Source organism: Ambystoma mexicanum, chromosome 7q, assembly GCF_040938575.1.
Source record: "Ambystoma mexicanum isolate Mex_15411 chromosome 7q, UKY_AmexF1_1, whole genome shotgun sequence".
NCBI classification, from domain to species: domain Eukaryota; kingdom Metazoa; phylum Chordata; class Amphibia; order Caudata; family Ambystomatidae; genus Ambystoma; species Ambystoma mexicanum.
The window spans coordinates 47,904,892-48,049,070 of record NC_090941.1 but is presented as its reverse complement, the minus strand read 5'-3'; the positions used below and the strand labels follow the sequence as shown (position 1 = coordinate 48,049,070).

At 47.3% G+C, this 144,179-nt stretch overlaps 1 protein-coding gene across 1 annotated transcript; it reads left to right on the top strand.

Annotated features, from left to right (window-relative positions):
• The first annotated feature begins 24,687 nt into the window (after nucleotides 1–24,687).
• On the top strand, nucleotides 24,688–119,000 carry TCEANC (transcription elongation factor A N-terminal and central domain containing). The gene is made up of 2 exons (XM_069640049.1): nucleotides 24,688–24,806; nucleotides 117,613–119,000. Exon 2 carries the CDS (start codon nucleotides 117,619–117,621, stop codon nucleotides 118,690–118,692), a length of 1,074 nt encoding a protein of 357 aa, XP_069496150.1. The 5' UTR covers nucleotides 24,688–24,806; nucleotides 117,613–117,618; the 3' UTR covers nucleotides 118,693–119,000.
• Nucleotides 119,001–144,179: the final 25,179 nt, after the last annotated feature.

Genomic DNA, 144,179 nt, shown 5'->3' with positions numbered 1-144,179 from the left:
GTGGGGCAGTCCAAACACAATCGCGTACTTGCTAATAATCATTGCCTGCCTAACCAATATAGCTGGGTTTACTTGTATTTCTAGTTATCACCACATTCTTGCCACATGATTATGTACTCACTCTACAAGTTTGATCTATTGCACCTGAATTGAAAGTCTATGCATCTGCTGTATTGCCGTAAATCAGCTGTATACTGTGCGTGCCTCACTATGGGTCTCAAATTGCCTGACTGAAAAGATGTTCCTCCCACACACGTCCTTCCACCCCTCGTCAGTCCCACTCCAGTCCCACCTGCCAGGACACCAATAGCCTCCCACAACAGCCGCCCATCTCCCAGTACTACACAAAGTACACTAAAACGCTGACAGTTCCTTACGTGTCCCAGTCCTATTCACATAAGAAATCTATTTCTGGGAACCCGATCTGGATTAAGTGCATCCTTTCGCAATCCAAAGCAACCAAGCCTAACCCCTCTGGCCACACCCAGACCCAAGCCAACCACCCCACCTACCGGCGACAAGGTCACCTCTCTAATAATCCACATTTAAAAGAAACCTACCACCAAAACTTCTCCAAGCCAACTCCAATGTGCTCTTATTCATGCACGCTCCCTACCAGCACATGCCAGCGAGATCCACGACTTAATCACAGACCATGACCTTGATGTGCTCGCCATTACGGAAACCTAGCTACATGAAGCCTATGGTCCCGCCATCTCTCTTGTCCTCCCACCAGGATTCACCATACTTCGACAGAACAGAACCACTAACAAAGGAGGGGGTGTTGTGCTCACCCTTAAGGAAACCCTTGACGCCACACAATAAAAATCTTCAGTAGCTGATAACTGTGATGCCCTATCCGATAAACTATCCCTCTCACCTAACATTACGATAACTCTCCACATCATCTACTGCCCGCCCTTGCCCGATGCTAGAATTTCAAGGTAATCTTCTACACCTACTAGGAGATAACCGAAAAAATAACACCAGGGCACTCCTACTGGGAGATTTCAACCTGGGTTACAATGACACCCCCTCCTTTGTTAGTGGTTCTGTCCTGTCGGAGTATGGTGAATCCCAGTGGGAGGGCAAGAGAGATGGCGGGACCAGAGGCTTCATGTAGCCAGGTTTCCGTAATGGCGAGCACATCAACACTTGTGTACGAGCACGATAGAAATAAAATATCAATCAATCAATCAACCAAGGTAAAGCCTTTGCCAGAGCACTCCTTAAGATCGGCTTTATCCAAAGAGTTACTGATCCAACTCACACAAAAGGTTGCATATCAGAATGGATTGCTGATCACAACTGCTCAGCAGACATCGGTTCTAATACCCCATGCCCGTGGACCGACCATCACCTCCTACACTTCCACATTTCTACCAGAAACCTCACTAAACCCACCTCACTGCGCCCGCAGCCATGGCCAGAGCTTCATGTCTCCTCACCAAAGATAGGCTCCTACCATTTCTAGAAGCCCCACTGGCTGAACTCTACAACTCTACTCTTAAAGAAGCAATAGAAACTATTGGCCCTTTAGAAAGAAAAAGAGCCAAAACCAATAAACATGCCAACTCATGGTTCACCCAAGAGTTAAGCGACCTAAGATTCAACAAACGCTCAGCCCTTACAAAATGGCAATCTTGCCAAACTGACTCAACACTAGAGGCCTACAGAACCATTGCCAAACAATATAAAAAAGTCATCATGCTAGCCAAATCCTCAGCCTACAACCTCAGAATCTCTAACGCCAAATCTGGCTCAAAAGACCTGTTTGCAATCTTCAGGGAACTGACTGTACCCCCAATTAACACTCTGAAAACAGTCAAAGATGAAGCATGGTGCAATAATATTCAAACTGCCATGCTTAACAAAATAAACACCCTCCAGAATAAGATTACCTCCCAATTAAATGGCTTGCCCAAAGCTACAGTGCCCCTGGCGCCAATCGACACCCATGTTAGGAAGACAACAGAGCCCTTCTCCTTCAGAGATGTGACCGAGGCATAAGTCATGACTATCATGAAAAATATAAAGGCTTCTCTGTGTAAAGGTGATATCTGTCCAGCAAACCTAATAAAAGAGTATGCAGACTCTCTAGCCCTGTTCATCACAGCATTTATCAATGCATCCTTCGCCTCAGGCTCCATCCCCCCTTCCCTTAAGGAGTGCTGGGTTAGACCTCTGCTAAAAAAAAACTTCCCTTGACCCTGACTCACCCACCAATTACAGGCCCATCATGACCATGCCTTTCTTGTAAAAAATTCTAGCTAAAGCCGCATGCATGCAAATCCAGAACTAGCTAGAAATCAACAATATCTTGGGGAAAATGCAATCCAGATTCTGACCACGTCATGGTACTGAGTCGGCATTACTCGACCTCAAGAACCAAAAACAGGAAACAATGGATAAAGGCAAACCAGTGCTGCTTCTTCTCCTTGAACTGTCTACAGCATTCGATCTAGTGGACCACAAGATCCTCTTCAGACAACTCAGAGAAGCTTCCTATTTCTCTCAGGAAGTGTCACGCACTCCACTCGTCCCTCTGGGGGTCCCATTCCTCATCCCCGTGCCCCGAACACCCCTCGCCCTCTTGCCCGGTTCCGGGACTCACAGGTTCTCTCTTCGTCCCAGTTGCCATGGCGCCGATTGCCACAAAGCTTGGGTCGGCATGCTGTTTGCCCGCGGAGACGTCTGCCCCTTTGGCGTCTTCCGTGGCGGCTGCTAGACCGGCTTCTTCCGCGTCACATGACCGCCACCTTCCGCTCACGTGTTTCTGGACTACACTCACGTAATACGGTTGCGGGTCATGTGACCGGGAGGAAATAGCAGCGCCAGTATTTAAACGGCTGTGTCACGGTGCTTCGGTGCTTCACAGCTGTTTCCTCGGATTCCTGTACGGCGCTACTTACCTTCTGTCTCACCTTTTTGGATCTTGACCTCGGATTTGTTTCACGGACTGGCAGCGGATAACCCTTGGCTCTGGTACTTACTTTTGGATCATCGTTACGACCACGGACTGCTTCACGGACTCCTACTACGTTCCGCCTTTCTTTTGCGGATTCTGGCATCAGGTGGGCATTGCAACATTGCTGGGATCGCTACATACTGAAAAGAACAACCTTGCTGGGTCTCAGAACCTTCCCCATATGTACAACCGCAACCCCACAGATGCCTTTTGGTAAGACCGTTCCACTTACTTGTTTATTGGTTGTTGGTTCTGTTTTGGCTTGACACTTAACCGGTGTTTTCTTTACAGTGGTTCGGGGTTCCACGAGTACCGCAGTTCCGGAAGAACATCTCCCACCTGTGGCCTCAAAGGCTGTACAGAGAGTGACCTTGATTCTCTCTGTGCGGCACTTGTGGACAGAGGACTCTTCGGCTACACGACAGTCAAGACACAACAGACTGTGAAGCCATCCTGTCGTGTAGCTATGGAGGGAGCTGCGGATGACCCCTTGACCACTATGGTTCAGGCCATAACCGTGTTACGTGCAGACATGGACGCAGCAAATACAGCCATTCATCAACGCTTGGATACCATCCAGAGTGCTAGACACCCTCTACCCTGAGATGCTGAATTTGGGGATACTCCACCAGGCCCCCCGCCCGTCCAGCCTCCCATTCCACCTACTCCTAACCCCATCCCTGTAGTACTGCCCTCTCCTTTTCCTTTGGCCGCTCCTGAGAGGTATCATGGGGATCCCGGCAAATTCAGAACCTTCCTGAATCAATGCAAGTTGCATTTTTTGTGTAGAACCTTGGCCTTTCCAGACTCCACCTCCAAGGCAGCCTTTACTCTCTCTCATTTAGCAGGCACTGCTGCTGCCTGGGCCAATCCACTCCTGGAAAACGACAACCCAGCCCTTTACGACTTTGATCTGTTGGTCACCGAGATGTCCCGAGTGTTCGATACACGCCATAAAGTCCAGTCCCGAGACCTGGAACTCCTGGACCTGGGGCAGGGTAGGGGGTCTTTAATCGAATACATTACTAAGTTCAACCAGCTTGCAGCCGAGACTTCCTGGCCCGAAACCAAAAAGGCTGTTGTGTATTATCGCGGCCTAAACAACGCCATGAAGGACGCCCTTGCGGTTGTTCCCTCCTTACCGACCTCTTATCATGATTGTAACGCTCACCTGACTCCCACGGAGACGCTGACCAGGTCTGGACTGCTGCGGCCTCTTTTAAGGTGATGCGCAGAACTCGGAAGACCGACTGGACAGGACCCCCAAATCTCGCTTGTCGGACTCGCAGGAGAATCCTTCTGCAGATGGAGAAAGGGGATTAACTACCTGCGGAGTAGCGCGTCAACCTCCCACTTCCCTCTTTCCCTCTCCTCAGACCATCTCCGAAATTCCCCGTTAACTCTCACCTTAAGGTTTGAAAGGACAAGCTCTCCATCCTGCTTCTGGTGCAGGGGTGCGATTATATCCAGTTACTTCACTGGTGCTCGGATTGGTGAGGGTCCAAGCTTACTTGACTTTCCTGGCAAGGTGCTGTAAGTATACTGTTGTAAAAGTTCAAGAGTTGGCCTCCTTTTCTATTTGCCTTTATATTCAGTAGTCCGTCTCTTATCCCTTTTATCACAGGTGCTGAGTGAAAATTTCGCGTAGAGGAAACAATTCGCCGAAGGTAAACTCAGGTGAGTTTATGATGGGTGGTTCCTTTAATGTCCTTATATTCACCCACTAATGCGCGTGTCTTTTTTCCCCCATAGGGGCCGGGGTACGGTACTGCCGAAGAAGCGGCGCCGACCCGAGATGAGAAAAGATTCTCCCAACAATAATCAGGTAAGTCTTATGGCGAAAATCTGGCTTTCCTCAATATGTTCCTTTTGCTCACCTTTTGTTCTTCTCTTCCCCCTTAGGCGCAGGTATGTGGCGGATCGTGCAGATGGTCGCTAAGGAGCACGGAGATGCCTCGTGAACAGGTGAGTGGAATGCGGCGCTGCAGCGAGCAACGCGATGCGTCTTTAAAATAAATGTCTTCCCTTAGGATCGCCGGCGTGATGACTCCGGACTCCGGGTAGAAGCAGGTAATGTTCTTCTGTTCACCTTTTCCCTTCTCTTCTTTCCTTTCAGGTGTTCCAGGATGGAGGCGGGCTTGGCTGGAGTCAGGATGCAGGAGCAGACACGGTGAGCGTCCAGCTGCTAGGTGCAGAACAACGCGAAGCGTGAGCTGCTGTCTGGGCGTGGCTTAAATAGCCCCCAAAGTAGTTCCAGATACATATTCTTCCCCGGCCACGCCCGAGTGGCAAAATAGTCCCACAGGTAAAATAATCCCTTTCAGGCCTCAAAGAGTTCTGGATCTGGCAGCACGGTCTGCATCAGGTAAATTCACATAAACACTCCCTTTATGAGCCTGGTGCCTATGGCGCCAGGACTGAGGTCCAAAATGAGCCTGGCGCCAAAGGCGCCAGGACAGTGTCCAAAGGGCCCCTACTAGGGGTTGCTGGCCTTTTCGCCGGGAACATAATGTCTGCTTCCGGGGACGCTGGTCTTGGACTGGTTCTCCGGGAGTAGGCATCACGACAGCACTCCCCCCCAAGGCCCCTCCCAAGATTGTTCTCTCCGGGGGTTTCGGTTTGTTTGGGAAATTCCGGTGGAATTTTTTTATTAACCTAGGTGCATGTACATGGTCACTAGGTTCCCAAGACCTTTCCTGAGGCCCGTATCCTTTCCAATCTATTAGATAGAAAAGTTTTGACTTTGACACCTTGGAATCTAAAATGTTCTTCACCTCGAATTCAGGTTCTCCATTTATTTGGATAGGTTCTGGTGGCTTGATTAATCGGGTTCCAGGTTGCACTGGTTTCAAAAGTGATACATGAAAAACAGGGTGAATCCGCATATTAGCTGGTAGGTCGAGTTTGACAGCCACCGGGTTGATTATGGCCGTAATTGGGTAAGGCCCCAAATATTTTGGGTTAAAAGTTTGAGGTCCTTTGAGCGATAAATGTCTGGTAGCCAGCCATACTTGGTCTCCTATTTGTTATAGAGGTGCCTCACTTCGATGGAGATCAGCATTCTTCTTGTATTTTCTCTTGGCTTGCTGTAAATGTGTAGTTGCTTCTTTGAAAGCTTGAGATATTGTAGAATGCAGATGGTCTACTGCGGGCATTTCGAGGCTTTGAGGCGAGTCAAGATCTGAGGTTCGAGGGTGATGCCCATATAAGGTATAAAAAGGACTTTGCCCAGTTCCAGAATGTACCAAATTATTGTATGCATATTCGGCAATCCAAAGAATATCCTTTCAATTACTTTCAGATTGATGCAACATACACTGTAAATATTGTTCAAGGGTCTGGTTAGTCCTCTCTGTTTGACCATCGGTCTGAGGGTGGTGGCTGGTTGATAATCTTATGTCGATTTGTGCCAGCTGACAACACTTTCTCCAAAAATGGGAAATGAATTGGCTTCCCCGGTCAGAGACTAGTATGGACGGGAAACCATCTAAACAAACGATATTTTCAAGGAATTCCTTGGCTAGGACAGAAGCTGAAGGTAAACCTTTTAATGGAATGAAGTGGGCCATTTTGGAAAATAAATCCACAATAACAAGAATAGTGTTATATCCATAACAAGGAGGCAGGTCCGTAATAAAATCCAGTGACAAGGTGTGCCAAGGTGCCGGTGGAATGTCTAAGGGTTGAAGAAGGCCGGCTGGTCTTTTTTTTTAACCTTTATTTTGGGCACAAACACCACAGGACATCACAAAGGATTTAATGTCCTTTCGCCAAGAGGGCCACCAGAACTGTCGTTTAACCTTTTCTTCCGTCTTGGCAATACCTGGGTGCCCCTCTATTAGAGTATCATGATAACGAGAAGTAACCAGTTCTTGTAATTCTTTGTGTGGTAGAAATAAGCGCCCTTGGAAGTAAGGTAGATCATCATTGACAGTAAAGTAAGACCCCTTTTGAATCCAATCCTGCAAGGCTGTAGGGTCCAGGAGTTGTTTAACTCTAGCTTGAATGTCTTCCAGTGTTTGTAAAGAGATCATGCCCAGAATTCTTTGTTCAGGAATTATCGGTACAGGTTCTGAGTTTGTATCTGTTTCTCCCATTCCCATTCGGGATAGAGCGTCCGCTTTGCCATTCTTGCTGCCAGGACGGTAGGTAATTACAAAATCGAATTCAGCAAAAAACAAAGCCCATCGGAGCTGACGTGATGATTGAGCTTTGGCAGTTTTCAAATATTGTAAGTTCCGGTGGTCAGTGATCACCGTGATGGTATGTCTAGCGACAAGAAGATAATGCCTCCAAGCCTTAAAAGCGGACTTAATGGCTAATAACTCTTTGTCGGTGATTGCATAATTGACCTCAGGTGCCGAGAATTTTCTGGACCAAAATGCTGCGGGGTGCAGTTGGTTAGTTTCGGGATCTCTTTGAGACAGGACAGCTCCCATGGCTAATCTGGATGCGTTGGTTTCGACTATGTATGGGAGATCTGGACGCGGGTGTTTCAATACAGGTGCGGAGGTAAATTTAGCTTTTAATTCCTGAAAGGCCTGTTCGGCTTCCTCAGACCATTCGAAGCGTTTATTTTTCCTCAAGAGTGCAGTGATGGGTTGTACAATACGTGAAAATTCTGGGATAAATCTGCGATAGAAATTGGCAAAGCCAAGCATGCTTTGAACGCCTTTCACAGAGCTAGGTGATGGCCATTTGAGGATGGCATCCACTTTTCGCGAGTCCATTCGGACACCTTTAGGTGTCAGGATGAAACCAAGAAACTCGACTTCTGTGGTATGGAAAACACACTTTTCAAGTTTTGCAAACAGTTTGTGTTGGCGCAATTTCTCAAGAACTGCCCTGATGTGCTTTTTGTGATCAGATTCCGAAGAGGAGTACACAAGAATGTCATCGATATATACGACAACACAAACATCAATGAGTTCCCGAAGGACATCGTTCATGAAGTTTTGGAAGGCAGCAGGTGCATTGCACAATCCGAAAGGCATCACCTGGTACTCGAATAGTCCATATTTGGTGCGGAAGGCAGTTTTCCATTCGTCGCCTTCCTTTACTTGCACCAGATGGTAAGCCCCCCGGAGATCTAACTTGGTGTATATGCAGGCATCCTTCACCTGGTCAAGAAGTTCAGGGATCAGAGGCAAAGGGTAACGGTTTTTAACAGTTATCTGGTTCAATGCGCGGTAGTCGATACAAGTTCTGAGGTCGCCTTCTTTTTTTGGCACGAAGAACAAAGCCGAGGATGCAGGAGACTTTGATGGGCGAATGAAACCATTGGCTAGGTACTGATCTAAATATTGTCGCAAATGAAGATTCTCGGGTTCAGTAAGAGCATAAATCCTGCTACAGGGGGGTTGTGCACCGGGCATCAGATCGATTTGGCAATCGTACGACCTGCGAGGGGGTAACGTGTTGGCCTGTTCCTTTTGGAAGACGTCTTGAAATTCTTGGTATTCCGGCGGTATTTGCAAAGTGGCAGGGGTTACTGTAGCCAGGCCTATATTTGGATTTCCTGGATAACAGATTTCTGCACAATCCGGAAAGGTTATCCTCTTCGCTCGCCAGTCAAATCTAGGATTATGTGTTTCTAACCAAGGGATTCCTAGAATTACCTGAAACTGTGGAGCCTTGATTACGTCAAACACAACAGCCTCCCGATGCCCGTCCTGACCCACTAGTGTCACCTCTGCAGTGGAATGTGTTATCGGCCCAGAGGCGATTTCGGTTCCATCTACTGTGGTGATGACCTCTTTACTGGTTTTAGGATGAAGAGGGAGGTTGATCCTGGAAGCCAATTCACGATCCACATAGTTTCCTATAGCCCCACTATCGATGTATGCCTTTATTGCATGCAACCGCTCAGGCTGTTCTGGATCTACGAGGACCATTGGCATGATGAAGTGCAAGGTCTGAGAGTTAGATTTCAGGCTCGTCAAGCGGACCCCTACGCTTGTCGGGCGTGGTCGTTTCCCGAATCAGGTTCCATATGGTTCTTATCCACAGCTCCTACCACCTTCTTGGGCGGTTTTACTGGGCAATCTCGTAAAAAGTGTCCAGAAGCCCCACAATAAAGACATAATCGCATCTGCCACCTTCTTTCACGTTCTTTTTGAGTTAAAGGTCCTTTAACCCCTCCAATTTGCATTGGTTCAGAAACATCGGCACCCTTGGGGTTAACGTGAGTCTTGACCAACACCCGTGTCTCAAACTTGGACCGATCTGCCTTTCTGTTTTGAAGCCTGTGATCTAATTGGACCACTAAGTCTATATATTCCATGATGTCTTGGGGCGGATTTACAACTTGGGCCAGGACATCCTTAAGTTCTCCACGTAGACCTAAAAATAACGTGATTCTTTTATCCTCTGGCCACCCAGTCTCCACAACCAACCTATTGAAGGTTGCGATATAGGCTAAGAGATCCTGGTTACCCTGTCGTAGGGACAGAAGTTCGTTGTCCAGGGCCTGTCCCTGAGAGAGCCGAGCAAATAATCTTTCCATGCGTGTCTGAAAGCCTTGAAAATCCCGGAGTATTGGGTCATCTTGAGTAACCAGTGGAACTGACCAATCGGCAGCACAGCCGCTGAGATATGATAATACAAAAGCTACCTTGGTTTGGTCGTTAGGAAAGGCCCCAGGTCTGCAGAGGAAGTGCAATCGGCATTGATTCATGAATACAGCAAATCTTTTGGGGTCCCTGGCAAAACGTTCAGGTGGGGCCAACGGCATATTTCCAGGTAGATTAATTTGCACTGGGTTACTTGAAACCACTGGGGCGGGAATACCCCCTGAACCTGGTAGGGGAGTTTGTCCAGCCTGTCCTTGCAATAGCTGCCTGGCAAGGTCATCAGTTTGTTCCTTAGATACAATTAGTTCTCTCCTGAGAGCGTTAGTCTCCTGACGAGCGGAATGCACTTCGGCCCGTAATTCCCCCAATAGGTGGGCCAACTGATCAGTCTCAAAAGTCTCCATTGCGCCTGGGTGGGAAATTGTAGGAAGGCTTCGCGTTCTGTAACGCTCACCTGACTCCCACGGAGACGCTGACCAGGTCTGGACTGCTGCGGCCTCTTCTAAGGTGATGCGCAGAACTCGGAAGACCGACTGGACAGGACCCCCAAATCTCGCTTGTCTGACTCGCAGGAGAATCCTTCTGCAGATGGAGAAAGGGGATTAACTACCTGTGGAGTAGCGCGTCGGCCTCCCACTTCCCTCTTTCACTCTCCTCAGACCACCTCCGAAATTCCCCGTTAACTCTCACCTTAAGGTTTGAAAGGACGAGCTCTCCATCCTGCTTCTGGTGCAGGGGTGCGATTATATCCAGTTACTTCACTGGTGTTTGGATTGGTGAGGGTCCAAGCTTACTTGACTTTCCTGGCAAGGTGCCGTAAGTATACTGTTGTAAAAGTTCAAGAGTTGGCCTCCTTTTCTATTTGCCTTTATATTCAGTAGTCCGTCTCTTATCCCTTTTATCACAGGTGCTGAGTGAAGATTTCGCGTAGAGGAAACAATTCGCCGAAGGTAAACTCAGGTGAGTTTATGATGGGTGGTTCCTTTAATGTCCTTATATTCACCTACTAATGCGTGTGTCTTTTTTCCCCACAGGGGCCGGGGTACGGTACTGCCGAAGAAGCGGCGCCGACCCGAGATGAGGAAAGATTCTCCCAACAATAATCAGGTAAGTCTTATGGCGAAAATCTGGCTTTCCTCAATATGTTCCCTTTGCTCACCTTTTGTTCTTCTGTTCCCCTTTAGGCGCAGGTATGCGGCGGATCGTGCAGATGGTCGCTAAGGAGCACGGAGATGCCTCGTGAACAGGTGAGTGGAACGCGGCGCTGCAGCGAGCAACGCGATGCGTCTTTAAAATAAATGTCTTCCCTTAGGATCGCCGGCGTGATGACTCTGGACTCCGGGTAGAAGCAGGTAATGTTCTTCTGTTCACCTTTTCCCTTGTCTTCTTTCCTTTCAGGTGTTCCAGGATGGAGGCGGGCGTGGCTGGAGTCAGGATGCAGGAGCAGACACGGTGAGCGTCCAGCTGCTAGGTGCAGAACAACGCGAAGCGTGAGCTGCTGTCTGGGCGTGGCTTAAATAGCCCCCAAAGTAGTTCCAGGTACGTATTCTTCCCCGGCCACACCCGAGTGGCAAAATAGGTAAAATAGTCCCTTTAAGGCCTCAAAGAGGTCTGGATCTGGCAGCACGGTCTGCATCAGGTAAATTCACATAAACACTCCCTTTATGAGCCTGGTGCCTATAGCGCCAGGACTGAAGTCCAAAGGGCCCCTACTAGGGGTTGCTGGCCTTTTCCCCGGGAACATGATGTCTGCTTCCGGGGACGCTGGTCCTGGACTGGTTCTCCGGGAGTAGGCATCATGACAATGATCTAGTCGATTTAACCCTGCAATTGGACGCCAGACGTTCTGAACGTAGGGCTGAGGCCGGTTTCATGCACACCACTACCCCATCTCCTTCCACCTCGGCCCCCTCAAACACCAGTTCCGCACCCATGCAAATCGGGGGCATCAGGAGCCCGATCACACCCATAGAAAGGGAACGTAGGAGGGTGGACAATGCTTGCTATTATTGTGGTCTAACTGGCCATTACGTGAAGGAGTGTCCCCGTCGCCCAAAGCTGAAACCATCGGGTTTTCGGAGTGCTCGACCCTAGACTCGGGGACTGGGTTGAGTGCTCCTTGTCATACCCCGAACCCTGTGTTTGCTTTCGGTCACATCAGACCCATATATGTGCAGGCCATTCTACAACCCACACCTGACATCACACACCCGGTTCCGATTATCATAGATTCCGGGGCTACAGGTAATTATATGGACATCATGCTGGCCCAAACCCTGAACCTACCTCTTATAGCCAAATCCCGGCCGGAACCAGTACAGGCGGTTGATGGGACTGCTCTGTTTTCCGGACCGATCAAACAACAGACCGCCCCAATGCTCCTGACCATACAAGCTATACACAGGGAGACCCTGAGTTTCGATCTCATCTCAATGCCCCAGTTTGGTGTAATATTGGGAATACCCTGGCTACGGGAACACAACCCCTTAATCGACTGGAAAGAGGGTTCGGTGCATTTCTAATCCGATCTCTGTCAACACTTCTGTCTAATCGCAGCCACCAGCATTGAGACACCCCCTCAAGCATTGGGGGTCATGGCTCAATTATCTCTAGAGGATCCCGTTATTCCCTCCACAGAACACCACACCGTTGGACTGGTCTCCACACTCATTCCGGCCCAATATCTGGAAGTGTTTGACCATGGTTCATCGGAAGTCCTACCGCCACATCGTCCGTACGACTGCCCGATAGATCTGGTTCTGGACAGCGCTATCCCCACAGGTCGTATCTACTCCCTGTCTCCTACTGAGGATCGAGCCCTCAAGGAGTACATCCAAAAGTCCCTCCGTCTGGGCCAGATACGTTCTTCTACATCCTCGGCGGCGAGCCCCATTTTCTTCGTTCCCAAGAAGGAGGGTGACTTACGGCCTTGTGTGGACTACCGCAGACTCAATGCCATCACCAAGAAAGACCGCTACCCCATACCACTAATCACGCCCCTGTTGGACCGTCTCACACACGCCACTGTTTTTACCAAATTAGACCTCTGCGGTGCCTACAATCTGGTTCGTGTGCGTCCCGGGGACGAATGGAAGACCGCCTTTTGTACTTGCTATGGCTTGTATGAGTATACGGTCATGCCGTTTGGTTTGTGCAACGCTCCGGCCACGTTTCAGAGGTTCATGAACGACATCTTCCCTGACGTCCTGGACGTTTTTGTTGTGGTCTATTTGGATGACATCCTGATATTTTCCCAGACCATGAATGACCACGTAGAGCACATCAGGGAAGTGTTGTCTCGCCTACGGATGCACTCCTTGTTTGCCAAACCCGAGAAGTGCCAGTTCCATGCCGACTCCGTAGAGTTTCTTGGTTTTCACATCTCGTCTGGAGGGCTAGCCATGAACAACTCCAAGGTTCGTGCGGTGCTGGATTGGCCGGTCCCCGATTCTCTGAAGGTGCTCCAGTCTTTCCTTGGCTTCGCTAACTTTTACAGGCGGTTTATCTCTGGGCTTTCTTCTTTGGTGGCTCCCCTCACTTCCCTGACTAGCCCTCGCACACCCTTTCTATGGACGGACACACATCAACAGGCCTTCAAGGCTTTAAAGACAGCGTTCACTACTGCCCCCATCCTGCAGCACCCAGACCCAGAACTGCCATTCATAGTGGAGGCTGATGCCTCATCCTTTGCCCTAGGTGCTGTATTGTCACAGACTTGCCCTACCTCTGGTCGTCTTCACCCTGTGGCCTTCCATTCCCATAAATTAACAGATGCCGAATCCCACTATACCGTGACCGAAAAGGAACTACTGGCGGTCATGGACGCATTCCGCGTTTGGAGGCATCACCTCTTGGGTGCTAAGCACTGTGTCACGATTTATTCTGACCACCAGAACTTACAAGACCTGGCATCCCTGAAGTGTATCAACAGCAGGCAGGTCAGGTAGCATCTCTTCTTTGCGGCCTTCGACTTTGTGATCAAACATCGCCCGGGTACTACCCATGGCAAAGCCGATGCCTTATCGCGTTCCCCTGGGGGGGTGGCCTTGCCGACGTTTCCAGACACCCTTCTAGACATCGGCAAGGTGGTTTGTTTGTGTACTCCAACCCTGCCCTTACTTGATGCGATACGGGACTGGGTTACCTCACACCCAGGCCAGTTGTCCAATTGGGATTTGGTGGTTCACGATGGTCTCCCCTTTGTTTCTGATCGTTTATTCATGCCCACAATAGACACCCGCAACATGGCCTTGGAATGGTCTCACGACGCCCCGGTTCATGGTCATCCTGGTCAGAAACGCACCTTGGCGCTGCTAAGAAGGTGGTGCTGGTGGCCATCTATGAGAAAGGATGTTGAATCTTACGTCAACGCATGTGCTGTTTGCGCACAGTGTAAACACCGTAGGGGTCGCCCTGTGGGTCTCTTGCTTCCTTTACCTGTCCCTCCCAAACCGTGGCACACCTTGACCATGGACTTCGTCACTGACCTACCCCGGATCCGGGGCTTCGATACCTTGTGGGTGGTCATCGATTCCTTTTTTAAGATGGCTCGCTTTATCCCTTGTAAGGGCATCCCCTCGGCGCCTACACTGGCCCGGTTGTTCTTCGAGAATGTCTTTTGTCTTTTCGGGCTTCCCTCTGTTCTCGTCTCGGACAGGGGTTTGCAGTTTACTTCGCGTTTCTGGCGGGCCCTGACCAAGTTGCTTGGTATGGACGTCCGCTTCTCCTCAGCATATCACCCTGAAACGGACGGCCAGACCGAGCGACTGAACCAGACGCTGGAGCAGTACTTACGCTGTCTGATCCTACAGCTGCAGTCTTCTTGGTTGAACGTGTTGCATCTTGCGGAATTCGCGTACAACAACGCTATCCATTTTTACTGGCTTCTCCCCGTTCTACGTGCTTTATGGTCAGCACCCTCGTGTTCTGCCCTTCACGGATTTGCCTCCTTCAGCCAATCCGGCTGCCCTTGCATGTGTTAGGGACCTGGCCTCCGTCCACGCTCAGGTGTTGTCTCATCTTGTCGAGGCCCAGGCGTCCATGAAGGCGCAGGCGGACAAGAAACGGGTGATGGCCCCGTTGTACACTGTGGGATCCCGCGTTTGGTTGTCCACCCGACATCTGCGCTTGGTGGGTTGTCGCAAGCTTCTACCTCGCTTTGTGGGTCCCTATACGGTTACTCATGTTATCAACCCTGTGTCTTATCGACTTGCTCTCCCGGGTTCCTGGCGGCTTCACCCTGTTTTCCACGTTTCTCTGCTCAAGCCCTGTCCCGCTCCCACACGGCTTCGCTCTCCTGTGGCCCCGGTGTCTCTGTCCACCCCGGATGTTTTTGAGGTCTCTGCCATTCTGGGTTCCTGTGTCTCTAGGGGGTGTCTCCAGTACCTTGTGGATTGGTCAGGGTATGGCCCCGAGGAGCGGTCCTGGATCCCGGCAACTGATGTCCAGGCTCCCTGCCTGGTGGCACGGTTCCATAGGGACCATGCTTCGTGCCCACGGGGTCGTGGGCCTTTGGGGGGGCTCTGTCACGCACTCCACTCGTCCCTCTGGGGGTCCCATTCCTCATCCCCGTGCCCCGAACACCCCTCGCCCTCTTGCCCGGTTCCGGGACTCACAGGTTCTCTCTTCGTCCCAGTTGCCATGGCGCCGATTGCCACAAAGCTTGGGTCGGCATGCTGTTTGCCCGCGGAGACGTCTGCCCCTTTGGCGTCTTCCGTGGCGGCTGCTAGACCGGCTTCTTCCGCGTCACATTACCGCCACCTTCCGCTCACGTGTTTCTGGACTACACTCACGTAATACGGTTGCGGGTCATGTGACCGGGAGGAAATAGCAGCGCCAGTATTTAAACGGCTGTGTCACGGTGCTTCGGTGCTTCACAGCTGTTTCCTCGGATTCCTGTACGGCGCTACTTACCTTCTGTCTCACCTTTTTGGATCTTGACCTCTGATTTGTTTCACGGACTGGCAGCGGATAACCCTTGGCTCTGGTACTTACTTTTGGATCATCGTTACGACCACGGACTGCTTCACGGACTCCTACTACGTTCCGCCTTTCTTTTGCGGATTCTGGCATCAGGTGGGCCCGGCACTTGCAACATTGCTGGGATCGCTACATACTGAAAAGAACAACCTTGCTGGGTCTCGGAACCTTCCCCATAGGTACAACCGCAACCCCACAGATGCCTTTTGGTAAGACCATTCCACTTACTTGTTGATTGGTTGTTGGTTCTGTTTTGGCTGACACTTAACCGGTGTTTTCTTTACAGTGGTTCGGGGTTCCACGAGTACCGCAGTTCTGGAAGAACATCTCCCACCTGTGGCCTCAAAGGCTGTACAGAGAGTGACCTTGATTCTCTCTGTGCGGCACTTGTGGACAGAGGACTCTTCGGCTACACGACAGTCAAGACACAACAGGAAGCCACAGCATGGATCACCTCCTTCCTTGAAAGAAGGGCTATGAGGGTCTTCTCGGATCAGACATGTGCTGACCCATCCCCCATCCACTGCGGAGTCCCACAGGGATCATGTACTTCACCTACCCTATACAACATTTTCACCCTACCCCTCTTCAATGATTTAGATGAGCACAGCATAGCATTTACAAACTATGCAGATACGCAATTTTTCAAAAAAGGTAGCAGGTGCCCCTCTCCAGAAAGAACATGGCATGATAACCTGTTCTGTGTTTTTTTCCCACATTGAGAGTTCGCAGCCATCGCTTTTTGCTCACAGTACCTTTCACAGATGGGAAATAACCATTTGCATATCAGTTTTTGTCCCGCCCCGAAATGCTTTGGCAATTCCCTTCTGAACAAGAGTATCAACAGCAACCCCATACACGTTTTTCAGCCTTGTTGGGCCTCATCAGTGAAGTGGAGCTGTGCCTCTCTGAGCACAGTGAGCAGGGGGGGAGGGGGCACGTCTGGGTTCCCCCAGTTAACTCAGGTTGACCAACCCTAAGTTCCCTGCAAAACATTTTCAAAAAAGGTTGCAGGCACCCCTCTCCAGAAAGAACATGGCATGATAGCCTGTTCTGTGTTTTTTTCCCACTTTGAGAGTTTGCAGCCATCGCTTTTTGATCACTATACCTTTCACAGATGGGAAATAACCATTTGCATATCACTCATTCTCCCCCTCGCAGGCTCCTATGCGCATGATGCAACCTCCCTCAGTGATACCTATGCTCTCATCCAGGCCTGGATGGCAGCCAATGGTTTGTGTCTCAAAGGAAACAAAACAGAAATCCTAAGGAAATTCTTAATAAGCTCGATAATCAATACAATCCCTTCAGCATTGAAGATACAGTAATTACGCCTTCTGCTTCGGTCAAAACCCTGGGTGTATACCTTGACGCCACCTTCTCAATGAAACATCAAGTCAGCGCCATCTCCTCATCAGCTGCACTAATCACCAAAATCATTGTGTGCATTCTTAGAGTGGAGCTCTGTAATAGTAACCAGCTCAGAAGGCTAGAGTTTCTCCTGACCCTTGGGAAATTCTTCCCCCGTTCTGAGTACACCCCAAGTGTGAACCTAACGTGTTTCTTACTTGTACTCCCTGCCCATTTCTGTTCACTGCCTGTGTTGCCTGTCTGTAGTTATTGCCTATCCTTTCTTGTCTGCAGGATTCCTTACACTCCTGTCTCTTGTGCACTTTTCTCCCCTCGTCTTTGTGGGCATGTCTCTGCCCTCAAGCCCCCGAGACTGTCTTTCTCTCCCCACTCTGGGGTTCTTCTCTCTCTTCATGTCTTTCTAACTCCTTGGGATTCTGTCAGTCTTTCTCTTTTCCCCACTCAGGGGTTCTCTGTCTCTTCCCAATCGGGGGGTTCTTTGTCTTCTCACTCCCCACTCTGTGGTGTTTTTCCTGTCCTCACTCTGGCGCTTTCCTTATTCTATCCCCACTCTGGGTCTTTCATCCTTCTCACTCCCCCTACTCTGGGGTCCTCACCGGTTCTCCCTGTTCTGGGGCGCTTCTCTTTCTCACTCACCATTCAGGGGCTTTCTCAATCTCTCGCGCACTTATACTACCCACTCTGGGGTTTTCTTCTTTTCTCCCCACTCTGGGGCATTTTCTCTTTCTTACTCCCCTCTGTCGTATTCTTCCTTTCCCCACTCAGGCTTCCTTTCCCTCTTTCTCTCATTTTCACCTCCCTGTCCAGCTGGGCCACAGTGTACCTGATGGCGTCAAATTGTGCTCCTCGGGATGGACATTGAATCACTTTGGTTGTCCTCCCATCATGGAGCCGCTTATGCGACTCAACTGGTCTCTACATTCCTCTTCCTTGGCTTGTCTTCCTTGGTCATGCAGCTCGGTCTGCATGGAGTCGCTCATGCGACTTCTCAGCAGGGCTCTGCGCCAGCCTTCTGAGGCTCTACTTTCTCGTTCTTGTAGCCTTTCAGGACCGCTCCGGTCAGCTTTGTCTCGCCACACTCACCTGGTGCACGCACGGCCTCTCCGCCTATATTTGCATTCCTCCTTTCTCACTGGCTCCTCCTCTTGGTGTTTTGGGTGGTTAAACTCTGCGGCCTTTGTTGAGGACCTCCTTCGATTGACCGTCCCAGGGAGGTTCCTCCAGGGGTCTGGCGCATTCCTCTCGCCCGAGTCTCTGCAGGATAATTTGCACAGGTCCAGCCAGACGCCAAGCCAGCCATTGCAAAAGGGTGGGTGTGATCATTGTAAACCCCAGTCCCTAGATATCTTATAAAGGTGTTAGGGATGGGGGACATGGGTGGTGATGTGTAGCACTATCAGGGTCTCTGCCCCCTAAAGAAGTAATCACCTCCAGATGAATCCCACTTACCCTGTCCACTAGGGGGTGTTAAACACAGCCGCTTCTCCCACATCCCCACCCAGTCCCAAAGGGGGTGGCTCCTCCTTGGGGAAAGGTGACAATCTCTCTGGATTCGTCACACTGGTTAAGGCGATCTGTACATCATGCTAACAGGTAAAATGCAAATGTGATGTTGTAAATAGAACAATATCTTGAATGCCTTTAAATATCATGCAGGCATTGTGCACGCAATCTACAGGACCAACATGCTTATTCTGTGTTCTTGCTGTCAGAAATTCATTAGGGTCTAGATGTTATTGGGATTTTGTGATCGTTCGAAGTGTTAGACTGCTTGTAACATAAATTATATCACCGATATTGAACAAGCTGTGAAGATCAATACGAGTCCTCTCAGAATTTGCTTTCAGATAAAGCACCTTCATAATATGTTATTTACATGTTGTACCTTACGTTGTGCTTCTATGCTAGCAAGCTTTAATTGAGGTCAGTTAACCTTCTACATCAAATTTAGTATGGTTTAGTATTCAAAGCACTATGTGAGGTATTAGCACAAACGTATTGTGACTTGCTTATGAGTGAGAAAGATGTTGCTGTCTTAGCTTAGTCGTTTTACCTCTCTGATGATCCAAACACAAATTCACAGAGATGGTAAAAGCACGTCGTCCTCCCATGCTATTTGATTTACCAATGACTTTGGCTTCAACAATCTAGGCTTCTACTGGAATCAAGACCTTAACCTTGACCCCCAAATAAACAATTTACTAAAATCTTTTTTTTCACTTTTTTTACTCTGTCTTCTCAGACAAGCCTTCTTTTATTGATCAATAATTCCTGCATGCGGAGGTCAGATGCTTAATCCTAAAATCTACTGTAATTCTCTTTACCTGGCTATTCTTGATGATCAAATCGAACAAATCCCAAATTCCATCATTGATTTAATTTTACAACTGTCATGAACAGACCGCATCTCTGTTCCGCAAATCATTGCGTTAGATGCCCATATGTCTTTTTTAAAGTGATGTGCCTCACTTTTAAATGCCTCCATTGGTAGCCCTCCCTATCCAGAAAACAAAAAGCATCACTACATGCCTATGGGATCCCCTCAATCAAATGGAGTTTTTCAGTGGCAGTAGCAAAACACAAGAGGTGATGGCTGGAAGATTTACAATTAATCTTAACCTCTAGCATTGCTCTGGGCAACCCTCCAGACCATCGTTCTTTCGTTCTTTGCATGCCAAGCCATTACAGAAGAGGAAAGACCATATGCATATCTGGCTTGGTCCCACCCCAAAAGGTGCAGTCCAGCCCGAACTGCTAGGCCACATCCTTCCTATATGAGACTACAAGCATCCTTGACATGATTTTGCCTTGATGGGCCTCATCAGTGAGCAGTAGCTTGTACTCTCTAGGCCCAGCAGGCACGAAAACCACATCTGGACATACCTGTCAAACTTGGGGTGACTGTAGCAAAACATAAGAGGTGATGGCTGGAAGGTTTAGAATGAATTTTAACCTCTGGCATTGCTCCGGGCAACCCTCCAGAGCATCGTTCTTTGCCTGCCAAGCCAGTACAGGAGGGGAAGAACCTTGCCTTTAACCTTGCCTTTTGAAATACCCTTCCAATCTAAATTTGCTCTATAATCTCTTTACTTTCTGGAGAGCTATAAAACCTGGCTCCTTCGCTAACGAGGCTTAGGCCAGTGTCTCATTTTCATAGCTTTTTGGCGATGGAGGAAGTTTAATGCTCGCGCCCTGATACACTTTCCTCTGTCTGTGGCATGTTACAAATTCACCAAAATCCAAATTACAAATGTGGATCTTAGTGTTTCATCGGGGTCCCTCAAGGCCATTCTTTCAGCCTCTTTGGCTTTAGAGGCCAGCGGTTCGATCATTCAACTTTCTGTCAGTGCCTTAAAGGTAAGCCCTCTGGGCTGTTTTGTGGGGGATCAGACACTCTGATGCGATGCATTCCTGGAAATCAGCTTACCCTCACGGCATTATGACAAATGCATTACTTTTGCCTGTAGCCACAGCAATCTGCAGCACTGTGCTTTGTGGGTACATTCCACCTTGCTGTTGGCTTACACCGGCCTCATTCCTCATGGCTGCTGCTTTTGCATTGCTTTGTTCTGGTTTCTCCTGCCGTTCACATGCTGCCCGTGATTGGTGCTTGCCTTGTTCTTCTGTAGCAATCAGGCAAGCTGGTAGGTGAATGCTGGACCGCCTCTAAGGCCTGTGTTGTAAGGCCCCGTCTGCTCCCTGCCTACCCCCAACCCCCTCCTCTTGTCTCCTGTGATGTATATGTACCCCCACCACCTCCACTGGTCCCCCATGATGTCCGTGTTCCCCCACCCTCCTCCTCTTGTCCCCCGTGATGTCCATGTACCCCCAACACCCCTCCTCTGGTCCACCGTGATGTCTGCGTACTCCCCACCCCCTCCTCTAGTCCCCTGTGATGTCCGTGTACCCTCCCCCCATCTGGAGTTCCGTATTGCCCTCCCCTTCTCGCACGCATGTGTTACTTGCTTTTGCCTAATTTCTTCTATCCCTCCTTCCCCCTTAGCCCTCTCTTCCACCCCCTCCTCCTTCTCTACATCTAACCACTGCAGACGTTGTCTTGATTCATTATGGTTTTCACCATCACCGACCTGTTGCCAATGCTTGGATTTGACTTTAAGGACACATTGGCTCTTGGTGCTTCACATTCTCAATTCTCTTGCTGGACCTCCCCTGCATACTTCTGGTGGCCCTGAATCATGCTGTGCCCATCGTCATCCTGAATTCTTGCTTACATTTTCTGTTCTCTGCAATATTATGTGTTTATTACTGACCACTGCAACTGTATTTGCTCTCCCTCTGCTTATCCGCTCTTCTTTTTTCACTGTTTTATTTTCTGTGCTCTCCCCTTCTCTCTTCCCCCCTCTCCTCTCGCCCTCCCTTTTTTCTATGCACTTACCCTATCAGAATTGTCCCTTGACCTAGTATGATAGCAACAATGTTAGTCTCCTCCACTTCCCTTACTTGCCCCCCTTTCCCAACACTATCTGAAATGTCGTCAGACCTAGTACGATAGTCGCTTGTTTTGCTCTTCTGAACATCTGCGAAGACCTGCTCTCTAAGCTTGATTCCAACACCCCCTGTGTCCTCATCTTACGACACGGTCAACCGTCTCTGTGATAACCTGGGCTTCACGGGTCAGGCCCTGGTGTGGCTGACTTCTTTTCCTTCTGATCGACCCTCCCAGGTCCAACTCGGGTCCTTCCTCTCCTCCATCTCCATCTCTACCTGTGGTGTTCCCCAGGGGTCTAACCTCTCTCCCTGGCTGTTCAACCAATACCTGACACTTCTTGCCCACTGCATTGCCGCGCTCTGCCCCAACTTCAAGTGCTATGCGGATGACACTCAGCTCATTTTCAGGCTACCCTCAGGCACCTCTTCCCCCTCTCTCATCTCTGACTGCCTGTCCCCCATCCAAGAGTGATGTGCCACCAATAATCTCTGCCTGAATACCAGCAAGACTGAGATTCTCCTCATCGTCACACCCACACTCTCCTTTCCTGTCACTCTCTGGCTGGCCTCTCTTGGCCCTCTCCCTGCTCCCACCTGTGAGGCTAAAAACCTTGGAGTCATCTTCGATTCCACACTCTCCTTCTCTCCTCACATCTCTGATATCTCTAAGAAGTCACACTACCAGCTGCACCTCCTCAGAGGTATTCTTCCTTTCCTTTCATATCCTTCCCCCAGAAGATCACTGTCTCCAGAGCTCTGGTTCTCTCTAGGCTGGACTATTGCAACAGCCTCTTTCTAAATATGCCTGCTTCTACTCTCCGCCCTCTGCAGCTCATCCAGAACCGGGCTGAGAGACTTGGCCTTGGCCTCAAGCCAAGGGATCGTATCTCTCCAGGACTGAAATTTCTGCACTGGCTCCCAGTGGCTGCGAGGATTAAGTTCAAAACCCTCTGCATTATCCACAAGGCCTTCTGAAGCCAGGGGCCTCAATACCTTCAACTCTCTCTTCCTAAATATCTTCCTTCTCGAGCTCTTCGCTCATCTACCTCCAACTCCCTCAGGGTCAGTCACTTCTCCAAGCAACGAGTTGGTGGTAGATCACTTTCTTAGGCTGGACCTCCCTCTGGAACAGCCTCCCTGCCCCCTGAAACTTGAGGAGAACCATCTCCGGTTCCGGAAGCACCTCAAAACCTTTCTCTTTGCTTCTGCTTTTTCTCCTCCTCTCCCCTGCTGATTTCCTGGCTTATACTGAAACTGCACTGGTTTACCTGGCCACCCTCTGATCTTGGGCTCAGGTCCCCTGCCTCCGCCAGTCGCACACCTGCACTGCCCTCCTGGAAACCCCCAGCACTTGGGGCTGTTCTCTGTATCCCTACAGTCCTACCACGAGCACTTGACACCTGATGCCTGCACTTACCCTTCTCCCTTTCACTTGCCACCTGCTGGCCGTACTTTAGTTATTTATTCTATTATCCCATGTATTGCACTGTCCCCTTCCCCCCCCCTGCACTTTCCCCTTCCCCTTTCCCATGCACTTGTGCGATCTGAATGACACCTGGCCTAGTAGGATCAATGTCTGTCTTCCCTCTGTTCCCCCTCCCTTGCCTCGTCGTGCCTTGAAACACTTGTGTATAGGTGCATTATAAATGCCTTATCATATCATATCATATCTCCTTCCTTTCTCCTCTCCTTCCCCCTCACCTCTTGTAAATCTCCGACTCTACCAGAAATGTTGTCATGCCTAGTACGGTAGCCGCCTGTCTGTTCTCATTTCCTTCCCACCCCCTACCTTCCTTATCTATGTCTTAGCTCTTGCTCTATCTGAAATGTCACCCGGCCGAGTACCATAGTTATTTCACATTCTTATTGTTCATGGCCTTGTAAGATTGTCATTGTATTGTCCCTTGTTCCCTCCCTTGCCTTAAAGCGCTTTGAAACACATTGTGTATAGGCGCTATATAAATAAACTATCATATCATATCATTAACGCTGTCAAACCCTACCTCTCCTCAAAAAACTGCCTCTCCATTGCAAAAGCCACCATTGGGGTAAAACTGGACTACTGTAACATACTGTTCCTAGGCACCTCATCGACTAACCTGAACAAACTACAAGTCACCCAAAACAATGCCCTTAGAGCGGCATTAAGCAGCCCGAGCAGGCAGCACATCTCACAGACCAGAAGAGACGCCCACTGGCTCCCAGTTAAAGAGCGTATTCTCTTCAAGACCCTCACTACCACCCACAGATGCTTATCCCACTCTGCAACCGGTACCTGTCCCCCGGTACCTGTCAGAAGAAATCCACTGGGAAAGCCGTCTAAGACCGAAACAGGCCCAATACTTCCACCAGCTCAAGGTCCCCACCTTTAAAAGGTCCAAAGCTGGAGGTGCGATCTTTCCTGTGCTAGCTCCAAAAAACTGGAACACGTTGCCACTCTCCATCAGGATGGAAACCTCCCTTGCTGCTCTCCGCAAGGCACTGAAGACCAAGCTGTTCAAGTAGGCACTTCTGTCAGGCAGTTCCAATGTAACCTCTGGAACATACCACCATAGCTCTCAACCATTTGTGACTCAAAGGCGGGTGAAATCATCCGATTTCGTTTTTGGCGGGTGAGACGCCCATTGAAATGAATGGGCGTGCAGGAGGCTTGGCGGGTGAGTCAGCCCTTTACAAGGCGGGTGACACCCGCCAAATGCGTGTGAGTTGAGAGCTATGTACCACTCCCTATCTTGCTAAATTGTCTGTACCACGTTCTTATTTTGTACCACACTCATACATGCCAACATTCAGACGCACCTAAGAGGGAGTTTTGAGAGAGAAAATCGGGAGACGTCGTTTTTCCCATAGGAATGTATTGGCGCTGGAATTATCTTAGGTAGGAGAACGTGAGAAAAAGCAATATTTCTCACTGAAAAGTCAGGAGTCTCCCGCCTAAATCGGGAGGGTTGGCATGTATGCACACTGTGATCCTTGTATGTACCTAACTTAATCCTGTCTGCATCTTCTGTAACAGCCACAATGTCTCAGGGCCGCTGTACGCTTTATAAATTCAAATAAATAAATTAAAATAAATAAAATTAATGGCAGCATGCTTCCTCAGTCGAAGCCTCATATCAAGTTTATGAAATGCTGAGATTCATTCCGTTGTGGGTATAGATTAAACACTGTTTATTATTGTGAGAGACAGTTTTACATCAACGGCTTCCTCAGAGTCAGCCTCGCATTTTAGTGCAAAGCTTTCTCTGTGCATGAACGGTGTTTATCTACTAGAAAAATGGAGGCAGCACGCTCGGTACTCTGCTCCTTTTGTCTGTGATAGCTCGGAAGAGGGCCCGGTGCTCAGGCACACGGAGGCGGTGCTAAGGCTTGATGCAGCCAATCAGTGATGAGCCGTACACAGCCGCAGAGTAGTGGATACGTATTGGTATGAGGTACCAGCGACAGCCCCCCGCAAAGCTTCTTGGGTGAGTCGGTAACCTGTCAAAACGTTTAACTGGCTTGTGCTTTTTCACTATGTGAATTTTGTGTGAATTCTACAACTTGTGTCAACACCAGTTATAGTTAAATATGATTATATGACCGACACCGAAGCCCAAGATATGCCTAACGTGCATATCAATGAACAAGAGGAACATAAACCTCTCCGGCGCTGTTGCAGAGTATGTCCATCGAAAACCATAACCCACTGTGCCCCGTTGTCAAAGAAACGGAAACTCACCACTTATTTTTCGAAACTTCCCCCACTTAGTAAACAAGATGCAATAAATGCTGCTATCCGAGACATAAGTCACTTTTGACAAATGCCAATGTGGCATCTAACGCGGTGTTCTGAATTCACAACAACGCTCCTCCTCTGAATCGGAGCAAGCTATTGACATTGGTGACATAGAAGACACTAATAGCTCGAGCATGTCATCTAATGAGATATTTATGGCCTTTGAATCTCTACTAGCCTTGTTAGTGACGAAATGCGAGAGGTTGGAGAATAAGTTAGACCTACACTCCATTCTTCTGCATAAAAGTATAAATAAAGGCAGGAAACTCGTGAAAGACCAAGGTACAAACACTGATTGCTTTGTGTTAGATGTACCTAAAACTTCTCTAGCAGTGTTTACGGCTGCGGCACCATCGTTGCTCAACACAACTGTCCTTCCTGTAAAATCACAGCGTCGCCCCACCGCCAAAATTGCTAACATGAAACGAAAAAATAAAGTCATCTCACAAGCTTTTATGTATGCAAAAAGATCTAGAACAAACAAGAATGCCAGTGTGATACCTGAGCATAGTGTGAATGGAAGGTCTATTGTGTCTGAAATAACAGTGATTCCTACTACTACTGTAGTAATGCAACTTGACTAAACTTATCTTGTTGCTCCTCTGGCGACCAATTGCACATCCCATAACGGGGAGCCTGTGGCTGTCGCGCCACTGTCTTCTTCTTGTATACCTATAGTTGGGTCCAGGGCAGTTTCTAGCCAACTTGGTGCCCAGGGCGAAACATCAGAATGCGCCCCCCCCCCCCAGCCGGCACACATCACTCCCAAACGACACATCTGTCGTGTGACAAAACCCCTCCTCAATATGAATAAATAATTGCTATATGCATGAAGTCGGGTTCATTACATTGTAATTCAAGTACTTTACAGAAGAATTCTAATGTGGAAACACAGCTGTTGCTGCCCAAGTAAATGTTTTTTCTGTCACCTGCTCTTAGGGAAGGCCTTGCCTAAATGCAGTTTCAAACTCTTCGCACAGGCACACTGTGGTTGAAAAGCATACTGGGGTTTGAAGGGCCCACTGACCTGGCCTTGTGTTGCAGGTGTTCTGTTCATACCAACTCATTTGTAGTTCTCAAGGGCCAATACTAGACTAACCATATTAATTATTTTCTGATAGAAGGTTATCATTCTAAAGATGGACAGTCTGGTACACTCTTAGTGTACTCTTTCAAAATACCTCTCGGAGAGTGGGAAGGGGACAAATAGCACCAATGAGGATTCATGTATGCTTTGCATTAAATCACAGAGCATTTCAGGACTATAACAGTGATCAGAGATCTACACATTTAATAAACAAGTCTGTGATAAAAGGATTGGATGTGTGAATCTCTAATTTCATATCTGATGCATGGATTGGTGCTCACATCATGGTTCACAATACTCACCTTAACATTAAAATGTTTGTAACCATGAACCATACATGCTCATTTGGACAGACTACTTTTTTGGATGCGAGTATAAAATGGCTGCAACATCAGCCACTCAAATGCGGTACAAGGGCTCTTTATCTTCTTGTTTCTGAAGAATTTTAGAGGAGGAAGGGCTGCGTCTTGGTGTGGGCATGCCCAACCCCAATACAGAAACATCTTTAGGGAATTATATCTACAGATAGGGCAGGATACCGCAGAAGAGAGACCCAATAAACAATGTACAGAAAGGCTACACAGAAAGGACTGTACCTCTTTCAAACTTTAGCCAGACCAGTAATACGTTGATGAAGCGTTTTAAACAAAACCGGCTTCTAATGCCTGGTAAAGGGTACACAGTTCCTCAGCCACTACCGCCTCACTATTACGCCGGCCTCAGCGGTTATTTCGGCAAAAAAGAGCAGGCCCATGCTTTATCTAACAGAGCTGGCATTAGCATCTCTTATTAGTGCTGGCTTGCAGCTAGTGAAAATCATGGTGGGGCACTGTAGAGTTTGGCCTATCAAATTTACAATTTGAGGCAACTTCTTTGATTGCTTTATGTGTTTAAGTGTGGGCACAGTATGGCATGCTCGTCAGAGTCACATATACAAAACATTCCAGTGTGCTTTTGTATGGACATTGAGCATATCAGAAAAAAACAGGTATATCTGATGTTACATAAGGGAGCACACACACCATTAACCAACAGGGTGGCGACTTGTGCAGCGCACAAATCATTGCTGCACACATATCACTGCAAATGATTTGCCATGGACTAGTGTCTGCACAGTGACACACAATGAACTCCACTTTCCTAATCAAGGTGCCAAGTGACATTGAGTTGCCAGCTGGTGTGCTCGCTTGGCAAGGCTGGCTTGTTCAGACAATGAAAAAACTTTGCTGCTGAGCAGTGTTAAGGATTTCAATCAGGCAATACAACCTGGTCTCAGCCTAGTATGTAGGGCGCCAATGAAATACTTATTTATTGTGTCTATAGGTTCAATATTCTGAGAGATATACCACTCATATCACACCTCTTCTCAAAATACCCCCAGGTCACAATGGACCAGGAATCGGGCTGGTTGTTAAAGCTAATATTTTTTTATTTATTTAAAATTGAAATCAAACATATGGTTTAATATATGGGGCAACAATTACCAATGTGGTGACAATACAAATAAGAAAGTAGGTGAGGCAGTTGAAATCACTTTTTAGCAGCACAGAAGATAAAACACAGGGAATAGAACACTTTTTTTGGCTTGTTGAAAAGATAGCGCTTAAGTTAAGATTTCCCCCTGCAAATTTCTCCACTTACAAAGAAGCAAGTCTACACAGATGTAAGTAAGCAGCAGGTATTCAGGAATAAAGAACAGTGTATAGGGTTTGAATACAATCTCCCCTCCCCAAACAATAGAGAAAACATTTTTGGAACTTTTACACTTTTAGAATGAGAATTGAAAATGGCTGAGAAAAACAATGAAAAGTGTGCAAAATTCCTTAAATTGATATAAATTCCTAGGGAGCAACTACAAAGATCCTAACAAACATAAACTATCATATGAGCCACAGTACACACTTTGAATCAGAATGGAGGTTTGGAAATACTTTGAATGGGAAAACACACATGTAAAACTTGCAAAATTGCAAATTCCCGCCTAATTTTCACTATGCAATTTTTAATGAAAACGGGTCAAATATAGTATTTCTGCAGTGTTTGGTTTAGGTTTAAGTCAGAGTTGAAATTAAGTCTCTAGCTATAAAATTGAGGAAGTTTATACAAGTTTGAATGAGAGGTGTTTTTGAAAATAAAGGCGTGAAAATGAAAACAGAAATCAGTTTTTACAATGCCAATGATGCTCTAAGCTAGAGTATTCGGGCTGGTTACCAGTTTGAAACACAGTAAGTGCCAGAGTGCTCCATGGAAACCAACCCCAGCACCTCTGTGTCTGCCTTGGAGGACTCAGTCGGATTACCCGTGGGATGATTTTAAGGGCTTGGGATTTCACAAGACAAAAGGACTTTAAAGAAATTATGACTAGCGCAAGGACTCAAAGCAAGGTTTAAAGACTGGTGTGACACTATTACAAGTTCTTGAGTTAAAGAGAGGATGGGTTATAGATTAGGATAGGACAAGGCAAATATACTATGTGTTACTAGGATTCCTATTGATACTTACAGTACACTGTAACTTAAGTTTGGACCGTCAGGTTCTGGTCATCCCGTATCTGGTCTACAGGCAGCGGGGTACTTCTGGCAGAATTGGATCAGCTGGGAGGTTCTGGTCAATTGGACTGGCACCTCAGACTGAACTGGACTGGATTGGATTGGCCCTTCTGGTTGCTGGACACTGTAGATCAGTGGGATGGCTAGTTTCAGCAGGCAAGCCTTAATGGTAGCTAGCCAGACTGGATCAAAATTGCTTCCCTGAAGTTTGAGATGGTTCAGGATTTGGGCCTAGCTAAAAAGAGTTCAGCAAATGCTAGGGCCTTGGTTTTACAAAGAAAGCTGGAGTCAGGAACAAGATGAAGAAGTCAGGAACAGAGCGTCACGCGGAAATCAGGATGGAGTCAGGAATCAGTCTGTGTCTGTGTGTTGTGAGATTCCCTTATTTATCTTGCCAAGTGACATCGCAAAGTTTATGGTGGGGGCAGACTTACAACCCACACCCACAAGGCTGTGATTCAAAGGCACTTGCTTTTTTCTGGTTGGAAGACAGAAAGGGATGTCATATTTTAAGATGTGACTTGGAAAACTCCCACAGTTATTTGGACCAAAATGTACTTTCCCACAAATACATATTTCTATCATTATGCCCTCTAATAAAATTGGACAAATACATTACATATTTTGTAGGTTACATTTACGTCTAACTCCCAAGTCGGTAGGACCTGGCGTTGTCTTTCTATGGAATTTTGTCCATTTTAATCATAAAGGTTTGGCCTAACAATTCCTAATTCAGTGCACGTATATGCCATCACCCCTAGAACACGGGTACACAATATTAGATTTGCAGCATTAATAGTCTCTGCGCGATTGATGTTTTTGCATAACTTTTGTCCCTTATGCAGTACAGGGTTCAATCACGTCTTCAAAGAAAGAGCGTAAAATTAGATTTACAACTACCAACTTTTAGATTTATCTTCCTTGTGGCAAAGTTAAAGGTCTTTAAAGCTTAATCACAAATAGGCATTTAACCACCAAAAGTCCTTAGCAGTTTTTTTTACTTTTCTTTCAACTGGCAACAGCTGTCAAATTCCTTTGATTGGGGTTGGAGTCCTCTTCCTTGAGAGGGAAGTTTCCTGCCCCTCCCCTGTAGGAATGAGTGTTCAAGCCTGCCATTGTCTTTGGCTGGGACCCAGATGAAAGTCTGATGAGTTCTTTGTTATGAGTATTGTTAGGAAAGATTTTGTAATTGTAGGTAATTTTCCTTCCATGTGGCAACCCCTAAACTTTTTGCTGTTGTTTTTCACCTTGTTCTTGACTTTGCCAGAGAAGTGCAGCCTTCTGCTGCACTCCTCTGGGCTTTCGCTCCTTTTCTTATGGGGAAACTGACATGCCCTTAAGACAGTCAGTACCGGGGAACGCTGTTTCCCGTAGTTTCTTTTATCATGTTGCGGCTTTAGTGCAACATGACACAAGAGGGCACTGTAAGCTAAGTTACAGCTCTCTTGGGTCTCTAGCCTTCTACAGGCCCTAGATACTCGTTTAGGATTGTATTTGATCGGTGCAAGTCATTCAGGGATTGGAATGGTGGCAGCGATCGTTTTGTGTATTTTGAGCTCCTTTTGGCGTTCTGAGCGCATTTTTCGCACTGAACCCAAAATGGTGGCCTGGCTCCCAAAATGGCCAGACCACGAGGCTCCTTTGTCCTGTCCACTGACCGTCTTGCTCCCTTCACCTTCCCCAGGTCGAGCGACCCGGGGCCTTCCTTATTTGGGCATGTACTTTCCCGCGAAACACGGATGCTTTCGCGGGCTTCTACATGTCTTTTGTGTGCCTCCAGGGTGTGGGCTGGGATGTCTGGTCCCAATACACATCCTGGGTGCCAGAGAGTCTAGGGTAGTGTGAATGCCTGGGACCACCGTGGTCCGTGATTGGTCCACGAATGGTATGTGTGTTGATGAGCGGATCTCCCATTGGCTCCCCTCCGTTTTGGCGCGAAGGGAACCGTGGATAAGAGGGGGCTGGAAACACCACTACCATGTCGATCTCCTGAGTTCTCACGAACGAAGGAATACAGGAGCCAAGTATCCTGCAACCACGAGGCTGGACCGAGGAATCGCTGGTGACCCGCTGAAGGAATCCTCCTTTGCACTGCTGTCGTCCTGTGAAACCCTTTCCTCCTTTGATCGAACCAGAAGGCCTGTACTGGTGCTTCGACCTTTGGAATAGCAGGAACAGCTATTCCCGGCGACTTCATCATCTCCTGCCAAGTAAGCCTTCGGAAGTGTCTCTGGGCCATCCAGTTGACTCACCAGCTTACAAGGGAGTCCTGCTCTGTAACCGCCGCCAGGTTGTGTTGTATTCCGAGTCCTTGTCACTCTCCCACGCTTCGTACACTTGGCGTTCCCAAGTCTGAAGGGAGGAGTGTACATTTGGCTCGAATACACACGGCCGCTCCGTTGTCCTGCTGCGGCAACAAACTGTGCTGGTTTCGTCGATTGGGACGTCTTTTTGCTCTACACGACTACGAGGCGTTTCCTGCTCTTCTGAACCTGCCAGCTGCTGAAACTAACGTGGAGAAGCCTGGGTCTGCTTGCTTCGGGGACCGGTGAGTAGTTTAGCTAGGATCTGGTCGCCCTCCTGCAGTAGCCCATTGCTTTTCCCCGCTGTGTAAAAACAGCACCCTTTTGTCCGTACTCGCGCTCTGCTTCTGCTCGCTGTGGAGGCTGCGCTTGAGTCGCGGAACCTGTTCTCCTTCTGTTGTGCACTAACCCGAACTGCCTGACTTCCTCCGAAGAGCTTCTCCTTTTGCCCGTTGGCACCGGCGTGGCAGGTACTTTGAGCACAAGGCTCCACTCTTCGCAGGGCTCGGACTTCCATCTAGTTAGGTGCCTCTGAAGGCGAACTGAGTCTAAAGCGTTATCGCACTGCCTGTTTTCCTTCCCTTTTAGGTGGACTACACATTTCGTGCTTATAACGCTAGCGACTGTTGTATTTGTATATATATTGTGTTGATATGGTATGTGTTGGCTTAATATTGTGATATTGTGATTTTCTCGCTACGGTCATTATTTTAAAGGCCTTAAAATAAATGTGTATATATTTTTGATATAACAACTGTTTGGAGTAGTTTGTAAGCGCTCTTGCTTTGTGTGCTCATTGCGGGCTTTCAGTCACCCTCACCCCTCTTGAGACCTAGTCTTGACCGCCGCGATCGCTACCTTGATTGGTCTGGCTCGTCCAGAGGTTACCCTGTTCCAAGTAATTAGGTTGGCCTTCTGAACTTCTGCGCCACCAGGACAGAGTTCAGAAATCCGTCTTAACAAATTGGTGTACAGCGGTGGGATACGACTGAAGGTATCCAGTGTTGCGCTCGAACTAAGGCATTTCAGGTTATTCCAACCAGTACACGTAGGGAATTGTTGTAGTATAACTTTAAAAAGGCCATAGTCCTATCAAACAGTATGGAAACAAATACCTTGTTAACTTTAAATGCTTCCAAATCAGAAACGCTGAAAAAGATGTGTGCGGAGAGAGGTGTTTCCTCTCAAGGCACAAAATTGGAAATGATCCAGAGAATCGTGGCGTGGCAAGAAGCACAGCTTGACGCTATAACTTCTGAGGACAGTGCAGAAGGTGGTGGGGCTGCTCTCACTGGTAGAACCGACGGTTCTGCCGCTGCACTGATCCATCGCGACCACGAGGACAGGGAGGATGTGATGTCCAATGTTTCCTCTGCCAGTGCTGATGGGGAGGCTATGCTTGAATTCAAGAAGCAAGAGCTGCGGTTTAGGCAGCAGGAGCTTGAATTCAGCATAGCCAAACTAAAAATCGAACAGGCAGAAAAACAAAAAGACAGGGATCACCAGTTGGAACTGGCCAAGGTTCAGGTTGCAAATGGGTCCAAGGGTCCTGGACATGGGTCTGGGGCTTCCTCTCATCCACGGTTTCCGAAAGATCTGCTCAGTGTGTATGAGGAAAGGAATGACATTATGGACTGGCTGAATGCGTTTGAGTATGCATGCGAAGTTCAAGAAGTTGACAATGCTGATAAGATTGCGTGGTTGCTCAGTAGACTGCCCCATTCTGGCTGTAGTGCCATCATGGAAATGTCGAAGGCTGAGCGAGCTGATTTCGCAATGTTAAAACAAAATCTCATTTTAAAGTTTGGGAAGACTCCGGCCCAATATTTAAAGCGTTTTCGAGAGTATAAGAAAAAGGAAGGTGGTACTTGGGTATCTTATGTCGCTGAATCTTTGAAAAACTTAACTGGCTGGGTCGAAGGTTATAAGGTTTCTACCTTCGAAGGCATGATAAATCTTGTCATGCTGGAACATATTTTTGCTTCTTCTTCCCCGGAGCTTAAGCAGCATTTGGCCGATTCGAAGGAGATAGATCCTAAGAAGCTGGCCATTGCAGCAGACTTATGGGTGTCACATCGAGTGTCCCATAAGGACAAAACTCATCCTGGTAAGCAGGAGGAAGGGAAAAAGTCCAAAGATATGGAGGGTGGGGAATCTGCTAAATCTTCTTCCCATAAGGGCCACAAAAAGAAAAACAAGGGTAAGACACAAGAGAACTCACAGGGCAGTGGAGGTCCGCCTCCGAAACAGAACTCTGGTTACAATAAGCCTCCCTACGTAAACAGAACCACTGGGGCTTGTTTTTCTTGTGGAGCAACTGACCACGTGAAGGGGGATCCCCGTTGTAAGGTTAGACCTTTGGGGGTCCACTCCGCTAATCTGGCCTTCTCCTCCTACGAGGAAGAAGAGATTACAGGAGCATCCTTCTCCTCAGACTCATTTCCCAGCGGAATAGAGGCTGAGGTAGTTTTAGTGTCCCTGGGTTCCTGGGAGCCTAAAGTCGCAGAGGCTTATGCTAGGATTCCGGATAATACCAAGCACTACTTTAAAGACAGTGTGCTGATCAATGGAGTGGATACTCCAGCTCTTAGGGATAGTGGGTGCAGTCGCACTGTAGTGGATTCTACCTTGGTAGACTCAGAGGAAGTTGCCAGAGCTACTCTGATGCCCACTAAGTTGGCTGACGGCCCCCTCCGTATGTTTCCAGTAATACCTGTAAATCTTACTTTAAATGGTACAGCAGTCAGGATTCCAGTGAGCATTCAGAGAAACGTCCCGGGAAAGGTCTTGTTAGGTAATGATCTCAGAGCTTTAGGGCTCGTAGGAGACACTGCCGAAAGACCCTACACACGGTCTCAAGCACGGGCAGCATTGGCCAAGTCCAATACGCCGCCCCAGCCAAAGGGGAAACCCAAGGCGAAAGGAGTCTACAAGTCAAAACGAGGGAAAGAGAATATTCCCCCGAGCTCGCCTACCACTGCGGTGGAGGAAGTTGGTCAATCGCCCGGGCCTGACGAGGAGGCGGCGATGCCTGAAGTATTCGACCCCAACGATCATCCTGAACTAAAAGACTTGTTAGTTAAAGGAGGTCCTGATAGGGACGAATTCAGTAAAGGCCAACGTGAGTGCCCATCTCTGGAAGGCCTAAGGAGACAGGCCTGCTCCCAGCTTGAGGGTGAACCTCCTGGGAAGCATAGGATTTATTGGGAAGGTGGACTCCTGTATAGTGAGCCCACAGAGTCTACAGAAGGAGACCATAGGAGGTTGGTGGTTCCCCTTGCTGTTAGGCCCTTCCTCCTGCAGTTGGCGCATGAAGTTCCCCTTGCTGGTCACCTTGGTATGAAGAGGACCAAGCAAAGGTTATCCATGCACTTCTACTGGCCCAAGATGGGGGTGCAAGTAGAAAGTCACTGCAGGAGTTGTGCCTCCTGCCAGTTGTCTGGTAAGGTTGGCGCGACAATCCAAGCTCCGTTGGTACCGCTCCCAGTTGTGGGGGTACCATTTGAAAGGGTAGGGATCGACATCGTTGGTCCCCTTGACCCGCAAACATCCTCGGGCAATAGGTTTATCCTGGTGCTGGTCGACCATGCAACCAGGTATCCTGAGGCCATCCCATTGAAAACTGTAACTGCCAAGTCAGTTGCAAAAGCTTTACTTGGCATATTTACTAGGGTTGGCTTCCCTAAAGAAGTTGTGTCAGATCGTGGCAGCAACTTTATGTCGAAGTATATGCAGGCTATGTGGAAAGAATGTGGGGTCACCTACAAGTTCTCTTCTGCATACCACCCCCAGACCAATGGTCTGGTGGAACGTTTCAACAGAACGTTAAAGAGCATGATTGGGGCTCTGGAGGAGCCTCAGAGAAGAAAATGGGATCTTCTTTTACCATGCTTACTGTTTGCCTACCGAGAGGTACCACAGGAGGGTGTTGGCTTCAGCCCCTTCGAACTTCTGTTCGGTCATCCCGTACGGGGACCCTTAGCCATCGTCAAAGAGGGATGGGAGATGCGCACTCCCCCTGTTACTACCAACGTAGTTGATTATGTGCTAGGGCTCAGAAAACGGATGGTACTTCTGATGGGCTTGGCTAGTGATAAATTGAAGGCAGGGCAAGCGCTGGTGAAACATTGGTACGACCAGAAAGCTTCCCTCATCAACTTTACACCTGGTCAGCAAGTCCTGATCATGAATCCCATAAGGCCTCGAGCTTTACAGGACAAATGGTCAGGCCCTTACACAGTGGTGGAGCCCCTGGGTGAGGTTAACTATTTAGTGGCCTTGGAAGGCCTGGACAGGCTCCAAAAGTGTTTCACGTGAATAGGCTGAAGGCTTTCGTCCCAAGAGTCGAAATCGCAGCACTGCTACTGGCTTCAGACGTTGAGGAAGAGGAGTCTGAACCTCTCCCCGACCTGTTCCAAAGCGGTCCTTCAGATAGCTCCTTTGAGGGTGTCCGAGTGGCCCCTCACCTGACTTCTGATCAGCAGGCTGAGGTGAAAAGTTTGCTTAGGCAGTTTTCCCCCCTGTTTTCACAGTCACCTGGTTTGACACCTTGGTGCAAACATAACATTGACACAGGAGACAGTGTACCTACCAAAAGTAGGGGATACAGGATGTCAGACAAAGTACGGTCTTATATTAAGACCGAGGTCAACAAGATGTTAGACCTTGGGGTGATTGAACCCTCTAGTAGTCCTTGGTCCAGCCCTGTGGTTTTGGTTCCAAAGGCAGGCACTTCTGAATTGAGGTTCTGCGTGGATTACAGGGCTCTGAATGCTGTCACCAAGACAGATGCACACCCCTTGCCTCGAACAGATGAGCTGGTGGATACTTTGGGTGCCTCCAAGTACCTCAGCACGTTTGACCTCACTGCTGGCTATTGGCAAATAGCTTTAGCAGAGCATGCCAAGGAGAAGACAGCATTTTCTACTCCAGACGGCCTTTACCAATTCCGGGTAATGCCGTTCGGGTTGAAGAATGCACCTGCCACTTTCCAGAGGCTTGTGAATCATGTGTTGAATGGGTTGGACGAATTCTGTCTTGCATGTCTGGACGATATAGCAGTTTTCAGTGCCACCTGGTAAGACCATGTGAAACACCTCGGGATTGTGCTCCAGGCTCTTCAGAAAGCCCACTTGACCATAAAGGCTAGTAAATGCCAGATTGGACAAGGCTCAGTGGTTTACCTTGGACATGAAGTAGGTGGAGGGAGGATACAGCCTCTACCCAGTAAAGTACAAGCAGTACGAGACTGGCCTACCCCCACTACGCAAACCCAAGTGAGAGCCTTCTTAGGACTCACGGGGTATTACCGCAATTTTGTGGCAGACTATGGCACCATAGCTGCTCCTCTGACTGCCCTCACAACTCCGAAGAAACCCAAGAAGGTAACTTGGACCGACGAGTGTGAGAAGGCCTTCAATGGCTTAAAAGACTCCTTGGGCCAGGCCCCTGTCCTCAGGGCCCCGGATTATCAAAGACCTTTTATCGTGCAGACGGACGCCTCTGACACTGGGATAGGAGCTGTACTATCACAAGTAGATGAGAAGGGTAAGGAACACCCTATCGGTTTTATTAGTCGCCAGCTTAAGGACAGAGAGCTCAGATGGTCCACGGTAGAGAAAGAATGTTTCTCTGTTGTGTGGGCCCTAAGGAAGCTGAGGCCCTACCTCTATGGGACCCACTTCACTGTGCAGACTGACCATAAGCCGTTAAAGTGGCTAATGAACATGAAGGGGGAGAATCCAAAGTTGCTTAGGTGGTCCATAAGTCTACAAGGCTTCGACTTCACTATTGAGCATAGGCCAGGTGTCCAACATAGCAATGCTGATGGGTTGTCCAGAATGTTTAACCGACCTGAACAAGAGACTCATCCAGGGGTGGATTAGTTCCCCCTGTCCATAGTCTGGGAGGGGCGAGTGTTAGGAAAGATTTCGTAATTGTAGGTAATTTTCCTTCCATGTGGCAACCCCTAAACTTTTTGCTGTTGTTTTTCACCTTGTTCTTGACTTTGCCAGAGAAGTGCAGCCTTCTGCTGCACTCCTCTGGGCTTTCGCTCCTTTTCTTATGGGGAAACTGACATGCCCTTAAGACAGTCAGTACCGGGGAACGCTGTTTCCCGTAGTTTCTTTTATCATGTTGCGGCTTTAGTGCAACATGACACAAGAGGGCACTGTAAGCTAAGTTACAGCTCTCTTGGGTCTCTAGCCTTCTACAGGCCCTAGATACTCGTTTAGGATTGTATTTGATCGGTGCAAGTCATTCAGGGATTGGAATGGTGGCAGCGATCGTTTTGTGTATTTTGAGCTCCTTTTGGCGTTCTGAGCGCATTTTTCGCACTGAACCCAAAATGGTGGCCTGGCTCCCAAAATGGCCAGACCACGAGGCTCCTTTGTCCTGTCCACTGACCGTCTTGCTCCCTTCACCTTCCCCAGGTCGAGCGACCCGGGGCCTTCCTTATTTGGGCATGTACTTTCCCGCGAAACACGGATGCTTTCGCGGGCTTCTACATGTCTTTTGTGTGCCTCCAGGGTGTGGGCTGGGATGTCTGGTCCCAATACACATCCTGGGTGCCAGAGAGTCTAGGGTAGTGTGAATGCCTGGGACCACCGTGGTCCGTGATTGGTCCACGAATGGTATGTGTGTTGATGAGCGGATCTCCCATTGGCTCCCCTCCGTTTTGGCGCGAAGGGAACCGTGGATAAGAGGGGGCTGGAAACACCACTACCATGTCGATCTCCTGAGTTCTCACGAACGAAGGAATACAGGAGCCAAGTATCCTGCAACCACGAGGCTGGACCGAGGAATCGCTGGTGACCCGCTGAAGGAATCCTCCTTTGCACTGCTGTCGTCCTGTGAAACCCTTTCCTCCTTTGATCGAACCAGAAGGCCTGTACTGGTGCTTCGACCTTTGGAATAGCAGGAACAGCTATTCCCGGCGACTTCATCATCTCCTGCCAAGTAAGCCTTCGGAAGTGTCTCTGGGCCATCCAGTTGACTGACCAGCTTACAAAGGGAGTCCTGCTCTGTAACCGCCGCCAGGTTGTGTTGTATTCCGAGTCCTTGTCACTCTCCCACGCTTCGTACACTTGGCGTTCCCAAGTCTGAAGGGAGGAGTGTACATTTGGCTCGAATACACACGGCCGCTCCGTTGTCCTGCTGCGGCAACAAACTGTGCTGGTTTCGTCGATTGGGACGTCTTTTTGCTCTACACGACTACGAGGCGTTCCCTGCTCTTCTGAACCTGCCAGCTGCTGAAACTAACGTGGAGAAGCCTGGGTCTGCTTGCTTCGGGGACCGGTGAGTAGTTTAGCTAGGATCTGGTCGCCCTCCTGCAGTAGCCCATTGCTTTTCCCCGCTGTGTAAAAACAGCACCCTTTTGTCCGTACTCGCGCTCTGCTTCTGCTCGCTGTGGAGGCTGCGCTTGAGTCGCGGAACCTGTTCTCCTTCTGTTGTGCACTAACCCGAACTGCCTGACTTCCTCTGAAGAGTTTCTCCTTTTGCCCGTTGGCACCGGCGTGGCAGGTACTTTGAGCACAAGGCTCCACTCTTCGCAGGGCTCGGACTTCCATCTAGTTAGGTGCCTCTGAAGGCGAACTGAGTCTAAAGCGTTATCGCACTGCCTGTTTTCCTTCCCTTTTAGGTGGACTACACATTTCGTGCTTATAACGCTAGCGACTGTTGTATTTGTATATATATTGTGTTGATATGGTATGTGTTGGCTTAATATTGTGATATTGTGATTTTCTCGCTACGGTCATTATTTTAAAGGCCTTAAAATAAATGTGTATATATTTTTGATATAACAACTGTTTGGAGTAGTTTGTAAGCGCTCTTGCTTTGTGTGCTCATTGCGGGCTTTCAGTCACCCTCACCCCTCTTGAGACCTAGTCTTGACCGCCGCGATCGCTACCTTGATTGGTCTGGCTCGTCCAGAGGTTACCCTGTTCCAAGTAATTAGGTTGGCCTTCTGAACTTCTGCGCCACCAGGACAGAGTTCAGAAATCCGTCTTAACAAGTATGCGAAAACCTCCCAGCAGCAATTAGTCCTTTCCTGCCAACAGAGAGTGTCAACCTTTCCCAGGCTGAGGCTGTCAGATCAGAATTAAATAGTTAATTAACTCAGGACTGGGTTTTAACTTTAAGTTACCTACATCTTTCATTAAAACATATAAAATAAACACAGTTTAAAGGTGGATTTTGACATTAGCAATCCTTTGACATTTCTTACAGAATTAGGCCTTTCAACAAAAAGATACTTTAAAAACAGGCGATTTTTGCACTTCATTCCTGAAAAAGCACATTAAACTGAGTCTTTTAAATCAGATATTCCTCTGCAGTACACACATTTTATTCAGCACCAGTTCTTCCCTTGAGTGCTGGGATTTGTTTGCTGTCTGGATGCATGTATCCATGATTTGTTTAAAGTTTCTGTCTGCACAGCTGAAATTGTTACCTGTTGCAATGTTAGCCGCTTTTTCCGTGGAAATGAAAACAAATGTTGTTGGACTGGTTTTTCATGAGGTACATTTCTTAGCTGCTGTCAATCATTGAGGCCCGGCTCCTCTGAGCCACACTGGAGGATCTGTAACCCTTTTTCTCACAAGTATTCTCTGGAAATTAATGGATCTAGCGCCAAAAACAGCACTTTGAAGATGGCAAAGCTACATTTTAAAAGACATTTTCGGTTTTCAGCACAATTCTGCTGCCTTGCTCCATGTTGAATATAACAGAACCCACTGGCATGCTCCTGCAGTGAGAATCCTGTTTTCACCCCACCCTTGATGGTGTGTGGCAGGGTGTACAGCCTTTTGTGGTTGTGACCCCAACGCAGTTTTGCAGATTTCTGCACGCACAGGGGTTAGCGCATCATTTTTTGGCTGTTTCTTCCCCCATTTCTAAAGTGATGCAGTGGGGCACATTGGAATGGGTCAAAAAATCCCACAGAAGACTCCCCCTCCACCTCCGACTTTGGCTTGACTTCCAGTCGTGGGGAAGTCTGGCACGTGGGATTTTTCTTTTCTTTTTGCGAAGAACACAGGTTTCTTCAGGTGTCAGTTCTTCTCCCGTCAGCGAATGATGCGACCCGCTTTCCTCGCCGGCTCTGGATGGAATAGGAACGATCCCCCGTCTTCTCTCATGCTTTCTTTTCCAGTGTGTGGAGCGACACTCCGGATTTCTTTGGTTTTTCCTTCCGGGTCCCCGAGGAGGTCCTCCTTGCTGTTATGTACAATAAGTCCAATACTAGAAAACAGAACATAACCCAGTTTTGAACATTTCCCCACTACTGCCTCCAATAGGGATGACAGCCGTGGGATATACACATGCATTCAACGACAATTTACAATATTCCCCGCATGTATTTAATGACAATTTAAAATGTTCCTAGGTTTCATCATTTTCTCCCTCTGGGTTTCCTGTAGGCTCTTCTATTTGCCGCAAAGTATGCCTGGGGTGGCAACTCTTTAGCTGGTTGATGTGGACCCACTTATCTTCTTCTGTCAAATCGCCCTTCGGGATACGGATTCTGTAGGCGACTGTAAGATTTTGTCCACAATTTCAAAAGGTCCCCGCCAGCTGGGAAAAGATTTGCGCTCCTTGGCTTGGTTCCTTTGGAAATTGTACAAGTAGACCCTGTCTCCTACTTGATATTCCTTTTTGGTTGTCTTAAGGTCATAGTGGGTCTTCATACTGTCTGCAGATCTTTCTAGATTCCGCTGAGCACACGCAAAAGCATGTTGAAGGTATTTTCTCAGATTCTCAAAATACTCATGAGTTGTGGAGGCATTTATCAATGTCTGCTCTTGGGTTCTATAGAGCAGATGCTGGGGTAGCACCATCCTACGTCCAGTCATCAGCCCAAATGGAGGCATTTTAGTTGCAGAAGACTGGGTAGATCTGATGGCCATCAGGACAAGGGGTAATCGAATATCCCAACTTGGCCCATAGTCTGCCACAAACTTTTTTAATATGCTCACAATGGTTTTATTGTACTTCTCAACTCCACAACTAGAGGACTGCTGGTATGCAATGTGTAGTTTCCTTTTTACCCCAAATATCTCCCACATTTCTGTCATCACTATACGCTGGTGAAGTGACTTCTTCTGTCTGACTCAATCCTTTGGGGTAGTCCAAAACGCGAGAAGATGATTGATCATCAGGGCAGCTGCTGTTTCTGCCTTGCAATTTGGGGCCGGGATTCATTGCACCCACTTAGTAAACAAGCATGTTACGGTTAACATGTACTTGTTCCCCCTAGAGGAGCGAATCACGGGCCTGATGAAATCTACTTGTAAATCTGACTAAGGCAGTGTCATCCCCCTATTTTGGAGGGGAGCACGGTGTGTGAGTGATGTTGGCTGGAATTGTGCACACACAATTCAAGTATTCAAGTATTGGTCGAGGTCCTGCCCCATGTGTGGCCAGTATGCAACCTCTCACAAGATTTCTAATGTAGTATGAAACCCCTGATGACCGGCTGTGGCCGCATCATGGGCGTGACTTAGCATCAGGCTTCGGATTGAGGTAGGGACCACCCACTGGTCACAGCCAGATATGGTTCTCCTCACCAACAAACCGTCTTGGATTCGGAACATTTTTGGACATTTGATCAACACTCTGAGGTCCTCTTTCCCAATGCAATCGGTATCCATCAGGGGAAAGTTTTCAGGATCCCCAATTTTTGAGCCGTGATTAAATCAGCATCTGGGGTCTCCTTACTCCACTGGGAAGTTGAGAGTTCATTGTGAGCATTTGTCCGGGACCTAGTAATGGCAGTGACCTGGATTTCCCCCAACAGGGACTCGATCTGAGGTAGATCCCCTTGCATGGCTCCGGTTTTGGCCAGTTGATCAGCTAGGTCATTTCCAGTTTTGTCTGGTCCCTCTACTTTGGAATGACCCTTGATCTTTTTCCAGTAGATGGTCACCCCACTAGAGGGGACCAGATCATCAATATTTTGTATTAGTTTTCCATGTTTTAGTGGTTTGTTGTTGGCACATAGCATGCCTCTGGCTTTCCAATTTAACCAGGTGCTCCACGAACCCGTTCCGGACATAATCTGAATCAGTGATTATGACCAATTTGTGGAGTTGGTGTTGGACAGCAGTGAGGATAGCATGATGAACTGCGAGCAGCTCTGCCACCTGACTACTATGGGGACCGATTTTGTACCCAGCGGAGGGTTCCGGGGCATCATTCACCCAGGCATTCCCCACGCCGGTCACCAGTTCCTTTTCCCCGTTGTTGTCAACACGGTAGGAGCACCCATCCATATAGATAGTGGGCCTTCCCCTCGCACTTGTCTTCTTCACAGATTTTGTGCGGGGAATTGAGGTACGCCTTCATGTTGTCCTGGATTTTAAGACTTTAGTCCTTAAGATAGTTTTCTCTGGCACAATCATGCAAGTCAGGCAGTCCTTGCGCGAGGGGACTCTTCTTGTTTTGGCCATATCTGACCTCCACAGGAAAGCCTTACATTGATAGAACCCAGGAAGTAATTCGGGAATTACTCACATTTCCGGCACGGATTCTGTCACTTTTAAGATATTGCAGAGGCTGGTGTGGAGTCTCCGCTATGATGTGTTCCCCCCTGGATGAATGGGCGGTAATTTTTCAATGCCCACACCGTTGACAGGAGTGCCTTCTCACAATCGTTGAATTTTTCCTCCACACAGGATAAAGTCTTGCTTGCATAAGATATGACTTTATTGACCTTGTCATGCTTTTGGTATAATACTGCGGTCAAGCATGTATTATAGAACCCTGTCTCCAAGAAGAACTCCTTGTTTTTGACAGGGTAAGCTAGGCAAGGCGCTTGTGAGAGGCTTCTTTTTAGTTGCTTTACTGCCTCTGCTTGCTGTGGACCCCACTCTCACTTGACCCCCCGCCCCTTCAACAGATGGATCAGGGGTCTTGTGATCTCTGCGTAATCCTCAATGAACTTTTTTACTGTAATTAGTCAGTCCAAGGAGGCTCATTAGCTCACACAGGGTTGTGGGGTATTTTAGTTTCAGTAGTGCTTCCACTTTCTTTTCCTGGGGACAGAGACCCTCAGGAGTTATCTCATGCCCCAAGAAATTGGCACGTGTCCTGCACCACTGTGCCTTTTGGAAAGAGAGTTTTGCTCCGGCAACCCTCAACTGTGTCAGAACATAACCCATTTTCGCTATGTTTTCCTCCACAGTTGAGCTTTTGATCAGAACATCATCTACATAGGCCAGGTTACCCCTTTCACCCAAGTCGGGCATGGCCTTTTGTAAGAAGATATTAAATTAATTGCCGGAGTTGATGTATCCGAAGGGAGTCCGGGTCCATGTGTACTGCTGCCCCACGAAGGTAAAGGCCAGCTTGTATTGGTCCTCCCTACTGACAGGTACGGTCCAGTACCCATTGGTCAGGTCAATGGCAGTGTATAGCTTTGACCCCTGGATCTGGGCCAGTCCTTGGTCAATGTAGGGAAGAGGCCATCGGGATATGTGGACCAATTTGTTTAGCTCCCTTAGGTCAGCAAAGTGTCTCCACTGGCCGTTTGGTTTTAAAATCCCCAGCACCGGATTGTTAAAGGGGCTGTGGACTGGACGAATTATCCCACGGGACTCAAGGTTTTTAATGATTTCTGTGAGGGACTCCATGGATGCGAGAGGCAAGCAGTATTGCTTCACAAACAGTGGAGTCATACCAGGGTCCGTGGGAATTGTTGTATGGATTTCGGTGCGACCACAGTCCTATGAATCCACCGCAAAGAGGTCCTGAAAATCTAAGAAAACTTGTTTCAACTTTTGCTTTTGCTCCAGAGTCTCACAGGCATTAGCTACGTTGACTCTCTTTTTAACCATCTGCCTGAAGCCTGGAAAGACTTCTGGTTTGGCTTTCTCAGCAGCCATCTCCAGCTGGGTGGAGAAGTCCCTGGTTTAAGTATTGACCTGGACTGAGGGTTCTAGGCAGGGAAGGCAGTCCTTGTGGACTTGGGAGATCACCTCATCCCTCCTGACGTCACAGGTCACCTCTTCCTTACCATAAGGGTAGGAAGAGTACACCAGGAAATTCCCCCCATGCCGGGTGAAGATCCTGTCTGGTGTTGTCATTGTCGCTATCATTGTCAAAACAGTCGTTGGGTATTCATATGATATGATATGGCATTTGAAGGCAGAAGCAAAGAGGAAGGTTTTGAGGTGCTTCCGGAACCAGAGATGGTTCTCCTCAAGTTTCAGGGAGGCAGGAAGGCTGTTCCAGAAGGAGGTCCCTGCCGAAGAGAGAGATCTACCACCAGCTTGTTGCTTGGAGAAGCGACTGACCCTGAGGGAGTTGGAGCCGGAAGAGTGGAGAGGTCGAGAAGAAAGATATTTAGGAAGAGAGAATTGAAGGTATTTTGGCCCCAGAAGGCCTTGTGGACAATGCAGAGGGTTTTGAACTTAATCCTCGCAGCCACTGGGAGACAGTGCAGAGATTTCAGTCCTGGAGAGATACGATCCCTGGGCTTGAGGCCAAGGACAAGTCTCGCAGTCCTGTTCTGGATAAGTTGCAAAGGGCGGAGAGTAGAGGCAGGCAGATTTAGATAGGACTATTGTAACAGCCTCTATCAGTTAATTACCTAAATCTATGGAAATATGTCGGTCATCAACCGCCATTCCAATAATGGTGCCTATGCCCAGAGTGATACTCCTAAAGTCGCTGTTATCCACCACTATTGGAATGGCGTTGTGTTCTATATTGACTAATGGTGTTGGGTTTAACCCCAACCCTTGCTGTTGGAGACGGGCGTTGAGGTGAACATATGAGTCAGGATTTTGCAGTTTCTGTCCTCTTTTAAATTTTACTTTAAGTGAGAATATTCGGGTCCGTTCTGGGATGGTGACTTCCTCTCCAATTTGAACTTCAACTGCATATGGCAGCAATTGGGCTGACCGAAATGCTTTCTGAATCATCAAAATCCATGGGATTACCCTCTAATCGGGACCATGCTTTGAAATTTATCAGGTCCAAACTAATGGCAACGCGATTGAGAATGTCACTGCCTAAATAGAATGCAGCAGGGACATCTCGTACAACCCAACAGTTATGTACTATGCTTTTGTTGCCTATAGACATTTTGAGCATACACTGCTAGGCAGGAGGTGTTTGGAATTGGGAGTTTCCAGGTCCATTTCCCATTTGTCTATCAATTTAAATGTGGGAATGGCTGGATCTTTTGGGAGTTTTCGGAACATGACTTTGCTGATGAAGCTCTCAACGTTGTTCACGCACACTCGGGCGAGAACAGATTCCTTCCCCCTCATTTAACTGAATAGGGATAAATAACTGTCCTCCAATTTTCTGAATGTCAGCTAAACTTTGTGCTGGTTTCTCATCATTTTGGACTATGGAAGTGGGATTTTCTGATTGTGAATTAGTATAAAATTTCAGAGTATTTCCCTCCAGGGTGGAATGCCACTTGAAACTGGAAGGAAGGTTGATTTTCAGAAATAGAGAGCAATTCCCATCACCAGTTTGTTGTCGTACTGCAACTACTGTCACATCAGGGATTTGGTTATTTTGAAAATGGAATTCAATATGATCCTGTTTTTGTTCAACCATGTGGCATGTGCCATATAAACTAACATGGTTGACACTATGTTTTAATTTCATTGGTAGGTTAGTCTGGGACCAGAGGACCTTGTTTACACAGTCTATTAGGGGAGACAATATTCGCAGGATGTCATTCCCCAGTAAACATGGTGTGCCCTCCGGAGCCACGATTATGACCGGTTGTTTCACCTTGTGTCGCCCAATTTTAATTTCCAAATCCGCAGTCCCCTCAACAGGAATTTCTTCCCAATCGAAGTTCTGAAGTTGTCCAGGAAGAGGGGTGAGAAGGATCTGGTATCTCTCCCCCCTCCTGAATTCAGCTGATCAAAGGCTCTCTTTTACAGAAGAGTGGCTTGGGATCCAGTGTCCACCAGTGCCAAAAATGTACATTGCCCTTGTACTTGTACGGGGGCGTAAAATCTCCCCTCCTTCTCCTCAAGGGGGCAAAGATAATGTGCATTTTGGGCCAGTTGGTGGGTTAGTTTCTTGATTCTTGACTCTGACACAGGGGTACTTTGGGCAGGATTCTGTGTGGGAGCTTGGAGATCTGTTAGAAAAATGTGGCAGTTGCATATTGGGGGAGTTTTGGGCTCCCCTGGTTCTGATTCTGGGCCGCCACCTCCCTTTTTTTGGAGGCAGTCCCCAGAATAGGTTTGGGCAAGGTGGTTTTCTGGCTTATCATTCTGGGGTTCAATGATGGGCGATCCTAACTCAGTCCCCACATTCTCCCAGTCTTCATCAGGATCTCTCGGGACCCCTTTTTCTTTGGGAGGAGTTCCCCCATCCCTGAAGGAGAATATCTTTTTCCCAGAGTCCTCTGAGGACCCCTCTCCTTCAAATTGGAGGACACTAACCTCCTCCACAAAATGGGTCTTTTTAGGTCCTTTATTTCTCTTAACCACCCTCTGTTCCTTGGGTTGCAGACTTTCGGGGGCAGGAGATTTTGGTTCTGGTTCCTGGGTTTCATGGGGCTTTTCAAGAGTGGGGAAGGAAGCTTCCCCTGAAAGCTTTACACCCCTCTTGCCCCCAGTGCCTCCTCCCTTGGAACCGGTGAGTTGTCGGGGTTCTCTCTCCGTCATTGTTCTGGAGAACCAGACCCTTGGTTTGTGGAATTCTGAGCCGCCATGTTCATCTGAGTTGGGACACCCGCTCTGGCTGATACGGGGGTCTCTGGTCCATCCTAGGTGGATCACGGGAAGGGTAACTGTCCCTTCTCCCGTAATACCCTGGGTTAGGATAGTTTGGGTAACCCACCCCCTTGGCCTCCCCTCTCCCGGATTGGACTGTCTGGGCTCAGGAAAGCAGGGAAAGAAAGGAGGGTTGTTTGGTGGGTTGAACTTTTGTGGCTACCGGGGAAAGAAGCTCAACCCGGCATTTGGGGGATTACTGCCCTCCTGTGGAAAGTTAGGAGGGAAGTTTCCTGGGTTGGTACCTACCTGGTTGGTCCCCCCCCTTGGGCTGGGGGAGTCCACACATACCCCAGGATGGGTTTGTTGCCCTTGTATCGGGGGCTAATCTAATCAGGGTAGTTTCGGGTCCCATTTGTGGGATTACCTCCCTGATTACCTGTCTGGGATTGGCCCGAGGGCCTTCTGGTTCCTTGATAGGATGGGTTCTGTGCAGGTATATTTTTAGGCCCCCCCATCTCCAGATCTGAAATGGGGGCAACCTTCACCTCTGCCACCTTAGCAGCAGCAGGCGTGTTGGCTAGTTTGGGGTTTTTATTGGTATTCTTGTTCTCTACAGGTTTCTGCACCTCATAAATACAGGTCGCCTGTTCTATGACCCAGTCCAGTGATCTCTTCTCGTGAAAGTCCCCCACCAGCTGAGCCATGATGTATTTGGGGAGTGCATGGAAAAAGGTGTTAATGAACTCCCTACTATCTGAGCGCACCCTCCTGGTGGTCTGAGCAAAAGCACGTTTGAGTTCCTGCACAAACTCTTGTGGGGCCTGATCTTCCCCACACTGCAGATTGTAGGCCGCCTTGTGGGCCTCTTGGGGATTTCTATGGACCGAGAAGTGTTTTAAGATGGCCGCCCTGTAGGTGGACCATCTTGAGTGGTTCTGATCCTCCAGCCCCGCAAAGAAGCTGGAGTACTCAGGAAAGAATGTCCATTTTACATATTGGATGCAACTCTGACTATCTTTCAGATGAAAAGTATCCATCATCTGTTCGTATAATTCAAGGTGTTCCCAGGCTGAATACTTAGCATTTTTGTTATAGGGAGTTATAACACTCCCAATGGCCTTGATCTGCTTCAGATTATCTTTTTGTATAGCCTTCTTGATTTTTTTGGCCTTTTTGGTCTTAATCACCCGAGTCCACTCATCCTCTGACTCAGAGGCACTACTACTGGAGGTGGCTATATGAAAATCTAGGCACTGCCTGATTCTGCGAGCTTGAACGGGGCTTGCAGAATGTGGGGGCCTAGTTTCCCTATTCCTGTGGTGCTCAGAAGAGTCTTCTGACTCTCCCCTGCTCCCATGATTGGCGGAGTACCCCCCTCCCCTCCACTGGCCTAGCTGGGAAGTGGTCTTTAGGATACTCTTTTTGGGCTTCCTTTCCTGGAGTTCCCCACCAAATTTAACTAACTGATCTCTTGGAAGGCGGTAGTTTGGTGGACCCAGTTCCCTGACTCTACCCTCACAGGAGTCTTCCTGATCAGAGAGGTTAGCCCTAACATTTGGGGATCTATACAGGGACGCCCGTCCATCCATTTCTGGGAGGCGCTGGTCTGTCAGTCCCATTTTACCCATTTTGTTGAAGTCTACCATCCCCATGGCCCCGGGTTTATATGAGTCAGTGGACATGAAGCTGGCAGAGTTCATTGCAGTACAGGGGTCCTCATCTGATGCTCAGGGGTTTCTCTGTCCCTCCCTACCGCTTCTCTTTCAGCCCCTATTCCTTGGTGATATCCCAAAATCTGAATCTTTTGTTCTTCTATCAGGGCTTTGCTGGTTCCAATGATTTGCTCTTGCATTGCTATCTGTTGGTGGAGCCTATCATTCTTTTCACAGAGAGCCTCATTGTCTCTCTGTGCTTCCTGCTTGGTCTGAAAATACTGGGCCAATTTCTGCTGCAGGAGACTTACCTTCAGAGTTTTAGCATCATTGGTCTGGTTGTTCTTTTCCAGAGCATCCTCCGCCCGCCTGGTGTGCTCTAGTAGCTTCTCATATTCTATTTTTACTTCACTGAGCTCCTGGATAGCCAGCTTTCTTTCCTCTAGATTGGTTTTTAATTGGCTTACTTCCTGGCCTAACGTATCCCTCTCCTGACTTAGAGTGCCCCTCTGTTCAGCCAGGTCGTCCCTTTGTTTTTTAAATGCACTGAATTTCTGGCGCTCATCATCAAACTCCTCTTGAGAGTGTAGGTCTTTAATAATTAATGTATTGTTTTCCTCTTTTAATTTGTCTACCTGGTCTTGTAAAATAACTGTCTGTTCTGCGCAGACTCTATTAAAAGTTAATTGTTGCACCAGCGTCTGCTGACTCTGTTGTAAAGAGTCAACCCTTTCCTGACATTCCTCTTTTAGTGTCTGTAATTGGGTGTCTTGCTCTGCCTTCTCTTGCTGTAGGAGAGCCAGATCTTCTTTTAGTTTGGTCAGATACTGCCTAGCCTCTGTTTCTGATTCTTGGCTCTTTTGTAGCCTTTTCTCTGCAGAGTCCAGATTAGTCTGGATTCCTTCTAGTGTTTCCACTTGATTCTTTGCCAGAACTATGTTTTCTGCATGTTTTTCCTGCATTACTCCTATGTGGAGGTACAGGTAGGCCGCTATTTCGGCAATTTTACTCTGCTCCTCTTTCGCTTTTGGGGCCATGTACAGTTCACTAAGAGCTTGGTGTAATGGGCCCTTGTCCTGCCATGTGTCCAAGGCCATGGCAGTGACCTGTTCTTTGATTTCCTGCAGCCAGACATGTTAATTATGTTCTGGCCACTCACCCCTGACAGTTTGTGCATGAGGCGTTCCCTAGTCATATTGATTTCTACTGGGATCGTCATTTTGGAACTATCAATATCTTTATGAATTATTTCAGGGTTGATTTGCTTTTACCTTTACAAACAGGCCCGATTTTGGAGTATTTATTTTGAGAGGTGCTTGTACAGTGTAGCACAGTACACCAACCAAACAAGGTGTCTGTACCCTGCAGGTTAGTCTGCTGTGCTAGACTGTCACGGGTGGTAACGCGAACTCAAAATGACGGCACAAGCCCTCAAATCTGTTAAGGATTTCAATCAGGCAATACATCCTAGTCTCAGCCTAGTATGTAGTGCGCCAATGAAATACTTATTTATTGTGTCTATAGGTTCAATATTCTGAGTGATATACGACTCATATCACACCCCTTCTCAAAATACCCCCAGGTCACAATGGACCAGGAATCAGACTGGTTGGTAAAGGTAATATTTATTTATTTAAGATTCAAATCAAACATATGTTTTAATATATGGAGCAACAATCACCAATGTGGTGACAATACAAATAAGAAAGTAGGTGAGGCAGTTGAAATCACTTTTTAGCAGAACAGAAGATAAAACACAGAGAAAAGAACACTTTTTTTTGACTTCTTGAAAAGATAGCGCTTAAGTTAAGATTTCCCCCTGCAAATTTCTCAACTCACAAAGAAGCAATTCTACACATATGTAAGTAAGCAGCAGGTATTCAGGAATAAAGAATAGTGTATAGGGTTTGAATATAATCTTCCCTCCCCAAACAAGAGAGAAAACATTTCAGGCTGGTTACCAGATTGAAACACAGTAAGCTCCAGAGTGGTCCGCGGAAACAAACCCCAGCACCTCTGTGTCCACCTTGGAGGGCTCAGTCGGATTACCCGTGAGATGATTTTAAGGGTTTGGGATTTCACAAGACAAAAGGATTTCAAAGAAATTATGACTAGTGCAAGGACCCAAAGCAAGGTTTAAAGACTGTTGTGACACTATTATAAGTTGTTAAGTTAAAGAGAGGATGGGTTATAGATTGGGATAGGACAAAGCAAATATACCATGGGTTACTAGGATTCCTATTGATACTTACAGTCCACTGTAATTTAAGATTGGACCGTCAGGTTCTGGTCATCCCGGATCGGGTCCACAGGCAGCAGGGCCCTTCTGGCGGAATTGGATCTGCTGGGCGGTTCTGGTCAATTGGACTGGCACCTCAGACTGGATTGGATTGGCCCTTCTGGGTGCTGGACACTGTAGATCAGTGGGATGGTGAGTTTCAGCAGGCAAGCTGTAATGGTAGCAAGCCAGACTGGATAAAAATTGCTTCCCTCAAGTTTGGGATTTTTCAGGATTTGGGCCTAGCTGAAAAGAGTTCAGCAAATGCTGAGGCATTGGTTTTGCAAAGAAATCTGGAGTCAGGGACAAGATGAAGAAGTCAGGAACAAGATGAAGAAGTCAGGCACAAGATGAAGTCAGGAACAGAGCGTCACACGGAAATCAGGATGGAGTCAGGAATCAGTCTGTGTCTGTGTGTTGTGAGGTTCCCTTATTTATCCTGCCAAGTGACATCACTAAGTTTATGGTAGGGGCAGACTTACAACCCACACCCACAAGGCTGTCATTAGTCAAAGGCACTTGCTCTTATCTGGTTGGAAGACAGAAAGGGCTGTCATATTTTATGATGTGACTTGGGAAACTCCCACAGTTATTTGGACCAAAATGTACTTTCCCACAAATACATATTTCTATCATTATGCCCTCTAATAAAATCTGACACATACATTACATATTTTGTAGGTTACATTTACGTCTAACTCCCAAGTCGGTAGGACCTGGCATTGTCTTTCTATGGAATTTTGTCAATTTTAATCATAAAGGTTTGGCCTAACAATTCCTAATTCGGTGCACATATATGCCATCACCCCTAGAACACGGGTACACAATATTAGATTTGCAGCATTAATAGTCTCTGCGCGATTGATGTTTTTGCGTAACTTTTGGTCCTTATGCAGTACAGGGTTCAATCACGTCTTCAAAGAAAGAGTGTAAAATTAGATTTACAACTACCAACTTTTAGATGTATCCTCCTTCTTGTGGCAAAGTTAAAGGTCTTTAAAGCTTAATCACAAATAGGCATTTAACCACCAAAAGTTCTTGGCAGTTTTCTTTTACTTTTCTTTCAACTGGCAACAGCTGTCAAATTCCTTTGATTATGGTGGGAGTCCTCTTCTTTGAGAGGGAAGATTCCTGCCCCTCCCCTGTAGGGATGAGTGTTCAAGCCTGCCATTGTCTTTGGCTGGGACCCAGACGAAAGTCTGATGAGTTCTTTGTTACGAGTATGCGAAAACCTCCCAGCAGCAATTAGTCCTTTCCTGCCAATGGAGAGTGTCAACCATTCCCAGGCTGAGGCTGTCAGATCAGAATTAAATAGTTAATTAACCCAGGACTGGGTTTTAACTTTAAGGTACCTACATCTTTCATTAAAACATATAAAATAAACACAGTTTAAAGGTGGATTTTGACATTAGCAATCCTTTGACATTTCTTACAGAATTAGGCATATACACAAAAACATGCTTTAAAAACAGGTGATTTTTGCACTTGATTCCTGAAAAAGCACATTAAACTGAGTCTTTTAAATCAGATATTCCTCTGCAGCACACACATTTTATTCAGCACCAGTTCTTCCGTTGAGTGCTGGGATTTGTTTGCAGTCTGGATACATGTATCCAGCCTTGGTTTAAAGTTTCTGTCTGCATAGCTGAAATTGTTACCTGTTGCAATGTTAGCCATTTTTCCTGTGGAAATGAAAACAAATGTAGTTGGACTGGTTTTTCATGAGATACTGTTTTTAGCTGCTGTCAATCAATGAGGCCTGGCTCCTCTGAGCCACACTGGAGGATATGTAACCCTGGAAATGAATGGATCCTGCGCCAAAACAGCACTTTGAAGGTTGCAAAGCTACATTTTAAAAGGCATTTTTGGTTTTTAGCACAATTCTGCTGCCTTGCTCCATGTTGAATGTAACAAAACCCACTGGCATGCTCCTGCAGTGAGAATTCTGTTTTCACCCCTCCTTGACGGTGTGTGGCAGGGTGTACAGCCTTTTGTGGTTGTGACCCCAACTCAGTTTTGCAGATTTATGCGCTCACAGGGATCCAATGGATGAATGCGCATCCATTTTTGGCTGTTTCTTCCCCCATTTGTGCCCAACTGCATTTGATGCAGTGGGGCACATTGGAATGGGTCAAAATATCCCACAGCAGATGTATTTATTCCATGTCCCAAAGCAGCCACTAGACTACTAAATTCGAGTTAACCTTCCCAGGGATGCACCATATGTAACTAAAAAGTAATTTATAAAATGTTTTGGTGTGTCAAATAAAGAGACCTAACAATAAAGACAATAGTTTAAAACATTTCTGTGTGGCACGTTAATTCTCTTGGAAGAATGCATGGGATTGGTCTGCTAAATGATAGTTGTCTGGTCCGGTGAATAAAAATGTCCCATCTTCCGTTTTTAACATTAAGTGTTAAGCAGATACCGTGTAAAAACAATGGCCTGTTAAGTGAGCCATCACTTATAAATTGCCCCACTTGCATGGCTGTCAACACAAAGAATGAGGGGCGCATGGTGTGTGACTCCGGAGCATCTCACATGCTGGGTTTGGAATATGCATTCCTTTGTTTGCATATTCCTAACGCATCGCGTGTCATCCCAAAGTCTGCAGAGAGCAGCCAGCCACACATCCAGCCGCACATTGCAAAGGAGCGCTCACCGGCGAAGCAGACTGCTTTGTCTGTTGTCGGCAGATTTCTCGGTGGGCCCCTGACTGCGCCCACCTCCTGAGCTATTTAGCTCGGCGCCCCGGGCGGTTGCCCTCTCGGCCCGGGCCAAGAAACAGGGCTGGTTGGGTCTGTGGACGTGATATTTCGCCCCCCCCTCGGCTCCCCCTGCCCTTCCCCTGGCACAAGGTAGATTTCAAGGTGTGCATGTAGGTAAATTGACAGATATGTGGTCTTCTTCCACTCGTAATACGACCACAGAGTTTCCCATCCAACTGCAACCCGCTACAGACCCCTCTGCAGGTATGCAATATAAAGCTCTTGTACTCCAATCTATTCCTACGAAATTCCTTCTTCCGCCGAGGCTGTACTAAGTTTGTTTCACTCTATTGCTTCCCTTACAGTCATAACGTCTGACGACATTTATATAGTTGATCAAGTAGAACACATTGCAACCAACATATCAAATATATGGTTTAAAACAGAATTCTTGATTTATTTTGTACTTAACCATGAGGATGCTTTATTCAAATAAGATGTCTGTGTAAAACTATATTGATGCCAACAAATACATTGAGACCTCATCTCGCTATATCAACGTCTAGTAATAATAAACAAAATGCTGTTTCACTTCGAAATAGCATTCTTACGAATCAGGCTAAAATTACAGTGAGTCCCCCGATCCCATGTTGTCATCACGTTAGAACTGATGTTGGCGGACCCACTTGTTGCTGCCTATCATCTAACGATGCAAGTGGTCCCACTAGTTCTTGCCTGCCCTTGACTTAATCTGGCCCTGCACCTCCAATGTCACGATCTCCTAATGTAAGCCTCAGCTCTGAAGAGGGCTATTGGCAGTGGCTTCCTTCTGTATTTAAATCTCATTTTGCTATGTTGACTCGATCACACAAATATATTATGCTCATGTAACACGCGTGGTTCATCACATCTCTTTAGTGATGATGGCCTCTTAGCCAAAATAGATATGTTTACTATAGTTGCCCTACAGGAGACTGGGCTTACCGAAGTATTGGAATTTGATGGACGCTTAACCTTACAGATCCTGGCATCTAAAGGAACTATCGGTCACCCTAAAGGTGGACTACTGATCTCTGTAAGACCGCCTCAGTCCCTTATTGAGCTTGAAGGATCTACCTCAATGGTACAGGTGGTCAAACTCAGCATAACCAACATATCCTTATTAATCTTTACGACCCCCAAATCGAATTGCAACCAGCAATAACGTTACAACTGTGAAACGTCTCTTAAATATTTATCATCATGAATTACCGATATGGATTGTAGGTGATTTTAACTCGTGCATAATTCTTCCCCCTTCCAGACCAGCTGGTGCCTCATATTTCTATGCCTGTTCACTCGGCAGTTCCAGATAAACACTTAGGTAAAGCCTTTTTACGCCGAAATGGTCTATGTGCAGGTAATGCTCAGTTAGCACATACACACGCATGTGGCAGAAGCGTATTCACTATTGACTACATATTTGTGAACCAGAGGGGTATGTCTCTGGTTAAAGACATGGGCCCTCATTACAAGTCAGGCGTTAAGGGTTTAACGGCGCCGTTGGCGCCGTTAACCCTTAACGCCTGATTAAGAGGTCCATTTTAACGCCTGCCTTTTGCAGGCGTTAAAACCCATGCCGCAAAGTGACCTTGGTGCTAAGTACGGTGCCGCAATTTGCGGCACCGTACTTAGCGCCTTTCCCCATTCCCATTATGCCCTATGGGGAAAAAATGGGAATGGGGAAGGGCAAATGGTGAATGGGGAATTACCGCCCCACTCACCTTGGAATGGGGCGGTAATTCCGCCATCCACCATGCCGGAGTCCGGCATGGACGATGGTGCTAATAGCACCATGGTCCACCGCCTGACTCGTAATGAGGGCCATGGCCATCGTTCCATGTGACGAAATCGATCACTTTCCTCTATGCCTACTCCTCACTATTCTAGATACCATCGGAGCAACCCGATCATATGATCTAAATGGAGATATCTATGTGAATCAAACAAGTAACCGTATACGTTGGAATGCGCCAACCCTCACAAAGGCTAAATTAGTTGCTGAGAATGCTCTATCAACCTTTTTTTAACAACTTTATTTAAAACCGGTTGCAGCAGTTTACATGGGTAGCATTATGCAGTAATGATCGCATTTATTTGTACCCAATATTTCCCTCTCCCCTCCCCTTAAAAACGTTGTAGCTTCTTGTTCCCTTTCTTTGGCCCCCTTTCCTTCTTACGGGACCCACTGAATGTTTCTAGGGCCGCAGAGAGTCTCGCTTGCCGTGGCTGGAAGGTCAGTGCTGGGAAGGCCTTGTTCTATTCCAGGACTGGGTCCCAGCAATCCATTAAGCAGTGGAGTGTTCCTTCATTGGCCGCTGTGTCCTTCTCGGCTTCCAGGATGTCCCAGACCTTGGACCACATAGGGGTAGAAGAGGGAGCACCTGGGATTTCCATTTGTGGGCGAGTGAGATCTTTGCTGCTAGTAGGAGATGAGTAATCAGCTTTGCGGTTGATCCTGATCTTGGATAGCATTCCGGTAGTGGGCTACCTAGGAGAACCACCTCTGGAGTTAGCAGGAGTTTGCGGTGGGTGATAGCATCTATCGTTTGAAGTACCTGTTCCCAAAAGTATTGTGCCACTTGGCACTCCCACCACATATGGAAATAAGTTCCTTGTGCGCTGCATTGTCTCCAGCAGTTCGGATCCAGTGAGCTATTGAAATGGTGCAGAAGTTCCGGAAGGTAGTACCATCGATAGAGCAATTTGAGCGCCCCTTCTTTATTGGTGGTGTATCTAGAGGCGGAGTTGTTTCTGGACCAGATTTTGACCCATGTGTGATCGTCAATGTTGTTCCCTCGATCCGCTTCCCACAGGGTCATATATGCGGGTCTAATTTCTAGCATTTCCTCTTGTAGAAGTTTGTAGAGTTTTTTGATGTGCCTCTCTGGGGGCCTTCTTGCAACAAGAGTTCCAGGGGGAGAAGCCCTCTAGTGGCTCTCTGTTTAATTAATGGTTGGGAGATCCAGTGACGTAATTGTGCATAGGTGACTCTGTCCGTTTCTGACAGGTTGAAGCGAGCTTTACATTCCATGACGGTTATGGGGGATCCGTCTTTAAACAGCTGAGAGAGGGTTTGTAGGCCCCCTTGGGACCAGTTTTGGAAGCTTGCCACCTGTAGCCCTGGGGCAAAGTCCAGATTGCGGAGAATTGGGGAGAGAGGACCCAAACCTTTTTTCCTTTGCAATGCGTTGTCCCAAATTCTTTGGGTGGACCTAGTTGAGGAAAGAATTGCTGGCCATTTGTCTGTGTGCTGCCGCTGAGGTATGTAGTAGGTCGCTGAGCGGTATAAGGCTTCTAGCTTGTTCGATATTTACCCATTTTGGCTGGTCCGTGGAGTCAGCCCATGCCATGGAATTCATTAACTGGGCCGCTGTGTAGTAGTTACAGAGGTTTGGTTCTCTCATGCCACCCCATTTGGCTGCCCCGTCATCACTTTCTGCGGGATCCGTGCTTTGCCGCCTTTCCATATAAATTGGAAGATCTGTTTTTGTATTGGAGGAGGGGTTTTAAGGGAACTTCCACCTAGAGCAACGAGCAAAGGTACAGGAATCTTGGCAGTAGGTTTATTTTGCACACTGTCACTCTCCCCAGAAGTGAGACTTCCTGATCATCCCACCTACTGAGGTCTGCTTTTAGGCTGCTGAACAGGTGGGGGAAGTTTGACGCATATAGCTTTTTGAGGTCAGCTGCAATGTGCACTCCCACGTTTTTCGTCATTGTTGTGCTCCACTTCAATTGTCAGATAGGATGGAGGAGGTGTAGCGTTTCCCTTTTTAAGTTCACTCCCAATGCCTCTGATTTAGTGTAGTTGATGGAGAAGCCTGCCACTTGTTCGAAGGCCTCCAACTCTGCTCGTGCTGCTGGCAGCAAGCTTTGGCTATTAGTGAGCGACAGCATCACGTCATCTGGGGCACCTTGTATTGTTCACCTTTTAATGCCATTCCTTCGATGGAGTTGTTATTGCGGACTCTTTGGGCAAAGGGTTCCATGATTAGGGCAAAGATTAGTGGAGAAAGCGGGCATCCTTGCCTCGTCCCGCAAGAGAGTTGAATGTGAGGTGATCTATGCTGGTTTACCCTCAAGGTTGTTTTGGGGGCCTTGTAGTTGGCTAATACCATAGTGCGGAAGTTAGGGCCGAATTGAAATGCTTCCTGTGTTAGGCTCATGAATGACTAGTCGACCCGGTTGAACGGTCCAGCGGATATTGTCTCTGGCACTTCTCCCAGCATTGAATCTTGTTTGGTCCGAGTTAATAAGCGTGGGGAGATTCTAGTCTGTTCGCCAACACCTTGGAGTAAATATCTGCGTCTATATTGAGGAGTGCGATGGGCCTATACGAGGCGCATTCTCTAGGATATTTCCCCGGCTTTAGCAGCATGATGGTGGTGGATTCTTGGATCGACGGGGTCACTGTGCCTATTTCTCGAGTTTAGTGCCTCCGTCAGTGGGCATGTGAGGAGAGATCTGAAGAGTTTTTAGAATTTGGGCTCGAATCCGTCTGGGCCTGGGGCTCTGGGTTTTAGGGTTATCGCCTGTTCCACTTCCTCATTTGTGATGGGAAGCTCCAAGGATTTTCTGTCTGCCTCCAGAATGTGTGGGAGGGCAGCTTCCGTAATATATTGCGCTTGCAACTTCGGGTGTCGTGGGGTGGCCGTCATGGTGTTGATTAGGTGTGTGGTTGCTAGCTGAAGTTTAGTATCTTCTGCCTATTGGGTGACCCCCCTTTGGTTTTTAAGGCCGGTTATCTGATTTTGGTCGCAGGTTTTGGCGAATTTCTTGACCGGGAACTTGTTGGCTTTGTTTCCATGTGCATAATAGCTCTGTTTCGTTTGTATGAGGGATTGGGCAGTCTGTTCCGTGTAGTGTGCTTCTAGCTTGTTGCAGGCGATTCGTAGAGTCCGTGCTGCTTTCGACAACAAACCCTTTTTGTGATTCATCTCTGTTGTGGCTATGTCTTTCTCCATTTGCTCTCTTAGCGTAGCTCAGCGTTTTTTGTAAGCTGCTGCGTGAGCTATCAGTTCTTCACTAATTCTCTATTGACCGCCTTCATTGCTTCCCATCTTGTGTCATTTGAGGTGGGGCCAACTGGGTTTTCTTTAAAGTAATTCAAAATGGCTGTGGCCAAGTCGTCTCGGAGAACCACATTGTGTAAGATTGGGTCATAGAGGGACCATTGCGGTCCTGGGTGAAGATCTAGATTGTGGATGCGAGCTGCCAGGATCACTGGTGCATGGTCTGAGAGTACTCCGGTGCCTATTCGTACTTCATCTGTGAAGGAGAGGAGTTGAGGTCTATGCGGAATGGGGGAGATGCACGTGAGAGAAAAGAGCAGGACCCTCCAGGTATCCACCACTCCTAAGGATTTGAAGAGTCGTCATAGGCCCATGGCTGTTTTAGAGTCTTTTGGTGTGGGGAGGTTTGATTTGTCCATGAGAGGATCCGGGACACTATTAAAGTCTCCTCCTATTACTGTTTGGCCCTCCAGGAAAGGGAGCAAGGCGGTTTCTAGTTAATGAAGAATCTTTCTTGATTTTCGTTGGAGCGTAAACTGAGATTAAGGTGTATAATTGGCCAAATGGGTCCCCTTTCACCACCATGTATCGGCCGTCTGCGCTTTGTAATGTCTCTCATTCCTTGAATGGGATGCCTCTTGCTATCAGGATTGCTGTGCCTCCCTTCTTTGTGCGCTCATTGCCAGATATTGTTTTGGGAAGGTTCTGTCCCTTAGGCGTGGGAAGTTAACTTTAGTCAGGTGCTTTTCCTGGAGGAAGATCACTGATCTGTTCAGGTCGTTTAGGCATCGGAGAGTTGCTTTCTGTTTGCTGGGGGAGTTGAGGCCTCTGACGTTTAGGGCCACAAATCAGAGTTTTTGATCTCAGGGCAAATCTTCCTGTTGGGAGTATCTTACCTTTCGGGGATTGGAGATTGGGGGCTTGACTGCTTTCATCTGTCATTTGGAGCTTTGGGCTTTATGCCTCACCGCTGCGACGAGGGTTTAAACTTTTGTGAACTGGTGGTGAACATTGCCAAATATAGGAATGAACGGAGAACCAAAACCAAGTTCAAATTGGCCTTTGGGCCCTTGAGCCATGGGGAGTCTTCTCTCATATGGCTGAGATTAACAGTGGAAATCCCAAGCTCCAGCTTTGCTTTGCTTTGTTGTTGGGAGCCCTCTATCAACTTTTATATCTCTATTTGACGTGCCGAGTCCTGCAGCTGCTTCTCCCATTGTCACCACCTTTTTGATTTTAATTGGCCTAATCAAATAATCTACCAACTGACCCAGGAAGTATAATAGTGTTTGTGAACGCACAAATAAAGTTTTCACAAAGCATAAGTACTTTGATGCAAATATTTCGGCAGCCAAGAAGCAAATGCGAGCCAAAATGTCTGCTATCAAATGCCCTTGTCTAGGTGGCTACATCATTAAAGAGATACATTTGCATGAGGAGAACTTGAGGAGAACCATCTCTGGTACCGGACGCACCTCAAGCCCTTCCTCCTTGCTTCTGCCTTCGCTCCCACTCTGCCCTGCTGATCTGTTCTCTCTTGGCACTGTGCACCTGGCCAGCCTCTGTCCTCCGGGCCCAGGTACCTGCTCACCCTACCACCCTCCCACACTGCCTGCGGGCCACCCCTTGCACTGGGAACTGTATCTGTACCCAAACAGGTCCCCCACCTCTACCTCTCTGTTCTTCCTGCACTTATCAGACCTACCCTGTCTGCTGCCTTAAACCTAGCACTTGCCAATTGCTGGCTGCACTACCACTGTTTTTTGCCTTTATTATTTATTTATTTATTTATTTATTTATTATTTACCTGATGCTCCTTTGCTCTGCACTTTCCACTTCTCCGCCCTTCCATGCACTTTTCCCCTCTCCCTCTCCTATGCCCTTGCGCATTCTCAATGTCACTGGGCCTAGTAAGATCGTTGTTTTGTTCTCCCCTGTTCTCTTACCTTGTCTTGTCGCGCTCTTAAACACTTCAGAGCGTGATAGAAATAAAATATCAATATCAATGTTAAAATGGCTAAACTAAACTATAGGAAATGGATGAAGGAATACAAACTCAAATGTAAAGCTGACAAATGGCAAGAAATTGCCCATGTAGCAACCAAAAAAAAATAGTACAGCAATTTGGGGTGTGATTAGAGATAATGAAACACAAGTGCTACCTGTATGGGTTTAATCACATTGCAGCCAGCCTTGGTATTACTTCCCTAACTGATACTACCATTCCCCTACCTGCCATCAACTGGGTCTGCCAGGCTTCAATTTTAGATATTACCATCATAATTGAACATCTAAATACTTCCTGGGCTGCAGGTCCAGTTGGGATCTGCAATTGTCTTGTCAAATTATCTCCTGGAATGTGGGCGCATTTTTGTCCACATAGGTAAATTTGGTATTCTTCCCGATATGTGGCGTGAAAGCCATATAATACCTGTGTACAAAAAGGGATTGTGGAACTCACTGTCACAGGATGTTCACCATGTTAGACATTCCGGCTAAGATTTTTGCCAAGGTGTTATTCCTGGAGTTGAATCAATGGCTAGCTGAAACGAACATTCCCCCCACCCCCAAATCAAATTGGCTTCATTAAGAAAGCAGCCACCTTACATAAATCTTCTAATTTTGGTTTCCTCAGTGGAATATGCGTGGTTAAGACACGAGAGCGCAGTCTATTGCACGTTTATTGATTCCACAGCGGCCTTTGACTCCCTTATGCGCAATAAACTGTGGATTAAACTGACCAAATGGAATATTCCCCCGGGCCTCTTTAAAATGCTCATGCTGCTATATACTGACACCACCTTTCGAATCCAACTAGATCCAGAGGGTAAACTATCTTCCTCGATGCCGACACGCCGAGGCATGAAACAAGGGTGTATGGTAGCTGCAACACTTTTCAATTTATGCTTAGCCGATTAGAGAGAAGCCTTCAGCAACCTACACACTTGTCCAGTGAACGTTGGCTCCCATCAGACCAGTTGGCTCGCATACTTCTTTTAATGGATCACAACCCCAAAGGCCTCCAATGTCTTCTAACGGCTTTGGCAGGTTATGCGGTTGCAAATGGTCTTTCTATGAAAATTGAAAAAAGTAAGACCATGACATTTCCGCGTAAAAAGCTCCAGCGTAAGAACCTGACATGCAGACTACATGGATTACATCTTGAGTCGGTAACTTCATACAAATATTTGGGGCTATATATCCAAGATACCCTTAAATGGTCCATCCACTGGTCTGAAACCAAAGCCAAATGCCTAAAAGCCATTAGCGCCATTAGCTACTTCATAGGGCAACAAGGTTTTCTCTCTATTTCTACAGTCTTGTTACTGTTTTCTGCGAAAAGTGCTCTCACTCCTCTACTACGGTATAGAGGTTTGGGGACATAATTATCTAACGGGTCTAAGACACTTTGAGGCTAACCTGCTGCGTAAGCTGTTTCGAATGTCCCAAGCCCTGTCCGTAAGTTCTTGTACTTGGAGTTTCAGCTTAACGGTATAATTTATGACTTTATATTTAAAGTCATTATGTCGTTTGAACACCTACGTGTGCTCCAAAATGGCACAGTGATGGTGAGTTTCCTATGTGCATTTCTCAGGCTTGAACACTGCAAATCTATAGGAACTGTGGGTGCCATTCTACCTTTTCGAAGTAGCATGTCTAAATCCCTCAAGGCTGGAGACAATGTACCTAGTGAAAAGACGACTGAAACATGTACTATCCTCCGTCATGAACAAAATCTAATGAACATGTACACAAAAAAAGTAATAGTGGCCCCTATTGGGAGTATAGAACCGCTTGCCTATCCAAACCAACTTATTTCATAGCCTAACCCAACAGCGCACTTGTGATGCAATATTTGTTGCTTAAGTTTAACATCAGTGAGGCACTCACTACTAAAGGTGCAGTCGACGGTATTGCTCGATCTGATAGACTTTCAGGCCGATTCATGGAATCAACGTGCTCCGAAAAAACGGCGCACACGTGCGAAAACGTGCGATTCGCAGAGAAACAGCGAAAATCGCAGTGCAAGTGCGATTATCGCACAGAAAACATCGCACATCAATTCATGGAAGTCCGTGCACGCGCGAAATGTGGGATGTGCGCTGAGAAAGTGTGCGACGCACGCTGGCGCACAGGTCAACGAACGCCGTGCGTTAAGGCCACAGCAAATTCGCACATAGCGCGGCGCACATAACAAAAGTAGGGGTAACACGGGGCGTCACACGCAGAATGGGGAACAACTCGTGAAAATGTGGGCGTCACGGGGGAAGTACAGGAGGCAAGTGCGCAGAACTCCCACACGCTCGCCTACAACACGTATTCATGGAATCGAACAGGGAAAAACAGCGCACGGCCAAAGATGCGCACAGGCCCATACATGTCCGCTACACGAAAGCAGGCGGTAGCGTCCCTGCGCAGGAAAAAAATGTGCGCCAAAGTCCTACATGCGCGAGAAGGCCCACACGCGATCGGGCCTGGGGGAGCGTGTGCGTGTATTCCAGGGGTGCGTGTGAAGTTCCACACGCGATTGGGCTGCGTGCGGGTATTTCAGGGGCTCGCGGTGGTTTCACACGCGATCGGGTCTGGGGGAGCGGGGTACGTGTATTCCAGGGGCTCGCGGGTGTTTTTACACGCGATCGGGCATGGGGGAGCGGGGTACGTGTATTCCAGGGGCTCGCGGGTGTCTACACATGCGATCGGGCCTGGGGGAGCCTGTGCGTGTATTTCAGGGGTGCGCGCAAAGTTTTACACACGATCTGGCCTGGGGGAGTGTGTGCGTGTATTTCAGGGGTGCGCGTGAAGTTCCACACGCGATTGGCCTGGGCGCATGTATTTCAGGGGTGCGCGAGAAGCTTCTCACACGCGATTGGCCTGGGCGCGTGTATTTCAGGGGCTCGCGGGTGTTTTCACACACGATCGGGCCTGGGGGAGCGGGGTACGTGTATTCCAGGGGCTCGCGGGTGTTTACACACGCGATCGGGCCTGGGGGAGCGTGTGCGTGTATTTCAGGGGTGCGCGTGAAGTCCCACACGCGATTGGGCTGCGTGCGGGTATTTCAGGGTCTCGCGGGTGTTTTCACACGCGATCGGGCCTGGGGGAGCGGGGTATGTGTATCCCAGGGGCTCGCGGGTGTTTTTACACGCGATCGGGCCTGGGGGAGCGGGGTACGTGTATTCCAGGGGCTCGCGGGTGTTTACACACGCGATCGGGCCTGGGGGAGCGGGATACGTGTATTTCAGGGGTGCGCGTGAAGTTCCACACGCGAATGGCCTGGGCGTGTGTATTTCAGGGGTGCGCGTGAAGTTCCACACGCGATTGGCCTGTGTACGCAATTCCATTGGACCAAAGGCCCTGACAGCGCAGGCGCGTCTGTGACGTGACACGCGCGGGCGTGTCCCTGTACCGGGGGGAATGTTACAAGACCAAAAACTGCACGTCCGAGTGTCAGCCTGCGTGATTGGAGGATAGTGCCTCAGTGCGTATACGCGGAAGTGACGTTGGACGTGTGGTGCGGTTTAAAAGGTGTGTGTAGTACGTCATTTCCTTGTACGTGCTTCCCGTGGAGAGCGAGTGGGTGAAATCTGTACTTCTTGTCGGTTCACACGCGATTTACTTCACAGCGTTTCCAGTTCGTACTCCCTGTTACCTCTGTCAGTATTTTTCTGATTTTCTTTTCGACCTGTTTCCTCAAACAGCGTTGACTTCTCCTTTTGTCCTGTCTCCTCAGACAGCGTACAATTCTTCTTTTGGTGGGGGTGTTGCCAACGCGAACTCGCGCGTATTTTTCACGCTCTTTTCCCAGGCAGACGGTGAGTCGCGCACGTATTTACCAACTGTGCTAGCCCCGTGTGTAGCGTACCCCTTCAGAGGTCATTGTAGGCTGCGTGTGACACGCATACGTTCATTTTTGTGTTCCTGGGTGCCACAGCGTAGTGCAGGTTCCTCTTCCCACGCACGTGGTCTACGAGGGGTCGCGTGCACGTAATTTTCTGTTTTAGCGGTGCCTGTGCGTTGCGTGACCCGTCATCTTTCCCCAGGGGTTACATACAGCCTTGCTAGAGCACTTGGGTACAAATTCCATCTAGTACCCTACCCCTTTGACCCCCAATTGCCCAGGACAATTGTCCACTGCAACTCCCATACGCACAACTCCATCAGTGCCATGGCTGGGAGGCGAGCAAGTGGTAAGGGTGGCAAAGGTGGCCGAGCCTCAAGAGGTGGGCGTGGTGGGCGCGGTAGGGGACGTGGCCAGGATTTGCAGACTCCCCCAAGCCCCCCACGTGTGGAGGACCAGTCAGGGACACACATCCCCCCCCCATGGTTGAGGGAAACGTGGCTGACACCATCCCTGCTCAGCCCTTGTTGGACCGGCCCGTTGTGGCACCTGACCTAGCACAGGGTGACTCCCAGGCTGACTTCCAGGTCGCCAAGTCTAGGCCACGGGTGGCGGCGCAAGCCAGTGTCACCAGGCCACGTGGTACAGGGGCAGCCATGTCATCTGCTGCCCCGAGTAGTTGGGGTGGGGAGGCTGCAGGGGCAGCTGCAGCTCCGTCCACCCCAGCTCTGACTCCCCCAGCAAGGACAGTGTTGGTCCCGGTACATCAGACTGAGGTTCCCCCTGCCATAATCACACTTCAGCTAATGCCTGCAGATAGTCATGTGGTCAGTGTGCCATCGCACACTACTACTACACAGTCCACCGGTGCTCCTGCCTCTAGTGTCCAGAGTGGCGTAGGGCACTCCGGATCCCCACCACCCACAAAAAGAAAGAGGAAGAGTGCTCGTCCAGTACAGGCTGATGACCCCGACACGGCTACACGGTCCGGCACGCCAAGGAAGCCTAGCTTCAATGATGCCGAACTGGATGCACTTGTGCAGTATGTGTCCGAACATGACGCCGAAATGTTGGTCACTTCAGGGTGTAGGATTACACCTGCTCGACGTCAGGCACACTGGCAGTCCATCGCGGACAGCATAAGTGCCCTTGGGTTTATGAGGCGCACAGCTGTTGAGTGCTACAAGCGCTGGAACGACCTTAAGCGTAGGGCAAAGAAAAAGCTGGCCTCAAGTCATGCCGCAACTCTGGTGACTGGAGGTGGCTCTCCACAAGAGGACATAGAACTCACTCTACATGAGCATGTTGCTGGGACCTACGTCACAGAGGAGCAGATCCAAGGTGTGGGAGAACTGCCAGATTACGAGGCATTGTCTGGTGAGTGCACATGCATGTGTGTGTGATCCATGTGTATGTAGTTTGTGGGAGGGGATTCGGTTGAGTGCCAGGTCAGGGTGTGTGTGCCTGAGTGTTTTGTCCCACCCATGTGCTTCATCCAATGCATTCTGCACCCCGGGATTTGGGTTTCACAGTGTCCCTTCTGGCCACAGTAGGGGTTTTGCACTACATTGCGGCAGTTGCCCTTGAAGTGGCATCTTGCTACCACATTGTTCCGTATTAAGCTGTGTTCATTCAGGCTGATTGTAGGAATTCACCTGGTTCTACTGCGCATCACTCTGCCCCATTGTCACATATATGTCATGCCCATGGTACATGCCATCTGTGTGATGGCATGTGTCATGTATGTGTATTGGACATGCCACTCACAGGCCAATGTGTGATGGCACTGCTAGCCAGCATGCAGCTGATGTGTTGCTCTCCCATCTTGGTGTCATCAGTGTCTGACATTTTCCTCCCCTTCCAACTCATGGACAGTGCATGCATGGGAGGGTTATAGTCATGTGGGACATGTGTAAATCAAGTACTGGTACTGTGGCTTGTCTGGCCTAATAGCGTGCCATGGTGCTAATGCCTGTTTCCATTTTTTGTCTTTCTTGTTTTTGCAGAGGATGACGCACCTGATGCTGTTGAGGGAGAGGAGATGGTGCAGGCCCAGGAGGGATCTGAAGCACGACCAGGTACCAGTGGGGGCGTGGTTTGGTGGTGGGGGAGAACCCTCTCTTGCTGCAGGCCATACTGTCCTGGGGTTCGCCTTGCCCCAGACAGGTGTGGTGCCCGCCAACGCGGTGGCCGTCCGCCACCAGGCAATACCGCATGGGAGCAATCCATTTACGGTATGGCCAACCAACAGGCAGCATCATCCGAAATGATTGCTCAGGCCATGGAGAGGGTGGCCACTTCCATTGTCCCCCCAGAAAGGCAGATGGAGCTACTACAGCAGGCAACAGACTCCATTTGCCAATCAGTCAGGGAGGACATGTTGGCGTCCAACAGGGACAGACAGGCGGCCCTGGACAATCTGAGGGAATCAATTTCAATAGATGCCCAGGGACAGAGGGAAGCCCTGAGGGGAGAGGTCCGGCACCTCAGGCAGACTCTTGTGGACCTTGAGGCTTCCACTGTCACCAGGACGGAACAGCTGCTGGAGCGCGTCACCCGTATGCTCTCAGCAGAGATGCAGGCAACTCGGGCGGAGGTCCGGGCAACACGTCGGGTGTTGCATGAGGATCTCCGCACCATATCCCTCCAGAACGAGGCCTTCCAGGTCGCATGCTTGCTGCCATGGAGGACCAAACTAGGGCATTGCGTGGGCTGCCTTCCATGGCACCACCACCTCCTGTGGCAGCAGCAGCAGAGGTTGAGGAGAGCGAATCCAGCAGTGAATCTCCCACTATTTAGTAGCCGTGCAGGCCATGAGCCCATGGAGGTGTTTTTTTTTCGCAACATTCACGCAGGTGACTGTTTGTGGGCACCCTGTCCTCTGACCTCCTGGGTGGCCTCCCCCACCCCCCTTCGCCCACACATGGCCATTTTTGATTTTTTGTTGCAGTGTGTTGCCTTGTGTGGCTCCCGTGGGCATCCGCTGTATTCCGGCTGGGCACATGCAGACTTGTCCTGAGTTTGGGTTAGATGCTTGGGTCAGTGAGACACACACCCCTCCTGCTTCCCATTTCCATGGGCTTGCAAAGGGTGTGCCCAAGTGACAGTGAATTACACAGTGACGTTGGACTCCCATGAGCTGTGTGAGCAGTCTGTAGTAATACTGTGTATACATTCCTAGTGCATATTGTTGTTGTATTGTGCACTGCATGATGTATTGATGTGTGCTTGTGCATCCATGTCTCCCTCCTGATTTGCAGGTTCATTCCTCATGTCTTCACAAGGCCGTCCACTTTGGAGATGGGGCTCATGTTGTGAGCAGTGGACTTCCAGATGTGCGTGGCAACAACACTGTACAGTTGGAGGTGGTGGATGTGCTGGCATTCTCATGTTGTAAGACTACGTATCCTTTGCCTTAGTACTGTCATGTTTATGCTATGTCGATTGTATTGTGGTAAGTATTTGGTCATGTGTGTTGTTGTTTCTACATTCATGTGGGCATATTGTGTGTGGCCAGTTTCCATTAGGGACACTGTACTTTGTGACACGTGTCATGTTTGGGGGATGACTTTGTTTGCTCTCACATGGCATGTCATGCCATGGTGTGTTGGGTGGCGGTGCTGGGGAGGGGTTGGGTGACATGGCACTGTTGTCATGTTGTGTCTTGCAAGGGGGTAATGATTTCAGCAGCATAGAAGTGTGTCTTTTGAACACAGCATTGGTGCTGTTTGTGTAGTTTGGGAAGCACACAATGGAACACTTCCAGATGTACAATCTCAGGCTGGTATGGTTGTGACAGTTGACTGTCCATTGACACATCATAATTGTCAGTAACAATCATCATTGATTGTCAGCTGGTATGTGCCAGGGCTGTGTGCACTCCACAGGGGTGTGATTTTATGTGAAGTAATTAGCCAAGAGCTGCGTAGGGGCTGCCTCACCCCGTGCCCTTTCCCCTCCCATGCGCAGTGGGCATGCATGTGGTTGGGGATGTGGGGGCACCACCATGTCCACGGCCAGGCCCGGCGTGTCGCAACGTTGTGCAGGACACATGCTGCCACTATGATCCTGCACACTACTGGGGGAGCGTATAACAGCTGCCCTCCAGAACGGTCAAGGGAGCGGAAGCGTGACTTGAGCACTCCGAATGTGCGCTCCACGATGCCCCGGGTTGCAATGTGGGCTGTGTTGTATTTTACCTGGGGCGGCGTGGTGGGGTTCCGAATTGGCGTCATCATGTGGGTGCTGAGAGGGTAGGCACTGTCCCCTGGGGAGGTGGTGATGGGTATCATCAGTGGGGTTGTGACATTACTCAGTATCTGACATGCATGCATGCGCAGTGGCATTTATACTCACCGAGCAGCCATGTATCGCCATGCCGCCCATCTTCTATGTCCCGGTTTAGGGTAGACATTCTGTAGATGAAACTGTCGTGGGTGGAGCCTGGATAGTTGGCGTATACTGAGGTGATGATTCCCTTGGCATCACATACTACCTGGGCATTGATGGAATGCCAGTGCTTGCGGTTTCTATAGATGTGCTCAGTTGCCCTGGGGGGACGTAGAGCCACATGGGTGCAATCAATGGCACCTAGCACTTTGGGGAATTGTGCCACCCTGTAGAAGTCCTGGGCAACAGCCTGCCTTTCTGCAGGTGTTCTGGGCAGGTATATGTGCCTGCGGACTGATGGGCGTGCAGTGATGATGGCCAAGACCTGGTGTAGGCAGCGTGACTGCGTGGCCTGTGACACCCCCCCACTATGGCACTTGTCCGCTGAAATGATCCAGTGGCCAGGAAGTGCAGTACATTGAGGACCTTCTCCAGGGGGCTGAGTGCTTGGGAGCACAGGGTGGTTGATGTGAGGTCATCCTCCCACTCACTGACCAGGTCGAGTATTATGTGAGGTGGAAACCTGTACCTCCCATACACATGGTCATCAGGCATCCCAAAAAGGCTGGTTCTGGGTGTAAAAATTCTGGCCCGGACTATCCTCCTCCTGCGGTATCCCAAGGCCACTGCTGCTAGGAACGGTATGTTCATCCTGGCGTCTGAGCTTGTTTGTTGTTTGCGTGCACTTTTATGCTGTGCGGGTGGACGTACGCCTACTTCCTGCTGGCGTACGTGTTTCCGGATTGGCCACGTTCGTTTCCATGAATACGTGTTGTAGGCGAGCGTGTAAAACTTCCTGTGCAGCCCTGGAATACCCGCACCCAGCCCAATCGCGTGTGGTACTGCTCACGCACACATGAAATACACGCACACGCTCCCCCAGGCCCGATCGCGTGTGAAACCACCCGCGAGCCCCTGAAATACACGCGCCCAGGCCAATAGCGTGTGGAACTTCTCGCGCACCCCTGGAATACACGCACACGCTCCCACAGGCCCGATCGCGTGTGAAAGCACCCGCGAGCCCCTGAAATACACGCACCCAGGCCAATCGCGTGTGGAACTTCTCGCGCACCCCTGAAATACACGCACACGCTCCCCCAGGCCCGATCGCGTGTGAAACCACCCGCGAGCCCCTGAAATACAAGCACACGCTCCCCCAGGCCCGATCGCGTGTGAAGCCACCCGCGAGCCCCTGAAATACACGCACACGCTCCCCCAGGCCCGATCGCGTGTGAAACCACCCGCGAGCCCCTGAAATACACGCACACGCTCCCCCAGGCCCGATCGCGTGTGAAACCACCCGCGAGCCCCTGAAATACACGCACACGCTCCCCCAGGCCCGATCGCGTGTGAAACCACCTGCGAGCCCCTGAAATACACGCGCCCAGGCCAATCGCGTGTGGAACTTCTTAAGCACCCCTGAAATACACGCACACGCTCCCGCAGGCCTGATCGCGTGTGAAACCACCCGCGAGTCCCTGAAATACACACACACGCTCCCCCAGGCCCGATCGCGTGTGAAACCACCCGCGAGCCCCTGAAATACACGCACACGCTCCCCCAGGCCCGATCGCGTGTGAAACCACCCGCGAGCCCCTGTAATACACGCGCCCAGGCCAATCGCGTGTGGAACTTCTCGCGCACCCCTGAAATACACGCATACGCTCCCCCAGGCCCGATCGCGTGTGAAACCACCCGCGAGCCCCTGAAATACACGCGCCCAGGCCAATCGCGTGTGGAACTTCTCGCGCACCCCTGAATTACATGCACACGCTCCCCCAGGCCCGATCGCGTGTGAAACCACCCGCAAGCCCCTGAAATACACGCGCCCAGGCCAATCGCGTGTGGAACTTCTCGCGCACCTCTGAAATACACGCGCCCAGGCCAATCGCGTGTGGAACTTCTCGCGCACCCCTGAAATACACGCACACGCTCCCCCAGGCCCGATCGCGTGTGAAACCACCCGCGAGCCCCTATAATACACGCGCCCAGGTCAATCGCGTGTGGAACTTCTCGCGCACCCCTGAAATACACGCACACGCTCCCCCAGGCCCGATCGCGTGTGAAACCACCCGCGATTCCCTATAATACACGCGCCCAGGCCAATCACGTGTGGAACTTCTCGCGCACCCCTGAATTACACGCACACGCTCCCCCAGGCCCGATCACGTGTGAAACCACCCGCGAGCACCTGAAATACACGCGCCCAGGCCAATCGCGTGTGGAACTTCTCGCGAACCTCTGAAATACACGCACCCAGGCCAATCGTGTGTGGAACTTCTCGCGCACCCCTGAAAAACACGCACGCGCTCCCCCAGGCCAGGTCGCGTGTGTTACTTCTCGCACTGGTACAGGGTTGGCGCAGCCCTTTGCGATGGTTTTGCGATCTTGATGGCTTTTCCTTGCGCGAGGGCGTTCTTGGGGGCGTAACTGGTGCTGCTGCAGGGTCGCTGCGCCACGTCTGCTTTTGGAGGTGGGAATCCATGAATACGCTGTGCGCGGAAATTGATTTTATCGCACGCGGCTGGCGCAGACATTCGCACGGGCACGCTGTGGCCAGCCGCGTGCAACACTTTTGGAAGGAATTACATGAATCGGCCTGTAAGTCTTCTATGTGGTACACCTGTTATTGAAACCCTCGCCCACCTTATGATTGAGTGTGAGAGTCTACAGCGAATCAGCGTAAGCTACATGAAATCTTATGACAGCACTTTCAATTGTAATGATATGTTCTCCCTTTAGTCGTTATTCCTAGTGGGCAATGATCAAACTTAATATTTTATATGGTGACATTTTATTGGAAATGCACTGAATTCAGAAACTTTTATGTCTTTGAGCTCAGAAAACTAACTATTTATATCGGTTACTACGGCTGACATGTTTTAACCCCTTTTAAGACACTTGTGATTTTCCGTATTTTTTTTAGGTGATTGTAAAAAGTGTATATGTCATGTGTATAAATGTGGTATGTCTGTTTTAATATGTATTATGGTGTATATACAAAGCCATTTTGGCTGCGAGTATATACACAAATATAAAATGGTGCGAGTAGCTGGGTATCTGATGGCAGGGCCTGGTAAATGCCTAATAATTAGGCACAAGACAGCACTGTTGGCTTTGCCAATGCTTGTTTTAACAGGACCTTTAGTGAAGGAAATGGATAGTATTTATAAATCGAGTGTCTGAAGGCAAACCTGGTTAAGACATTTGTATTACACCAGTAGCGCGTTTGCACCTCCAATTAAGTCATTAACTCTCAGAAAACATCTTTGAAAAAGCACTGGTATGCACTTTGAGTGCAACGTTTAATGGTAAGGCTTGATTAAAGCGAGCTCAAAGAGTTTCCATGAGGAGGGATTTTTGGCGGGGAGGTGCAGGAATTGGGTGGTAATGGCCATATGGATTAGCAAGGCCATTGTCAGTCAATGGGTGGGCAAATAACCAAGCAGCACCTACAATCTGTGTGTCCCTCTTCATATGTCATTTCTCCCTATCTAATACAATAGTTTCGGCTTGTAGGTGGCGCTAAAGCAATACCGCATAATAACCCAAACTAAAGATTATTAAAAATGAGAAAATATGAGAAAATGGAGACAATGACGAGAGATGCTACATGTAATAGACAAAACAGAATCAAACAATTTTGGCATCTAATTAACACCTCACATTTCAATTAAATACAGTACAAATACATCACATTGGACATCTCTGTTGGAAAGCACAATTGGACACATATTTTCCTGCCCCTAATAGCCCAAACCAACAATCCAAAAGCCACAGTGGAGGGCCTCTGCAACTAATATGTCCTGCGAGCACAGTGAGGGAATTCCAGTCCAGGTTTTCTTTGCTGTGAGAGATCTTTCAGCTTTTACAGAGACTTCACAAGTGGATCAGATGTATAATGAGGCAATCTAGATTACAGGACCTTGCTGTACCTTCAGTAGAGAGAAGAGTGCTACAATCGGTTTCTAATGATGCTATTGTTGATCGTTTTGTTGGCATGCACGCACGAAGGCCAGCACTTAATTTTATTTGTTGAAATGGTAAATTAAGTTATTTGAGATTTTGATATTATACAGTTTCTTACACTTCATTTGACATGGTTTTTTATTTGATTGGTTTCTATAGGAACCCAATCCATTATCTCTGTGTACAGTTCACAGTTGTTGCAAAGAATCATTTTAATGTTTTGTATTATGTATCTTTGAATTGAAATTTATTAACACTTGGAAATGCGTCTTTCATTTTTACTGCAGTACGTTCTGTCCATACTGTATTTCTACTAAATAGTAATGGAATAAATCCACAAATGTCATTGTTTAAAAAGCTATGTTGGCATTGGATATTATTTTCATTTGTTAGTAATGTTATGTTAAATTGGCTATTTGTATCCCACCTTCTCACCGCAGCTTATTAGTGGTACAGTATTCGGTAGCCCTTTTAGATCGCTAAGAAACATATGTACTGTGCTGGTTATTTTGGAATAATTGTTCAGAAATATGTGTGATTTTGACAGGGTTTTTTCAAAAAATATCTCCCCAGGGGGATCCCGTACCCCTTGGTCAAGTTCAGGTTTGCTTGCTACATTGTATAATTACATTAATTATGTCCCACCACTTGTTAAGTCCACTAACAACCACCTGTTAGATTGTTAGCCGAACAATCAGCAGCAAGTGACTTATTGTGGCAAACAGGTAGTCCATCAGCTGCTGCTTACATACACATTTTCAATCCACAGCAAGTCTTTGGCTGTCCTGTCCAAAGGCTTTTCCTTGCCTTATATAAAGTATTACCTAGCACTATTGGATTAATGTTCACACTTTAGAGTGGCAGTATCTACATGTTAGTGCAGTACTTCCAAATTAGTAGTAACACTTGTAAGATGTACTCTTTCTTTTCTAAAAATGTTCACTCCATCCATCATTTTATATATTATCATTTTCAAAACTTGACATTCCAAAATCCCACAGAAATGTACATACAGCTTTATTCAGTTTCCACCTGGCTTTTCCTAATTGTGGACAAAACAGCTTGGATCTTTTCCACACTTATCTCTTTTGTAAGGGTGTAAAAGGAGGAGATTGACACACAGGTGACATGATTGTTGGCAGAGACTTTTATTAATTAAATAAGGGTTGGAGAAATACCTTCTTGACCTTAATACCAAGAGGGGTTGCCTGTGTCAAAATAATATTTGAAGGAGTCTGTCAGGATAGTCCAAAGTCCACTGTTGTGTCAAAATTCCTATTTCCAGCCCTCACAATAAGAACCTAAACTAATATGAAAAGGGGTTCTTCTTTAGTCTCAAACTTCTGTTCCAACTTGCAAAAACAAAGTTCCAAAATGGTGCAATAAATAAACTCCAAAAGGAAGGGCAACCTTACTCCCAGGTTGTCATGCCCTCCTAATGTTCAATAAGGGTATTTTCCTCTTTCGGTGTTCAAGGCCAACCTTACTCCCAGAATGTCGTGCCCTCCGATAGACCAATAAAAAAGGCTTACTACAAAGAAATCTAAATAGCCAGTCACGAGGTCAAACAACAAAGTTCATTACAGTTGCAACTGGTTCTCAGCGCCCCACGATGCATGCATACAAACACTGTGGCGGGAGAGAGCCCAGAGTCACCAAAAACGGACACATATATACATTCGGAATCACATTTGAAACACTTGTCCAGCCCCCTCATATTAGTTATTTATTTATTCACATTTGTAGAGCGCATAGCAGCCCTTAGGCATCGTGGCGCTGTTTCAGAAGATTCAAGCTTGGTTACATAGTACATGACATAAGAAAATGCATACAGTACATACTTAGTTTCATGATAGGGTCCATAGGGTTCATGACCTTTCCACGCGGATGGTATTACTAAGACAAAGATTTTGCATATTGCCCCGTCCTCCTACTGACAATTTACTGTCTGGGACCAGGGCAAAGCAGTGCGTGGGGGCATATTGTGTTCCCTGGTACAAGGTAGCATTTGCTGTACAGCTTATCTGTGTTGCTCCTGAAGCCTAAGGTCAGTCTGCTCTAAAGCTTGGGAATAGGGTTTTCTCTAGAGGAGCATGGTTCAAATGCATATTATTACAATTAATGGTTCAGCGGGGAAAACATGGTTGAGACAGGCGGGCACCTACTTGTAGATTAGCTATGCTCCTGCAAAGGCTTCAAGGTTCTACAGTGTAAGACAAACAACACCCTCAGCAGAATGTGCATTCCTGTCTCGTAAGTATCAGAAAGTTCATGCTGCAGTCTTTCTACCGCGTTCAGAGCGAAAACGCAAAATGAGCAGGGCACTGAACATTGCATCCAAGATGGCGAATAAAACAAAATGGCAACCTGACCATCATTATTGCAGAAATAGATTTGTAGTATGATGGGAATGCGAATGTGCTTAGGCCAATATGCATAGTACATAGAACAGTTTCCACCTGGCTTTTTCTATTTGTGGACAAAACAGCTTGGATCTTTTCCACACTTTTCTCTTTTTTAAGGGTATAAAAGGAGGAGATTGACGCACATGATTGTTGGCAGAGACTTTTATTAAATAAATAAGGGTTGGAGAAATACCTTCCTGACCTTAATATCAAGAGGGATTTCCCTGCCTCAAAATAATATTCGAAGGAGTCTGTCAGGATAGTCCAAAGTCCACTGTTGTGTCAAAATTCCTATTTCCAGCCCTCACACTAAGAACGTAAACTAATATGAAAAGGGGTTCTTCTTTAGTCTCAAAGTTCTGTTCTAACTTGCAAAAACAAAGTTCCAAAATGGTGCAATAAATAAACTCCAAAAGGAAGGGCAACCTTAGTCACAGGTTGGCATGCCCTCCTAATGTTCAATAAGGGTATTTTCCTCTTTCAGTGTTCAAGGCCAACCTGTCAGATTCTAGTTGCCCACGTAGTGTAGCCGATGAATTCTTCTTCCCGATGTACGCCTCTGATTCTAAAAACAGATAACCAGAGCGGTCAATCGGAGAAAAGAAAGGATGCCAAATGGAGACACGGGTACTGCAGACGATGAACAATGCCGCAGGAGCAGGTACCGGCGAGGACCAGGTGAAAACCACAAATGGTGCAGGGTGGGCGCTGGACGGTATTGTTTGTTCTTTCTCAACTGAGGCAGAATGCAAAGAAGTGAGGGAAAGCAGGAAGGCGAAACCAACAATCCTAGGAAGACAACCAACAACCTACCCCGACGGCACGAGGACGCCTTGTACACACTGGAAGTCTCTGTCCGTGTACTTAAACAAGAAGGAAGTCCCAAATTCTAGAGTTCAAAAGCTTTCCACACGATCCAGAATACGAAGAAAAAGCAATCCCAAGGAGTCAAAGAAGAGGCACAGCTGAAGAGTTGACGAAAGCAGCCGCAGGGGAAGCGGCGTAGTTCAGTGGGCGTAGACAAAAGTAGATCCAAAGGCAATCCGAGGTCCGTACACGAGCCGGGCAGAAATCGAAGTCAAGAGTTCCAAAAGCAATTCCAGGTAGAGGTCCGGGTCGAGGAGGCCAGGAGGTTGAAAGAGGCAAAGGGGGGGGGGGGACAGGAAAAGGAATGCAAGGAGCAAGAAAAACACAGTATACACACTGTCGAAGCACCACTAATCCACAATCAGAAGCACCGGCAACAATGAGGGTGGTGCTTAAGAAGACCGGATCACGTGACAATGCTGCGCGTTGTTCGGCGTCGGGTGAATGAAGAATAGAGAGGACGCCAGCATTGCCATGCCAACTTCCAGGCACCTGGCTGCAGAGTCCTTAAAGGGCTATGCCTCCGTGTTTTCGTTTTGCACATACGCCCGTACATGACAGCATCCTCCCTCAAAGGGGCTCTCACCCCCCGAGTAGCCCAGAAATGTGACAAAAGAACCGGGGCATGGATGTTCCCAGCCGGTTCCCAGGTACGATCCTCAGGACCATAGCCCTTCAGTCAATTAGATAGAGACGCCTGCCCCTTCGAACTTTGGTATCCAGAATCGCCCCCACCTCATATTCGTCGAAACCCTGTACCTTTAATAGGTGGAGGACGTGCAGGCAACCTGACAGATGGATGACATGGTTTCAGTAAGGATACATGGAACACTGGATGTATCTTCCAATTTGAGGGGAGATCCAGGCGGACGACAGCCGGATTAATAACCTGCAGTACACTGTAAGGACCCACGAACCGAGGCAGTAGGGCCCGGCGACCCGGTAGGCGTAGGTTCTTTGTGGATAACCACACCTTCATACCGGGGCAATAAATAGGAGCCACGGTGTGGTGTGCATCAGCACAAGTCTTGGTTTGTTTTTGGCCCCGTAGCAGTTGTCCCTTCACAGCAGCATGGGTGTATGAGAGAGTCCTAAAACAGCCAAAGGCGACTGGATTGTGAAATGGCAATTCAGTATCGATGGGTAAGAAACGTGGATGCTGGCCATACAGAGCAAAGAAGGGGGACATGCGGGTTGTAGTGTGGAGGGAATTATTGTAGACAAACTCTGCCAGTGGTAGAACACAAACCCAGGTACCCTGGCGTTGGAAGGTAAGACAACGTAGATACTGTTCCATAGTTGCATTCAGTCTCTTGGTTTGCCCATCTGTTTGGGGATGGTATGCACTGGAGTATCTACCATCTATGCCCAGCGTTGTGGTTAACGCCCTCCAAAAACGAGAAGTAAACTGCGGTCCCCGATCAGTGATGATAACGGAAGGGAGACCAAAATGTCTAAACACATTCCTTAGGAACAGATCCGCTAATACTGGAGCGGTAGGGACACCATGACAAGGCACAAACAGCGCCATCTTTGTGAAATAGTCTATTACGACCCAGATGGTGTTGTATCCGTCAACCAATGGAAGCTCTACAACAAAATCCATAGAGATCATTTTCCATGGACTGTCGGGTATAGGCATGGGTTGTAGTAAGCCCACGGATTTGCCGGGTTGATGTTAACACTGGGCACATACGGTACAAGCTGCGACATAACCCTTTAATGTCATGGTTCATGGAGGGCCACCAACACCACCGCCTCAAAAGATCTATGGTCTTCCGAATACCCGGATGCGCAGCTAACGCCGAATCGTGGCACCATTGCATAGCTGTATGCCGTGTGTCAGAGTCAGGCATATATATCTTACCTTGTTTATAGGGCAACGAATGAATAATCTCCAGCCCAAGGCTAGCTACCTCAGAAGGATTGGCACTCACCCAATCCCGGATCAAAGCCTTCAGAGAGGGACGTAAAGTACAACCACACACCACTGGGTTAGGTAGCACAAGGGCGCCCTTGAGGTTGGAGGGTTCCGGAGCCCCATGGAGCCAGGACAGGGCATCCGCCTTAGAGTTCAAAGAGCCAGGGCGATAGGTAATGGTAAAATTAAACATAGTAAAGAATTCATGCCACCTGGCATGGCGTGCAGTGGTGCATTTCACAGATTGCAAGGCCAAGAGGTTCCTGTGGTCAGTGAACACTTGGACCGGCTCGGAGGACCCCAGCAGATGGTGTCTCCATACCATGAAGGCATCTCTAACAGCCAATAGTTCACATTCCGTGATGGTATAGTTCCTTTCATAGGGGGTGAGCTTTCTTGAGTGGTAAGCAACAGGGTGTAAGCTATTGGTTTCCGGGCAGCGTTGTGACAAGATCGCTCCCAAAGCTATATCGGACGCCCCTGCTTCAACGACAAAAGGTAAGACTGGATCTGGATGTTGAAGCACGGGAGCGGAGGTGAAGGCCAACTTCAGGGTTTCAAAAGCCTGTTGCGCCTTCTCACTCCACTCGAATCTGCGTTTGGTACTGGTGAGTTCGGTAAGTGGAGAAGCGATGGCTGAGAAATCTTGAACAAAACGCTGGTAAAAGTTGGCGAAGCCCAGAAAAGATTGCAAGGCCTTCAAACAGTTAGGACGGGGCCAATCCAGTATAGCGGCTACCTTAGCGCAGCTCATCTGTATTCCTTGGCTAGTGATATCATAGCCGAGGAATTCCACCTCAGTTACATGAAACATGCACTTGTCTTACTTGGCATACAGGTGGTTCTCTCTTAATCGTTGAAGCACGTTAGACACATGGGTTACATGAATGTTAACCGAAGGAGAATAGATCAAAATGTTGTCTAGGTAAACAACAACATACCGGCCCAACATGTCATGGAATACCTCATTGATGAAGTATTGGAAGGTAGCGGGAGCGTTACATAAGCCGAAAGGCATAACGCAGTACTCGAAAAGGCCATACTTAGTTTTGATGGCGGTCTTCCACTCATCACCCTCACGTATTCGTACTAGGTTGTATGCGCCTTTTAAGTCCAGTTTAGTGAACACCTTTGCTGAACCCAATTGGTCCATGTATTGCTCGCCAATAGTGCACGGACAGTAATTTATCACCAGTACAGCCGCAGAGCCAATACTTTAAACGCAGGTAGACAACGCAATGACTTACAACCACACGCACGCTTAGAGAGTAGTAGCACTTATACGGCTATTTATTCATAGTTAGGCATATATACAATACAAGCATAGGTCAGATACATCATAGGAAAGACAGTAAATTAGCAAGAATACATCACCATGAGCGTAACTTGACGAAACCTCATCTCGCCAGAAGCGGCTGAAAGACCCCGATAACAGCCAGGCCAAGAGCACAACAGCCCACAGGTATATCGGACCAGGGCGTCCCCCCTCCGACTGAGGTCTTTGTGCTTATCCCGTCTGACCATTGAGGGTTTCCGCATATATGCCCTCCTCAACAAGGGGTGGCAACTTCTCGAACCTTCTGGCAATGCGCTTGCGCATTGATGGGTGACCGTTGGTTGCCAGCTGGGTCAACCGACAGTAACCTCAAGGAGCAAAGCGCTTCCCTCTCGTAAACGCCCCGGAAAACAATTCCATAACTCATCTCAAAACCTTGGCGCAAGCATAGCAAACCAAAACAAACCTCGTTATCAGGTACCAGCCGGCACCTGCGGGTCTTAGCTTTCCCAGCGCCGTGTCCTTGGCTGAGAAGGCCTGCATTCCAAACCCATCAGCGAATAACGTTGAAAACATGTTGTTTCGCAAAGCAAGTGCAGCTTTCCACTGAGGCATGGATAAATATCCATTATGGCTCTGAGTTCCCCCAGAATACACTGCGCACCAGCGCCATGTTTTTTAGCTCGAACACCACAATCCACCCTTGGATATTTACCTTCCATAGCCCAGTGGCAAAGGAGGCGGTCTTTGAAACCGCCGAAATATTAGAACCAAGTTGGGAATACATTGAATACAACAACAACAAGCTATTATGATAGCTAATATAATACAAATGCAAGCAAAAGCATAACGCAGTGTACCTCCAATATCAGTAACCCATGAAAATAACCAATCCCACCAATTCCCAGTATGCTCTTGGGACACTTGAGAAATGAGATCCCTCAAACCTCGAATATGACTTTCAATGGATCGTGAATGGTCACTTAGATTGAAACAACACATACCTTCAACTGCGTTAGAACCTAAATTATGCTTCAGCAATAAGTAATCAACAGCAGCTCTGTTTTGCAAAGTAGCTTTTCTAATAACTTTGCTGTCAAGGAGTAACTCTTCTAAAGCTTGAGAAGTATGATTGAGTCCTTTTACTACTAAACATGCTAATTTGATCAAAGACTTGTACCCCCCAGCAGCTAAACCCCAAACTCCCACTAATGAAAGGGTTAATGCTAGAACTTCAGCTTCTGATAGCAAATGCACATGTGAATCACAATCGGGGGATAGACCCACAGATTCGAAAGTTGATCTTTTGCTTCGAGATATTGCTGGGTGTAAAGGAAACCTCATTAGTCCTAATCGAGTTAAGGCACATGGACCTCCAGAAATGTTAGCTGGAATGTAAGTGTATGTGATGTTACCACATGAAAAGGGCCATCCTGTTGGGAGTTTCACATGATTCAGATGACTGGCAGCTATCACGGTATGATTGCAAGACATAGTATTATTCACACTGGTACATGTGCTTGGAACTCGTGAACACAATCGTTTCTCGAACACAGTTTGATTTTTCTGTTTGGTTAAATTTAGCTGTTGGCATTTGCCAATTTCTTTAGCCTTGCAGGTCATAAAGTAGCACACATCGCCTTGAGTTATATTGTAGGTTATAATATGTGTCAAATTTCTCCATTTGCGATCAGTTTCCTGGCAAAACCTGCAGTACTCATAGACAGAAAAGGATTGTCTGATATCGGAATCTTGAACTAACGAATCATTGTGTGTGACGCCAAAAATATGCTTTAGAACCAGAACTGGTGTCGGCACTGCAACTAAACACGTAGTCAGTAAAGCTTCAGCATTGGGCACATCGGTTAAGCAAAAGTGCGTAATGTTGAGTACTTGTTGTGCCAGGTATGTCCACATATTCTCCGTTTGGGTAATCATCAGGGAATATTTTCGCCGTCCTTAAGACGCCTCTTGCATAGCTGGCATCGATGTTGTTTGCACTTGCACCTGACGTATTCGTCGCCTTCCATGAATCCATGTCGTTGGTCTGGCTGGCTTTTCGGCATCGGTATCGAGCTGCTTTCGGACATCATTGCTCCTCATCATCGGTCTCCCATGGATCGTTGGCACAGATATGACATTTTTCATCCGTAGCATCATGCCGTTTGACTCTTCCAAATGGAGTCCATTTAGTTCCACAATTACACCAGCCAGACACAGGATCTACAAGGTAAACCCAGAAAAGAGATATCAGTGTTGAAAATCACTCCCTTAGGTAACATTTGTCTGCGGGCACATACTGCCATCTGTCTTTTTCAGGTTCCATTACTAAGACTATCTGGTCTTTGCCTGATGCAATAACATCTGCGGGCACTGGTGGACCACTTGGCCTTTCGACCCACACCTTTGCACCCGGTATCATGCTGTCTGAAGAGCCAAAACCACGATCCCCACGGGTAGTTAACACTGTGGGAGGCTCCCCCTTTTTAATCATGGACAACTTAACAGGGATGATAATTAGCTGAGCCACTCTATCACCCTTATGAATCGGTAACACTTGGTCCCCACTATTCATCAAGATGACTTTGATCTTGCCTTGGTAATCGGCATCAATGACCCCTCCCAGCAATTGAACTCCCTTCAATGCTAGTCCAGATCTAGGGGCAATCCATCCCATATGCTCTGGAGGAATTTGTACCCCAATCCCTGTTTCAATCACAACAATCCCTCTCGGGTCTAATCTGATTTCTTCATGAGAATACAAGTCTACCCCTGTTGACTCGGGAGTCGCCCGATAGGGAGCTAAAGTGCCCGGGGTAATTTCCCAGTACAATAGAGTCTCTCTAACTAGGTTAGGTTGAATCTGTAAAGCAGGAGTCATCAGTCGCAACAATGGAGTCTCATGATTGTTCACCGGTCTATTATTCAACACTTGCACCGCATCAAACACACGATCACGCCAACCTGCCAAACTACCATCTCCAGATTTGCGTAGCTGTTCCTTCAACAACCCATTAATTCTTTCAATTAACCCTGACGCTTCCGGGTGATAGGGCACGTGGTAAAGTCACTCTATACTCTTCTCCTGGCAATAGTCCTGAATTAATTTGCCTTTGAAGTGTGACCCGTTGTCACTTTGAATTTGCAAAGGCACTCCGTAATGCAACGTGATCTGATCTAGCAACTTAATGGTATTCAGTTGTGTGGCACGCTTGCATGGCAAAACCATCATGTATCCAGAGTAGGTATCCACAATGGTGCCTGCATACTGACAACCTTTGCTGATTGGCAGAGGACCGGTATAATCGATCTGCCAAATTTGACCTGGTAACTTTCCTCTTCGCAACGTGCCGTGAACAATCTGAGGGATAGGCCTATGCTGTTGGTGTTGGCACACCGGACATTGCAAGATGACTGTTTTCACTACCTCTAAAGGAATACTAATTCCTCGAGCTTGTGCCCACCTGATAGTAGCCTTTTCTCCAAGGTGCCCACATTTCTGGTGAGCCCACTTGGCCAAACCCTCCAAATAGTCTTCCTGAGCCTCCGCATCCACAGATGAAATCTTGGTGTGTTCATCTGCAACAAAATTAAACCAACGTTCCAATGAATCTGTCGCACAATGCGCATCCACATGATACACCGTGACTTCACTTTGTGATAACATTTCTGCAATATCTTGCCACAATTCTTTTCCCCACAACTCTTTCGAATTAATCTTCCACCCATTCTCTAGCCAGGTTGGCAACCACACCGCCAACCCATTCGCCACTGACCATGAATCTGTGTACAAATAACATCGACCAGGGGTCTCTTGTTTCAATGCTTGGTAAACTGCGTAAAGCTCTGCAAACTGACTGCTCTTCCCTTTCCCTGACGTCGTCAAAATCTTTTTTGTCTTGGGATTATATGACACCGCTTTCCAGTATCGCTCTGTTCCCACATATCGGGCTGAGCCATCAGTAAACCAGGCATGCTCTGTCTGCTCTACGGTCAAATCGCCATATGGTACTCCCCATTTCACGGGAGACTCGCGTTTCTCAGACACTTCCGGTGGTATGTAATCTGAGGGCGGTATGTTGGCTACTTGCTCATGTAACTTTGCAACCCCACCCTTTCCTGATTTGGCTCTGTCTTGAATGTACCATTTCCATTTAATTATGCTGGCTTCCTGGGCATGTCCTATTCTGTGTGTTTTAGGAGAACTCAACACCCATTGCATAATCGGTATTTCTGGCCTCATCAATACATCATGGCCCACCGTCATTTGCTCAGTATCAACCAGGGCCCAGTAACATGCCAGCAACTGCTTTTCAAATGGAGTGTATGAGTTACCAGCATCTGGCAACTTACGACTCCAAAACCCCAATGGCACACGTTTCCTGTCTTGCTTCTGCCACACACTCCAGTTAGCATAATTGTCTTGTACAGACACATTCAATTCCACTTCTCCTTCCTTTAATGGCCATAGATCGAGCACCTGCTGCACGGTGTGTTTCGCCAACTCAAATGCTTTCTGCTGCTCTTCCCCCCACTGAAACTCATATTTCTTTCGTGTCACTTTGTAAAGGGGGGCCAGTATCTGCCCTAAATGGGGAATGTGCTGTCTCCAGAACCCAAACAGCCCTATGAACTGCTGAGCTTGCTTTTTGTTCATTGGCGTGGTAAACTCAAGTATTTTCTGTCGGGCCTTCGGCACCATTTCTCGATGCCCATTATGCCACTGAATTCCTAGAAATATCACTGTCTCAGCTGGGCCTTGAATCTTTTTCGGGTTAATCTCCCACCCTTCCTTCTTCAATCCCTCCATAATGACTTCTAACTGGTTTTGCACACTGCGCTCATCCTTGCCCTGAATCAAAATATCATCAATGTAGTGAGAGATTTGTATGTCAGGTTTACACGGTATCTTGTCTAAGTGCTCTGCCACCAGCCGGTGACAGATAGTCGGGCTATGTATGTACCCCATAGGTAACCTTGTGAAGGTGTACTGACGCCCGCTCCAAGAAAATGCAAACTGCTCTTGACACTCTTCAGCAATTGGCACAGAGAAAAATGCATTGGCTAAATCTACCACTGCATACCAAGTCCCCTCAAACTTTTGGACATTTTCAATCAAGGTAATGGCATCTGGGACTGCGGGCACCAAAGGAGGAGTGTGTTTATTCAACTCGCGGTAATCCACCGTCATCCTCCAAGACCCATCCCCTTTTTTGACGGGCCAGAGGGGGTTGTTCCAGGCGGTAGTGATAGGTCGTAACACACCCGCCTCTACATACTCTTTGATGGTGTCTGCAATTTCCTTGTGCCCCCCAGGAATGCGGTATTGCTTCATTGCTACCAGCTTGGTCGCCACAGGCACATGTACTGGGGGCATCTTCAATTTGCCTACTGTAATGGGTGTACAAGTTAATGCACTCACCCCAAACTGGTATGTTTTACCTCCAAGTCCCAAAGTCAACCCTTCCAGAATGTCAAAGCCAATCATGTACTCAGGTATCGGGACAATCAACACTTGGTATTTCTGCCTAGCCAAACTGCCTATTTTCATTTCCACTTCAGTTTGTACTGCGGGGTCTTCTTCCCCCCTAGACCTTAATAGTAAAGTGTCTGCCTTTGAATCGTGTCGGATTTCCGTGAATCAGAGAGGCCTCCGCCCCGGTGTCTATCAATGCTCGCACCCCTTGCGTATTTCCTGGTCCCCAAAAAATCTTAACATTTACATGGGGCCGCCTATCCACTTTTATGCGAGCAGACGCTGCCGGAGCTTGGCCATAACCCTAGTCAAATTTTGAATGAGTGTAACCTGACTCTGCCTCTAGCATCGCACTCACCACCTTCCTCAAATCAGCATATGTCGGTTGGTACGGGGAAGGTGTCCCCATAGACCCCTCCTCCTGTTCTTCCTCAGGAGAGGCAGAAGGTGTGGTGTCCCTCTGTGGTTTAGTCACTACCTGTTTCTTAACCTGTTTGTAGCGCTCCTTGGCTGCAAGCCCTCTCTTTCTGTATAGTTCGTACATGACCCTGGTTTCAATGCCATCAATTTCTTCCCGTGGCACACCATCTTTTAACAGGGCCAAAAACATGTCTTTTCTGGACACTCGGGAGTCTCTACTATCTTGCCTCCTGCCTTCAGTTCTTCTCTCACTATGCCCCTCTCTCTCCCGTGGCTTGTTATCACTCTTATCCCACTCCCCTAAATCTGCCAGTTGCCAATGGCATCCACTACTTCATCTGTGGGTTTGCCCGTCATACCTACGAGCAAAGTCATAATGACACTTTTGTATGCGGGCGGTGCAGTTCTGATCACCATGTTTCTAGTTGAAACTGAGAGCGACACAGCCCCCATGTGTCCTGGAGCATCTATATGAATTGCCTCTTTCATAGCATGCTCTCTGACCTTTTCAATCGCCTCTTTCAAAGTATACCACTTTGTTTCCTCACTAGGCCAATCTGTGGTAATGGGGTACTTGCAGTTACATGCTTGGGCTGCTAAGTTCAACAAAGACATTTGTGCAAGTTGGCCATTCTCATCAGGGGGCAGCCCTGCCCTTAAGACCTCCTGTACATTAGTGTCATTGGACAAAGGCAAAAAGCGCAGTGAGTCTGCAGCATCTACGAACAACCCTGCAGCTCCCCCGTCTAGCAATCTCACCATCCATGTCAATAAAGGTTCCCCTGACTTTTGCCTCAAACGAGTAATGATTTCTCCAACCTCCTGTTCAGTGTAATCTTCCAGCGTGGTTAAATCCACAACCCCGCCTTCAGGGTCCTGCGGGTGGGGCCCAGCACGGTGTCTTCTGACCGGCTTGGCTGCCACTTCCTTTTGATTAATTTCTGCTTTGGAATCTGACTCATTTGCCGAGCTACTCTCTGGGCTTGTTGAGTCAAAGATGTCTCCATCCCATTTATCGGGATCCCAATTTACATCTGCGGTAGCGATTACCGCTGCCACTTTTCTTTGGTTGACCCCTCCCCGTCTTTTTCTATACTTATATCGGGGTACTCTGACTGCTGCCCTTTCAGCCACAGCCTGATATTTGTCAGCTCTATCTTTGAAAAGTTTCATCTGAATCTGCTGCATTAACGCAATCTGTTTCTCAGCAGCTAACTCTTTTTCTAGTCGCAAAATATTATCCTTCATTTCCACATTTTTCTGATGTATCTTTCGGTAGGCATGCAGGAGAACCCAACCCCGCCTGCCTAGCGCGGCGCATTCCTTTCCCCTCTCTACTGAAATCTGTTGTAAACAAGACATTACTTCTGACGGATCAGCGTCTCCCACTTCATCATCCCATGTTTCACACAGCCCCGCACCGCATGCCCATAACTGAGCCAACTTATCATATGGGCTTTTCACCCACCCTGGAATCATCACATCGGGACATTCACCGCCAGCGAGAACTCCCTTTTTCTTGAACAAACTATTCATCACTGCAGTAATGTACAAAGCCTCTGTGTATATATATATATATATATATATATAAATATTTCTTCCTACACCGCAGTCACTTGCGCAGACACGCACACACACACAGAACAGATTAACACAGTCCAGCACTCTCTGCCAAATGAAAACAACCTTTCGCTCGCAATGTAAGCAAAACCTATCTGCGTTCAAACGGATTCTTTAATATTTGGAACAATTCATCACAAATATCCCATCCTCGTCGCCAAAAATGTATTGCTCGCCAATAGTGCACGGACAGTAATTTATCACCAGTACAGCCGCAGAGCCAATACTTTGAACGCAAGTAGACAACGCAATGACTTACAACCACACGCACGCTTAGAGAGTAAGTAGCACTTATACCGCTATTTATTCATAGTTAGGCATATATACAATACAAGCATAGGTCAGATACATCATAGGAAAGACAGTAAATTAGCAAGAATACATCACCATGGGCGTAACTTGACGAAACCTCATCTCGCCAGAAGCGGCTGAAAGACCCCGATAACAGCCAGGCCAAGAGCACAACAGCCCACAGGTATATCGGACCAGGGCGTCCCCCCTCCGACTGAGGTCTTTGTGCTTATCCTGTCTGTCCATTGAGGGTTTCCGCATATATGCCCTCCTTAACAAGGGGTGGCAACTTCTCGAACCTTCTGGCAATGCGCTTGCGCATTGATGGGTGACCGTTGGTTGCCAGCTGGGTCAACCGACAGTAACCTCAAGGAGCAAAGCGCTTCCCTCTCCTAAACGCCCCGGAAAACAATTCCATAATTCATCTCAAAACCTTAGCGCAAGCATAGCAAACCAAAACAAACCTCGTTATCAGGTACCAGCCGGCACCTGCAGATCTTAGCTTTCCCAGCGCCGTGTCCTTGGCTGAGAAGGCCTGCATTCCAAACCCATCAGCGAATAACGTTGAAAACATGTTGTTTCGCAAAGCAAGTGCAGCTTTCCCTTGAGGCATGGATAAATATCCATTATAGCTCTGAGTTCCCCCAGAATAGACTGCGCACCAGCGCCATGTTTTTTAGCTCGTACACCACAGTCCAACAGGACGGAAATCAAGGGAATCGGGTATTGGTGTCTAATCGTGACCGCATTCAATGCACGATAGTCAATGCATGGACATAGGTCCCCCTCTTATTTGGGGACAAAGAACATGGGGGAGGCCGCAGGTGAACGTGAAGGACGTATAAAACCGGTGTTCAAGGATTTATCGATATATTCCTTCAATATCAAGTCTTCCTTTGGGGTCAGTGAATAAATACAGCCAGATGGAATCTTAGCTCCTGGGACCAGCTCAATGGGGCAGTCGTAGGGTCTATGGGGTGGAAGCACCTCCGCCCTGCGGGCGTCGAACACATCCTGATACTGCTTGTATACCGTAGGAAGCGTGGTGTTAATGACGGCCCCCATGGTACCAGCAGTCTCAGTGAGAGCCTGGCTCGGATTAGTATTTTTTGATCGGGTCATCAGACACTTGTCTTCACAGTAACCTGAGAGAAAACAAATTTTCCCTGAATGCCAATCCACAGAGGGATTATGCAACTTCAACCAAGGCAATCCGAGTATGAATTTAAACTGTGGAGTGGCAATGAGGTCAAAAGAAATACTTTCTTGATGCCCACAGTCCGTGGTCATGACAAGGTCGGTAGTGCATTCCGTCACTAGGCCAGAGACTAAAGAGGAGCCATCTACTACATTCACCAGTTCAGGACATGTCTTTGGGACAATCAGAAGACCCAACTTCCTGGCATAAGATACATACACATAATTCCCCGTGGCTCCTGAGTCCAAAACGACCCTTACCTCTTGTGTCTCGAAACAGGGAGCCGAAAGAGAAACAGATAGACAATAAGGGCTATACGATGGGGGATCAATCGAAGAGTCACCCGGCATCTGGATCCCTTCAGTCACCGGGTTTGGCGTTTCCCTGTTTCTTGGCGGGTTTTTTTAACATTCCCGGAGCAGGTGGTCTACTGCTCCACAGTAGAAGCACAAATAGTTCTTCCTGCGGTGTTCCCTGACTTCTGCCGACAAGGGGGCTCTAACTGCCCCTATTTGCATAGGCTCCGTGGAACCAGAAGCGGAAACAGGAATGGAAAGGGCAACCGGAGGAGCCGTTCTTCTTTCGCCTTTCCTAGCTGCCTGCCAGCAATCGATTTGGAGAACCAAATCCAATAATTCCGAAAAGGCTGTGGGTATCACAGGGACTGTAGCACGAGTGTCTTTCAGGGAGTCTGATAACCCCTTATAAAAGAGAGAAGCCTTCTTTTCTTCGGGCCAGCCAGTCTCTGCTACTAACTGGTTGAACTTGGCCAGATAAGACAAGAGGGGAAGATTGCCCTGTTGAAGGCCTAGCAGTTCTAAGTCAGTGGCTTGTGAGGCGTAGCGTGTGTCAAACACACGACTCATGGCGTCAATTAAAGCATCACAATTGTAAAGAAGATGACTGCCTTCTGGGACAAGAAAAACGCTGTCTTGGTAGTGAAATCCGGAAAGGAGGTAGGACGACATAGAAAGTGCAGTCTGCACTGGTTCACGAAGGTCCTATATGTCTTGGGATCTCCATTGAACCTGCCCCTGAGACACTCGCCAAAGACGGTGCGTCTGCCCCCAAAGGTTGCAGCCTTACCTGCAAGTCATCAATGTGCCGTTGTGTGGCTGAATGAGCTGCAGTCATATCATTGCGCAATTCGGCCACCAATTGCAAGATGGTGGCCAATGTCTCATTGGCATCCATTGTAGGCTTCTGATTCTGTCAGATTCTAGTTGCCCACGTAGTGTAGCCGATGAATTCTTCTTCCGAATGTACCCCTCTGATTCTAAAAACAGATAACCAGAGCGGTCAATTGGAGAAAAGAAAGGATGCCAAATGGAGACACGGGTACTACAGACGATGAACAATGCCGCAGGAGCAGGTACCTGCGAGGACTAGGTGAAAACCACAAATGGTGCAGGATGGGCGCTGGACCGTATTGTTTGTTCTTTCTCAACTGAGGCAGAATCCAAAGAAGGGAGGGAAAGCAGGAAGGCGAAACCAACAATCCAAGGTAGACAACCAACAACCTACCCCGACGGCACGAGGACGCCTTGTACACACTGGAAGTCTCTAGTCCGTGTACTTAAACAAGAAGGAAGTCCCAAATTCTAGAGTTCAAAAGCTTTCCACACGATCCAGAACATGAAGAAAAAGCAATCCCAAGGAGTCAAAGAAGAGGCACAGCTGAAGAGTTGACGAAAGCAGCTGCAGGGGAAGCGGCGTAGTTCAGTGGGCGCAGGCAAAAAGAAGATCCAAAGGCAATCCGAGGTCCGTACACGAGCCGGGCAGAAATCGAAGTCAAGAGTTCCAAAAGCAATTCCAGGTAGCGGTCCGGGTCGAGGAGGCAAGAAAAACACAGTATACACACTGTCGAAGCGCCACTAATCCACAATCAGAAGCACCGGCAACAATGAGGGTGGTGCTTAAGAAGACCGGATCACGTGACAACGCTGCGTGTTGTTCGGCGTCGGGTGAATGAAGAATAGAGAGGATGCCAGCGTTGCCATGCCAACTTCCAGGCACCTGGCTGCAGAGTCCTTAAAGGGCTATGCCTCCGTGTTTTCGTTTTGCACACACGCCCGTACATGACACAACCTTACTCCCACAATGTCGTGCCCTCCGAATATTCAATGAGGATCTTTTCCTCTTTCCTTCTTCTTGGTTTCACTGTCAACCTGGTACACTATTCTGCCAGGTACTGTGACTATGAAGAGTGTTTTGGCTCTCTCTTCACATGTGAATGAGTCCCAGGGTTTGCCTTTTCTGTACTTTCCAATTGTGTTTTCTTGCTTGACTACTACTATTCACAGCCAACCTGGTAAATCTCCCGCCAGCTGATGTGCGTATATAGATTGCTTTGGCTCTCTTCATGTGGGTGTGATCCCAGATTCGCTTTTTCTTTAATTATGGTCTTCTTGCTTGACTAATACTACTACTCCGTCATTGGTCACAGCCAATCTGGTATACTCTCTTGCCAGGTGCTGTGAGTTTGAAGATTGCTTTGGCTCTTTCTTCATGTGGGAGCGAATCCCAGTTTTGCCTTATCTTTATTAAGGTCTTCTTGCTTTGCTTCTACTACTACTACTGCTTTGTTGGTCACATCCAACCAGTATACCATCCTGCCAGGTGCTGTGAGTATGAAGATTACTTTGGTTCTCTCTTCATGAGGGTGCAAATCCCAAACTCGCCTTATCTTTAATTATGGTCTTCTTGCTTTGCTTCCACTACTACTACCACTTAGTTGGTCACAGCCAACCCGGTGTGCTATCCTTCCATGTACTGTGACTATGAGGATTGGTGTGAAAGCTGTGATTAGGTATATGGGTACATGTCCCAGCCTCACTTTCGTGAACCTCCCTTCTTGTAGCCGTCCCGCCAACTGTCTCGATCTTCCTGCCCTCTCTGGAGAGCTTCCAGGTGCTTTTCAGTTATTTGCAGGAGCTCTGGGTTTTCACGGCTTCCCTTTGCTGCTGCATGGCTTGCAGTGGCTCCGCGCTGACTCCCAGCCAGTGAGCTGTGTGTCTCGGCTGCCCAATGCGCCTCAGGCTTCCTGACCGGATGGAGCTTGGGCTTCTGCCTCTCACAGATGTCTTTTTGCGACGGAGCATCTAGAGACGCTGTTACCAGCGGTTAAGCGTCCTATTCTCCATACTCTGTGTCCCGTCTCCTCTACGGCTGTCAGTATTCAAATCTCCTGCTTCCTCCTGGGAAGGCCTATCTTCCTTCACAGCCCTTCTTCCCTTTTTATGAGATGAACAGTATTAGCCGTTCTTTGGCATCTAGTCCGCGCACCTTGGTTCTGCGGAACCTGCCACATGGATCCGTGACACTTCTTCATCTCAGTAGTGAGGTCTTCACTCCTCACTAGGTTGTTGTGGCACTTCCTCATCCTGGTATTTCTTGGGGAAGGTACCTTGTCTATTCTGCAGACCTTCATGGAAGTTTGTGGGGTTATGTCTTGTACATGGTAACAGGGTGAGGGAGGTCGGGGTGTAGGGGAATTATACAACGTATCTCCCAAGGTGTAGTGCCTCATCCCCTAGGGGGTTTCCCTCCCCATGAGATCGACCCGTTGAGTACCACCCTCAGGTGGACTATCGGGTAGCAGCCTCACCTCCCTGGCCTCATGGGTAGGGGCTTCCAACATAGAAGCAGTGACGGCATCCTGGGATTCGTTACACTGTGTAATTCGTGAAAAAATAAACTATGTGGAAAAGGTTTCATCAGACTTTGCAAAGTATCTTTCAGGACGAATTGCAAAGATACACCACATTACATACCCTAAACTATTCCCTCTGCAATCTCCTACAATAATTCTAGATGTTTCAAAGGCCACCCTATCTTCAAATATGGGTAATAGTTGGCTGCATTTTGTGCCACAACCTCATACCATACCACTTCCAATTTTTCAAATCCAAGATTATGTGAGATACCAAGCTGCTCTGCATATATCTGCAGCCAATTAACCCACAAATCTCCTATAAACAAGTCTTCTTGTTGAGCTCCATGCTTTCATCAATTCAATTAAGAAATAAAACGCTTGCTGCCCTGTCCTCCTCCGCAGTTCAACTCATCTTCACAAAGAGAACGCCCCATTCGTTGAGCCTCCCGACATCCACCGTTCACTTTCCATGCAGCGCATGATAAAAGAGCCCAGATAGCATATGCGGTATGTCCACGAACAGTCGCATGTTGTCATGCGTCCCTTCTTTGTAAGGGATTGGGGCCGATGGAAACTTGGCCGCCATAGATGAGTCCCGTTATGCTGGGGCCCAAACGCTAGGCTGCGGTCTAATCTTTTCCAAGATGGCCACCGCTGTTATCAGCGTTTCATTGCAGCCGTCATTAGCATTGCAACTGAGTTCGCTACTCTGCTGGTTGTTGCGCTCCACGTAATTTCTTTTGGCTCCGCTGAGTCCCCGCTCTCCTGCCTTGGGCTTTCTGGTCCTTCTTCGTAATTTTTTCTCTGTTTCCTCTGGTTTTCCGTGCTGTCTCTCAGGCGGACATGTTCCGGTACCTTTCTGTTGCCTCTCTCTCGGACTCTCTCTCTCATTCTCTCTCTTGCCCCCTTCACCCCCCTTCGCTTCATATTCCTTCATCCCTACTGCGCTCCTTTTTTGTCCCTGAGCTTCCTGGACTACAGATACTTACCTGTGTTTCCCGGATCGCCAAGGAGACTTACCATCTTTCCATTGGCATCAGGATTCCCTCTCTTCAGCAAAGACGTTCTGTTTTTTTTTGCCTACCTGGCATTTTCCCCGTTGGCTATTGCGGATCCGGGGCCACTGATTTCCGGAACATTCCGACAACCATTGTGGCGTCTTTCCGCGGTAGACCATATCTTCTTAAAAAGAAATCCTCCATTAAGGAAAGAAAGAAGAAGTTGACTAAAGCTCTTTCTTCGGGTGATGAGGAGGGGGAGGAGACTGAATTGGAAAGTGATTTGGACATTACTGACAAAGCTGGTATTTGTGACACATTTGTCCCGGGACATTGGGGCACAGGGCAGCCCTTCTTCACTTATCTCTGCAACACTCACTGATTGGCTACATTGAAACAGTCACACACCCATCCGCCAATCGCACCCAGAAACCCTACTTCGAATGATGGAAAGGTTGCCTTCGAAGTCTCCTTCGAAGTGTTAAAAAAAAAAGTCGAGGGATTCTTCTCAACGTAAAAAATCCAAACGGTCTCGATCGAGAAGTCGATCACGCTATTTTTCGTCGTCTTCTTTGAAGAAGGCCAAGAAAAGGCATCATAGATCACCTTCAACCGCCAATGATTCCTCAGCTGAGATAATCAGATGTCCTACGAAATCGGACTCCCCTGCAAAGTGGGACGCATTTAGTAGTGAGATGCTTAAAATCTTCGAGAATGCGACCTCGACCCCCTTGCAAGACAAGCAGAAAGCCCATGCCCCTGTTGATTGGCAAAAAGGTGACAAAGAGAAGTTGAAGACAAAATCTTCAAATCCTGGGCTTCGAAGGCGTTGTCGATGACTACTTCGGAATTGTCGAAGCCAGTAGTTGTACAAGAAAAGTTTTTTTTTTAATAAATACAATTTTAAGTCTTTATCTGCCATATATGAGGAACACCAACTTTCTGATGACAATACACCACCTTTTTGGCTACAATTCCACACCCCTAATGTGCCAGAGGAACTAATCTCTGATGAATACAGGCTCAGAGATTTATATGACAACCTTCAGTCAGCCAGTGGGTTGGATACCTTGCCAGAGTTAGAGTTTGGCAGACCAGACCCATTTGAACATGCTGACTCTTCATATAGAAAACTCATGGGAAAGCTCATTGAGTTTTTAGGATGGAGCAGGCCTACTCCACAAGATGACATGACAGACATCTTGGACCAGGGCCCTCAGAAGGACCCAATTTTGCCCTTCCACACGGCATTACAAAAAAGGGTCTCCGCAAATTGGGAGACACCAGAAACTGCAGCTGCAGTAAACAGAAACTTTGCAAACAGGTATAGGCGATCCAGCAGCGGCCCAAAGTATCTCACTAAGCATCAACACCAGAAAGCTTGGTGGTTCAGGCTGCTACATCGACCAAGTAGTCGGCATACCCATCCATCCATCCCTCCCTCCCGATAGGGATGATAAGAGAGTGGATACCTGGACGATAAACGTTTTACCGCTGGTAGCATGGCATTAAAGTCTACAAATGGGACTTGCACATTATCAAGATTTACGTTTACCCTGTGGGACTGTGTTGCTATGGTGGCTAATCACATCCCAGAAGGAGAGGAAAGAGACGGCTTCCTGGCAATCATCAAGGATGGTAAAGAAGCAATGGGAGAATGTCGCCAGTCAGGTTTCGATACTGCATCAGCAGATCCATGGCAGATAGCACAGTGTTATGCAGATTTGCGTGGTTGAGGAAGTTCGGGTTTGCAACAGATGTGCAAGCTAGATTAGTCAACATGCCATTTAATGGCTCGAGGCTGTTTGGCAGCAAAGCGGATGAGAGTTTGGAAAAGCTGCAAACTTCAAAAGCAGCGGCTAAATGCCTTAGCGCAACCATTAGAGAGCCTCAGTACCCCTACTCGGGCTCATCTTCGTGGAGGGGTAAGTCCTTTTGATTGTACTCCTAAATTGGAAGAGGAAGAGGACAAGTCGGTCCAAGAGGTCAAAGAAGATTCCCTCGTGGTGGACGAGGGAGAGGTGCTAAGCCCACCCAAGCAGTGGCAGCTTTACCATCAGCTGCTACTTCAGCTGCCTCAAAACCACTCTGAGGCCTTGACTCACAAGAACCCGGTGCGAGGCAGAGTTACTCGGCATCTGAGCGAATGGCAGGGCATTACTTCAGATGCTTGGGCACTGGAAACTGTAGCTCAAGGTTACTGCCTTCCTTTCCAAAAAGGGCCTCAGGATCATCTACCAGGAACAACTATTTCAAAATTCCAGATCCGCTCCTTCTGCAGGAAATTTTGACCCTGCTAGAGAAAGGTGCAATAGAACATGTTCCTGTAGCATAAAGGAACAAGGGTTGGTATTCCCCATCCTTTCTAATCCACAAAAAGGATGGAAGATTGAGACCCATCTTGGACTTAAGAAACTTGAACAAGTTCCTCAGAAATGACAAGTTCAAGATGGTTACCCTTTCTCAGATCCTTTTGGCTCCCCAAATCCAAGACTGAGGGTGTCATTGGACCTTCAGGATGCTTACTTTCATGAGCCTATCTACCACAAACACAGAAAGTACCCGAGGTTCGCAGTTGGCAGTTCTCATTATCTGTTCGAGTTCTGCCATTTGGGCTCACCTCCGCTCAAGGGTTTTCACCAAGTTGATGGCGGTGGTGGCAGGAGAAGGGGATTCACGTCTACCCCTACCTAGACGATTGGCTGATCAGGGCTCGTTCTCCAGAACAGGCCCAGCAACATCTCAGGTTAACATGCCACTTTCTCCACAAACTGGACTTCTCCCTCAATGATAAGAAGTCCCACTTGATACCACCACAAAGACTCCAATTTATTGGAACAGTCCTGGGTGCCTCCTAAGGAAAAGCCTTGCCACCCGAGGTGAGAGCTGAACACATTCTGCAGATGGTCACCGAATTCCAAAGTGCCCAGCATCTTCCAACCTTTGATTTTATTCAGGTTGCTTGATCTCATGGCATCCTGCATTTTTCTGGTGCCAGAGGCTGGCCTGAGAATGAGATCCCTTCATTTGGCTCTCAGGACTCAATGGTCCCAGTTTTCAGGCAGAATGTCGGACCTCCTGTAAGTGCCAACCAGAGTCTCAGGACCTTCTGTAGTGGGCTTGCAAAGACAACATTCTCAAAGGAGAATCTTTTTGGCAACCATGGCCAGCGATAACGGTAGTGACGGACGCCTCACTCACAGGGTGGGGATCCCACACCAACAATCGGACAATCGGCGGTCGTTGGTCTCCATCGGAGTCCAAACTGCATATCAACCTTTTGGAGCAGAGGGCAATCAGACTAGCGCTGAAGGCCTTTCTGCCCTCTGTACAGGGAAAGAATGTCCTAATAATGACCTACAACACAGTGGCCATGTACTACCTCAACAAGGGAGGAGGTGTAGGGTCACTACCACTGTGCAGAGAGGCAATGCAGCTCTGGTTCTAGGCAATTCAAGAAGGAATCTCTCTATCGGCAGTTCATCTAGCCGGAGAGCAGAACACGGCGGGGGATGCTCTGAGCAGGCAGAGCACAGTCTCCCACGAGTGGGAACTGGCTCAGGAAGTCCTTCAAGAGATCCTCACCCTTTGTCGAACCCATCAAGTGGATCTGTTCGCGACCAGTGTCAACCGAAAGTGCGAACTGTACTGCTCCAGGGAATTTCCTCCGAGAGAAGCTATAGAGCACATGTTTGTGATGGACTGGGAGTTTCCACTCCTATACACATTTCCACCAGTCGCCGTCATTCCTCACATAATCAGGAGGTTGAGAAAGTTTGGGAAATCCATGATCCTAATTGCTCCGGATTGGGCCAGGAGGACATGGTACCCAGACATTCTGAACCTGTCCATCTGCCCTCCAATGCGTCTTTCACAAAGAGAGGATCTTCTCTTGCGAGGGAAGGTCAGGTTCTCCATCCAGGGGTCAAGACACTCAGCCTTCACGCATGGTTTCTGAAAGGCTGAGATACAAGGATTGGGACCTACCAGGTGAAGTAATGGAGATTTTGCTTGCGGCTAGAAGGCCAGCAACAATGTAAATTGTATTTATTATGTGCTTAATACCCAGGGGTTTCTAAGCGTGGACATGGGGATTGAACCTGAGTTGCGCTGCGTCGTCTTGCTTCCAAGGCGAGCGCGTTGTCCCTGAGCTATACTACCGAGACAGCAACAAAATCTTTGTAGCGCTGCTTTTGGAAAAAGTTCAGCAGGTGATGCAGGGACAAGAATGGGGATCCCTTTATATGTGGCATATGTATGGTGCTTTCCTTTTTTATTACATTTGGCAAATCTCGGCTCCAGATTGGAACAATTAAGGGTTACCTAGCAGCGCTTTCTATTTTCAAGCGCTCTTCAGAGGAGGATTCATATTTTAAGATCCCTCTGAGTGTTCAATTCCTGAAAGGCCTTACTAATGTATATACACCCGTTCCATTCAATGTCCCTGAATGGGATCTCAAACTAGTGTTAAGGTTTTTAACATGCATTCCTTTTGAGCCTTTATACTCTGCCCATTATTGCAATAAAGTCAGCCTGCAGGGTAAGCGAGTTGCATGCCTTTTCCTGTAAAGCTCAACATACAGTTTTCCATAAAGACAAGGTCATTTTCAAGGTAAATTCTTATTTTTTACCAAAGGTAGTCTCCGACTTCCACTTGTCGCACAAAATGACCTTACCAACTTTCTATCCACCTCCTCATCCAGGAAAGGCGGAGGAGAGGTTGCATAGACTTGACCCAAAAAGGACTCTGTTTGTATATATCCAGAAGGGTTAAATTTCACCAAAATGACCAATTATTCATTGGCTATACTGGCCGCAGATTGGGTCTTGCGGAATGCTACAGATTAGTGGGAAAAGACCCGCCGGAAAGGCCTGAGGGCACATTCCACAGGGGGCATGGCTACCTCTGCTGCTTGACTAGATTCATCTTTCAGTCATGGAGGACAATTTGCAAAAGCAGTCCTTCATTCAGTCCATGATTAAAATGTAATTGGTATTCCCACCTCCAAATTATTACTGCTTTGGTAATCTTATCATAAGATGAGGAATACACGGGAGGACACAATCCATTCGCAGAACAAGTTACTTAACCCTGATAACTTTCTTTCAATTCGATGTTCCTCCCACATATTTCTCATCGCCCCTCCCAGCCTACCCCGCTGTACAATTTTCATTTTCTTACACTTTACACTTTACGCTTTCTGTGAGCCTACGGTCTATGGTACGCATGTTAATTCCTCTTCAGGAGGGGGAAAAACAGAACTGAAGCCAACGGGCGTTGCATGCGCAACTTATTGATGATGTCGAACAGAGGCCCTCGAGGGACATCGACTCGACGACAATACACACAGCGCCCTCTGTCGAAAAGAAATTCTGAAGCAGCTGGAGAGATAATTATCATACGGTGAGGAATACGTGGGAGGAACATCCAATCGAAAAGAACATTACCAGGGGTAAGTAACTTGTTCATCTAACCCTCCCATCTTTGTTTAACAGTTTAGATGTATCTTTCAACTCTGAGAGTGCATTTGTCCTGTGATTCACAGCCTGCTCTATCACAATATACTTTATAAAGTTTACAGATTTCTATTTACAGAACCTACAGGATCTACATTTCAAATTGTAAGGAGTATACTACAGGTAAGTTTTAATTTTCAAAAGTAATATTCTGTACTACCTTTTTATAATCAAACTTCAAGCATAACTGTTTTTGTATTGCAGAACATACTTCACAGAAGTAGTTCATTAGTGCTTTTAAAAGTACTTCTGCTTGCATAGTGAATTCTGCATGTGCTACTACTTATAGCACTGCATAATTCCATAATTAAAAAACACAATTACCAAGCTTGAGTACACAGAGTGCCATTTTAAAAAGATTGACCTTTCTTCTGTCGGATCTATAGCAGACCTTGATATTACAATGTATTATATAACCTTCCCTTTAACTTTACTTCAACTATAAGTGGTGTTCTGTGCTACAAAATATGCTTCAGTGCAGCACCCATCCCAAAAGATAATTCATGTGTTTAAAAGTACTTATGCTTGCATAGTGAATGCCGTGTCCTACCACTTACAGCAGTGCACAATTTTTAAAGTGACCAAGAACCTTTCTTTTATATTTCCAGAAAAAAGGATATTACCAAGGAAACCTCCTCACAAAAGCATCATTCAATAACTACTCCTTCGAATCACTGAAAAAGAGATGGCTATATAACACATGAAAATAAACCAGCATCTATTTATGCCCCTAAACATTATATGAACATGTTGTGGCTCATAAGACAAAAAGGGTAGTCCTTTAGCAAGCATTTGAAGCAATATAGCTAAGAGTATTGAATTAATCTGGTAAAAACCCTGCAATCAATGGACAATCATTCTGAACCAATAATTATATTCCTACCCACGTATACTTGTAACAAAATTCAAATTTTATTAACAGTAAATATACAAAATTGATTTTTTCCCAGGAATGTGAGGAGCCAGGAATGACACACGGACACAGATAACTTATGTTTTGGGATAAAGACTTTTATTAAATCAAAAGGGTTTGGGAAAATGCATCCCTATCCCCAGCCTGAGGTATGTCTCTGCCTCAACCAAACCTAATGGGTCTGTCCTTTGTCAAGGTGTCCACAATTATATGTCCTGCGCCCGTAATCCTATTCTGGCCTTCACAATCTAAAACTAAATCTATGGTGCAAAGGGTATTGTCTCTGGATCTTGAAGGTGCACATGCATTCAAATCCAAAACAAAATGTAAGTTCAACCAAAGAGTTCCAAACAGCTACATTTTCAAAATTCCAGGGGATGACTCCCTTCTCCGTATTCAACTTCACCAATATGAAAGTTCACAAAAGAATTACCAATTTTCCTCTTGGAAGGTTCACAATTCTCAGGGCAACGGTTCCCTTGCCTAAGTACCGCTTCACATACAAGACAGTTCAGAATCCCAAGGGCATGCATCTTCCTTGGAGTTCTCTTTTAAATCTCAACTTCGGTGTGAGACTCAGCCTTGCAGGTCACCTGTTATACTCCCCTGCCAGGTTCTTTTCCACTTTTTCCAACAACTCACAACGTCCAGGGTATGGGTCTTCCTTGAGGGTATCTTCTATTAATGATTTAGGGTTCACACTTGCCTGGTGTACTACCTTGTCAGGTCATTTTTGCAGACTTTCAGTATTTAACTTGGAGCCCTTCTCAAATACTTAGCTCTACCGGGTATACTCTCCTGCCAGGACTTTCATGCCTTTTTGAAAATCATTTAGCTTATAGTCTTCTGATAGACTTGGATTTTCCTGGTATACTCTCCTGCCAGGAGCTTTATGTACTCTTGAATTTGCTTGGCTTACAATCTTTCTCATACACTTGGCTTTGCCTGGTATACTCTCCTGCCAGGACTTTTATGCATTCTGAAAAATACTTGCCTTACATTCTTTCTCATATACTTGGCTTGGCCGGTATACTCTCCTGCCAGGACATATATGCGGTTATTTTCCCTTTTGTCCATGAAACAATGTTTGCCCAAAGTTGGCTTGTTAGATTTTGTTCAGCGGAGTTCTCTTTAATATTCACTTTTGCCTTCTCTTCGCTTTCCTCCTGTAAATATGGGTTCAGTAACCCATTCATGGTACAATTCATAAGTACTTCAGGTTGTTCATACACTTCGTTCTGAGATTCTTGTATCCCTTGTTCAATGTGGCATACACTTTTAAGCACCCCGGTAACCCATTTGCTTTCCCTGGGCTTACTGAGTGCTGGAAATGCTCTTTGTGTGTCTTCGTTCTGGTTTCCTTCATTCCACTGGCTTGGCGTGCATTTCGTTAGCCCCTGTGCTTTCTCCTTGCCTGTTCCACCTGTGCATGGCTCCTGCTGCTTCGCGCTCGGCAGTGGCGGTTTCTCTGTACTCCAGATTCCTTCGATGGTTTCGGATCTCCCCTGCTCACAGCTTTCCGTGGCATGCTCCTGCTTGGCGTTCTGACTGGCGGCAGGTTTCGCGTAATTTTTCGCTCCTGCAGCTCACACCCCTCATCATCTGTTTTGAATTTAAAGTTCCCGACCTGTTATAGCAATCTCCAAAGACTAACTCGTGGCATTGGTTTGCCGGTCTGAGCTCTGTCCCTCTTCCTCGTCTCAGTTGTGGATATATTATTCCCTATGTTATGAGGGGGAAGATTGGAAGTGGAGTTGGCAAGGGTTTGAGGGAGGGTATTACAATAGGCAATCAGGACCTGGGGAAAGGCATGGACATCCCTAAAGGGCAATAGGGATTATGTGATTCCCCCCAACAATGCCATATTGTTCCCCTGGGGATCCCCTAACCCCATGTGATCCTCCCACATATAGCCGCTTTAGGGTCAGGATCAGGTAGCAGCTGCCCTCCCCTGCCCACATGGTAAAATGCTATCCCAGGGAAAGGAGTGATGATGTTGTCAGATTCATCACAACTATGAGAATATAAAAAGCAAGGAAGGACTCTGAAAGTTGTCAGATCCTCCTCCGAGGAGCCGAGAGCCTGGAAGCCATCTGGCTTGGGGGAGGGAGGACGACGCCAACCCAGGACATGGAGGTAACAACCCTTGTCAGTTTGCAGTCAGGAGACCGAAGGGAGAACTGGAGGGACGAGAGCACAGCCGAGGCCAGCTCTCCAACCACACAGTTCAACATCCGAGCTCTCGAGCCACCGCAGAGAGAAAGGAGCCTGTGTGAGAGAAAGAACATGGGAAACAGAACAGAGTAACGGAGACTCTCCTTACCTGGCAAGAAGCCCGGTAACCAGGGTCTGGGGACCAGGGTCTGGGGCCCATCACTGCAGAGCCCCCGCAGAGAGAGAAGCCTGTGAGAGAGAAGACGCAGAGAAACGAACAGAGCTGCAGGAGCACCATACCTGCAACAAAGACCCGACAACGAACCCGAAGGTAACACAGTTGCTGGAGAAAGCAGGAGAAGCCAGAGAATCGGGTTTCAAACCCACCACCAAATAGGAAGAGAAGTACAATTACTCTTCCTCTGCCCAGTACCTGGTAGGGGAGTAAACCAAGTCTGGTAACTGGTCTGGGACCTGCACGCCATGTAAGCCCGAGAAAGGCCAGAGGAAAGGAGACCTTCCCCCAACAGTTACTGAACGTATTTCCTTATCAGTTACTGAACTGACATATAACCCTGAGAAAGGCCAGAAGATAGGAGACATTCCCACACCAGTTGGGTTTGAACTTTATTTTGAGAACTCTCAACTCTATACCTTGAAGTCTAGATCCCATGTCAGAAGAGAAGGATTGTTCTTCTGAGCCAAGGGAAACTTACACCTTCTTTAGTTTATTTTATAGTGTAAGGAAAAGAGTTAGGATTCTGGCATAGGACCATGAACTTTTTACATTGGACATTCTAACAGACCCATTAGCGTTTTAGCTGAGGCAGGGAAACCCCTCTTAGACAAAGGGCAAGATGGGGGTTTTCTTTTCATGTATGTCTTTAACCCATTAAGTAAACAGATGTCCAAGCCCGGGGACAACACCTCCACCTGTCCTGGAGTTCTGGCTGGGCTGCGTTACAGCTTTTCCCTTCGGGGAGGTATTGGCACACTGCCCAAAAAGCTGTAACACAGGCCAGCAAGAACTCCAGGGCGGTTGGAGGTGATGTCCCTGGCCTTTGCCAGCTGTCTCCCATGTGGGTTGACCCTCCCGAAGTGCAGCGGCAGTCCCACAGAGCCCCATATGGGAGACAGCCTACCAAGGCCAGGGACATTACCCCCGACTATCCTGGAGCTCTGGCTGGCCTGCGTTACAGTTTCTCCCTCTGGGGAAAAATCGGGGACCCTGTCAGGGGTCCCTGGAACCGCTGCTGGGCTTGGGGACGGTAAAACCAACACGGGACACAGCCGCACAAGGCCAGGGACATCACCCCTGGCCATCCTGGAGCACTAGCCGGGCTGCGTTACAGAATTTCCCTCAAGGGAGGGAAGGGAAACTCTGCTGGGGCTCTCTGGAGTTGTTGCTGTGCTTGGGGACGGTACACCCACATGGTAAATGGATATCGAAGGCTGGGGGCAACACCTCCACCCGTCCTGGAGTTCTGGCTGGACTGCGCTACAGCTTTTCACTTCGGCGAGGTATTGGCACACTGCCCAGACTCTGGTGGGGAAAAGCTGTAACACAGGCCAGCAAAAACTCCAGGGCGGTTGGAGGTGATGTCCCCGGCCATGGGCATCCGTTTAGCATGTGGGTGTATTGTCTCCAAGCACAGTGGCAGCTCCAGGGAGCCCTGGAAGGGTCCCCTTCCCTCCCCAGAGGGAAATTCTGTAACGCAGCCCAGCCAGCGTATAAGGATGGGCGGGGGTGATGTCCCTGGCCTTGGGCGGCTGTCTCCCATGTGGTTTGACTGTCCCCAAGCCCAGCAGCAGGTCCAGGGAGCATGGGGTTCTGGTTTTCCTTGTTGGCTGCTATACTCCAGGCCCAAATCTGTAGGTTGGCTCCCCAAACCCTTTGGTGGATAGCAGTGGTTTAGCCGTTTCCCTTTGTGCCCAGGTAGGTCTAAACCCGCCCAGTGGGACAATGGATAGACAATAGTTCAGCTGTATTTGTGGCCTGTTTTGTGTTTTGTTAGTCTGCGCCCATCAGCCTTCGGGTACCAGGTGCGCATTACAAATTACTTAACATAACATAACAACATAGGTGCACCCACACATGTGAGGTACCGTTTTTGTTGGGACACCTGTGGGAACGCTGGAAGGTAGGACATATGTTGTTGGCGGCGTATTTCAGCAGATTGGTTGAGGGAAATGTCTGAAAATTGTGTTTTTTTTGGCCAAATTTCAGACTTTGCCGGGGATTGTGGGTAATATATTCTGGGGTGATTCGCACAGGTCAGACCTCTGTGGATTCCCAAGGGTGTCTTCTTTTTTTCGCAAATGCATGCGGTTCCCTGTTTTCCTTGGTGGCTTCGACACCTTAGGCCCAAATCTGTAGGTTGCCCACAAGAGCAAAATCCTGCAAAATCTGCTCTGCTGAAAGACTTGGGGTTACCAGTGGTTTAGCCTTTTCCCTTTGTGCCAAGGTAGGTGCACCCACACATGTTAGGTACAGTTTTCGTCGGAACACCTGTGGGAACGCGGGAAGGTAGGACATGCAGTGTTGGCGGTGTGTTTTGGTGGGTGGGCAGAGGGAAATGTCTGAAAATTGTGTGGGGTTTTTGGCCAAATTTCAGACTTTGCCGGAGATTGTGGGCAATAAATTCTGTGGCGATTCGTGCAAGTCAAACCCCTGTGGATTCCCACGGGTGTCTTCTTTTTGAAAATGCATGGGGTTCCCTGTTTTCCTTGGTGGCTGTGACACCCTAGGCCCAAATCTGTAGGTTGTGCACAAGAGCAAAATCTGCTCTGCCGAAATACTTGGGGTTACCAGTGGTTTAGCCTTTTCCCTTTGCGCACAGGTAGGTGCACCCACACATGTGAGGTACTGTTTTCGTCAGGACACCTGTGGGAACGCGGGAAGGTAGGACATTTGTTGTGTTTGCGTGGTTTTCATACCGTTTTCGAACATTTGCTGCTGCACTTGGGCACACAACACTTTGGTTTCCCAAATGTGCCCTACATTTAGTCGCTGCTTTAGGCACTATACACTTTTGTTACCTGCACACGTCTCCTACCCTTCAAAAGGTCTGCCTGTGCTCTTTCAAAAAATGTATGCGTGCCATTCCTCACCACATTTGTTTTCCTTACTTGCACATGCTAGGTACGTCTGTTCAGGCCGTAAGCATAAAAAACCTGTGTACCATGGCTCCGTTTTTGGCTTGTGGTACTGCTTGTTTTGTGAAACAGTACGAAAAATTTGTGATTTCCTAACTGGAAGAGTCGGGAGAATGTAGCAGGGCATTGCTTTTCTCAAAATTCACAGAAGCCATTGCCTTACTGGGCCAACAATTTCCACCACATATCTTTTTTATCTGTCATTTTCCCAATTGTTCCCCAAACTATCGAAAATGTTCCCTACATAGTTGTTGCCTGACCTGTGCAAATCACCCCTTCCTAAACAGCTTTCCTACCCTCCTCTTCCATTCCGTCCATGCATGTCCTATTGGAAAAAAAGGCCAAAATCGCCTACCTCTTGCAAAACGGCTGGTAACCGTATCAAATTATGTTTTTTTGGTTTCCAGTCAACCTATTCTTAATCCTGGAAAATGGCAGATTCAGCACAGCAAACCATTTGTTCCTAGCTCTTATAAAGAAAAAACACAGGCTTCTTTGTACATCATTTTATTGGCATTTTTGGAAAAACACATTTTCTCAATTTTTTTGTTATTTTCTCTCAACCTCCCCCGCCACCCACAGCAAACTAGGATTCCTTGGTGGCGTTATGACCACCTACATGTGGGAAGAAAAGGGGCCAAATGTGGCCGCGATATCTCATGTAACAAAAAAGTTACAAGAGATTGAATGGCGACATACCGAAATCACCAAAAAAGGCCTTGCCACTGGGAAGAACCACCCTTGGCAGTTGAGGGGTTAATAGAAGTCTAGGCCAACAAACATGCCACCACTGTGTCAGAGTCCTACTTTGACAGCTGTAAGGAACTCATGGTGGCAACAGTAAAGACAGACACAAGTGATCACAGTTCAAGGGTGTTTATTTAACTGTTCATGCAGGGTGGAAAAAATGCCTAAACTAATCCTAAATCTAAAATGGGAGCAAGCCTCAACCATCAAACTAAAATAAGGCAGTCCCAGTGACATTGTGTCAAAATAAAAAGCGTATACTAAGAAAACCCTATGGCCTATTCCTTACGCCAAATACAAAAGAGTGTGGGATAGGGTATTCAAATAAATAAAAACGTTATTACAAATAATAAGTCGGGATGTGATTGCCTTGCGGTCTCCCTTCACCACATTTTCAGCACAGGACAAGGTGGGGCTTTGGCGCACATCTCGAGCCTTTTCAGCACGAGCTAACAGTTCCGTAGCTGCTATCAGGTTCTTCGTTGGTTCAAATAAAAGTCTCTTGCCTTTGACGCCTGATGCTCTTTAGCAAGCAAACACAACGTTCTTGTTCAATTAACACCTTAGGTGATGGCTTTCCCCCTGGTCCCCCTCTTCTGGATGCTGAACCCACGCAAATCTTATTCAACTATTTGTCCGAAGCAGTTATTTTCTTGATGAACTTTGGGCAGTGACTTTCCACCCCTGGATCTCCCTCGGCCTGGCTCGGATCCTAATTGACAAGGGGGACAGTTCACCTCCCCTTGTCCTGCAATGCTTCCCACTCTCACAAATCTTAAATAGTTCTTTGGGCTTTGCCCCTGATTGTCAGCGTCCCTCTGCTAGGTTCACCCTCGCTGAACTTTGGTTGTCAGCTTCCCTCTACCGGGTTCTTTCTCGTCGACTTCTGTAACACATTGTTCATGTACATGCCCCTTTGTCGGGTTCACTTCGTACCACACTATTCTGGATTGTTGGCTTCCCTCTGCCAGGCTCAGTCTTGCTAGCCTTTACCAACAATTCCTCATGGGACTTTCAAACTCCGCCCTTTTCCATTATCATCCCTCTGCCGGGTTCACTCTTGCCAATCTTCATGAAACACAGTTAATGTGCTAATTTTTCACCATTTGGGATTCACAATTCTCTGTCGTTCAAAGACTTTCAATGGTACAGAGGATTTTACGAGACCCCTGTATGACCCCTTTTACCTTTCCTCGCTGGACTTCTGGTTACAGTAGTCTTTTACCGTTGGGTAATCGCATAGAGTTTTTTGAGGGAGCACCCACGTGGTGCAGGACTACTCTACTGCTGGTTTTCTCCTTTCCTAAATACAGTTCTTTGTCTGTTCAAAGTTCAAATAGCCACTTGCTACTTTCTGTTCAACACAGTTCTGTTTCTAATCAGTTCTCCCCTCGACTCACTGGCTGTGATGAACCACTTGGCTTTCTTTCTCCTTGGAGTCAAGGTTGGCACCACTGAGACATGCGTTTCTCCCCGGCTTGGCAATCAGCAGAGGAGGGTCTCGTGTACCGTAGACATCTGGTGCCACACACGTTGGCTATTGTGTGTGGACTTAAAATTTGCTCTGCTAGAGGCTTCACAGGCCTTGGTCGGGGACAAGGTTGACTTTCCCCTTGTTTGTTTTGTTTGTTTGTTTTATTTGCTTATATATCGTGCCTAACCCATGGGTAACTGGGCGCATTTCTTGGATACATGGTTACAGAATACATATTATGAGATATTAATATACAATGGGGAACAGTGCAAAAAATGTACAGTCAATTTCCAATATCTTACAATTTACAGAATATACAAATGCACCAGAACTCTGGTGTATGAGCAGAATTAGTTCAGACAGGGGTCATAGATATGAGGTCATGTCAGTAGGTAGCAAGGTAATGAGGTATATGAGGCAGCATGGTCAGTTAGACAGGGAAAAGAGACAAGTTTTTATTTTCTTCTGAAATGAGAGGAAACTGGGTCAGTTCTGAATTCTGCAGGTAGTTTGTTCCAAGTTTTGGCTGCTAGTACTGGGAAACTGTAACCCCCGGCTTTAGTAAGTTAGAATTTCAATTTGAACCTTGTCACCCTCTCGGTCTGTGCCGTCTTTCTCCTTCTCTTGCTGAGTTAGCTCTTACATCGTGCCTTCTAACTTGCTCGTACTGTGCTGTTGTGCTCCACCTTTTATCCCTGTGAGGAAGGGTTCGGGCCGTCAGGTGTGTGTGATTCCGATCAATTGTCTGACCTCTGACCTTGCCTGACTCTTGTATTGGGACATGTCAGGTAAGCAGCTCTGGTGTTTGTCTGTTGTCTTTCATGTTGTGCTAAAGTGTTTTTGCAGGAGAGGGGGGGGGCAGTATTTTAGAATATCCTACGTGGTAGGATAGGTAAAAGGTGGTAGAAGAAGGGGGATACCACGTCTCACCCGTCAGTGTCCCTTTCCCCAAGGACCACCCCATCCAAGTGATCCTCCGTCACTGGTCCGCCCACAGGAACTGGATCCGATGGCCATGTCCTGGCCACCTGGATGACAAATTCACACGCCCTTACAGTATACTTAATGTATTATTCTGCAGTTTGGAAGCAATAATAAGTACTTCAAAAGAATTATCAATCTACGAACCAAGGTCAGATGATGAAATGGCATTCGATACTGTGGCAGTTGGGTTTAATCCTCTGGCGGGAATGTTCTAACTACCAAATTTAATAATGAGATTCAAAGAAAATAGAAAGATAGCTGAGCGAGGTAAGCGATTTTCTGAAACATATATATTTGCTGTGCAGAGAACGCAGGTTTGTTTCCCAGCAGAGGCAACTCATTCTGTCACTATTCCGAGCTCCATAAAATGAGTAGCCATGGGGAACAGATGCTGTACAATTCGGAGAACAAAATGGTAAGACAATGCATCATAGGAAACAGTGGCAACTTCAGGGCTTCATGAGATTTGAAGTAATTCCCATTGCCAATAGAGGTATTTCTTTAGGTGAGTAAAAATATATTTTAACCCTCAATTAGTTAATGTTGTGGAATCCATACTTCTTTGCACCTAGTAATTCGTTACAGCAATAATAACCACCCCTGTGGGCTTCACAGGCCGGTAACGGTGACAGGGGCCAAGTTACCTGCCTGTGAAGCCTGCCGAATAGGCTGCTATTGCTATTAGCACCCTAAGTTTTTTAACCGGGTGCTAATAGCAGGGTATTTGAGACCCGTTTTCTCCAACACATGCTTGCCCAAGATGGCCACCATGGAAAAAGGTGGGAGCCCCTCTTCCATTTCCACTGCGGCCGCCTTGATGCTGAAGTAGCTCGATGGCAGCGTCCTCCACAACAAACAGAAGGTGAAAGGGAGTGGGAGCAGGTGGGGAGGGTGGAGGCAGATAGCAGCGGGTATGGCAGGTGGGGGGAAGATGGTGGGGCAGGTACCAGCCACTTACAGCTTACTCGGAACATGGGCTTGGATCGTAAGCTTCAGCCTGTGATGCGCATAACCTGATTAGCACCTGGGGAGGGTGTTGAGCAAATCAAATAGTTCCTCTTATAGGCCTCATTACGAGTTGGGCAGTATCCTGACTGCGATACAGCCCAACTTTATTTGCGTTACCGCCCACTCATCCGGCAGTATTACTGCTGGATCACGGGTTGAGCGGTAAACGTTATTCCCCATTCCCCATTGGGCGGACCCTTAAATGCAGCAGTAACCCGTCACCACCGCATTTAAGGGCTACCGCCCAACTCATGATGAGGCTCATAGTAATTGCCTGTTTTAGTGCGCAAACATGCATGCTATACCATTTAAGTATAAGGCTCTGCTCATCCCCAAGCATTGCAAAAACAAGTTAAAGAACTTGGATATGCTCTATTCTGAGGAAGTGAGAAAGTGTCACATGTGAGTGAACACGTGAGCATGATGTTGCACTCTCGGATTCGGAGGACAAAAAAGAGTCTAGTGCGAGACAAGAAGAGGGCATACAAGTAAAATCAAGGGAACAACGCTGTGAATCAGAAAAATGGGAAGAAGTGTGTACTAATGTACTCTGGGAGGGAAAAAAAGTGCAGTGGGAGAGAGTACAAAGTAGGACCTCACTATATGAAACAGTGAGGTAAAGCCCTAAATGTCAGAGAAGCAAGAGTTTTGTCTTGTACTCCAGCATTCTCCATTTGGAAAAAGAGTGCGATTAGAAAGCCATATCTTAGGAACGTGCAATCAACGATTAAATGTATAGAGAACGAGTACTTCAAAATCATATACTCTGATGGATGGCCGGAATCCAGAGAGATAGCCAGATTACTTCACCAAGAAAAGGAGAGAAGGTGAGTATGCCTAAGTGAAAACAAGAGTCAAGAATACTGAAACATTTGTGACAGACTTTTCATTAATGGATTTTTGAACTTTCCCTTCTGTTTCGGAGCACTGTGTCACAGGAGACAATGGGCCTCGTTCCGAGGTTGGCGGTAAGGGGTTAACGGCGCTGGTAAGGGTGCGGGTGCCGTTAATCCCTTATGACCATATTACGAGGTCCTTTAGCAGGTCCTGCTAAGAGCGGCTGGTTTTACCAGGCGCCCTTAGTGGGAGCCGCTAAAGGACCAGGGAGCGAACAACAGGCCCGTTGTTAGCTCCCTCCCCATTCCCATTGAGCCCTATGGGCGCTCGAACGGGGATGGGTTCCCTGAATGGGGAAATACCGGGTCTTCCAAGGTTGGAATGCCCGGTATTTCCCCATTCAGGGAACCCGCACCTGGTATGCGGTATGGGGGTAGCCATGGCGCTAATAGCACCATGGCTACCTCCATACTCATAATGACCCCAATGTGAGTTCCCTAAGGTCCCTCTAAATATCTTTCATTGGAGTTTCAAATGCTTCCTCAGAGGGATGGATGGAGGGATGGATGGATGGATGGAGGGAGGGAGGGAGGGACAGACGGAGGGAGGAGAGAGGGAGGTGAACTTTGAATTTCAAGACTATCACAGAGAAGGGAGGCTTAGGCAGCAACATGTATCAACATGAAAACTCTATTGGGGAGATGGAAGGAGAAAAAAGCTTTGCATGACTTGATGATGTAGAAGTAGAGAGGCGGCTAGAAACTGAGACGGTAAGAGATTGAAGTAGGGGGTTCTAGAAGGACCGGTAAAAACAATGTTGCAATTCTGTGTCTGATCATTTATTGTGCTAGTAAAATAGGTGTTTGGTGAATACTTATATTAACGTATGGGGAGACGGCGCTAGAGAGCAGTCCAAGATGGGCGGCCTCCCTGTGTGCTCCGTGAAGCTCCCACGAAATCCTGATGAATCGTTGCTATCGTGTTGGTGAAACTAAGCTCTGACGCCGGCATTATCTAGGCGAGGCGCTTTCGAACCCAGATCCACAATTATTCTGCCTGCTGCCTGACCCTTCGCCTTGAGACTCCCGGTGGAGAAGAACCCCCCTCCTCCCCGTGCAGGCCCAGAGTCGCGGCCTCTGTTCGGGCATGGAGGACTGGGAGCGTGGAAAATCGTTCGGCGGTGAGGTGCCTGTCGCCCGACTGCATCATCCGGGAGGCGACAGGCTCCGAGACTGCCGGATGAGCCCTGCGGTCTCGAGGCTGTGGCGCCTGGGAGCGGCCTGAGAGGAGCGACCCAACCAGTGCCGGTGCGGGGAAGAATGTCGAGGCAGCCGCCCGCGACCAGCAGCAACCCACGTACGAGGGCCCGACGCTTCCCCTCGCTGCATACACACGCGCGGCAGAACGGCAGCAAATCCCTGAGCTCCCCCGTGTGACGGGCAAGTCAACGGAACCGCCAGGGCCTTGACGGGTCACGTGACAGCGAGCCGGGAGTGAGCGGCGCTGGCCCCCGACCACGAGGCATAACTCCTGAGGCTAGGTCGGCCTGGAACCCCGCTGCCCCCAGTCCAGAAAGCAGCAAAAAGCGACGGGAGGCGCGACTCAGGCACGCATGTCAGAGGGTCCGGGGAGAAGAATTCAGCAGTGAGCGGCACCCCAGAGCTGAAACACACTGGGACGCCTCGCTGGCCCTGGAACTCCAGACATCATACAGAGGCACCCCATATGGACCCGAGCCCTGAGAATTGCTATAGATTTCCCGTGGCGCCGGGCCCCCGGTGCTAACCCAGAAGCGTACTTCCCAACGGCACTGCCACCTCCCCTCAACCCAGCAGCGAATAACTGGTGCATAACGAAGATGCCATATCATAGGAGGTGACACAAGGCCCTGTCTCCAGGCCGGTTCGCTCCGCCGCCTGGCCCGGCAAGCTATAAATACAATCGCCCTGCCCGATCACAAGGACCAGCACCACACAGCTTCCAGAGTCGCGGACGCGCCTGTCCACAACAAGAATGGGGAAACCAGATAGGTCGCTGAGAAAGCTGCCTTTTGAAAGTTGCTCCTCTACCAAAACAGCCCCCCCTAACAGTAGGTCTCAATCCCCCACCCAGGCTCCACCTCATGACGGAGAAGAATCACAAGACTTCGATATCAGGGAATTACTACTTGACCTCAAAGCTGGCATAGGAGGCCTGAGTGGCAAACTAGACACACTTTTCTCCAAAGTGGACCAGCTCCAACACCGGCTGGACGAGCATGCGAACCGACTAGACGCAGTCGAGCAGAGGGTCTCAGACCTTGACGACGGGACGTCAGCCATGGCTACCAGAGTGTCCTCACTCGAAGCGCAGATGAAAATAGTAACGGCCAAAAATGAGGACTTAGAAGGTCGCTCCCGGCGCAATAATATAAGGATCGTCTGAGTCAAAGAGCACCAATTGACCACCAAGATGGAGGACCACGTAGAGAAGATCTGCACTGACTTGTTCGGCCCTAATATCCTGTCCAATATTGTTGTAGTTGAACGAGCTCACAGAATACCTAACTCGAGACCTATCCCCGGGACGAACCCACATCCCATTATAGCTAAGCTGCTGAACTATAAAGATCGTGACGCAATCCTCAGGGCCGCAAGAGACAAAGGAGATCTGCACTACGATGGTGATAAGTTACAGTTCTTCCCAGACTTTTCACAAGCAGTCCAGACACAAAGACGGTCGTTCACAGCTGTGAAGCGCAGACTGCAGGAAAACCAAATTCAGTATTCAATGATATTCCCGGCGAAACTCTGCATTCAATTCGAAGGGAAGACCCAATTTTTCAACACTCCCGAAGAGACAAGTGACTATCTGGATCGTAACGGCTGTAGGCCTGCCCATAGCAATGGTCTCCCACAGAGAGGGAACCGCCCGAGGAGAGACCCGCCATAAAGCTATCGCCGAGAGCTAACACAAATCAAATTCACTCGCTCTCTGCCGACGCAACACATTCATCTCCACGAAATAGAAATGCAACAGTGGGAGGGAGCAACCTCGTCTTGGAGGGCTACTAGCGCCCCTTGCACAGCAATGTTGACAGTTTGGTTTATAAGGGATTGTTTGTCGTGGGCCTGTTGGGGGTTGCCCACCCAAGGGAGGGAATCGAGTTCAACACAGCCGCCTTTCACCCCGCACCCCCACCCCGCATTGAGCACGCAGCTCAAAGCTGCCCGAACAGAAGCCAAGCTCTCCAGAATCTCGCATGAATCTATTCATCAGTCACATCATTCAAACCCATCAAATATAAATTCACCAGACCTCCCTGATGGCAGCGACAACACTTAAGGTCGCCACCTGGAACATTTGTGGTGGTAACCAGCCAGCGAAAACAAGGAAAGTCTTCCAATATCTCCGAAGGCATGAAATCAACTTTGCCATACTGCAGGAAACACATCTCCTGCCATCGTCTGAACTGCACTGGGCCAGATCCTGGGGCTGCCATAGGTATGTCTCATCATACGCATCCTATGGCAGAGGAGTCGCAATTTTAATAGATAGGAGAACGAACATCAGTGTAATAGGCTCGCAGAAAGACTCTGAGGGAAGAGCCCTATTGGTGAGGGGGATAATCGCTGGAAAGGAAGTAGTAATTGTGAACTCTTACGCACCGAATACCGATGGTCCAAACAACTTCAACTGGGTGATGTCCCAACTAGGAAAAACCAATGCGGCAACCATTATATGGGGAGCAGATCTCAACACACCAATTGATCCCAGGCTAGACAAATCCCACAACACAGCGGGGAACCCGTCCAAAGCCAGCGCTCACGTTCAAGAGATCTGCCAGACATTTGGCCTAACTGACACCTGGAGGCAGCATAATCGTAACGCTGAGGACTATACATTCCACTTTGCTGTCCACAACACTAGTTCCCGGATTGATTATATCCTGGCATCCTCCCACAGCCCATTCGTCTGGGGGTCGAGTCAAATCTTGCCACGCACCCTGTCCGACCACTCAATGGTCACACTTGACGTCTCCCTAGCGAGCGCAACAGTTCCTGGACTCAACTGGAGATTCAAACATGGCTCTCTTGCCGACACAGTCTTTGCAGATGAACTACGCAAGGAAATAATGGCCTTCATCGAGACAAACGTGGGTTCTGTCGAGTCCCCCGGCACCATTTGGGAAGCTCTAAAATGCTTTGTACGTGGCATATGTCTGGCAAAAGAAAACGGCATACTAAGATTGATCCGGAGAGAGCTCTCAAGTAATGAGAAGCGTTTGAAAGCTCTAGAGCGTCAAGCTCTCATTGCTCCAAATTCTCACACTCAAGCCGACCTAAAGGAAGAACTTCAGAAGTTCAGGGAAACGGCCGAACAGGAGATAAAATTCCTGGGTCATGGTCGCCAGATCCGGCAATATGGGGAGGGTCAGAAACCAGGCACCTTGTTGGCCCGCCTACTGTCAATGGACAAAACCCTGACACGAGTTGAATGTGTCAAAGACGCTCAAGGACAGCGGGTATATACTGAGGAGGAAATCGCTCTCACGTTCCGGAATTTCTATCAGAACCTGTACAGTTCCAAAGGTAACTCAGATCCGAACTCTATACAGGAGTATCTTAACGACACTGAATTATACTGGGTGGAGGCAGACCTGTGAGAACCACTAAACGCTCCGATAACAGAGGAAGAAATTCTGGAGGCAATAAAATCCCTTCCAAACTCCAAAGCGCCAGGACCAGACGGGCTCATCTGAGAGTTTTACAAAGCCCATGCATCCAGCCTCACCCCACTCCTGCTCCGCGTCTACGAAGAAGCAGTTGAGCACGGAAGCCTTCCCCCCACACTGTGCAAAGCCAGTGTTATGGTACTACATAAAGCCGGCAAACCCGCAAATGAATGCGCATCTTACAGGCCGATCTCCTTAATCAACCTGGACAATAAAATTCTTGCCAAAATACTTGCAACACGGCTACTCCCTCTCATGCCGGCCCTGGTGATTGGAGACCAAGCCGGATTCATTCCAAGACGCAGTACCACATACGGCATCAGTAGACTGTTCGGAGTCATTGAGGCCATAGATCCAACACAACAGGCGATTGCGGTACTTCTTGACGCCGAGAAGGCGTTCGACTCTGTTGAATGGCCATTCATGATGGCAGTGCTTAGACAGATGGGCTTTGGTAATTTCTTTATCAAGTTAGTGTCTCTGTTATATAACGACCCGCGGTCATATGTCACTCTGGGTAACACTAGATCCACGAGCATATCACTAGAGCGTGGAACAAGACGAGGCTGCCCGCTTTCTGCACTGATATTCGCCCTCATCATGGAACCTTTGGCTTCGAGATTACGAGAAAACCAACTGCACGAGGGCTTAAACTAGGTCCTCACAGATTGATTGTTTCTCTTTACGCTGATGACGTCATATTGTTTGTCAGTGACCCCCAAGAAAATCTTAACCCTGTAATGCGCGAAGTGATAAGATTCGGCCAAATCTCAGGGCTAAAAATGAATCATTCCAAATCGGTAGTGTTTCCCTTGACCCCCAATACAACTGAATTTATTGACGATCACGGCTTTAAATGGGAGCACTCAAAGGTGCATTATATGGGCATTTACATGTCACGTAACCATCATGAGATTTACAAAGATAACTATGTCACCACGCTAAACTCAATGCAAGAACGTATCCATAGGTGGAAATCATTACCGTTAACGATATGGGGTAGAGTATCCTTTATCAAGGTGCTCATTCTTCCTAAACTTCTGTATTTATTTATAAACATCCCACTACTCCTTCCCAAATCCTTTCTCCAAAAAATCAGGACGGTAGTTCTAGAGCTCATATGGGCGGGTAAACCGGCTCGTGTCGCGTATAGCAGTCTGGTGTTGCCAACATCCAAAGGAGGTCTGGCGCTCCCAGATATAGAAAAATACTATTGGGCGGCCCAGGCTCACTTCCTGAGCTATTGGTACGCAGATCATTTTGTTCGCCCACACGTGCAAGTGGAACGAGCCCTGGCCTCACCCGACCTGCTAAGCGCTGTCATTATAAGCCAAATCCCAGTCCCATATAACACGCTTAATACAGTCTTGTCTACATACGCAATCTGGAAAAAGATGGCGACCAAATACGGAGTAGACGTGAGATTCTCCCCTCTACTTCCAATCCGATTTATTCCCGGCATTCCTCTCACAAACGAAAAAGTGTTTCTAATATGGGCTGACAAGGTCAATGTCCACTCACTCGGAGACCTGTTCCCTGAGGGCACCTTTCTAACCCCACAAATGGCCAAAGATAGGGGGGGTAATACTTCCCTAGATGTTTTCCTTTATTTTAGATTACGCCATACCTTACACAAGTTATTTCCCTCATTTCCTAAACAACCCCCCACCTTGGAGTTACTACATAACACAATTCAAGCGCAGGGGGAAGGGAGATTGGTCTCGCGGTTATATAAATCCATGGTGGCCGATATTGGGGAAACCCAACACTAAAACCTAGCAAAATTGGGAGACTGCCATTCAGGAGACGATATCCACAGAAGATTGGTCCTATATCTTAAACCAAACCCAAAAGGTTGCACTGAATTCTCGTTACAAATTAATACATTTTAACTTTGTACACCAAATATACTATACCCCAGTCAAGAAGCACAAACCTCATCCAGACACGTCGCCCCAATGCGAAAGATGCACAGCGGCTCGTGTGGACTTCCTCCACTTAGCCTGGGACTGCCCCGGAATACGACGTTTCTGGAACTCAGTCTTACAAATAACTGCTGACATCATAGGCGAACAGGTGACCCCGCTTCCGCTGGGGCCACTCCTGGGTCTCACTAAATACCTTCAAGCTGCATCACGTAAATTAGCAGCCCTCCTTCTGGTGCTGGCCCAGAGGAGGATCGCCATGTCCTGGGGCAGAGGCCCACTACCCAAACTTGATGACTGGAAAAGAGACATAACATACTGCCAGAATGTGGAAAGCGAATTTATAAGAACCCTACCATTGCATGCACGCCCTCCAGACATCTGGGGACCGTATATCGCATATCTGCTAAACAATGAATCTGTAGGCTCTGATTCGTCTGGCACCTGAAAGGAGACTATGGAACTGAGATCCTCCACATCCCTCTGAACCTTAAATTTCGGGCACTAATGAAGAATTAAATTGGGCTCTAACTTCATGCGGAGGCGGGAGAGGAAAGGGTGGTTTCTGGGGGGGGACAGTTAATGGGTAATGTTATGAAGTTTTTTTTTCCTTTCTTTCTTCCCTTCCTTTTCGCCCAACCCTCCACCTTTTACACCTCCCCGTTTCCTTTTCCTCAAGTTTTGTTTGTGCACCTTGTTGGTGCAATTGTATTTTGTGTGTATGTTAAATTCAAAAATAAAGTTTAAAAAAAAAAAAATTAACGTATGCTCCTTTTCCAAAATGTCCATGCCACGTCATGTTAGGATTACATTTCACTTAAATGCCACATCTAGTTTCACAAACAAACAGGACCAAAGTGTAAAATGGAAAAGCCTCCAATGTTCTTATGTTTACAAACATTCCTTGACAATTGGTTCTCTAAAATGTTTCAATATCTACTTAATTTGCTTTGCAATCCTGTGTCTACAATGTGCTGCTATCTAGCGCAATTGGGGCATTTTACATTCATATTGAAAGGTTTCATGTGGTATTAACTAGCCACATGCATCCAAGCCATAAGTAGTGTGGTGTCCTGAGAACTCTGCGTCGTTGGTATTGGTCACGCCGGGTGATGCACAGATAGCCTCCTGTATTAAGGTTAGGGCACTGGCACATGATTTGATACAATTTAATTATAGCATTCAGTTAATCAATGTTCTGTGTTACCCCCCTCTTTGTCATACCTCCGTTAACACTATCTGCATATAGAGTTTATTTGCATACACCTCTTTTTGGTTCCATTTGATTTCCACTCATCCATGCATATTTTAACCTATTCAGAAGCCTGCACACGGTATTTCACTCACTGCCACATAACGCAATAATTGATGCTGCATTACAGTTTACAGTGCATATTGTAAAGATGTTTTTTCTTTTCCAGCCTAGAATGACTGATGAGAAACAGATCATAGCTATTGTCCACCATATTGAAAAATTACTTGCTGGAAACAATTATGACGACGTGGGAGACCATCTTGCTGTACTTGAAGACATGGACATGACAGTGGAGCTTTTGCAAGCAACTGAAGCAGTCACAACTGTATATAGGGTTCTTAAGTGCTTCCCTGCTAAGAATTTGAAAAAGAAAGCAAGGCTTGTGCTATCAAAGTGGAAAGCACTTTTCAAAAATAACTACCGCACCTCAAAGCATAACCAAGATGGCTTTTCTGTCACTATGGTAGATAGCCAAAAATCAAACCTATTTGCTGAAAGACAAGTCGAGACTTTCCTGGAGCCCAGCGTGTCTGAAGTGTTCTACTTGGCAAATGTATCACAATCGGTAACAGTTCCTAAAGAAGTTGTCAACAATGCAATGGATAGTCATATCAATGCTGCTCAAGGAGACAATCCGGCCGTTCATTCGGGTCTCTTCACACACGATTTAAATCCACAAGGAAAGGAACATCAGTTGCTAGTTCTAAGGACTAAATGTACTGAACTTCTTCATCAAGCTTTGGCAGGTTCTACTGCCTGCCAAGGAAAGGAGCATGAGGCAACTTTCGTCTTGGCAAAGGAAATTGAACAGCACATTTTCTTGGCCCATGCCAGCAATGAAAAAAAGTACAAAGTTTGCATCAGGAGCAAAGTTTCCAACCTGAAGAATCCTAAACATCCCCACTTGAGCCAGTGCTTGTTTTCAGGTACCCTGAGCCCGAAGGAGTTTGTTCAAATGACTGCTTTGGAAATGGCCAGTGACGAGCGAAAGAGACTTAGGGCTTTATACACAGAATCTGCCGTTCTGGAACACCAGCTTCCGCAAAGCACAGAAGGCACTCCAACAAATAAACTGAAATGCCGACAATGTGAGAACTTCAATTGCACAGTAAAAGCAATTCCCAGAGGAACATTATTCCTTCCTGGCTGGGTGCAGAATGGAAAACCGGATGACGACTTGATGACATTTGTTATTTGTAATGTGTGTGGGGAGAAATGGTACAACAACGGATGGGTTTGTTTGTAATGTGGACTAACATATAGCAAAATATGTAGGTCTGTCGAAATATCAGTCTAAATTTACTACCCATTCACGTTCTTCTCCAGACTGTTGTATGTTGTGGTTGCATTTCATGCATCAACATTCTGATAGCATGTACACCTGGCCTTTGAGAGACAAGACTACAATATAACATCTCCCTTTCATACCAGATTCAACCACAACATACAACATCTCCGTTTCATACCAGATCTTCTTTCAGACTAGTAAAGCTGAGAACACAACAATAACTTTGTTATTAGAACATTCAATAAAATAATGTGTGTTTTCTTTAAGGCAAGGTAGTTTGTCTTCATTTTGGTATTTATTCAAAAACAACGCTGTTCCTGTGTGGTGTTCTGTTAGGTCCGTCGTTCCACAAGTATCCACAAAACATTCAGCTATTTCCAACTCTTTTTTTTCCATTATTTAAGCGAACATAGTGGTTTTACAGAAATAAGATGTTCCTTTTTTGAATTGTATTTATTTATTTATTTGTACAATTTACACATTAACAATAAGCATTCCATCAAAGTAAATGCACAAAAACCAAATCAATGTAACAACATGCAGAATACAATATACATATTTACAGGTAAAGAACTAGTACAAATTCATAAAGTCATCCCAAATCTTTGCATGTAATGACAATTTCCCTTGTCTCTTGTAAATCATTTTTTCCATATTTGCAAGACTGGACATTCCTTCAATCCAATCTGCGACATTTGGCGAAATCCGAGATTTCCAGCGCCTCAATACCATCTTCTTGCCCATACCTGCCCCTCGGAACAAGATTTTTTTCTGAGAGACAGAAAGGTCATCAAGCAACTCACCACCTCCCAAGATCATTGTTTTGAAATCCAATGAAACATCCAAATTCAGAATACGTAAACAGATGCTACGTACGTCCTGCCAAAATCCCCATACTCTGACACAGTCCCACAATAAATGTTCTAAACTACCCAATCCATTCCCACAACACCAGCATTCATCTGTATCTACCATACCTCTCTTGAACAATTGTTCTGGACTCCAAAACACACTGTTGAGGATCTTAATTTGTCTCGAGCGTTCCTCCAAATTTATAGAACAAAGCTTAACGTTAGCACACATCTCCAACCACATGTCAGGTGTAATCTCACACCCCAATCTCCTGCTCCAATCAACACTCAGTTTAGAATTCTCTTTATATGCGGACACAATCCGATTGTATATCCTGCTAGCAATTGAACCACTACCTGGCTCCTGGCTCCCTCTCCTTAAGAAAGAGATTCATCATTGCACCCCCTTGCTCTGTATGTTCCTTTTCATTACTGTTTTAACTTCTGCTGATTTTTCCAGCCAGAAACCCTTTCTATAAAGCTTATTTTCACATCTTTGTTTTACAATATCCTCCATTTTGTGAACTGCCTTCAATTTCTGAAGGAGGAAGTGACTGAAGAGAGGAAGTAGGATCCATTATGGGAGCAACAATGCTAAATAAAGATTGCATTTTCTTTTACTTTCCTCCAGCAAGTTTACAACAGCCTCGCAAAAGTCTTTTGGACTGGATGCTTTCCAGCTTTGGTGCACATCGTCCATCGGGGGTTCGAGGATTTGAGGGCATTCTGATTCCTGGGAGACTCCTTCCTCTGCTGCATTTGTATTTCCGGGCCTCTTTTGCTTTCCAATATTTTTATGAGCCAGTTATGTTTCTGAGAATTGTTTGTGTTGCTCAGCACGTTTTTCAAAGGCTGTTATGTATAGCGTATGCTTTCCTTGGTTGTATCCCGAGTACTCGTACTCAGAGCTTGATTGTATGTTGTATGACAATTTTACGAGTAAGGCTATTTAGCAAGATTACACACGTTTCAGCATTCTTTAAAAATGAAACTGTTGCAAGCATTTTTGGAATGAGCGTATTGGAAGATGACAAAAAGGCTAAGCTCTTCTGCACCGTACAAAGAGACTTCTGTCCTTTATACGAGGTGGGCAAACTCAGAGGATGGTTCTTAACAGTTAATCGTCAGAGGTGTCTGTTTTAGAGCTTGAATTAACTGTTGGTACTAAGGTACATAGATGTCCAATCCCAGAAATTATAGACCTATCACCCCGCTGGATGCCTTGAGTGCAATCTTTGGGAAAATGGCTTTGGTTGAAATTGAACAATGAGGCACCAAAATGAAATATAAAAGAAAAATCAAACAGGTTTCCGCAGACGTATGGGCACTAATTTCAATGGCCTCATACCAGGCCTGCTGCAAAATCAATTGCAACAGAATGGCCTTCCATTGTATGTTGTAGGCATTGATTTAAAGGCAAATTAACAAGGGGGGTCCTGGGAATCCCTCTGCCAGACATTAGTCCTTGTTGCGAGAGACTTACCCAGAGTCTTTAGCTCACTATCTTTCACAGAGAAGAAATATCCTAAACATATCAGTCTTTGTCCTGCCCTGGGGCAGTCCAGCACCGAAATGCTAGGCAATTCTCCTCTGAACAAGAGTACCAACAGCATCCCCAGACACGTGTTTCGGTCTGGTTGGAGCTCATCAGTAGGGAGGAGCTGTGCCTCTCTAAGAATAGTGAGCAAGGGGTCCACGTCTGGATTCCCCTAGTAACTTAGGGTGAGACCCAAAGTTACTTCCATATGCAAATTAACAAGGGGGGTCCTGGGAGTCCCTCTGCCAGACATTAGTCCTGGTTGCGAGAGACTTACCCAGAGTCTTTAGCTCATTATCTTTCACAGAGAAGAAATATCCTAAACATATCAGTCTTTGTCCTGCCCTGGGGCAGTCCAGCACCGAAATGCTAGGCAATTCTCCTCTGAACAAGAGTACCAACAGCATTCCCAGACACGTGATTCGGTCTGGTTGGACCTCATCAGTAGGGAGGAGCTGTGCCTCTCTAAGAATAGTGAGCAAGGGGTCCACGTCTGTACAAATGGGTCGCATCACTGACAAAGAATTATAGCGTCACATAAAGCACTCCAATAGTACTGTGAAAAACAGCAGAAGAAGGATAACTGAACAGAAAAGGTGATTACAACACACACTGCAGGCAGTACAAGTAGCAAAGAGAATGAAGTGGAGTGTTCATCAAAGCAAATAGAGTGTAAATAGTCATGTTGTGTTGATTTATACCGTGCACAGCTACCACCAAGATTGTGTGACAAAATTACTTCTGCCCTGCATGAGTACAATGGTGAGTAGTGGCTAAAGCGCCTACTCATCCCTCAAACTGCTACACAACAAGAGGGGATCCCAATCATAAAGGTAAAACGGGCACAGTTAAGAGAAATACCTCCTTTGCCTTTTTGGTAACATGGGGCGAGGGAAGGCTATACCCTCAAGAGGGGTGTGAATGTGATTCATTAGCTACCCAAAAATAATGGAATGGCCAATGAAGGTTCTATACAAATATGCATACTGTAATTATATGCAATAATAACTAAATAGCAAAAACTACAAAATCCCACCTCTGTAGAAAGAACATAGATGCACTGTGCGCAGTGAGATGGGGAGAAAAGGCAATATAAGCACGAATGGTCAAAAAGGATATGTTCTCAAGTTTTAAAATGAATTGATGTGAACTAACCAGTCTCTAGGGTTCACCAACAAATTCTCACCTGGGTTTCCAGAGTCAGACTCTGTATGTGAAGGTTTCCTGCTGCTGCTTTTCTCGCGAGTCTTGTCACGTACTCTGTCCTCGAAGAGATAAGGACATTCCTGACTTGCTGCTACACTTTCCCCCAAACAGTCCTGGGAAGGACAGAGTGTTGAGAATTGAGGGGGAGGGTGGCAATCCCCTATAGAGGAAAAACCGCACTGGCAGAAAAACCCTCTTGGCGGTGTTGTTGCAAGTCCTCGTAAATAAGCAGAGATTGAAAGATGGATTCATGCCATGAACTGCAGATCTTGAAGCAAGAGGAGTATGCAGTGTTTCCAGGTTGTTCCAGGGAATATGGGAGGAGTCCAATGGCAGGCGCGAAAAGCGACGATATAGCGAAGGATTTGAGCTCAAAAGCTAAAGCGAGAGGCGAGGGCATAGGACAGCAGGAATAAGAAAAAAAACAGAGGGATGGCTACAGAGGGAGAGTTGTGTGAGAATAAAGGCTAAGCAAAAAGGGAAGGAGCGCACACAGCGTCTTACCCATAACACGAATAGGGAGAAAACTGGTTGCAACGCGACTTGCTTGGGAATCCGCTCAGTGTAAATAGTGAGACATGGGAGCACCATCTTGGAAACCACTAGAGCGTGCCACACGAACATCGGATAGCATGATGGAACAGCAAACGTTCATGTTTCCATCTGTGCCATAATGACCATCGGCTTACTGTGACAGTATGGCCTGTCTTTATCCGGCCAGGTCCAGGCTTCCAAGGGTACCTTCGATAAAATCTATGCTCTAGAATGGGGGCATGGAGATGTGATTCAGGTTCCCAAGTTCTCTCTTGAATGGAGTAACCCTCCCAATGGACTAGGTACTGGAGGGAGCCATGATAGTATCTTGAATCACATATATAAACCACTTTATATTCATCTGTTTCAGAAACCGGAGGGCTCTCTTGAGGGCTGGAAACCAAAGATCAATGGAACCTATCCGGAAAAAGGTCTTCAAGGATGAATAAGTTTCCAAGATGAGGTAATCACAACCGAAAAACCACAGGGTTCAATTTGGCAGTAATAAGAAACGGTTCCACATATCTGGGTGACAACTTGGAAGGACATATCCATTGTGGGAGAAATTTAGTGGATAACCATAATTTATCGCCTTCTTTCCAATTAGGGTCCTTACTTCGTCGTCTGTCTGCATATTTCTTAATCTTCTTTTTTGATTGCAACAGTTGTTGATAAGCCATTTTATGGTTTTCAGAGATGCTCTTCAGATGGGAATCCCAGGTTGGGATATTGGTGGGAAGAGCAATAGTAGTAGGCAAAGTCCTTGGATGATGTCCTAGAAGGCAGTTGAAATGACAAATCTTTGTGGCTGAGTGAGTAGTGTTATTATAACTAAACTCAGCTAAGGGCAATAGGTCCGACCATGATTCTTGACTGTGAGTTGTATAACAGCAGAGATATCGTTCCATTGTGTCTCAGTCTGACCATTAGTTTGTGGATGGTATCCGGATGACAATGCTCTATCAATATCAAGTATCCTACAGAGATTGGCCTAGAAGTGTGAGGTGTATTGAGACCCTCAATCCGTGGTGATCGAATTTGGAAGCCCAGGAAGGGGAAAAATCTCCTTGAGAAAATCTCTGGGGCAGATGGTACTCCTGGCAATTGTGTTGTGTGCCATTTTACTAAAAACATCAATTTGTTACCATGATTGCTGTGTTCCCTCTTGAACATGGAAGAGCTACCACAAAATCTGTTGAGATGTGAGTCCAGGGTCCTTGAGGAAATGGTGATTGTTCCAGTTTGCCAATAGGTTTCGCCATAATATACTTGCTTCTAGAACACATGGGACAAGCAGAAACAAAATCCCTTACATCTCTGTTCATCGTAGGCCACCAGAATGATCGTGCCACTAAGTTGGTGGTAGAGGTTATGCCCCTGTGTCCTGCTATAGGGTTATTGTGACACCAGGAAAGAAACTTAGTTTGTAAGGGCATCGTAGGCACCATCAGATGGTTATGTTAGAAACAAAGGACATCTCTTATTTGAATATGTTCCTTTTCCCATACAGATTGTGCGTATGATAGTTCAGCATAAGCTTTCTTAACCTGATGGAAGAAAGAATCCACAGAATATATAAATGTCTTGTTTCCTAGAATTCTCTCTTTCATAGGAAAGATGCTGTACTTTTGTTGCAATGCTTTCTAGATAAGGCACCTGCTAAGATGTTTTTATTGCCTGGAATGTAATTAATTCTGAAATCATATTGTGAAAAGAAATATGCCCATCTTGCATGACGGCTATTGTGACATTCGGACTGTTGGACTACTCGTAGGTTTTTGTGGTCCGTATGGGCTTCAAACTCATGTCTGGCACCCAAGAGTAAATGGCGGCATTCCTTACATGCTACTCATATGGCAGCAATTCTTTTTCTATAACAGAATAGTTCACTTCGCTCACTGTTAGAGTCCAAGAATAAAAGTCCCCAGGGTGTTCCACATCATCTTGCCTTTTTTGTTTGATGACGGCTCCTATGGCTGCATGAGAAGCATCAGTCTCCAGGATAAATGGTTTCTTCTGATCTGGTTGCAAAAGAATTGGTGCGGTGCAAAATACTACTTTGATGGTGTTAAATGCTTTATCAGCCTCAACGTCCCAAATATAAGGGGTTTCCTTAGCTAATAATCTTGTAATAGGAAGTACAATCGCAGTAAATCCCAGGTCTTGTCGACGTTGTCTTTCCATTGGTGTAAGGGGACCACAGGCGGCCCATATTTGAATAGGTTCTTCTGTGTTAGAGGTCTCCTCCGTGGGAGTTAGAGGGTTAGATTGTGGTACCCAAGTGCTTCCTCTAACCCTTCTCTGTTCTTCGCACCTTTCATTGTGACAATACTCAATCAGAAGAACTAACATTATCTATTCTGCAAGAGATGCCGGGTGAGGAACTCGAGCAAGTTCATCCTTGATGTCCTCTATCAGTCGTCTTCTGAAAATGGTAAACTGTGCCGTCTCAGGCCAGGCGGCTTCTAGTGCCAAATTATTTTAAACTTGTGACATAAGCCAATACGTCCATGTTGCCTTGTAAGTAAGCGTAATACGCAAGCGTAGTGAAGGAGCGCTTTGAAACACTTGCTTTGTGTATAGGCGCTATACAAATAAACAATACCAATATGTAATGTTTCCAGGTTGAATAAGGGAGGAGTCCAATGGCAGGCGCGAAGAGCGCCGAAATATCGAAGGATTTGAGCTCAAAAGCTAAAGCGGAGGCGTGGGCAGAAGACAGCAGGAATATGAAAAATAAACAGAGGCATGGCCACAGATGGAGAGCAAGGTGAGAATAAAGGCTAAGCAAGAAGGGAAGGAGCACACACAGGCCCTGATTCACAGCGCGCTTTCCAATGGGGTTTTGCCATTATAAAATGCTTCTGTGAATTAGGCCTTCAGTGTCTTACCTGTAAAACAAACAGGGAAGAAAATGGTTGCAACGTGACTTGCTTGAGATCCGCTGAATGTAAGTACTGAGATGTGAGAACTCCATCTTGGAAACCACTAAAGGGTCTCAAACGAATGTCGGATAATGTGATGGAACAGCTGACGTCCATGTTTTCCATCTGTGCCATAACGACCATCGGCTTGCTTTGACACAAATGGACAAAGGAAACAGTTATCAGGCAATGGTGGTTTGACAAGGGTGAACCAGGCTTCAAGGCGCTGTCCAGTGGTTCGATTTGGTTAAAAATGTTTCAGTCATGGTAGTCCAGCGGCAAGCAGATGTCGAGGCAGGGTCAAGCTAAAGAAGGCTGCAGTTTGAGGCTGGCTTGAGCGATGCAGATCGTGGATAACACCAGGTTTGGTTCGATGGTGGATGGACTTGAGGATGGGATGTGCAGGCGTGCCGGTTCGATGCAGGGCTCAAAGAATGTAGTTCGGAGAGAACACCAGGCCGGTTCGACCATTGACTGTAGTGGCGATGAAGCAAGTGCAGTAATGCTTCTTTATTAGACCCAATGCAACAACGTGCTTCAGCTGGCAAGGTGAAGCGGCAAACTGGTTTGAATGGGTGGAACTGCGGTTCCACTGCGGAGGGTCCTGTGGGTTCAAAATGGGTCTAACACGCTTGAATCATGGCTCACAATAGTTAATTGCAGGAATCCTAGCTACCTTGGCTCTCGGGAACTGTTAGTCCCACCCCAGGGTTTCAGGGACAAGATGAGTCCTTTTCTGTGGCTCCCAAACACTGGGAGAGGTCCTGGGAAGCAGTGGAGCTGGCAGAGATGCAGGTCTTGATTCTGCAGCAGGTTCATCCACGATGTACCCTGTGGATGAGTAGGCAACCAAACCTGCCCCCTGGCCTTGGACTCTGTCTTCATCTCATTGGTGGAGTGCTTTGGAAAGTCAACTTTCCCAACAGAAGTCCAACAAAATTCTTCTTAGGTGTTTGTTCCAAAGGAAATCCGAGAATTAGTGGGAGACCCTGTAAAAAAAAGTCTGCAGGTGATTGCTCACAAGCAAGCATGCTTAAGGGTCCAATCCCTGCCATTGGAATAAGGGGACTTTGTCTTCTGAGATGACACCCAAAGTGCTGTGTGCTACAGTAAGTGGGGGGGAACAGAAAGGAAAGGCAGAGAGAAGCAAGCCCCTTCCCTTCTCAGTAGAATCAAAGGCCCCTTTTGTTTGCAGCACCCTGGTGTGAGGCCACTCCTTGTGAATTATCAATCCCTTTGATTCCTGTTCACAGGACAGCTGCCTGTGGAGCAGCTGTCTTAAACATAATCTTTCCGCAGCTGAGCTGGGCTCATACGGCTGACACATATGTGATATTAAATTGAATGTGGTTTAGATAACTAAGATGTTGCCCACCATATCTGAATCTCAAGTATGACTTATATTTACAGTTTAGCATGCTATCAGGACAGAATACGCATAGTTATTTAGTTTGGTGGACAGGGATGGATATCTTAAATGTAGCCCCTGCGCTGCAGAGAATTGGCTGTAACTGCAGCTGTCAAATGGGCACCTGTGTCCTCTGAATCCGCTCTTTGCCACTGATAGAGCAATCATTGCAGATCGTGCTACTGATGCAGCAGGTTACAGGTGTACAGTACGTTTTTAGAGGGGGTTGTGATTTTGCAGATAGCCCTTTCTGAGAAAGAATTACCCACATCATTTTATTAATTTGTTGAAATTCTTTTCAAAAACAGGACTTCTACATCGTCGCCAGATGGCAATCCGTCACAGTGTGAGCATACAAAGAGAAAAACAAAAAAAAACAGAAGTCAAAATAAACCACCAAGCCATTTCATTTAAATAGAAGAGGGGGTTAATGGCCATGCTACCTGAGGCTCCTGAGTGGTCATAAGTGGAAAACAAGTTGGATTTTAGTGGAAAGAACGGGAAGAATAATGCACAAAAGAGATCACAAGATATGATTGTCATAAATTCTAGCTAAGCTAAGACACAATTAGATAAAGAGGAAAACTGCCTCTGTTATTTCTGAATATAGGCAAATGAAGAATTAAAAGAAAAAGAGAAAATGAGTAGCTGATCAATCACTTATACTGGTTAATGATTTACATTGTAACAGCGATGTTGATGCTGATATGAATAAAAAAGCAAATAAATAATTAACAACAAAATCACGTGAACCCAGGGAATGCATGCTAAAGAAGGAACAATAATATCTATTCTATCTATTTGCTCTCTTTTATAGCGCCACTAACCCATAGGCCTCAGGACGCTCACAAAGAACCTAATCATCAGACAGGGATAATCCAGAGCAGTGGGGAGTAGGAAGGACCATAGGAGAAATTAACCAAGTTCTTCATCGTCATGTGAAAAGAATATCACAGTGGATGCGGATGGTGATATTCAGCCGGCTGTAAAAACACATAAGCCTTACCTTCTGGATAGTTTGCTTGCCTTTAAAGGCCTGGAGTTGCTGTTTAACACATCAAATATGATGGCAGTGCCTCCTCTAAAGCATATTGCTATCAATTTAAGATCTGAGGCAGGGAATTGTGGTAAAAGAAGAAGGGCAATGCCCAAGGAGATGACATATACACAACCGTATGATACAGGCTTGGACATAACCTCCTGACAAAAACAAAGAAATGGACTTTGACAGTACAATTTTTCAAACTGACAAAGTACGGAATAAGAAGGCTATTTTATTTTTTTTACGAGTTTATAATCACTGAAGTGATTTTTACAAGAAAAATGAAAAAGAAAACTTCAGATTTCTTAAAATCGTTGCAAAAATATTACATAATGTAGTGTTAAAGTCATAAAGAAAAGAAGCAGCAGAAAAAAAATCAGTAATTTCAGCACTCTGCTCTTCAGCAAAGAAGAAGAAGAAGCAAAAACTAAAACAAGAAAACATGCCTAGCCAGAGCAGGGCGAGACCACCACGCAACCAAGCAGGGTCGCCCCCCCCATAGATGGTATCAAAGTGGATCAGCTCTGCAGGGACTCTGGAACTCTATGTTCGAAAATTAGGTCCAGGATTTTGGTGGCTGCTATTGTCCACGAAGGTCTAAGACCCCCTATCAAGCGGTCCCACCAAAGTGCTTCATCAGTCAAATAAGCTTTCTCTAAATGGTGAAGCAAATAAGGAGATCTGTGTTTAGATGTTCCTGGACACAGTAGGAGAAGGTGCCATAATGTTTCACTTTGTCGAGTGTCTTTACAGAAGCGGCAGGTGTTAGTTGCAGAGAATCGTCTTATATGTAAGATTTAATTTGTGGGTAATACGTTCAGCCTAGCACGCAGGAGAGTGTTCCGGGTTTTTCTGCTTGGATGTTTTATCAAGAACGGTTGGCCTTCATTTACTTTTCTGCATGTTGGAGGCAGGTGACTAGTCAATTTGTACGCAGATGCTTTCTCCAGCGAATTTATCCAGTCCATTTCTTCTATGCGTGTTTTGGTTTTTGTTGGATTACCTAGTAGATCTTCCATAGAGCTGCTGCAGGTTTCCAGTTGTGATTTACACATTGACTCCCATTTGGTCAACCGTTTGCTTTTACCTGAATTCATCTTGGCTTGTACCATGGAAAAGATTGTCGGAGAAGAAGGGTCTTTGATCTTCCGATATAACATAACAGAGGCTCTCATTACTATTGACTCTAGAGACGAAAGAGAAAGTTCTCGTCTGATCAAGACTAGCGGAGTGGAAATAGGTAGATTCAGAACTGAATGCCAGAAAAGACTCTCTAGTCTGGACCACAGGGAATTGGGAGGAGATGGCATGGCGTCAGCTCCGTAATTGATAGTTGGAATAACTTTGCCCCTATAGAATTTAAGTAGGGGCATCAGAGAGAAGCGGCCATATTTTCTGTCCAGCATTTTTGCTTGTGAAATGAGGGTTTTCATTTTTTCAAAAAGATGTTGCATTGCTGAGTCTTTCGCTGTGGAGTCAATAAGGACCCCGAGATATTTGAATTCTGCCACCTGTTCGATTTCTTTTTTTTTTTTTTTTTTTTTTTTTTCTTCCAAGCCAGGAACCATGAGTTGATGTTATTCTTTTTAAGGCTTTTTTCGAAGACCATGATCTTTGTTTTTTGTTTGTTCACTTCTAGGTCGTTGGCAGCTGTATATTCAGTCAATGAGGTCAACTGGCGTTGTAGGCCAATTGGAGTCTGATCATGTTGGATGAGGTCGTCCGCATACAAGAGTCTTGGAATTTTCATATTGATTAGTTCTGGGGGGCAGACTCGTATGGAGATGTTGGTTTCTTTGTAGTCCCCAAAATATGAAAGGAAAAGGGCCGGGGCAAGAGGACAGCCCTGTTTGACCCCTCGGTTAGTTGGTATAACTGCCGAAAGAAGACCACTTGTATTCAGTCGAACCCGGACAGTGATGGAGGCATGTAAAGCTTGAATTGGGTTCAAGATCTCCGGTGGGCATTCCCAGTTGGTTAGTTTTCCCCAGAGTTTCCTTCTGTTGACTAAATCAAAAGCCTGTGTAAGGTCTATAAATGCTAAGTACAGATTCTGATTTGCTTCCCGGGCTTTTGCTTTTAGTATACTGAGAATGAGGATGTTAATGCTGGTTCCGACTCCCTTTTTGAACCCAGATTGGAGAGGGTCATTACAGGGTGCATTTTTTGCCCATAAATTGGAAGTGTTCCAACAGTAAGGATCCGTAGATCTTCCCTATGACGTCAAGCAGAGCCACTGGACGGAAGTTCCTAGGGTCATCTTTTCTTCCTTTTTTAAATATGGGAATGATCACCGCTGAGGTCCAAGAAGGCGGGATTGTGTTGTAAGTTGCGCATTTTTGGAAAATCAAGCTCAGCAATTTTGTCCAGTCTTCAGGTGCAGATTTTAAGTTTGCATTAGAGAGGCCATGAAGCCCCGGTGCCCTCAATTTCTTTAGCTTGGATATTATGCGCAAGATATCTATTTTGTCACAAAGGTCGAACCAAGGTTCAGTTGCCGGTGGTAGAGGAGGCAAAGAAGAAGGATCTGGAGAGCTAAACAATGTTGAATAGAACCCAATCCATGTTGCCTCTGGGATGCTGTTTAACATCGTTGAGTCTGCCTCTTTGGCCCGTGGATTAATCAGTTTCCATAACTCTCTAGAATTGCTGTTCTTGATTTGCTCTAGAATAGCTTCAGAGTCTTTTTGATAGAGAACGTAGGCAACTTTTGTAGGATCTCGTTTCCTCAATTGCGTGGGTTCTGTTGGAAGCCATGTTATTTCTTACGGTGGTTCTTTTAGCTCTACGGAGTGTATTTCGCTTTGCCACCAGTAGGGCATCGAAATTGTGTGCATGGTATGATGACTCCGCATTTTTCAGCTGTGGACGTTTCATCGTGGATCTATAGGGTTCCAAAAGTGGTCTGTAGTCGACCTCAAGATGAGACACACTGCTCCCATAAGAAGCTGTCATCTCTCGAATGTTTGCCCGGGTGACCCTCACCCGGTTTCCTTTACCTTCTGGTTCGATTCTTCCCGGATAATGGGCGTATAGTGGTTTTGTCGATGCCCATTTAATAGCCAGAAGAATATGGTCACTTTGGGTTGACTGGTGAATGCTGAATTCGGTCAGCCGAGCAAGGAGAAATTCTGAGGCAAAAATGTAGTCTATAGTTGAGTGAGTCGAGCCACGCTTCCATGTTGGTAAGTTATTGAAGTCGGGTAGTATGGTCGCTGTATTAAAAAGTTGTCTTGCAGTCATCCGTTTGAGCCAGGCTGTTCCTTGTTGGCAGGGTTTGTACTGTGAGGGCTCTGTAGATTCAGAGACAGCCATAGGGCATTTAATGTTCAGATCTCTGCAAACAATGACCTCACAAGCCCCTTGATCTAGGTATACAGAGTCCAATGTAGATGATACTAGATCGAACAGTGGGGTCTTTTGAATTGCTTTAGGGTTCCAATAGATGGACATCACCAGCAAGTAAGTGTGCGTATAGTGCTCTTCACCGGCCTCTTTACGCACCCAGGAGATGAGTACCACCAGGACAAAAGGAGACTTCAAGATGATCTTTACTATTTCTAAACCAGTTCCCATCCGGACTGCGATGATCAATCCTGAAGAGGGCCTGCCTTTTTTTCCTGTCAATGCCTCTGAAAAGGCAATCTCAAATCCATCAAGTGTTGGTTTAGTTGTTAGCCAGACCTCTTGAAGGCATAAAATGTCATGTTCCCCTAAGTTGATGTCGCCAGGGATTGTTAAATGTAGGAACCCTTTTGTGTTCCAACTCACCAAGGACAGTAGCTGTTGGTCTTTGGCCGTATTGGTATGTGATGGTGGCTATTTATGGAGCCGAGTAGACAGAGCTTTCGGTAGCCATGGCCATGTTGGAGACATAGTTTGGTTTGTCCTGAGTCGCCTTGTGATCCTCCTCTAATGGTCTGGTGGATTTTGTACTAGTTGATGGACGAGGAGTAGTGTCTTTCCTATGAGGCGATGACTGAACAGTGTCGGGCCTGTGGACTGATGATCTTGAAGGGAGGTCTTCTCTTGAACTAGTGGGATGCTTTTGTCCACTTGGTTGTGTGGACTCCATGGCACAGTCCTTTGTGACATCCTAATCAGTTTTGTTTGGTTTGAGCAAAGTTAAGTCAAAGCCTTGTTTGTAGAGTACGTCCGTTGCCTGTGACAGCAAGGAGGCCACTCTATCCAATGTTATATAGAGAAGACAAGAGGCCTTTTGTCCCTCATGGGAAGGTTCCACCATTTTAAGGTCTTCTGATTTGAGGTTTCTTAAAGTTGAAATACTAAGTAGCAGACTCATCACAGTACGTCTGTTTAGTACTATGTATTTTTGGTTACCAGTCCGTTGCCGTATTTTGAAAGAGGGACTCGGCCTCTGCCTATGGTGATCTTGATACGACTTCTTCTGGTGATGAAAGTTATAAGGAGCCCTCACCTGTTGGTTATTGTCCTGGTGGCGAGTTCTCCGCTGCGATTGCATGTTATTAGTTTTATCCGGTAATTCTGTTTTTGATTGAGTGTGAACTCTCGAGATATCGTCGAAGAGGTGAATCCGGGTGGAGATCGTATTGTGTATGATCTTCGTTAGGCTTGTTGGTATGAGACCCTGTATTACTCTGTAAGTCTTTGAAGCGATCACTCAAAGAGGTGAAGCTTAAGAGATCTCTGGTGACGGTCTGTTGGAGGGGTGTCACACTGGGTGAGTGAAAGTTCTCCCCTTCCGGTTGGCTGTCAACACTGGCATCTAGGTGTTGGCTTAAATCCATCAGGTCTTTGTGATTGAGAACATCATTTACCGATTTTGGCGACTCAGGAGCAGCTTCTGGTAATTTATGGTGGTTTGAGGGGTTTATTGGATCTGTGTCGTTCCCCCCAGAGCTTTGATTTTTCTGTGGTGAAATCCCCTCAGGTCGCTGTTCGGGTTTTTGTATCCCAGGAGTTGGCTTAAACATAGGTGCCGTTTTGAGCCATACTTGTGTGGGGGAAGCTTGATGTTTGTTTCTCGTCTCCAAGCTAGAATCGAAAGTCACGCCTAGGGCCGTTGGTTTAGCTGATTTTCCCTGGTTTGGTCTTACTCCTTTGTGTTTTTTATGCAAGGGCATGTCATCTAAAAACATAACATCATTGTCCCTGAGCTTGTTGGACGTAGAAACGGGTCTAGTTAGCGATGAGCTGTAAAGGCCTGCCGAGTTATTAGAGCCAGATTTTGGTCTTGTCCCACAGTCCACATGAGAGGCCTCGCGCCAAGGTGTGTCATGTGCTTCCGCCTTTAGGCCATCCTTGTTGGTTTTTCTGGAGTCAGTTGAGGACTCTGTGAACTCAGGTTGGTACATGTGGGAAATAATACTTGGCTCATTTCTCTGTCTCTCCAGGGCTTTGATATAGCCTTCTAGGTATATGAGCTTTGAATTCATCATCGCGAAGATGGATGTGTGGTCTTTTAAAGAGTCGTTGATCACCTCATATAGCTTGCAGAAGGGTGCCAATGCAATAGTTGCGGCGGACATGATGTACATAAAGTCTGCTTTCTTGGATGGGGTATCCTCTGGAATGTTGTAAAATGTATCGCTTAGTCTCCTGTTAGCCGAAGATCTTGCTGGTGAGGATGGCAGCCATAGCCGCAGAATTTGTTGGGTTTTGTGTTGGGGGGTGGCTGTCCGAGTGAGTGAACCCTCATGGGGTTCCTGCACAAACTCCTTCCTTTGGTCTGACCCTTGACAGCCAATACTAGCATGGTCTCCCAAATCGGAGGACGTAATCACCAAATTCCTTTGCTCACAAGTTTGGGGCAATAGGATTGTATTGTCTTGGTGGCCAAGATTGTTTTTGTGCAATGGGCCTGATAAGGCTGTAGGCAGGCCTGTGAAGTCAGACTGAGGAAGAGATATCGGGCTTCCCAGTGGAAATTGGATTGGCTGGTCTGACCCATGAGGATTTGGGTCTTCAATAGAGGACTTTTGTGATGGCAAGGGTGATGAAGAAAGGGCTAACCCAAGCCGATTTTCTTTTGTTTCTGCAATAGGTGGTAAGACCACTGGCGCAACATTGGGAATTTCTTCAACTTGCTCTTTTTGGTGTTGTGGGGATACTTGAACCCCACTGCATGGGATGTTCCTGTGGTGGCCTGATGATGCTGTAAGCAAAGGTTCGAGGAGCGCTTCCAGCAAATCTGTGTCCGAGATTTCACCTGGGCCAGTTTGTTGTTTTTTTTTTTTTGCTTGCCTTTGAAACAAAGTTTTCAGGGAATTTTCCAAGCGCACACTTGCCGATGGAGTTGTCGAGGTGGTCGATTTGTTGGGCTTTTTTGCTGTTGAGCTCTTATTAGACGAAGGGAGATCACATTTCTTAGTGATCAACCTAAAGGGGATGCCGTGCAAGTGGCGAGTATGGGAACCTTGTCCATCACCCTCCCTCAGATCTATGATCTTTTGGGGTTCACTTGCCGAATTCTGAGGCTGTAAGGGATCCGAGGGGGAAAGAGTTGTTACAGGTAAAGATGTGATGGAATCACAAGGACATACTGGAATCTTAGGATCCCCCTCACGAACCTGTGCTTTGCTGACTCCAATTTGTTCCCTTTGTTCACTTGCGGCAGGTGGCAATGCTGGCATGTTATGGATCTGTGCATTTGTAACGGTAATAGTATCATACGTTGATACGTTGCAATATCTTCTGCGGCCACCAGATGGCGATGTGGGTTGCTGTGCTTGATGTCATACAGTTTAAGCACCTCGCCGCCCCAGAGTCGCTGGTTTGATCCGGGAATGCTGCAGTGAGGACACTTCCACGCAGCTCCACTCCTCCGGCGGCCCGCGCTTGTCCAGAAACGCTGCGCCGGAGCCCGCGATGCCAGCCGGCTGCCCCCCCAGCTTCTGACGTGGGTGGCCCCCCCTCCTTAGAGGGACGGCTCCTCTGTGTCTTCCAAGAGGAGGGGCTGGGACAGAGGCGCTGCGGCTCTGCTGCTTTTCCGATGGCAGCCGGCTTCCAACACAGGTTCAACGGTACCCGCCGTCTGGTTCTTGCTGATGGTGACCTCCCCTGGCAGGGTAGATCTGGACGTGGGCTCAAACCAGCCCGCAGGTCCGTTTTTTTTTTTGGGTGAGTTGACTGTGTTTACCAGTGTGTGGCTGGGCGGCTAATTTAGCCGCTCTTTTTGACGGCATGTTTTGCAGTTTTCCTCCCGGCCGCTTTAAGGAGCCTGCACTGGATGAGTTGCTTAATTGCAGTATTGAAAGTACATCATTGGAGAGTGAGGCTGTAGAAGAGAGTGTGGAGGCACTGTCGGCGCGGGCACTCCGCAACCTGCAAGGCTCCTCTTCACACCCAGATGTATTGAGTCTCATTGTCCAGAGATTCACTGCCATCCGCTCCAGTCGCCATTAGACTGCCTCAGACTGCCCACTCTCACGCCGCTCCGCTTTGCTCCTGCCTGGAGACTTTGTAGAAATGGCGCTGAGGCTGTAGTGTCCACAGAGGAAAGACTGTAGGACTCTCATACTGCCCACTCTCAAATGGGTCCTCTGAACACACCATATAAAAATTGCAGTCAAAAAGAGCACACATCGGGCAAGATGTAATGCTGTTTATTACAGCTGGGTAAGCACAAATCAAACAGGACAGTGGACTGGCAATGGTTGATGAGAGCTGACAAGAGGGCACACAACAAACATTTGTTTTATAGGATGAGCACAATAGTCCAAGCATTTGAAACGGTTATAGAATGTAAATATTTTCCATCGTTCCCAAGACTGTCATTGGTTGTGTTATATCATATCCTTAGTGCTGTGCGTATGTTAGTGAAACGTGATTGGAGCAGACAGATCAATAATATCCCAATGCATCCCTCCCGTGTGGCACCTCCCCGGAACAATTTGTAATTAGTAATATAACATTTGTGCTGACCGCTGGGGCTTTATTATTCTGCCTTTGGTCAGCACTGTTGCGACTGAAACACAAGGCACCCTGCTTCTGGTGGGAAGGGAGACAGTCACATGGTACCTTCTGAATATTGACCTTTGCAGTGTTTGTAGTTGATACTCTGAAGGCTGGCCACTTCGCAGGGACAAAAAAAATACCAATGGATTGGTTCCTGCAGGAACGCCACTCAGCTCAGCTTCCATTCACATAATCACCTGCCGATCAGTATTCGTAGCCCTGTGAACGGATCGCTGGCTCGGGTCCACCTTCACTCCATCCCAGACAGCCCACTGGATTGGCTTGCTGTCCTGTGGCGACATCACCCAGTGAGGTTGAGCTGGCTCAGTCTGCCACTGATGTGCTGCATGAGCTCTGCTCCCCCGGATCTCTGGCATGTAGAAGGTTGATCTTAGAGTGCAATTTCCAAGACATGGAGATTTCTCTTGTTGAATGTGTTCTATTTAGGATAGGCCGTTTTTATTGAGTCCTAATTATATGTGGGCCCTTTGGACTGTTCATACGTGTAAAACATCCCCACATGGTCTCTTCATATGCTATGTCTGTAGTTTGATTGTCCTGTGTTTTCCCCACACTCCTTTTAGCTTCCCTATTCCCCCTTGCTCGCTCCCGTAGGTTGTAGGTCCACCCCCTACATGGTGCTGATTCAGCACCTTCAATACATTTGCCCTTCAATCTTTCTATCAATATCTCTTTCCCATTAATTTCCTTACCTTGTTGGTTGCGCACCCACACCCGTGTGACCCTGTTCATATCCTCTTCCTCATCATACCCTTCTACATATTTCCCAAAAAACGATATTTTCTTGCCATCAGGTGAGCACTCACCCCACAGGGCCTCATCGTTTTCTAAATCCTGTGGGGGTGTTGTATAAATTATCTCCACTTCATCCTCACTTTCATTCAAACCTGGGTGTCCCTCACCTCACACATTATTGAGCTCTATTATTTTGGCATTCATTATATAACCAGTCCTCCTTTGCTGGCAGTTGCACCAGCCAATGAACCACCGGCCGATGCAGATGGCGACGAGTATTATGACGCGGAGGGGGACAGTTAGCTTGAACATTGCTACCAATCAGTCCAGTACCAATGCAACTAGGCTCTCCAACCAGGTGTTTGACGTAACGTCCTGTGTTTCCTTTGTCATTCTTTCATGTATTGTTCGTATCTCTTAGACAGCCTCTGTTTCATTTGCTGCATCATTTGCAGGTGTGGCGGTGCAGCAGGTGCTGCCACTATTGTGGCACACCTCCCCCTTCCATTGCTGTCATTAGGTCAAAAATGAATCTGTTTTGCACGGTCATTAGACGCAAAGCTCAAAGCACCTCTCAAACTGCATTTAGTCCCTTTTCTGTTGCATTAGCCAATTGAAGCAACTCATATCTGGTAATCTGGATCCATTTAGCATTAGTGGCGGTTTGCACCCCAGGCAGCAGGAGGGAGGTGAAGAACACAGAGGCCTTGCTGAAGAGTCTAAAATTTGGTGGGATAGCATTCAAACGTTGGGTGGGACTTGGCTGAAATGTAGTTGCTGGCCCTCTTCCACCTTGTTGTCTTGGGGTGCTCCTCTTGTGTCGTGCAAGCCCAGTATCCTCCTTTCTTTTTTGTGTCAACACGTTACCAAATGGTGCCAAATCTACGCAAGGCACCATCAATGCGGGGCTGTGTAAGGTCACCAGTGCACATGCTCCACTCCAATCAGGTGGCAGCTTTTATTCCACCGGCCCATCGGATGTCCATTACTGCAGCGGTTCCTCTCTTCAACGTTACAACCCACTATTCCATTTGCTCTGAAACATACATTATACTGTGTGAGTGATTTTATGTTAATGGGTTTCTGTTTTTCATCTATACAGGTTAAGGCATGTAGGTTGCTGTTCCATATCTCCCCACACTCCACTTTACCCTCTTCACAGCCCTTTCTTCAAACCCCACCGATACCTCTGCACGACATTGGACCATCCCTCTTTCCCACTTTTTGTTGTGATACACCAACCTCTTATTTGCATTAGGGGTCTGGTGTGGCACCATGGTATATCATGCCCTGCTGTTGTTTTGCACAGTATTCTCTTGTGGGTAGCTGGCAACTGTTTTCTTTTCTGGGGTCCTTCTGTTTTATATTCTAATGTATATTTAGATGCTGTTCTCCAACAAACGGTTCAAAGTCACAGCTAGGGATAAACAGATTTCTTACTCTGTGAGAGTATCTATTCTATATACAAAAAGAAACCTTATAGCTTATTCAGGTCTCGCCCTTCACTCTTCCCACATCAAGTGGAAATTTCCAAAAGATTATCACACATTTTATTAATCATCAGTTATCATATTTTATTAAAACCGCAATCATAAAAATGATCATAATACATCACACACATACAAAGTACTAAAACAACACAAGTAGAAACACCATAAGTGAATCATAGTACAATACTTCTTCAAAGGATCAAACATGTGTAACCAACTGACACTTTGATTCGATTGCCTTCCTACTTTCAGCTTATTCCTTATAAATATATCAAAACCCGACTTGTACAAGTTTCTTTCCTTTTTAAGCACCAATGTAGGACATTCTTCAGGGGAATGTGTCTTGTGTCAAACTTTTAAAATCTTCTTTAGTTGGGGAGAGTACCCTCCACTTCCTTATACTGACTCTTGGACCTTGTGAGGAATCACCCACGTGGACCTGGTGGCGAGACCTGGATTCAGTTGAGCGCGTAGTGTAGCCGTAGAAATCTTCCTGACAATGCAACTCCCAATAGTACCAAAGAACTGTTTTGGAAGGGGAATTGCCCGGAAGATTATAGTGAGTCGGAAAACAGCTGCCTAGACAGAGAACACAGTGTCAGGAGTCTTGTTTACGACACAAACAAGAGAAAACAATAAATGAGCAAACCAAAGTACTCACGTAAAGGGATACTTCTGGGGAATGATAGCAAGTCAAACTGAGGGCCAGAGATATCCAGGAAAACAGTCCTGGTGCTTGTCCGTGAAGTGTTCCAGCAGTGGAAGTGGAAAAACCAGAAGAGATAGGAAGTCCGTCCGAGGAGCGTGGTTCCAAAAAATAAGGACAATCCAACCTATACCTGTACCCGCCGGCACGCGGACGCCTGTAGAGAAATGGAAGTCTGTGACAAGGTTCCAAAATAAATGCGTTCCTTGTGACAAGTTCCCAAAGTGAGCGTTCCGTGTAACAAGTTCCGTGAGACGAGTTCCCGAAAGTGGAAAGAGTTCCTTTGTGGATGAAGAAGAGAGTTCGTGCTTGCAAAAGGACCGTGGACAAAACAGATGAATGGTAGAGTGTATCAGGACGTGAAAAAGTTCCGAGGCGACAAGGCAAACTAGCGTAAGACAAGAGGGATGGTCGTTTGTTCCGATGTCAGGGGTAACCAGGCATCAAAAGAGAAGGCCAAGGGTGTTCAATATCAATCCGTAAGACAAAACAAGGTTGTGGTTCAAGGCAAGAGGTAACAACAAGATGAGCTCCAAAAGTCAAAATTCAGAAGCAGCGTTCTATGGTCAGGGTGGAGCTTTATAGAGTCACGTGACCGTGAGGGGAACGTTGCACACGCCGTAGACGTGCACGTACGTGCTCAGGCGACCAGTGTTTCCAAGGCAACCCCCAGCGTTGTCGAAAGGTTTGGAAACGCAAGGAGAGACGCTTCGGCTCCAAAGATCTCAGGGATTCGGAACTTGCATGTTTAGTACAATCTTTGGCGGTACGGGGAGCTGGTTTCCTGACAGACCTTTACTGGTTCTTACTGCGGATTCCCAAATCTCTATTGGAATTATCGCTCTTCCGCCTTCTGTTTCTCATCCAAATTTGGATATTCTCATCCACTTCTTTTGTCTCTTACTTTCATCCGGGCTCTCTATTTTCTAATCAGTGAGTGTCACCTTTTTCCAATGGGAGATATATTCTACCCCACTTGGACTCGGTTTTATTCCAAAATAATGGTTTTGAATTCTTTTTTCTTTTTTCAATTTCGATTTTGAACAAAACTCCATATGATTTTGATTTGCTTCAAGACAGACGTTTGACTCTGAAGTATATTTAGATGCTTCATCCTGGGCCATGCATTTTAGTTGTATGTTATCTTCGAAAACGTCTTCCCCTTCATCAATCCATTTTACATCTACTTGATGTCCCTGAAATAGCCACCCTTTTGTTTTGGTGTCCCTGCTAGGTGTGGGAGGAGTGAGCACATGTAGCAGGTGCCATTAGTGCTCCCTTGCACCACCCTCTTCAACTCCCTATACCAGGTGTTTCCGGAAGCCAGGTCCTCGCCTTCCCCTATTGCATTATATAATTCTTCAATTTTGGATGTACTCCTTTTCGTGCATGTCTCCCCTTCACCATGAGCAGGTGTACTCAAACTACCCTTTGAATTAAGAACCATAGGAACCATAGGGAAAGGAGAAGACAAAAGACAAATGCACACAGTATTCCAATCCCCATTATATTTACAGTAATTCTTTCTCCTTTTTCCCCTACTACTCTCCTCCCCACCTTCTTGTCCATTGATGGGCCTCCGATACCATCTAAGCACAGTACAAAATGTCCAAGATATCTCATAAATACTTCCCATCAGGTGACACTTGGTGGTTCAGTTGTGCTGCTGTTGTCTTTAGCGAACATCGGGCAAATGGATCCATGCTTGTCTCTCTTTGATCTTGACTGCCGTTGGTGTTGCATATATCACTTCGAAGGGGGCGCAGAATGTCAGTTCCTTGCACTTTTGAACCATGTTGTGGATTACTACCTGATCACCCAGGTGAAGAGGCTGTGCTTCCGGAAAGTCTTTTCCCTGATGAGCGCTTGTCTGTTTTTCAGTGTTCACCGACTGACAGATAGGTCGCTGAACCTGGCAGGAGATGTAGCGGGGAGCTTTGGTCATTTCGGTCTTATATGCTTTCATTTTTTATTTCATAGCCGGTCAAGTGGCACAGTGAGTAGAGCCCTCGCTTTGACATCCGTGCAGAGCCTGCTAACGCAGGTTCGAATCCCGACGGGGCCCAACTCAGTCTTTCATCCTTCCGAGGTCGATAAATGAGCACCACACACCATGGGTAATAATAAGCAGCGCTCAGATACCTTAGGGTTCGTAGCGCTATATAAATGCCAAATTATTATAATTATTATTATTTCATCTCCAAGGACTTCTGAGCTAGGGTTAGCATCTGAAATTGAACTTGTAGGAGGTACAGGCGCATGCATGCTCCGACCCATTACAATTTTGTGCAAGTCAAATGGTGATCCGCCCTGGGTGAGTTGCGTAAAGCGAAAAGGGCAAGGGGGAGGCAAAAAAAGCCAGTTTTGATATAGTGTAGAGGTTAGCTTTGCCAAGCGTTCCTTTAGTCAGCCATTGAGCCGCCCCTCAACCCTGTTCGCTTGCGGCCGGTACACTGTGCAAAGTCTGTGTTTTATTGCCATGTGGTGCGCAATTTCCTCAAAAAGGTTGCTGGCAAAGTGCTGACCTTATTTCTTTGCATTTACCCCATCTTTGGAACACCTTCCTCACCAAGAACTTTGCTGCGCTGTTTGCATTGTTCTTTGCACACGGTCCAGCCTCGAGCCAATGTGAGAAGGGACAGACCATTATCATGTGCCGATAGGAGGCACACCTTTCTTGCATGTCAACATAGTCAATATGCAAAGGCCGGAAGGGTCCTTGCGGCTGAGGTATTGTTCCCTGCACCGTCTTCAGAGTATGGCCACACACAATTTGGCCTCATTTATTTCTGCTGCTATACTTTCTTTGGATGAATGGGTGCGGTAGTGTAACTGCTCTAATGCTACACTTAGCAATTTCCGGAGCATTACAGGTTTCCCAGTGCTATTCTCCCTCTAAATCAGATCGGGTGGAGACAAGGAACACCCATGCAGTATCCACAGATATGTTTCCTCTTTTGGTACTTCCCCCTGCATCTCAAGGATTTGGACGATGGGTATTTAATTGAAGTTCTCCTCTCTTTCTTCCTCTCCTCCCACCTCCCTTTCTATCACCATGAGTGGTGCTCTTTCTTTTGAACCTAGGTACCTTCTTGCGCTTCCTTCAGGAAAATAGGCTGGTTCTTTAGCTGCTTTGTCTGCCATTTTGTTCCCCAATAATATTCTGCCTTGTCTACATGTGTGGGTGGCACACTTGTGGGTGTACTTTTTGGGCCTCAATTAGCTGTTTGAGTGATTCTGCATGTTGCACATGGGGCCCATTGCTTCTTCTAAACCCTCTCCTCTCCCATCATGCTAATCCTGAATGTATTGTTTTAAAAAAACACTTTTTATTATTTTACAGCAAAGCACCATGAACATAGGTAATCAACCAAAAGTTATGGCAGTAATGATAATAAGAGGCAGAAGGATGGGGAGTACATTGGGTATATCCAAAGAGCACAGGGGCTGGCAGTTCTGAGTCTATCGGGGAAGGAGGAGAAGAGACAGGGGGTGGGGGGTTAAACAAGGAGATATTTCTCATTGTATATCTAGCCATTTCCCCCAAATCTTCTCAAATTTCCGGGGGCATCCTCTCGCATTGTAGATGCGTTGACCCATAGATGCACATCTGCTTACTTCATTGATCCATCGGCTCAGGTGTGGTGGTTCCGTTGAACCCCACGTTGCGGCGATCAGCCGTTTCCCTGCTCCCAGTGCCACTGCTAGGAACGATTTTTCATGTTTGGTGAGGTCCACCTCTCCTCGGATTCCCAAGAGTATCATTTTGGGGTCTTTCGGGATTGTTGCTCCCATTATGTTGGAGATCTCATTAATGCACTTGTCCCAGAAGGACTGTAACACGTCGCAGTCCCAGATCATATGGAAGAAGGTGCCTATTTCACGTTTACTTCGGAGACAAGTCCCCTCCCCTGTCCCTACCCATTTGGCCAGGGCTGTTCGAGGATAGTAGGAGCGGTGAAGTATTCTAAGTTGTATCATCCTCAGTTTAGCCTCAATGCCTATCTCTCGGGGGAACATCAATGCCTCTACACAATCTTCCGGTTCCAGCTCCCCCAAGTCCCTTTCCCACTTATCTTTCAATTTGGTGAGTTCTTTGGTTCCGAAAGAGTTAAGGGCCTGGTAAAGCTTGGAGGTGAGTTTGGAAGCAATACGTTGCGGGAGAATGTTGGTCTCCAGGGGGGAGCACTGGGGTATAGTAGTTGTGTCAGGGAATTGAGCATGTATGGCATGAGCCAGTTGTGCATGTCTAAACCAGTCCATAGGACCCAGGCCAAATTTGTCGTTCAGGGGTTCGAACTCTAATAGGCGTCCTTCTTGGATCACATGTGCCAGAGTGGATATCCCTCACTTTTCCCAGTTCTCAAAGTAGGCAATTTTTTGTATTTCTGTGAGATGTGTATTGTGCCATAAGGGTTGAGCTAGTGTCGGTTTTGCCTCTCTCCAGGTCCGCCGGATGTGCAGTGACATTCTTGGTATTTTTGATACTTGTCCGTTATCCGCATATAGAACCTGGAGGAGAGGTATGGGGTGCATGGCTGCTGTCTCCATGCGGATGTGTGGTAGTGTAGCGTCACCATGTATCCATTCATTTACTACCCCCGTTTGTGCCGCTAGATAGTATGTGTGAATGCAAGGTAGCCCAATGCCACCCTCCCATACTGAGTTTTGAGTGTTGTTAGAGCGATCCTGGATTGTTTAGCCCCCCAACCCCCCAAAGCAGTGCATGTAAGTTTTTATCTATTAGTGCAAAGGTTTCGAGGGGGATGGGGAGTGGGGCGTTTTGTAAAACTTACAAGAGTCTCGGGAGTGTCATCATCTTAAACAGTGCTGCCCTACCCATTAGTGATAGTGAGAGTGATTGCCAGTGGGAGACGTCCCTGCTGAATCTGTCTAGTACAGGCTGTAGGTTAAGGTGGAGGAACCCGTCTAATGTCAGACCGATGCGAATGCCTAGGTAAGTAAAGTCTCGTATGGAGACATGGTAGGGACATATTTCGGGGATTGCGGCTTCGCCACCCTGCATCGGGAAGTACATGGTTTTTTGATTGTT

What these genes read in the sequence shown, in the direction of transcription:
- TCEANC (XM_069640049.1), top strand. Translation starts at nt 117,619, where the DNA reads ATGACTGATGAGAAACAGATCATAGCTATTGTCCACCATATTGAAAAA.